This window comes from Siphateles boraxobius, unplaced genomic scaffold (genome assembly GCF_051911475.1).
Source record: "Siphateles boraxobius isolate OS27281-9 unplaced genomic scaffold, OSU_SipBor_1 41, whole genome shotgun sequence".
NCBI classification, from domain to species: Eukaryota; Metazoa; Chordata; class Actinopteri; order Cypriniformes; family Leuciscidae; genus Siphateles; species Siphateles boraxobius.
In genome coordinates this window covers 42,563,650-42,707,828 of record NW_027509042.1, presented here as the reverse complement: position 1 = coordinate 42,707,828, position 144,179 = coordinate 42,563,650, and the positions used below count along the sequence as shown (strand labels likewise).

The following is a 144,179-nucleotide window of genomic DNA, read 5'->3' as shown; positions in this document are numbered from 1 at the left end:
GATATAAAGTCGCAATTGTGTGTTATAAAGTCAGAATTTCGTGATATAAAGTCCCAATTGTGTGTTATAAAGTCAGAATTGTGAGATATAATTGCATACAATAAATATAATGCAAACAATAAGCAATTATCAGCGCTTATTGTTGAGGTCTGTTTGAATGAAACCACTTGGTATCCCAAACTGAGATGTGTAATGTCATACTTTTAAAGGCTCTGGAGGTGAACAAGAATCTGAACTGCGGCACTGAGATCTTAATGGAGTCTGTGGCGCAACTGAAAGAAATCAACACTCAAAAGAAAGGTCTTCTGTATGGAGTGCCGATCAGCATCAAGGACAACGTTGGATATAAGGTAAATATAAGAGAACAAGGATTACGCAGGTCAAGAGAGGTGACTTCCTGTTTGTGGTGTACGTAACTTCCTGTTTGCGTGTGCAGGGTCATGATTCTTCATGTGGTGTTGTGGGTAAGTTGGATCAGCCTGCGGTCATGGACAGTGTGGTGGTTACAGTGCTAAAGAAACAGGGCGCCATCCCGTTCATCAAGACCAACATACCACAAGGCCTTCTCAGGTGAGTAAACACTGCACATCATTCCTGAGGGAAAAAACTGCTGATGTCAGATGACTTGCAGGGCAAGACGAGCCATGAATCTTAAGCCAATGAGAGAGTATGAAGAGACCGTTCAGTTAGCAGCTCTTTTACTGGAGCTTAGTCAATGAAGTTAATTTGTATTTTTCTGACATTTATTAATGACAATTAAGCACCTTTATCCTCCAGTTATTAATGTGAAAACTTATTTTCACTCCAATGGGAAAAAATTATATATTATTTTACAGGGGCCGTATTCACAAAGAATTTTAAGGCTAAAAGTAGCTCCTAACTGGCGAATTTTGTAGCAACTCCTAAAAATAATGGGCGTGTCACTCCTAACTTTAGGACTCCTAATTTTTTTCACTAAAAGTAATTCACGAAGCATTTTAGCCCTAAAAGTCGCACATAAGTCTGGGACAGCTTAAAAGAAGTCGAGAGGACTCCTAACTCACTAAGACCTATTCACAAAGGATTGTAGCGCATATCACCGCCTCGCAGTCGTCCGGGGTCTGCGACACAAGCGGGAATGCTGCATTGATCTGCAAACAAATCTTCTCCTATGTCTCACGCTTAGTTTTACTTGATATCCCAGTGTCGAATTTCCCTTTTATTTTTATTTTTTTATTTTTTCAGCACCAACTGGGCCAGCAGCAGTAACTGATCCTGCGTCCAGTTGGGCTTTCTTTTTCGTTTTGGCGAGTTCATAATCCACCGTCATTCAACTATTACATTACTTCAATAGGAGCAACATTTACTTGCTTTAAGTAGTCTATTTAGGCTATGGAAGGTTGTTTCCGCCACAGAATGAAAAATAAAAAAGCTTATTGCGACTTTTTATCTCACAACTGCGACTTTATTTCTCACAATTCTGACTTCATAACTCGCAATTGTGAGATAAAAAGTCGCAATTATTTTAATTTGTTTTTATTCAGTGGCGGAAACAAGCTTCTATACTAATAGGATGTCAATTAACCAAGCAAGTGTTAATGCAAGTGTCGTTTTTCATTATTAGGCAAGTGGCGGTTTCATTAGGGTATTAGGCTACCTTAATTTAATTTAATTGAATTCACCACTTTTCTCTCTCTTTCTGCCTTTTTAGAATTACATTTCACTGGGGCCTGCACAAACATGTCATTATATATGCATTTCGATGACATTACTATTATTATTTTGTGTAGGACACAGACATATTTAGATGTCGTAATTCCATGATTTGTTGCGTCTGTGTTATGTTCCGCATGATGGCCCTGTCATCTAACAACCAATCACCGTGATCATTGCGAGGAAACTCGTGCATGAGAATTGACGTCATCCATAGCAACGAAGACTCACTCTTAGTTTAGGAGTTGTCATTTTTCCTTACTAAGAGTAGGTCTGAAAGGCGTTGTGAATAACTTTTAAGAGAAAACTCCTAGCTAAAATATTTTAATGGGATTTAGGAGTACTCCTAGTGGTAAAATAAAATTCTTTGTGAATACGGCCCCAGGTGTACGTTTAAAATGTCAGTGTTTGTTGTACTGAATTTAATTTAGCTCTTTTTAATAAAAAAAATAATAAAACATTTTTAAAATTTGAGGGGAAATGTGCATGTTACAACATTGTCACAATGCAAAAAAAAAAAATAATAAAAAATAATAATGCTCCTAAAGATTAGGTTTTTTTCAATCTTTAATTTTTTCTTAATGAAGAAGGTAATGTCTCATTTTTATTTTCATTTTGCAGTGACCTTTCTTCATGAAATTCACCTTCTCATCTCGCAAAGCAATTTATCTGGTACTATTTTCTATAGAACAGAGACATGCAAGCCCCATGTTCAGGCTTTTTCCCCCCTAAAGCTAGTATGCTGTTTCTAAAAGGACTAGTCTAATATACTAGTACTTCATTTCTCTCCTGCAGACCTCAGTATTCATAACAGAGAACTTACAAAAGAGCTCTTCAAATCACAGATCTCATTAGCATCTGTTAAAATGACGGTATTATGACATTATGGGCTGCTATTATATGAGAAATGTGTGATATGTAAGGCTTAATTAATGCTGAACCATGATTTTCAAGATAAGACCGTTTTGCTGAAAAACAAATTCAAGAGTGGTTTAACTTCAGTCATAAACACCTGGCGCTCCACAATCATTAAACATTTTATAAGAGTTGAAATTAGACAAAGGTCAAGGTTCAGGGGTCAGCTAGAGTAGTACAGGGTGAACGTGATTTCACCAAGTACTACATGTTCCTGGATCAACATCTTTGTTGATCAAGGAACATGTTGATCCAGGAACATGTAGTACTTGGTGAAATCACGTTCACCCTGTACTACTCTAGCTGACCCCTGAACCTTGACCTTTGTCTAATGGAACAACTTTCAGATCAACCAATCAGATTTGAGGGACAAGTTTACAGTTTATGTCAAGTTTAGGCTTAGAACTAGGGTGAGGTGCTTCAACATCAGTGTTATTCATTTCCCTCTGAATTTAGGGAAAAGTTATAGGTAGGGTTAGGTTTAGGGTTAGGTTTAGGGATAGGGTAAGGACTACATTTTCAAACAGGAATGTTGTTCCAGGATCAACAAAATATGTTGATCCAGGAACATGTCTTACTTGGCAAAATCACTGTGACCAGTAGTACAGAATTTTATGGGAGTTGAAATTAGACAAAGGTCAAGGTTCAGGGGTCAGCTAGATTAGTACAGAAACTAGAGCAGAAGTGAGAATGTTGTTTCTTGAAGGTTGTGATGGTCTGAGGTTGAAAGCTTGTTCTACCACAGAGGAACTGAGAGAGTGAAGGTTCTGGAAAGCGATTTTGTACTTTGTATCCATTGAGACTTTTTCAATTAGTTCTCATCCCACGATACGACATTATTGCGATTCTCCAAGACATAAGGTAAAAGGTTAACAAAATAGTGTAGATTAAAATGCTAAATTTGGTTATATATATTGGGGGTGGAAATGAATAGGCTTGGACTTGGTACTGATAACCCAATGCACAGGGCAATAGTGACACCAGAATAAAAATATTCATGATTCTGAAGCTGAAAAAACTGAATTATTTTAGACGAATAGGTTTGCACTGTAACATATGTTTACTGGTAACATAAGACATTTAGCATTATCAGGACCCACACATGTTACACCATTGCATTATTACACATTTCTTTGTGATATGTTGGTCTTTGGAATTAAAATATCCCCACATCATCCCATACCCTTCACTATATAGAGATTGGCATGGGGTACTTTCCATAAGATCATCTCTCAATGCAAATCAAACCAGCTATTCGGCTAACTGAAATAACACCATGCCAATCTCTAAGTATGGTGAAGGGAATGTGATGATGTGGGATATTTTAATACCAAAGGCCAAGGGAACTTTATCAGGATGCATATTATCCTGGATCCATGAAATAACTGTCCTTTAAAAATAAAAATCTGCCCGTCTCTATGGGAATTTAACATAGGGGTGTACTGACTTATGCAACCTGTATTTTAAGGAAGAACATTTATTTATTTACGATACATTATTCATTCGCAAAAAAAATTGGTGGCCTTAAATTTTGGATTTTTCCTCATTTTTTTAATTAAGGCATTAAGATCAATTTCCAAAAGATGATTCTTTTACTCCTCTTTTTAGTCAACTTTAGCATGGGTGTGTTCATATATGCTAAGCACTGTGTTTTTACACCCCTATTTAATTTTAACCAACCCAACCCCTCTGTATTTGTATCTGCTATAGTTATGACTGCAGTAACCTCATTTATGGGCAAACCTTGAACCCCTGCAACCTCCAGAAGACACCTGGCGGTTCATCTGGAGGAGAGGGAGCTCTGATCGGAGGAGGCGGATCTATCCTGGGCTTTGGCACTGATGTTGGAGGGAGCATTCGTGTGGGATTTGTGGATTTAAGCCCACATCGAAGAGGCTAAGGTTCGTATGTGTCTTTGGTCACATGTAGGGCTGTCACTTTTGTGAAAAAATCCTGTTCGATTTTTGAGACATATATGTTCATTGAATCGATTGTAAAATCGATTTTTCCATATCTAACGACGTTTCCATTTTCAACACCAAATATTGGCAAATCCACGGACAACTAACAGGCATTAGGACGAACGTAAAGAGGGCGCTTGAGACGCGCACAAGTAAACAATATTTCTGATGATTTATTGGCGTGAAGTTTTTTGCACAATGACAAACAGGAGTGCAGCATTCAAGGATTGAAATTAACACCCGCCAAATTCGGATAAAATGAACCTTGGCGGGTAACGCTGTCATATCACGAGCCAATTTGGCAGGTTTCTATGTTTACCCACTTTGCTGGGGAAGTTCGTGTAAGCCAAATCTGCGTGGATTTAGCGCAAATACGCAACTCGTGAGTCCTCGTGATATATTAAATACAGCGTATTGCGCAGAATCTGCGCATTTCTGGCTTGCTTGAACACACACGTCACTAAGCAACAAATAACGGCGCCCTTGTTCACTTGCACTGAAGTAATAGCGAATATTAAAAAGCATTTGGTTAACAGAAAAGACATTGTTATTTTCCAACATCCTACATGTTCTGTGTACTGTATTGATCTGTCTATCTAAAAAACATTTTTGGTTAAAAAAAAGGCAGTTAAAATCGATTCTCTATTTTCGTTTTCGAAACTTGTGTTGGTTGGTCCGATCGATTGTGCAATCGATTTTCGAACGTAAAGTGACAGCCCTAGTCACATGTGTGTGAGGAGACTGTATATGGTGAGGAAAAGTTTAACTTTCCAAAGCAAAGGGTTCACAGTAGGTCTTGCTACAGTAAAGGACAACAAAGCTTTTAAAGATTATGTCAGATAAATAAGTGTTTTATAAGATGCCTTGTGCCACCTCAAGGTAAATGAATGTATGTTGAGATTTTGCAATGTTTAAACAGTAACAGGGTTGACGTTTCATGATGTTGAGCCATTACTAGCCTTGTGCTCAAGGTCATGACACTGAAAGGTGTTTATTAGAAATATAATTTAATGCCCATATTGCCATATTGTTTACCATAGAAAGTCAAGGTAACAGAGTTGATCATTTAGGAGACAAATCTAACAACATTTGAAAAAACATGTTAACACGTTTACAGCTTACAGGTGTCACTTCATTGTGATGATGATGTCATAATTTTTTATGTGTAAATTATGATCACGATTAAGAACACGTAATATCGTAATCAAGAGTATGATTATATTCATTAAGGGATAGTTATAATGGCAACAGGGTGGATGCATAACATAGGAAAACAACTTCAATTATTTTGAATAATGCATTATATCTATTAATATCTAAAAAAGAAAATATCTAATATCTAAAGAAAAAATACTAGAATTTGATTGCATATGTTTTTTCATAATTAAAATGAGCATATTTACTAATACAAAAAGGTGAATTTGGTAACACAAATAACATATATGTAAATAAAAACGTTTATATGTTAAAAGGGACACAAAAGTCACAGGAAACGTGCTCAATTTCTGTAAATATTGTCATGATGCACAAACATTTCTTTAATCATGATAGAATTTCTTATTGCTTTCTTTTGATTTTAGATTGACATTTTTTGTGAGATTCACCTATAGCTCTTTTGTTGAGATGTTGTGCATATAATCCACTTGTTTTTTCTTGTTCTTTGATTGGCTTTATTTTTTATATCATCCTTGTTTAGCGGTCAAGGAATCAGTTCTTGTGTCAAAGGCCAGAAGTCAGGTAAGATCAGGTTTATCAAACTGCTGGTCTAGTTTTGAGCTGTAAACAAACCGAAATATAAGACATAATCTATGTGCTGGATTACAGTGTTGTCCTCTCTTGGGCCTTTGGCCAGAGACGTCGAGAGCGTGGCTCTGTGTATGCGGGCACTGCTTTGCCAAGATATGTTCACATTGGATCCCACTGTTCCTCCCATACCATTCAACCAAAAGGTCCTGTATAAATATAGCACATCAAATGTTTATTTATAGGTCAATTATAGGTGAAATGGCCATGATACTTTCCTCTTATGAAACAGGTGTATGAGAGCTCAGAGCCCCTGAGGATTGGTTATTATGAGAACGATGGTTTCCAGCAGCCGTCTCCAAGCATGGCCAGGGCCTTCAGGGAGACTAAAGCCCTGCTGGAGAGAGCGGGTCACACGGTACACGACTACACTACACTACATTACATTCATAGTTGTTATATTAGCCATCGCCAGTTTGTTGGCAAGCAAAGGATATGCTTTTCAAACCATTAACACACAACAAATAGTTATGTATTTATAAAATACAGATCACCCATTATTTATTGGATGTAACATCACAGTCTGAATGGCTTTTAAGATCTAAAATAAAGAATAAGAAAAAATAGTAATAATTCTGACTAAAATATAAATATAGCTATTTTAGAATTTAAATTTAGTTTTCAAATTCTACATGTAACACCAGGAATTGTATTTTTATGAGAACAGGGACTATTGTTATAGTAGCCCATGTAGTATTAGTATGTAGTTGTAGTATTAATGTAATTAATAACCATGTTCAAATGAGTAAATGTGTGTGTTTCTGTATGTATATTTGTTTTTTATATCACACATTGTTTGGAGGACAACATTGGGCAGGATGTGAAATTATGATTTTTATTTTAAATAATGGGTTAAAATTAATTCATTTTTTAATAAATGTTACTAAATTCCTTGTACAAGTTAGCTTTTTTTTTGCTTTTGTTTATCATTTTTAATTTAGTCGTTTTTAGCCTATCAGTGTATGGGGATGATTAGGAGGCCATGATGGACAGAGGCCAAGGGGCAAATTTGGCCAGGATGCTGGGGTTATAACCCTCTTTTTTTGAAGGACATCCTGGTATTTTTAATGACCATAGACAGTCACGACCTCGTTTTAACGTCTCATCTGAAGGACGGTGCTCTTTGACAGTATAGTGTCCCCGTCACTACACTGGGGCGTTAGGACTGTAGGATTACAAATTTTATTTAAATGTTTAATTGAGCTTCCAATACAATAGTTTAGAAACTGAGAAAGTTTATTAGTGTGAATTTTGTATCTAAGGTAAATGATGTCACAAACCTCCCTGTTCCTGTCTGTCCAGCTCTCTATTGTAAGTTAAATTGGTCAGAGCCCTGAGACTATAGCCTTTTGTCTTTATGCACTGCCTGGCCATTAAGATAATGTGAAGGTATCGGTGAAGAGTCTGGCTGATTGGATACATTACACTGTTATGCTGATTGGATTAGGATTGGTAACACTCTCAGTCTAGGGCACATTCCTTAACCCGTATGCCTCATTTACATGCTTTTGTTTCCACCTTTATGTAACTCCTCCCCCTGAAAGGGTATATGAACTAAATGTATACAGCCTTAGTTAGACTTGATTGAGATGACTACAGCGACGAAATAAAGAACTTATACCTCAACAATCTCCTGGTCTGCAACTCTATCTGACCGCCGTCGGTGTATGAATGTGTGTATGAATGGGTGAATGTGAGGCAACTATGTAAAGCGCTTTGGTGGCCATTCGGTCTGTGAAAGCGCTATATAAATGCAGTCCATTTACCATTTACCATCTTTTCTACACTTGAGAAGAAAAAGTTCACAACAGATGGTGCCGTGACCCGGATGGAGAAACTGAAACTCAACAAAGAATGAACTTTTGAAACTTCAAAGCTCAAAAGATCTCAACAAAGATCTGACTTTCCAGTTCCAGACTGAATCTTTTGAATCCAGAAAGATCTCAACAAAGCTGCCTGAGTTCGCAAACTGAATCTCAACAAAGATCTCAACAAAGATAACTGAGTTCCAGAACTGAATCTCAACAAAGATCTCAACAAAGATAACTGAGTTCCAGAACCAAGCTCAACAAAGATCTCTGACTGAGTTTCCAGACGGAATTTTTCCATACAACAAAAATTTGGTGAGTCTCACTCCATTCAAAGAACCGTTGAAAAACCAGTAAAAATTATCCTCTGTGCCATCAGAGAAGAAGTTAACAGACAGCTGTAGGGTTTGTTAACTAAAGTTATCCTCTAAAGTTGTTTTAGAGATGAAATGTATCCTCTGTTTTTCAGGCAGGGAAGATTAACGTACATGTTAATACTGTTTACCCTCTGCGTTGCCAGGGAAGTGTTTTATCCTCTATAAAATTAGGGAAGATTAGCATCAAGTGCTAATATATTGTACCCTCTGTTTTCAGGCAGGGAAGGTTAACATTACGTGTTAATATTGGTGAACCTCTGTTCAAACAGGGATGTGTTTATCCTCTAAAAGTTAGGAAGGTGAAAGATCCTTTGCATTTCCTTTTAGAGAAGATCAGTGTAACGTGCTAATATTTTGTGTGTTACCCTTTGCTCTGGGCAAGGAAGGTTAACTGTGTTATCGAGTGTAGCCTCTTTTGATCAGAGAAGATTTAGTGTTTTTGTTTGTTTTATCCTCTATAAAATTAGGGAAGATTAGCATCAAGTGCTAATATATTGTACCCTCTGTTTTCAGGCAGGGAAGATTAACGTACATGTTAATATTGTTTTATCCTCTGCTTTGCCAGGGAAGTGGCAAATGTTTTTTTCAGGCAGGGAAGATTTTAGCATAAATTGCTAGTAATTTGTGTATCCTTTGCTTTAGGCAGAGAAGGTTAGCATTAACAACAGTAATCTGTGTTAACGAGTGTACCCTTCTGTGGATCAGAGAACTTTTAGTGTTAGTTTGTGTGGTAACAAAGAAATCCACAAAATGATTAAGAAAAGTGCTAGACTAATCTCCACAACTAAAAAAGGTGGTCTTGCTAATCCTTTGTGGTCAGATAGCGAATTTAAAACAGTGTCAGGAGAACAGATGGATCTAATAGTCACTGAAAAAGTTAGACAAGAACTAACACAGAAATATGAGATTCATCCAGATAAGATTTGGTCTATTGAAGAATGCAAGAAGGTGTTAGGTGCATGTATCAGAAAGAAAAACATGAAAGGCATAATCTGTTGCCATAGGGAATTTAGCTTATCCATTGCACAAGAACAATCTAGGTGTATAGCTAAATTAAAAGAACAGAACAAACAAATGCACACTAAGGTGGGCCATAACAAGGCCTCAACCAAATGTGACTCAGAAGACCAACAGTCAGATGAAACTTATCCTGACTTAAAAGCATTCTTTGAAACAGATGTAGACATCCCGTCAGTAACTGATAAGCCTGTAGATTCAGTAAAGGTTTGTGTTGCAAGAAGATCTCAGGGAATTGAGGGAACTGAAAGTGTTCCTCCCAACTCTTCTGTTGTCCAAAACCAAACTGTTGCCAAAGCACTCGGACCTACAGACATAGAAAGACTATCCCAAAGCTTACCTTCAGTACGCACTGATGTTTCTGAATTTAGAAGGGCATTGATCAGTAAAATGCGTCTTTACGACATGTCGTTGGCAGAAGTCACACAGCTGATGTCACAAATTCTAACTGAATCTGAATTCAACAGTTTTGAGTCTGCTGTTACTTCTGAACTACAACATGCCAGAAAAGATAAATTGAGAGAGGGAGTTCTGAAAGCGTTGAAGAACATCGTTGGACCTAAAATTGACTGGTCGAAGATCACTAGTTGTTTACAGAAGAAGGGTGAAACTGTTAGTGAGTACACTCAAAGATTTTGCCAGTCAGCAGCTGCATACAGTGGTATAGCTGACACTTCAGAGAAGGTGCTAGAAGATAATGGTCCCCTAGTTCGCACATGGTTTGATGGTCTGTTGTCAGAACATAGAAAAGCATTGCCTTTCTTAGACTTAACATGGTCCACTAGAACCATACAAAACAACTTAGACAGTTTGGCTGCATGGGAAAGAGACTCTGATGTCAAGGAAAGAGTAAAAATTGCAGCAGCATCCTTTAAGGTCAACGCAGAGAATCAACAGAAACGCAAATGTCCTAAGAGAGAGGGCAGCAGTTGTTATTATTGTGGTAAACATGGACATTGGGGAAAAGAGTGTAGGAAAAACAAAAAGAACTTTAAACAAGTTAACAATGTTACTCAGCTCCTACTCAGTCTGCTTGCTACTATGAAGCAGCCCCTCCCCTCATCATTAAACTGGGGCAGCTGGTTGACGTGTTAACCATTTGGGCTGTGAGTGCTTTATTTCCCCACTAACTTGCAACAGAGATAAAAGACTTCTGTTTTTTGATTAATAGAACAAAAGGAAAGTGACTATCTCAGTTTTTCCTTTGGGGGACACTGGTTAAAGTAGACTCACAGCCTTAAATATTATTTTACAGCACAGGCCTTTCATCATTAATAGTGTTAGATCAGACTGTAAATGAAAAAAAGCCCTCATGCAGTGTCCACAATAATGCCAAATATTGTCTTACAGCGTGCACCTGTCACAAATCCGTCCTCATGTATGATGTCTGCTATGACTGAAGTTTTGTTAGAGGATGAAGGAGAAATTACTCACGATTGTGTTACGCTTACATATACACCTATGAGTGAAGTAAAAGAAAAAGGTAACAGACGAGCAGGTTATGCAGTAACGTCCACCACGGAAGTGTTAGCTTCAGGACGTCTTCCAGATCATTTTTCAGCTCAAGCTGCAGAACTAGTAGCCCTAACAAGAGCATACACGCTAGCTTCAGGATCAGTTGCTAATATCTACACAGATTCCAGATATGCTTTTGGGGTAATTCATGATTTTGGTGTCATTTGGCAAACCAGACAGTTTCTATCTTCTGCTGGATCCCCCATTAAGCATGCTGAATTAGTGAAAGATCTAATGTTTTCCATGAAACTTCCAAAGAAATTAGCAGTGATCAAAGTGAAAGCACATCTCACAACTAATACTACGGAAGCTAAAGGTAATGCTCTTGCTGATATGGCAGCTAAACCGGCTTGTTTCTATGCAACTGTACAAGTTTGTTCAGGTAGTGCAGCACAGAAGAAAATTATGCCTCCTGAATCAATAATTGATCTGTACAAAGACGTTTTCCTCCATTAGAACCAAAGTGGCATGGGCCACATCAAGTGATGTTGATTACAGCAGCTGCAGTATTGTGTCAGGGAAGGAAAACCTGGACTAATTGTACACACTGTAAGGTTGTTCCCCCACCAACAGGGATAGGTAAGGACACGGAACCAGTGAGGAGCCCAGAGAAGAACCGAATGCAACAGGCTTCGAGGGTCAAACTCTGCGGTGAAGACTCCCTCATAGGCCCTATCCTAGTCCATCCTTACCTCACTGCGTTCTTTTGGTGTCAAAGGAATTAAGAAATAGGGAAAGATGGAACAATAGCAGACCCAGAAAAAGTTTACAACCCTAGTGTTTGAACAAATACTGCTCTACTGTCTAGCAGACTCAGAAAAAGTTTACAACCCCAGTGTGTGAACAAATACTGCTCTCCTGTCTTTTGTTTTCTTTCTTACTCTGTGCAGATACCACTGATGACTTCCCGAGACCCATACGCACTGACCTCGTCATCTGCGTATGAAGCCACAAGAAAACCTCAAGAAACAACTTGACCCACTTCCGAGACAACTATCACAAAAGGATAAAGAAAAGAAAAAGAAAAAAATACACAACGCAGAGACTACGAAACCTTCAGTCATCCATCGACATGATCAACATTGTCCTACTACTACACATCATGAAGATCGCACAAAGTCCGGACTCCAGAAACAACATATTCTTAGAGCTGATGAATATGTCACAAATGCCTTGTTTGCTGGAAAGAAAGTGTGCATGTCACATCCGAAGATGACTGCATTCCAGGACTCACTTGTGCACAAACATGTTGGTCCAACAAGACATTCTTGATCTTTCAGCAAATTACACCAAGATGACTGAAGATAATTCTTCATGGTTCAGAAACTTGATTGATCACGAGAAAATCACAGTTCCAACCAGAAAAGACTCACGGACCCTATTTGCATGTTTTGTTTCTGTGTCAACATGCAATTACAGAAAAGCAAACACAGAACATGAGTTATGTGCCTGTAACGACCACAAGTTACAAGAATGAACTTTTAAGTGTTTAAATTTGTATATAATGTGAGAGTTATTTAGAACTCTCAAAGGGGGAAATGTAGGATTACAAATTTTATTTAAATGTTTAATTGAGCTTCCAATACAATAGTATAGAAACTGAGAAAGTTTATTAGTGTGAATTTTGTATCTAAGGTAAATGATGTCACAAACCTCCCTGTTCCTGTCTGTCCAGCTCTCTATTGTAAGTTAAATTGGTCAGAGCCCTTAGACTATAGCCTTTTGTCTTTATGCACTGCCTGGCCATTAAGATAATGTGAAGGTATCGGTGAAGAGTCTGGCTGATTGGATACATTACAGTGTTATTCTGATTGGATTAGGATTGGTAACACTCTCAGTCTAGGGCACATTCCTTAACCCGTATGCCTCATTTACATGCTTTTGTTTCCACCTTTATGTAACTCCTCCCCCTGAAAGGGTATATGAACTAAATGTATACAGCCTTAGTTAGACTTGATTGAGATGACTACAGCGACGAAATAAAGAACTTATACCTCAACAATCTCCTGGTCTGCAACTCTATCTTTTCTACACTTGAGAAGAAGAAGTTCACAACAGGACCCACACAGACCACAGAGCATGCATTGTTTGTTTTGGAATCAGCCATTTGGTGAGGACTTCCGATGTGGAAGACACGCAGTCAGCAATACAATACAAACAGTCAGCAAGTAAGAATGCAAAAAGGTGGCAAAAAGAATGCAAAAACCACAGGGTGAGCGTCCCCTGCTGGCCTCACTAACACCTCTTCCAGCAGCAACATGGCTTTCTCAGGAGGTCTCCCATCCAACCAGTCCTGGGCTACAGGGTGATATGGCTGCTTTAAAACCATCAGGAATAAAAAAAAAAAAAAAAATCAGGAATAGAGAGTGACAGCAAACAAGGAGTCATAAACAGATAAACAGTCCACACACAGAAATGATAAACTGGGAAAATAAATGCTCTGAAATGTCCACTAAGGCAAAACAAGACTTCGCACTGATAATAGAAATGAATTAAAAAACATTCATCCGATTAATCGAAGCAATTTCTTATCAAAATAACCGTTAGTTGCCGCCCCAGTGGACCCAATACATCTGAGGTTTAAACCATAGACTGTCAAAAAAATATGGACGTAGTGTTCGTGACGTCACCCGTATAGGTTTCTGAAGAGCATTTTTAAAGCCCAAAGTGGGCGGAGCTGGCCGACGCCATCTTGGCAGCGCGTCACTCCAGTATAAACGAAAATAGATAAAGAGGCGGATTATCTGAGGTGACGCGACGGACAGCAGACAAACGACTAGTAGTGACAGCAGCGGTAATACACCTGTCACTCAAGTGGCCACAGCGTTAATTATGCAGAACTTTAAGGCATAATATAATTTAAATGGATGAGTTATAAAAAAATTGTCATGTCATGAAGGGCAAAATTAGCTATGTAGACCAAAACCGATTTTTGTACCAGGCTGTAAACATATTTTTTTCTGCTGTAAAGTTGGGCATATTCACATGGGGGTATATGGGATTGACTCTCTTTTGCGGCCAGTCGATGAATTTTAACATTTTAAGTCAATTTCCGTGTTGGATTCAAGAGGCAGGTTGCCGCTTGGTTTAAACACTACACATTATACAGAACGTGTGATAAGTTGAGATCTGCAGAGTTGAAAAGTAGGTCTGATGTTCTGGTCTGATGTGTTGTTCAACTTTCAGCTTGTTCCTTTCCCTCCTCTACGGCTCTACGAAGTCTTCTATGAGTTTGCTTTTAAAGGGGTCATGGCTGATGGAGGCGGTACCTTCTACAGTCAGCTGTACGTCTGGTATCAGCACATTCACATGTCATGATTGATATCCATTAGAATTATTCCAGTGTGTGTGGCCTCGTCATTAAAGATGCTGTAGTCACCTCTGACTCATAGTAATCTCACATTATGTTTGTATTCATATGTGTGTGATTTCAGGAAGTCAGGCCCCATTGACCCGAGTGTCTGGGATCAGGCCACCCAGTTGAGCATCCCAGGCTTCATAAAGAAGTTACTCTCTGTTGTTCTGAAGCCTGTTGTGAGTTCTGGAAATGTTGTTTCTGTTTCTCATTTGCATCTAATCAAGCAATCTTATTTTCAAGCTAATATGTTTTTAAACTCTTTTATGTTTGGATTACTTTCTCCAGTGTCCGCGGTTGTCTTCAGGCCTGAAAGCAAGTGTTGGAGTTGGGTAAGCTACAGACATTTTTTGTTTATATTAATTTGCACAATTAATATAATTATGCGGATAAATCTTGTGTTCTTGAGTGTAATTTAAGACATGAATCTATTTTTTTTTTTTTTTTTTGCAAATTAAAGTTTTTAGAAATACACTACCATTCAAACAGGGGGGGGGGGGGGGGGGTTCAACATTGATAATAATCATACATGTTTCTTGAGCAGCAAATCATCATATTATACTGATTTCTGAAGGATCATGTGACACTGAAGACTGGAGTAATGATGCTGAAAATTCTGCTTTGATCACAGGAATAAATTACATTTTAAAATATATTCAACATAGAAAACAGTCATTTTAAATTGTAGTAATATTTCACAATAGAACTGAGTAGAATTGAAATGATACCATTCCTTTAATAGCTTTTGTTTCTTTTGCAAGGTCTGTAGCAGAATTATGGAGACATCATGTAAATATTGAGGTAGAATTTTATTATTTTGATTTTATTATTAATATTATGTGTTCTTTTACAACTTTCATCAACACGACTGAGATTTTAGAAATGATTATCACAGTGTAATAGAGGCCTATGGTTCTCTCTGGTCATTGCTGTAGCACATTAAATCATGAGAAGCCTCACATTAGGCACAGTGTTTCTTCATTTTCATTGCTGGAACCATTTCTTATCCCTCCTAGGAAACATTTAAATGCCATCCTGACAACAACAAAAAAAAGATTATTATTTGTCCTCATTTCAGTGTATTATTGTGAACGGTGTTGGGTATTGTGTTACTCCCTAAAAAAGTAACTAATTGCATTACTTAGTTACTTTTTATAGACAGTAATGTGTTACGTTACTTTTTCTCACCTGGGCTGGGTTTGCTGCTTTGTTTTGTTTTGTAACAAAATAAAAATAAATCTTTTCTTAGCAAATGAAAAAGCCCTTTCACACCAAAAGTGAAATGAATAAGCCTCAGACTGAAGGAAATGCAAATTCACGTCTGAACAGCTTAAAACAAACCTTTCAGCTGTGCTGCTATTCTGGACCGCAGAAGAAGAAGAAAGTTCAACTCTCTTGAGCAAAAATAAAAACAAAAAAGAAACACACATATGATGTTTATGATGGAATACCACAATACTTAAAGGTATTTAGCAGTGATATTGTCAGGCTTTTCTATTTACAGCGAAGTAAGCTAATTGCCTGCACAGTGCACAGAATATGATGCCATTATAATATAACAATATAATATGTAACGATAAAGTTTACAGTGATTTCATAAATTAATTAAAAAGCTGATGCACATTTCTTTGTTCTTCATTTTCTAGAAGTAGAGTTTAAGAACCTTGATGTAATTAATTAAGAGAAAATACACGGCCATCTTACTCGGACGAAAGTGACTTGAACACACATACCGTCCTAAACATACATGGGAAAACGAAGAAACCTGTTACTTATTTGAAAAAGTAACTCAGATATTTTGTTGTAAAATTAAAAGTAATTTGTTTCTTGAAAAAAGTAATCCGATTACCTAACTCGCGTTACTTGTAATTCGTTTCCCACAACATTGATTGACAGTGCTTCCCAGCAAATACATTTTCCTGGCACATGCTGTGTATAAATGTGATACTTATTCTGACATGATTGTATGTATTTTGAGAATGTGTGAATGGTTTTTCGGTTTTTCATCTGTAGGAATACATTGATGAGGTGATAGCAGAGTGGAGGAGACTGAATGTGGACGTGTTGTTGTGCCCTATGATTGGACCAGCCTACAATGTCGGTTACTGCGGCCGTCTCACCAGTACTTACCTCACATTTACATTACTACTACATTATCTTTGTGCCTGTAAACCTGGGGTCAGCAACCTTTTTGTCATGAATTGCAATTTTTTAATTTGTCTTGATAATCACTGTGCCACATCCCACGTCTCATTGCTTTTAGCTTTCAATTCCCTTATTATTACTAGTTAATTTAATTGAGACTAATTAAATCATGAAACAGGAAACACATTTTTGCTAAAGTCAGCCTGAAACAAGTTTTTATAGACTTTTCTTCCCTATTGTGTCGTATACCCGAGTGAAGCGGCTTCTGGAACAAGAAAAAATGTGGGCGGGGCTTGATTTTGTCCATGAGGAATTGATTGGATGGTTGTAGTTTGCTATTGGTGGATCTCATGTGAGTGACAGGTTGCCCCGCCCTCATCATCAGAAAAGAGAAGAGATGCTGCAAGAGGAAGAGAAAGTTATTTTGGTAAAAAATCCCCCTGTAGTCAATAATTTTATCCCTTAAAACTCACCAAAATTCCATATTTAAAGTTTTTTTCCTTGAAAAAAATTCTTCATGCCTTAAAATAGCTTGAATGTAACTCTACACTCTTGCCTCAGTATTTTGAGAATATAGTATACGCTGTTCTATGAATATGCAAATGAAGCCCTGCCTCCACTCACTCACTCAGCTCAGAGATCCGCTCGTTGGCGATCACACGTTGATCTGATTGGTTACAAGGTAGTTTGTGACGTCAGAAACACCAGCGATTTCAAACCGTGTTTTTGAGACTGTCTTTGTTTCACAGCAGTTTTAAGGAGTAAATACTCAGCAGTGGTGTTGACTTATGAATTAGCACATGGCATGTCTTAAAGCATATTAAAACACCACTTATACATACAAACAACATTTAAAAGCTTGATTTTCACCTCAGGGGTCTAATTATGTGCGCAGATATATAATTTATAACAAATGCTGCAATATTCCATCAGAAATAAGAATGGTTAATTTTGATTTCATGGTGACTTTAACAAAAAGGCTGATGTAGATTGTGATTGTTTGATATTATGCAGTAGGTGTCTGCGGTTTAAAGTTACTTCTTAACTGGACAGTCATGATTTCAGCATTACATAAGGCCTTCAACAGTCACCTAGATGCAGTCATTTTTCTCCACTCCTGAAGGTGCTCTCAGCTACACATCCCTGTACAACCTGCTGAACTTCCCAGCCGGGACCGTGACCGTGTCCACAGTGACGGAAGAGGACGAGGCACAGCTCAGTCAGTATAAGGGTGTCTATGGGGACGTGTGGGACAGACTCTTCGTTAAGGTAGGTTTCACAGTGCAAGACCACTGAAGTTAACTTGCATTAAATCCATAGGATGTTTTTGTAAACCTTAAAGGGATAGTTCATCCAAAAATTAAAATTCTGTCAGTATTTACTCTCCCTCATGTTGTTCAACCCCGTAAGACCTTCGTTCATCTTCGGCACACGAATTAAGATATTTTTGATTAAATGCGAGAGCTGGATCACTCCTCCATAGGCTTCTAAGGGATTGAAACTTGTTCCCCGAAAAGCTATTAAAGACATCGTTAAAATAGTCCAAGTGACTACAGTGGCTCAATCTTAAGTTTATCAAGCGACGAGAATACTTTTTGTGCGGAAAAACAAACAAAAATAATGAGTTCAACTATTCATTTCCTTCTCTGTGGGCCTCGAGTCAGTTCACTAGTGTAATAGCGTAGTGTTTCTGTGTTGTACGTCACACGTAGGTTCACTATTGGCCGACACTGGTCGTGTGTGTGATGCGTGTGACGTACAACACAGAAACACTACGCTATTACACTAGTGAACTGACTCGAGGCCCACAGAGAAGGAAATGAATAGTTGAAATAAACTCATTATTTTTGTTTGTTTTTGCGCACAAAAAGTATTCTCGTCGCTTGATAAACTTGAGATTGAGCCACTGTAGTCACTTTGACTATTTCAACGATGTCTTTAATAACTTTTCGGGGAACAAGTTTCAATCCCTTAGAAGCCTATGGAGGAGTGATCCAGCTCTCAGATTTAATCAAAAATATCTTAATTCGTGTTCCGAAGATGAACGAAAGTCTTACGGGGTTGAACAACATGAGGGAGATTAATTACTGACAGAATTTTCATTTTTGGATGAACTATCCCTTTAAAGTGTTGTGATAAATTGTGAGTTGTATGCCTGACAACCACAAGGAGGCAGCATAGTCACGATGACAAAGACAAAGACGCGACTGGGATCATGTACTTTTATAAAACAGGTCTGATCAATGTGATGTAAAGCTCTACTTAACTCCAGTAACCCATAATAAAGCCATATATGGGACTATTTGGACTGTGTATATTTTTGGGCCCTTATATGGAGGATTTCTTTTTATTTATGTTTAATCATTTCATTACAAAAATAAGCCCATTTTTAAACAATTTCCCACAGTATCCCAAATATATGTTGAGAGTGTTGTTGTTTTCTCTCACTAACTCTTATACACTCCATTATTTCAACCTTGTAACAGTATGTTTGGGATTCATTTAATTTGAATAAATAAATGGGATAACACTGGTAGTTTTACTTTAGTTTTGATATGCTTTGAAATAAATCACACATTATAATAATTAATAAATAATAAAAAATGTTTGGAGGTTGAATGGTCATTGTAGAAACGACCTTGGCGAACAAATGTAAATGCACAGAGCACATTATTTACTGTCAACAATTTTGTATTTTGTGCCATGAAACATTTTTGTGACATTTGTGTTATGTGATTTAAAAATAATAATGATATTGGGCTTGACAAAGCTAATATAAGTATAAGCAAAATATTGTTTTTGTTATCATTTATTTAAAGATGTTTACATCAAACCATTATTCTTAAAGGTGTATTGTCACTTCATAACGGGATTCAACAGAAAGTGTAGAAACAAAGACAAATTTTGCATTTTTTTTCTTCCAGAAAATAAAAATCAAAACCACATTTTAGGGGGGAAAAGCAATATGTAGGAAGATTTTTTTACTTTAATTGGCTGTTATTTTAATAAAAAAATAAAAGTAATTTAAAAGTTTTGCATTTGCATTACTTTTGCATTACAAAGTCAAACCCATCATATAATATCAGTAATATGTAACGGGATGCGTGTGTGTGTGTGTGTGTGTGTGTGTGTGTGTGTGTGTGTGTGTGTGTGTGTGTGTGTGTGTGTGTGTGTGTGTGTGTGTGTGTGTGTGTGTGTGTGTGTGTGTGTGTGTGTTTTCAGGCAGTGAAGGATGGCGTAGGTCTCCCTGTGGCAGTTCAGTGTGTATCTCTGCCGTGGCAGGATGAAATGTGTCTGCGCTTTATGAGAGAGGTGGAACGGCTCACAGTCAAAAACTAACTTCAGAAACACGATGACTGAAATAAGTCATGAACTGGCCGACAGAATCTGTGACCACAGAATTTGATCATTGTTCATCAGGTGTTTTAGCTGATATGATGACGCTTCTAACTAACAACAACACTGTAGTATGATGTATTTCATTCATTTTTACACCTGATTGTCCTTGAGATGGTGTGTTAATTTAATGTGTATTTTTGATGTTTAAATCAGGTTAATGTAAAAATTACTAAAAGGCATTCATAGGTTGTTCTGTTTGTCCAACCAGTGGCAGACGGCGAGGAACTATTTGAAATTGGGCTTAATTCTTTGCAATAACTTTTGGTGAAGATAGTGGCACTGAAATTGCACTTCATCTTTAATAAACTAATAACTTTCAATCATTTTTCACTGTTTTAATGAAGCGTGTATATTTGCAGTCAGTATAGAAGCAGAGCAGCTTCATCAAGCCTGAATGAGGATTTAAATGCATCTGTATCATTTTGTATAATTTAATGCCTTACAAATTCATTAAACTAAAATGAATCAGTGCATCACAGGTTCACTGAAAGCGTTGTCTGTCGGTATGAGATGAGCGCTGCTCGCTTTCTGTCCTAAATGATGACTTTGGTTGGAAAGGCTTTAACTGGACTTAATGACACATGACACCATCAGCGCCGATGTAATGTAAATATTTGTCTGTTCTGGGTTTTGCGCACATTTTACATTCCTCATTTGCATTAGTCATCAAGGATGGGAACTCATTGGGGACATTTTGATTTCTTCTCATTATATTGTTGTCTTTCCGGGTCCACTGCTGAAATGAACCCTAACTCGAATTCTGGCCTGAATAAAGGAATGTATTAAAAAAAAACATTGATTTAATAATGTAACATGGAGGCATACGCTACTTTTGGGATCAGCAAGGTTTTTTTTAATAATAAAAAAAGAATACTTTTATTCAGCAAAGATGCATTCAATTGATTAAAAGCGATAGTAAAGACATTTAGTGTTACAAAAGATGATTATAGTTATTAAAGTTATAAATATGAATATTTTCCTTACAAAAATGCATCGCTTCTTCACTTCAGAAGGCCTTTATTAACCCCCCGGAGTCGTATGGATTACTTTTATGATGGACGGATGCGCTTTTTTGGCTTCAAAATCTTAGGTAAAGCTTGGAAGAGCCGGGATATTTTTTAATATAACTCAGATTGCGTTTGGCTAAAAGACGAAAGTCGTATACACCTATGGATTGAGGGCGAGTAAATTATGGGATAATTTTCCATTTTGAATAAAACTATCCCTTTAAATTGTGGTTCAAAATGAAGAATATTGATATGGAGTGAATAATAATTGTAGTTATTGAAACTGATCAGTATAATTTCTCCATTCTCAATATGTGTGTTAAATTTCAATTGAAATATCCAAGTAAGGCTATGTCCTATACTATTTTATTTTCATGAAAATACTTAATTTAATTGTTGGCTATTTGAGCGTTTATTTTGGTATATCGAACTAAAACAATTACTAGTGACATTCAGAGATTTTATCAGTTATTTATCATCGTGACATTCACAAATCCACTGCTTGTTTAAGAGTGAAGCTTAGGCTACTAGAAAGTCAGTCAGGTGAGTTTGATGAAGGTTGGAGTTAAACTTGACGTCGAGGGCATCATGGCGGCGAGGGTTTCTGAAGAGAAAATGCACTTTTTAGATTACAAGCAGTGGAGAAAACTGTATGTGCAGATGTTTCAGGCATGTACAGTAGGCTAGCCTAAGTTACCTAAATGTAACTTGAAAAGTGTCTGGCCAGGGACGAAGGCCTACTGCTGGATTAGTGGATAACGATAACGATGACTGTAAAGATTTCTGCGATTCAACAGTTCAGTGATTCCGGTTTTGAGGTTCTTATTGCAAAAATGTGAAGCATCGCCTCTGGACAAGATTCTCTTTTCTCCTGCGCCGTTCTGCTTCTTTACTTCTTTTCTTTCGCCATGTCTTTTTCTCTCTCTACGTCACACCCCCCCCCCCCCCCCCCCCCCCCACATCGCTTCTGCTACGTTTGAGTTTTCCTTTCTTTCCTTCCGCGGTGAGCTCGCCCCGAAGCCCTTATAGCCAAATTGGTTTACATTGGGGAGATAAATGCTCTGCAAATGCGCTTAAACACATACAGTAAAAATGCAGACAGTGCGTATCGGGATTACCGACCAAGTCAGGAGGCGGAAAAGAGAGCCGCTGCTCGCAGAGTCGGTCTCATCCACTTTCAGGAAGAGGATTTAGCATATCCTTGCCTGTCAGTAATTCCTGGAATTATATAACGCCATGGCAAGAATAAAAGTCCGGCGGTATTGTGAAAGTATTGTTTTGCGGGGCTGGCAGAGTGAGTCGTCGGGCGGGTCAGATGGAAGGGGTAAAGACTGCAGAGTTTTCAAGTGAGGATCCTGTCAAGCGGAATTATGGGAAATCTGAGTTAAACCTTCTGAATTTCTGCTGCGTGGCTTCTTCTGTTGTCTTAACTCTGAGTTTGATGCTTTGCTAAAGTGTCCGAGTTCAGTTTTCTGCTGGTCGAATCACTGAATTCAGTTCAGCCATTTTCTCTCTTTTATCTGAATTTAAAGTTACACTACAGGAGACAAATAAATGGTTTATTTATGGAACGGGTCTCCAAACATAGAGCAAAGCAATACATTAATGATTGAGAGATGAACAAATAAAAGTTCCTCAAAAGCCTGTTGAATCATATTTGATTCAAACATTTGAACGTGGTTTTTTTCTAAAAAAAAAAAAAAAGATTTTTTTTGTATAGATAACCAAGAAAAACGAAACTACTTCTTTCCAGTAAGTGTTCATCTTGAATACTAACAATCTGAATTTTATTTTTTGGTTTTATTAAAATACGTAAAGATTTCACAGCAAAAAAGATGTGTACCATGACCTGGTTGCATAAAAATGCATGTAAAGGCTACATAAACAGTCTTACTTTTCGGTATTAAATTAGGCCAATCTACGTTTTTATGTAACTGATTTAAAAAAGCTATGAACAGCAACAGTCTAAAAGAAACAAACTTGTAAGACTAGTCTTAGAGGTTTATGCAACTGGCCCCTGAAGTGCAGATATTGCAGTAGCCTAGTATTATTCCTAAACAATAGAAGAACCAATGATAAAAGTAAAATACTTGAAAGATATGTGCAATTCTTGGGTGAGTGCATAAGAAAATGTTCTGTTAGGTGTTTTGGTCTAATTTGGTCACAATATTGACAGTAAATAAATCATGTTAGAATTCAAACCTACCTTAAAATCCAACTTTTCTGTCGTTTTATTTAATGTATGGCATAATGCACACCTCATGTAATAAACTAAAATAGGCTAATGTAGGCACACTTCATGCACTGTAATATTTCACTGTAAAAGTAGTCAAATAGCTGGAACATTAAGCACTTATTTGATAAATAATTAGCCAAGATTAAATGTTATAATAATATTAATGTTATTTTCCAGTAATTTATCTTCATATACAAGTAATATTATTATTACTAGTAAAATATCTTCATTTACAAGTAATAAAAACGTCACAAATACAGCCATGCTGTGCAATGTTGCAAACCGTCCTTTTGCGCCACCTGAAGGTGATTTTTCGAACTAGTGTTGCATGTTTTAATTTGTCTTTCATTTTAATTACTTTTTCTTTTAATTAAACAGCTCATAAACACATTTTCACTTGGAACAAAAAGTGTATATAACCCATTAAACATTAAATTATTATACAATTTCTCCTTATATAGAACCTGTTTGGCGTAAAGTGTTCTTTAGAATTGAGTCAAGATCCCTAGAGTTCTAAATAGAACCCCACTGATCAAGAGTGTAGCACCTACAGCTCTGCTGATCCGTTTACATTTTGTAGAAGCAAAAAAATAGCCAATTTAATTCTAAGAGTCAGAGAGTGGAAGGATAATGATCATGTAAAAGGGGAACAAATTTAAATAAAGCGTAGTTCAACTTTAAACTAACCCTTTAAAGCTCTACACCCACTGATATGGAGAACATTTAAACTTATAACTTTATGAATACTTCAAAACAAATGCTTGTTCTTGCAAAGAGTTCTTGCACTCTCCAGAGTGTTAAAATCAGACGCACCCCACTGATATATCCTGACTCCTCTACTTTATGCACATCCAGCGAGGTTAGAACAAAACTCATACCATGCCATTAAAACAGCCCCTTTTCACACTCTTTTATGGTTCCTCTAAAGGTCTTAGCCGTGCAGCAAAGGAGAGCTGTCACTGGGGAACCTGAGCCCATTGATGAACTGACAGCCACTGCCAGAATATGATCCTAATCCTGTTCCCAGCATTCTTTAACCCACTGCCATCGCAGTACAGACACATATTCAAGCAGCTGTCAACTCAGAAAATCCTATAACAGAGCACAACCCTGATACACATCAAAGAGCTCGAGAGGACCTCAACAGCTTAACACACACACACACACACACACACACACACACACACACACACACACACACACACACACACACACACACACACACACACACACACACACACACACACACACACACACACACACACACACACACACACACTGACGAAAAACACCCAACTCAAAAACTGCACATTCTTACACTTACCAGCGCACACTAAATATTGGTTGTAAAAGTGTCAAACAAGAGATTTAACATGTTGTATTTGTCATAAAATTAATTACATTAATGACCACTGAAGAGGTTGTTCTCAACTGGTTTTGCTTCAGGACGCAGATTTTATCTCAGAGATTTAATAACTAAATAAAATCGAATGTTGCCGTTTATTAATCCTGACCTGCATAGATCCCAAAAATGTGAAACTATTAACATGGCATAGACTGAATAAGAAAATTGACATCATAATTATACACTTTTTTCAATGGTTTCAAGGCCAATAATTCAAACCATGTTTATTTTGTTGCGTATTAATTCAAATTTTTTTAACATTAATTTTTTTCTGAAGAGTTTGATTAGAGACCCAGCCTTTAAAAGCATAAAGTTTAGGAAGTATTTTAGACCTCTAACAGTTAAAAAAACAACATTTGAAGTGGATCAAAACCTTTCATCAAAGTTATACATGAATTTTGAACAATACCGGTTCTTGTCTTAGGACAGCTTTGATGAACTTTTTTGATCCACTTTAAATGTTGACTTCTGTATTTTGAGGTAAATATTGTTTTGGTTGTGCATTAGGTCTAAGTGACTACGGATGAATATGGTTCTTTCGTACTGTATAACTAAAGAGAGAGAGAGAGAGAGAGAGATTAATCTACAGCTCATAGCTTTACTCATTAACAGACATTGTAGGCTATACTTCATTAAAAATAAATTCCAGCAGCAACCATAATGAAATGGCATTTCTATTGTGAAGTGTCATTTCATTATGGTTGCTGCTGGAATTTATTTTTAATGAAGTCACCTTAATCACCTGTTGAGTAATAAAAACGCATTTCTTTTACAACTTCAAATCCCTCAGTTCTCGCCATGTCCGAAAAGCCAAGCCGATGTTGATTCTTGTTTTATTACGAGCTCTTTCTCTTTTTGCCTGCAGACTCTCCTCTGTTCAGCTTTTGTTTTAAACGGTTGATCGATGTTCTCACTCGTTGTGACAGCTAACCTCTGCCACTCCCACACCAGGAGCAACTTTACTGTATTTACGGATATGACGAGATGAGTGACGCATGTAAGCTACCATTTCCCGCAGAAACCATCCCGACAGGTCTAAAATATAAACACTTATAATAGCATTACCATAGTGAATCAGGGGAAGACAAAAACACCCTATGGAAGAAGGATTGATTATGTATTGACTCATTATTTAAATGTTGTTAATTGTGAACAAATTGTTACATGGTGTGTATATACGTTTAAGTTTTTGTATAGCCTATATTAATGTAGTTACTGTTTATTTTATTTCAAGTAACTAAAATGTTTTTTTTATGGTTTTAGTTTTAGTTAACTAACCTAACTGCTCCCTTTTAAAACTTAATAAGCATACTTTGTCCTATTTGGGATTATGTAGTTAATTACATTTTATTGTTTGTATTTATATTTTTTTCAATGCTGTCTGTCTCACACCACTTGAGAACCAATGCATTAAGAGATGTTAACCATTATTATGCTTTTGTTAAAGATCTTGTCTTTTCTCCTCCCTTTTCTGCCCGGAGTGAGGATGAAATCCATCTTTTTAATATTCACTGGAGTGCCAGCATTTAAAGTATGGGCTGTTAACAGGTGTCTGAACACGACATGTCTTCTCACTCCATTCCTCTGTTGTTCCTCAACTTAATCCACTGGTATCCTGACCCGTGTTAATCTCCTTACTGCAGAGAGTTGTGCTTCAGAGCTGCCAAACCTCTGACAGGAGGGTGGCGACGGCCTCGCCGGGGTGATCCACTCGTTTTCTGCACTGTGTGTTAAGCTTTTCACTGGATCTGTTATCAAGATGAGCATGCATGCAAAAGAGGGGAAAAAACAGAAAGAGAAAGGGCACGAATGGAGAAAACTCCATTCCATCCATTTATTTAGTTATGGTGTGCAAGTAATGCAATGCATATGGATTTTAAAAATATAATTTTAGAAAATAAGCATGAGAAAGGAGCATGCTTAAAAGTCTTTGTAAATTTATTCATAAATATTGCCGAACCTCAAATTAATTTTAGCTCAGTGCTCTGATGTAACTTTTTCCTTATTTTTGATATAAATCTCTAATTATGATTTTGCCGTTGTAGAGCTATATCTAATTTTAGTTACCTTTTTTTGATAAATTTAGCTTCTGTTGTAATTACTCAGAATTTTAAATAACCATTTTTAAATTGCGGAGCTGTAAGAAATGCATGATTATTCTTATAATAACTTTTAAAATATTGCAGGATGAAATAAATGTGACTCTGTGACAGTAAAAGTGTGCATTAAATATCATCAAATACAGGTGTAATGGAAAAGAAAAAACATAAAAATCTGAAATATAGACTCAACAAACAATAAAACTACTGTTACAGATTCAGTTCATATATGTGGTTTATTCCCTTTAAATTCACTGATAAATTATTCACATTTACTTAAGCACTTCCATTAGACTCTAAGATGACAAATCACATGGCATGACACCAGGAACATCAGTCCAGGTGATGCTGAAGTCTTTCTGATGTTTGCAGAAGCTTCATCCATACGTTTACGTCCCTTTAAGATCCACAGACAGTGGAGACAGTTAAACATTTCTTCAAATATACAAACGGGAGGCTTCATTACCTTCTACTAAGGCTGTGGACCTGAATAAGCTTATTTACAGAGACTAATGAATTTAATAATTATTTTTTTTGCATTTCAAAGTGCAAAGCAAGGGGTGTTTGGAAAAGTTTAAAACCTCTGCCATGCAGCCAGACCTTAACATTTCAAAGTCGTCCAAACTTCTCCACTCCGCCATGCTAAATGATAATGAAACCGCTCCAGCTCAGCCAGCTGTCACGTGATTTCTGCACACTAATGTTATGTAGGTCCTGTTTACGCCTGGTGTTAAGATGCGCTTTGGTTGATCGGATCACAAGTGGACGACACTAAATTCAAGTGTAAAGGGGGTGTAAAACGTTTTGAGCTTGTCCACTTTTGAACACTTCCAGAGGGAGTTGAAAACAAATTCGACCGGATTGCTTTCAGTGTAAACACTCATGTGTTCAAACAGCCACAAAAGACCGTCTACTCTCCGTCTACTGATCTAATGCGTAAACATTATGGGAAGAGCGCTAGCCAGACGGGATTTAAACCTTGTCGGCTGAAGATCCAAGTTTGGTTTGAAGATGAAAAATGTACCAAGCACAATGTTCTCTCACCATTCCTGATTTCTAACACACACTCACAGCGTTCGGCTGAATCGGCCGAAAGCTGAATCTCTCCGTTTGTTTTTCCATCGTCTCCGGGCGTTCATATGTAAATTGCATGAGCTTATTTTGTCCATTAGATCGAAAGATCTGAAAAAAACCCATACATTAACCCACCCATAGACCCTCCCCTCGAAGAAATCAGGACAGAAGTGGTCAAAAGTGGAAAAAAGAGACGGATTAAAACACCAGGCGTAAACGGGAATGTGTCAACCCCGTCTACTCGTGATCCGATCGACCAAAACACATCTTAATACCACGTGCAAACCGGGCTTTAAATCCTGGACACAAGACATTGAGAGGTTAGTTTGGAAGCGTGTCCAAGCCGAGTGATGCAGCGTGTTGCTTCGCCCTAAGACGCAGGTTTTCGATGCTTGTGGTTTTGCTGTTGAGGCCCGGTAGAGCACCAGAGCCCGGCATCAGAGGGCCGCTCCACATCTGCTGGGCCTGGGACAGGGACTGGTAGTAGGGCTGACACGGCAGAGATCCCAGCGGAGACGCCATGTTCATGTTTACGCCCAGGTAAGGTAAGGAGGAGGGCGTGGACACGTCGAAGGCGGGGTAGTGCATGATGTTGTTGGTGGCGGCCATGTGCTGGCGAAACTGCTCCTGCAGACGGAAGAGACTGAGAGGAGACGAGGCGTAGGAGTTAGTCTGAGCCACTCCACCACTGGAGGAGGGAAGAGCCGGAGAACCAAGCGGATCATCTGGGGAGAGGAGTGGATGACAATGTAATACTGTTTCCATTTGCATTCAACATTCTTAAAGATACCGTTCGTTCACCCAAAAATGAATATTCTGTTATTTACTCAACGTCATTGATGTTCCAAACTATAAGACTTTGGTTCAATTTACCAATGGCACATACGCTTCCTATAAAGGAATATTCACCCAAAAATTAATATTCTGCCATTAATTACTCAATCTCATGTTGTTCCAAACCCACAAGACTTCTAGGTTCATCTTTGTAAGACAAATTAAAATATATTTTATGGAACCTGAGAGGTTTCTGTCTCTCCATTGAAAGTCCGGGTAACCAAAACTTAAAAGATATAAAAAGGTTATAAAGGCTTTGTAAAATGAATCTAGCGGTTTAATCCAAGTTTTGTGAAGAGATACGATTGCTTTATATAATGAACAGATGAACAGAAAGACGGCAACGCGTTTTTCGCGTAAAGACGACAATGTTGTCAAAACAATCCCCGAAAATGATTAAAAACACTGTATTATGCTGCCAGGCCAGTAGTTGGCGATGTCACTGTAAAAAAACAACAACAATAGACTGAACACATAATATGCATGCGCATAACGTCACCGTTTTCACAAATTCACGTTTTTTTTTTTTGTTTACATGGAGACAATAATGGTATCGTTTTCAAAAACATTCGATTTCAGGCCATTGTCGTGTAAATGAACGGCCAAAACTGCATTGAAAAGTTTTCCGTTTTCAGTTGAAAACTTTGTTGTGTAAACGGCCCCTTGATTTAGGATTTTATTTACGTCAGCGTACCCAGATTTTTAACCTACAGTGTAAATTCTGTCATCATTTACTGTTGAAGTGCTTTTTTTTGTCATTTCTTTAGTGTTTCTCCTTTTGTGTTCCCCGGAGGAGTTTGGAATGATGTGATTGAGTAAATTATGACAGCAATTTCATTTTTTAATTCTGGATGCCACTTCTTTAATCTATTTGAAAGTGTTTCCTTTTAAGCATTGTGAAAGAAAGATCATACATCAATAGCTATTCATACCTAATTTAGGGCTGATTGGTTTGCAAGAAGGTGAAGTGTCGTCTGTGGTCAGGGGAGGCCCCGCCTCTTTTGTTTCATCTTTGATTGACAGCGATTCGTCCTCTCTGTCAGTCATGTCCTCCGCCCCTGACTCCGCCCCTGACTGTTCCGGTGAGGTGACATTGACCTCCTCACTCGGCACACAGGGAGGGGTACACGTGGGGCCACACCCATCTGAAGGAGAGGGCGGGGCTTGAGCCTCAATGGGCGGAGCTTCTTCTTTTCCTTCTTCCTGCATGCCCTCCATCCCAGCATCCTTCATCCGCTGAAGCTGCTCTTTCTGCAAACTGCGCTGCTTCTTGCGAAACTTCGCACGGCGGTTTTTAAACCACACCTGTTAGTTTGAAGAAATTGGTGTTTATGAATCTTTAAAGCAAGACACCACTGGTGATATAGGGTAAACATTTTAACTGATAGGTATGACCTTACATCCCCAAATGAGTAATCACAGTACATCAAGAAAATTGTTTTGTATTTCAAGATTTCTGAAATGTTATGTTCAAATATGCAAATGAGACAATATCTTAAATATGCACAAATGTAGAAAAATGCAGAAATCCCTTGCTTCATTTTGTAGTGTTCATGATTTTTCTTAAAGAGGGGATTTTGGATATTTGTTTAGCTCCATAATTTAGAAAATACTATCAACAGCAAGAAAACAAAAATATTTTCACCATGTTTTTAGGGAAAAAAATATAAAATAGGCGAATTATACATGAACAAACCCCTTTGTAAAATCCTGAGTATAGATAAGAAACCTGCTGATATGTATATGTAACTAAAATATACATATGCAAATAAATATAATTTAGTAAAAAAAAAAAAAAACTCCATATTGTGTATTTTGAATGTTTTCTTTGCATTTAGTCTAAAGTAAGCTAAATGAAATCTCAAAATTGACTAGTGCATGAAAAATAACTGATTTATGCGTGTAGTGTATTTAATTAAGGTGCACAATATAATATAACATTATATAATTCTGCCTATAATACAAACTCCAGTTGTGTTGTGCCCTGACATCCTTTATGTGCTTTTTGATCTTGAAATGATTTCCCATTGGCTGTGAACTGACCTGCACTCGAGCTTCGGGGAGGTTGGTGCACATGGCCAGACGTTCACGCATGACCACATCAGGGTAGTGAGTTTTCTGGAAGGTTTTCTCCAGCGCCTCGAGCTGCTGCGCGGTGAAGGCTGTTCGGCTGCGGCGCTGCTTACGGTGCTGAGAGCCGTACCGAGCCTCTAAGATGATGTCTACACACACACATACATTGAAGATGAAGAAATATGGTGAGTTTCATAACAAACATGTAATCTATCTATCTATCTATATCTATCAAAAAATTTGACCTATCTTCTTATCTATCTATCAAAGAATTTGACATATCTATCTATCTATCCATCTATCTATCTATCTATCTATCTATCTATCTATCTATCTATCTTCCTATCTATCTATCTATCTATCTATCAAATAATTTGACCTATCTTCCTATCTATCTATCTATCTATCTATCTATCTATCTATCTATCTATCTATCTATCTATCTATCAAATAATTTGACCTATCTTCCTATCTATCTATCTATCTATCTATCTATCTATCTATCTATCTATCTATCTATCTATCTATCTATCTATCTATCTATCTGTCTATCTATCTATCTATCTATCTATCTATCTATCTATCTATCTATCTATCTGTCTATCTATCTATCTATCTATCTATCTATCTATCTATCTATCTATCTATCTATCTATCTATCTATCTATCTATGAATTTGAAGTTTCAGGTGAGCGGTTACCTGCTAGTCTCTCCGCCAGGGTGAGCGCGTGCACGGAGGGCCGGTAGTCGGGCGCGTGCTGCGCGTGCTGCGCGGCCTGTTGATGCAGGTTGTACATGGCGCTCAGCGAGTTCATGGCATGCAGAGAATAGCCGTTCACCCCGTAGTGCTGCATCTGATAAACGGCAGAACATGCCGAAGATTACTTGACTGATTAAAATAATCATTTATCTTCTCCGTTTACGAGTTCATGGTGCTTTGAGGTTGCAATGTTGCATCTCATGCATGGGATGGTCATAACGCATAATTAGGCCTATAAAGAGACCTAAATCATGGAAATGAATTACCACCTGAAAAATAAATAACTGAAAGAATTTTAACATACACTCTTAAAAATAAAAGTTATTTATTGGCATTGATGGTTCCACGAAAAACCATGGAATCTTGTCGCACAAAAAATTATTTAAAGAGGAAAATGGTTCTTTAGATTTTTTAAATGTTCTTCACACTAAGAAAAAACGGTTCTTTTAAGAAATCCTGTGGTTCAAAAATGGTTCTTATGGTATCACTGCAAAAAAAAAATTAAGTGTGCATTCTAATTTTTATTAAAACATCTTATATTTCACCATAAATACAGGAATAATTTATTTCTCGCATACCGTATCCTTTAATTGAAAATGAAACTATTTAGTTCCCTCATAAATCAAGGAATAATTATTTCCTGTAATAGGCCAATGCCTTTCCCATAACATGTGCATTGGAGTCTTACAACAAAAGTTGTGTATCAGTCTTAAACAAACACCATCTGAACCGTGTGTTCAAACTTTCTCTTCATATTTTTCTTGCAAAACGCTCCCGACATTTTTAACACATGCTAGGCCTACGTATTTTTCGCTATTTTATTTAATTTGTATCGAATCATTTTATTATGCTAAAAGGGCTTGGTAATTATTTGCTTTTCTTCTATCATTTTAAGCAAATACTAACTTTTTGACAAATTAATATTAGCTTATATCGGTATAGGCTATAACTTTTGTGTGCATTCACTTTTATCAAATTGGAAAACGTGTAAAAAAAAAAGTATACGAAGAAGCTGTTGTTTGCTTTTTTAAATTCAATCGGACTGAGCAAAAACATTTTATTCATAATGATGGCGTAGCTATGTCACAATCGATGATGAATGTTTTCGTTCAGTTTGCAAGCAGCCGTGACAGATGGACTTTTGATAGGTCGTCTATCAAATTAAATAGATATGAATAATTCGTTTTGGGTATGTTGAAGACATTTTAAAAAGTGTATTCGTTCTTGCGCATTCTCAACTGCTCGAGGCCATATTTGACAATATCTGTCAAATAATGAAAAATCGCTTTAGCTGGATTAATAAATAACAATTAGGCCTAATAGTATAGATAATAGCAGATGATTGAATTTGAATTTATTCACTAGACTGTAAGGATTTCCCATCATTAAGCTGCAGTTTGATCACCCTTTAATCTGTGATAATTGGCTACCGTGTAATAATCTCTTTATTAGTCATAATTATTTTTTGAAGCAGGAATAATTGTAAGCAGCCTGAGGGTTTAGGATTTAGTCCTGACTAAAGAGCCCGTGGCATTTGTGTCAGTGACACTAAATTCCCCAGTGTAATGCCACATGGGAATACTTTAATTCGGCTGAACGAAAAGTGCTTTGCTAAACATTTACTGTGTGTCTGTTTGTCTGTCCATCCCGGTGTTGAGCTCAGTCGGTGCTCTTTCTGTCGCCTCTGGGCTGGTTCTGTTGGAGATTGTGTGTGTGTGTGTGTGTGTGTGTGTGTGTGTGTGTGTGTGTGTGTGTGTGTGTGTGTTTGTGCATTTATAAATGCGCCTTATGTTGCTGCAAATATAGCTTTCATTACCAGTGAGTCTGACCTGATGGACGCGAGGTAGTTTGTGTTTGACGACACTTGGTGCACATTTTTTTAACAATCCGCCACAATATTTACAAGACAATGTGATTAAAATAATTTTGTGTTTGCAACATGTTTTTGTGTCTGCTATTATTATTTTTTTTTTTATTATCTCTAAAAGAAATCCCTCTTAAAAAAAAATGCTGGGTTGTTTCAACCCACGTTTGGATAAATTATGGACAACCGTTGGTTTAAAAATGTAGCCTAATTTAAAATTTTAAACCAACGATTGGGTTTTAAAATTTCATTTAAAAGTTTAAACCAACAATTGGGTTTGTCCATATTTTACCAAACCATGGGTTGGAACAACTCGTCATTTGAGTAAATCAGGGCTTAATATAGGCCTAAATCTAGTTTAAATATATTTTTAATATTTACAAAATATAGCCTACTCCGTATAAATCAAAGTTTAGTAATGTCTAACTAATCTGAATGTACATGAACTAATGGTCTGTCAAGCATACTGTATTTTTTCTTTTGTTAGGTTTAAAATCCCAATTAAATTTAAAATATTATTTAATATGACTGAATTAGCTACGTTAGGTTGCAAACTAATTTGTAAGGGTCCGACCATATCATCAACAACTGTACACTTTCACCACCTACAGTTTGTAATTCAATGTTTGTTAAAATTATTAACAAATTATTTTAGTGTATAATAGACGGTCACTTTCAAGTTTTTAGGACCTAGCCGTCAAAGATAAAAATAACTTAGGTGATTTAGGTTAGCATATGTGTAAGTTAAAACACATGAACTCATGAAAGCAGTTTTTAAAACTGATTTTCACGGACTCATATGAATTTTTAAAGTGTGTACTCACCTCTTTGAGGATTGTTTTCCCCCTCCGAACTGTAACAACAATTTAGCAACTGAACAGAAGTGATTTTTCCCAGTCTGTCTTCAGTTTAATATCCTGTTGGAAGTCAAACGTATCCGAGACTGTTTACAACTGCTCTGTTCTGAAGAATCTTTGATGTTAGTCCTCAAAAAATATCACAGCCTCCGCGGGTCAGAGTGCTTGAAGCTCCCGCCCATCGGCCAATGAAGAGCGCGATCAGATCACAGCGGAACCTGATTGGCCAAATTCGCTGTCAGTCACAGGTCGTCCCTTACCTTCATTTCCTCCAGTTTTTACGGGTTCATGCTGACCTGTGCAACTGTATGCTTTTTTATGCTCTTTTTATAAATATATGACGACTAACCGAATCAGTTATAAATAAATTATTATTTCATTATAAATTATAATTTAAACATGTTTAAAATAGCTCAAATATTTAAATGTCTAAAAGATAGCCTACACTCTAAAAATGGGTTGTTTGTTTGGGTCAAAAAAGATAAAACTAACCGTTGGGTTTAAACTTTCATTTAAAAATTGAAACCAACGGTTAAAAATGTATACCAACGGATGGATTTGTCGATATTTGACCCAAACAACCCAGCATTTTTTAGAGTGTAGGCTCTATTTGCATGGGCTATTGCGTAGAATTCTGAATTAATTAATTTGACCTATTATTGTTACACCATTAAGAAAGTGCATAAACAAATTTACCATTTAGAAAAAGTAGCCTAAACTAGGACAACAAACTGTGACGCATTTCCAAGCTGGAATCTTAATTATGAAAATGTGGAGGGGAAAAGAGTTGTAAACTATTATTTGCGTTACTCCTTTTGAGTCTGACAAGCTGATTTCAAGAGGGACCGAAGCAAAGGAGCAGGAGAGAGAATGAGATCTCTAATAGATGGCAGAATCTCTCCCGGCCCAGAGGATTATAGACAAGACGCCATCTCAGCCTTTAAAACACTCTTAAAATGACGGATGGTAAGAGGATTAAAACAATAATGCCCTTCTCTTCTTCAGTTTTTTAAAAAGGTTTTTTTCTTCCAGAGGGGGGAAACATTTAGGATGGAATTAAGAAGAGGCCCTTAAATGCAAAGCTTAATATTTTGTTGAAATGCTGCATTTGAAAATTGAAGATTCAGTGATATTTTCAGTCTTGGCTAATTTATTAAAGCCTTTATGGGACACAGAATTTTATTATTAGCCTATTTAGTTGTTTTTTTATTTATTAAAAAAATATTGCATTTAAGCTAATCGACTATACATCACATGAATTACTGCGTTCCTCTGTATAGCCTAATCTAAAAAATAAAAATTGAAAAAATAAATTAAAAATACTTGGTTGCGGGTCTATAAGAAGTTCCCCCGGTTCGTAGTAGCGTGTTTTTAGTCCACATATGCTTAAGGTCTAGAGGGAAAAAATCCTATTAACTTTTGAACCAGTGGAAATAAGAAGTTAAATAGCAGGTAAAGCTGGGTAGTGTTGTGTGTAAAGGCCGTTTTTAAAGCAATTAAAGCGAGAAGGAATTCCTCTGTTTCTCCACAGACTCTAATGCGCATGCGTCCGGCACATCTGAAGGGTTAGTGACGGTCGATAAAGAAATAGCCTACCATTCCCGCTAAAATATTATTGAATTTTCCAGCAGATCTTGTCAGTTTTTAATAACAACTCTCAGTGCTGCCCAACCAATAAGAATTATGCGTTTATGTGATTTAGCTGTACTAATTAGGCCTGAACTTCCCAGCTAACAAAAACATTTTTTTAAAGAAAGCTTTACTAAAGTTCCATTAAGTTACGAACGTTATTTCAGTTGTCCAGATTTTTAATAACGTCCAGTTAAATGTCCTGTTTTTTTAATAAATCACAGCTATTGACCAATCAGAATCAATGATTGGAACTATACCGTTTTATAAGAACGTTTTGCTAACTTTCATTTAAGTTACTAACATTAATTCACTTGCCCGTTTTTTAAACGTCCAGTTAAATGTCCAGTTAAAAAAAATGTTCTAACGTTTTTTTCTTGGTTATGAATGTCAGGTCAAACAGTTGATGGGACCTTGAGTTTATATATATATGGAAGTCAGGGCCCTTCCATATATGTTTGGTTACCCATATTCTTCAAAATATCTTCTTTTGAGTTCAGCTGAGGAAATTAATGAATTCCCGTTTGGATCCACTTGAGGGTGAGTAAATGTCAAATGTGGCAATGTGAACACTTAATTACGAGTAATTGCAGCGACATTTGCCTTAAAGGGATAGTTCACCCAAAAATGAAAATTCTGTAAGTATTTACTCTCCCTCATGTTGTTCCAACCCTGTAAGACCTTCGTTGATCTTCGGAACACGAATTAAGATATTTTTGATGAAAACTGAGAGCTGGATCACTCCTGCATAGGCTTCTAAGGGATTGAAACTTCCGGCCTTGACAAGTTCAATCCCTCAAGAAGCATATGGAGGAGTGATCCAGATCTCAGATTTCATCAAAAATATCTTAATTCGTGTGCCGAAGATGAACGAAGGTCTTACAGGGTTGGAACAACATGAGGGTGAGTAAATACTGACAGAATTTTCATTTTTGGGTGAACTATCCCTTTAAACACCACCAATCAAAGTTGCCTTTAAAGATGTTTTCAATTCCTTAATACATTACGTATACGCATTTCAACATGTACAAAGGTTTGAAAGATGGAGAGTTTTTAAAATGTGAAATTTGTCAGTGTCCTGAACTGCAAGGCTAAATTTGAGTACCACTGTTTGAGGTTATTTTGGACTGGCCACCGTTTCTAACCAATTTTGCTATACTAGCCCACATCTGTGCTAACATATTAGGTCTGTTGAGAATCTCTGTATTTTACTATGAACAGGCTCCATCACAGAAAGCCTCTTTAGATGATTTAACGTCTTTCCTCTTGGAGATGATGCTCTCGAATGCCAGATCTTCAGAACAAAACTTTATCCTCTCTTAAAGCTCAACCGACCAGCCAAAATGTGCAAGCGTACTCAATGAGGTGTAAAACCAACTTTAAACCAATGAGCCAAATGCAATACGCAAGGTTTTAGTTAGCCTACTCGAATTTCATGTTTAGGATATTGATGCAAAGGTTTTATGGTTGGTATTCGAACAAGTCTTCCTTTGAGAGACATAAGGGAATGCTTGCAAAATGATCTCTTATTGTGTTTCGAATGTAAATGACCTACTTTACCATTGGTAGAGGGTTGAACCTCTGTTTCTTGTCAAGGGTATTGTATGTGCTGATATAGGCAATATCAATAATTTTGATTAATGGATCTAAGTTGACTGCTTCCTGGGGACTCTAGTGACAAGCAAAACAACTTGCCAGAAGCAACCCGTTAAAAGTGTTATTATTAAGACATTTGGTTAAATTGTTTTCTTTCCGCTTCTGCTGAATCTGATTAAAAGGAGCCAAAACAACACTTGCCATCAATCAATCCTTCCTTAATAATGCTAAACAGCAATGGGATTTTTCTTCTTTAACATAATTCTCTTTGGGCTGAAGGTTGAGATGATATTTTTGTGGTGTTAACACACAGTTTGATGTTACTGTTGAGACAGGGATGTTTTATCCCTAGGCATAGCGATGGCTTTGGAAAGATTTTTAGTTACAGAAACTAGTTTTTGTCTGTAGAAATCCATGAAATGGCTCAACGAACACAGTTTTGTTTTAAGTGTTGGGATATTTCAGAAGCAGGAAGTTTGGATGCATATCAAAGTGAATACTAATAGGTTATAGATTGTGCTTATAATTTGCCAGTGCAAGTGGTTTTTGGGTATAGTCATTCTCATTATTGGCCATTTGGGTAGCACTTTATTTTAGAGTCATATATGTATACATCCTGTGTACTTATTATACTAATTACAATAACTGGGTAATAACTAACCCTGAAGGTAACCTTAACCCATGTAGTTACCTATATTAACCAGCACTTTCTAATTTGTAAATACACATAAGTGCACATACTGTAAAATAAAGTGCAACCGCCATCCGTTTTTTTAGATAAAAAAGGCTGTACGATTTAAATAAGTATTATCTGCTAAAGGGGAATTTGGTCAACTTTTAGGAGTGCATTTATAGATGAGACCTAAAAGAGACTAAAAAGTGTACTTTAAGTGTACTCTAACTGTTTAAGATTTGTTTTTCTAGATATAACACATGGGACATTCTTTGGATTCTTTCCTGAAAGAAGGATTTTGAAGAGTTGTAACTTTGGTAGCCCAACATCTGAACTGCGTCTGAACCGTGAGTATTTGGACAGCAGAGCTCTCCTCAATTGATTTGGCCAACTTCCCATCCTGAGAACATTGACATATTGAAACTGGCAGTTGAGTTTCTTCCCTCCAGCCTGTGGCCGGACACAACAACACCTTTTGTGTTGGTCTAATCCTGGGGCTCCACCGTCTTCGCAACTCTAGGGGATAAAAGCACCATCAAACCACTACTTTAGGGGGAAAATCTTCCCTAATCCTAGCTTTACCTAAACAAAAGGAGGGAAAAAAAACAAGAGGGTGGAGAGAAATTGTGCAGAAACAGGGCAAGACCCGGAGCAAAGATCCATACAAACCATTTTCCTGGAGAAACTAAGCATTTCTGACAGGCTTTCAGGGCCACTAGTGACACAAAGTACCAAGTCATAGAGAAAGTTCCACACATTAGATATCTGACTCTTTAAAGCATAATTTTGAAACTTTCACAGAATTAAATTTAAGGATTCATTTCAATAAATATGTTGATTTTGTTTCTAGAAAGTATCTTAACATGAACTGTTTTTTCTTAAAATGTTCCCCTTCTGAAGCTAGTTAAAAGTCTGTTTATATATAGCTACTGTATATATTATATACACATTGTAAAACATTTTTTTAAAGTTTTTTCAACTTAAAAAAGTAAGTGTTCGTGCTGCCTTAAAATTTTAAGTGTAGTCAACTCAAATATCCAAGTTGTCACTTATTACAACTTCACATTTCAAGCTGACTAAAGATTTTAAGGCATCATGAACACTTACATTTTTACAGTGGTGTGTGTGTGTGTGTGTGTGTGTGTGTGTGTGTGTGTGTGTGTGTGTGTGTGTGTGTGTGTGTGTGTGTGTGTGTGTGTGTGTGTGTGTGTGTGTGTGTGTGTGTGTGTGTGTGCGTGTGTGTGTGTATGTGTGTGTGTAGCAGATCTAATCTGTTTTTACAAGCCCAGAATGATTAATAAAAACATTGTACTATTTGTAAAAATAGGTTTTCACTTGAACACAAATTGCACTGATCGTCATCAACAAGAGGGCAATTTATAAAATGCAACTAGGATAGCAAAATCATATTCTTTAATATTGAGAATTATTTTTAGAACTACACCTTTATCGTTATCTTTATAGTTATCGTCCTTGAAAGGGCCTTAACATGTACAAGGAAAACCTAGACTACGTTAAATATGGGTTACAGGTTTGTTGGCTTGATGTCTTGTTGCTGAAGCAAAACCAGTTGAGAAGCACCGGTCTAAATAATCAGCTCAGTGATCTTCTCCATTGGAGCATGAATAGGTCTGGTTTGGGCCTTGAATTCTGTTGTATTACAGTGACTGATTTCTGCAACTGGTATAAATCTTAAATACGATTTCCTCCTAAATCTCACCCTCAGTGGCCACTTTATGAGTCTAGCGATGAAGGCTCCCATTTTCTCCCTCACACTAAACATTCCACGAGAGAGCCGTTGTAGTCCTGATTCTTTCCTTCAGAAGGATATAGAGGTAAAGAATGAGCTGATGGACTCTGACTCAAGCCATGCAATGACTCTCTGGAGTCGAAACACAGCCACACACACACCAACGCCTCGGGCAAACTGCTTTCTACTGACCTCTTTGTTTTCTATAAGTATCTTAAGACAGACCAGTCTGAGGAATAAAAAACCTTATCGGTACACTAGATACTCAGAAGCTAATCCAAATGAGTGTGTGAAGCACTTGATGGGATTGTTAAACAATCATTTAAGTGTTTTACGCTTCAATAGCACTTCCTTAAGACATAATGAGAATGTAATTTTTCCAGTTTGTGTGTGAATGAGGATTTAAATTCAGAGAATTCCCCCAGAACTCAGACTTCAGTCTGAGAGGAAAAAATGACAACAAAACATGTTTTGTTGATCCTGGAACAACATGATTCTCGTCCAAGTAGTCCTAACTTTATTCTAAACTTGACATAAACTTTATACATGTCCCTCAAATCTGATTGGTTGATGTCATTGCAAGATGTTGATCCAGGATCATGTTGCACTTAATTGCATGTTGCAATTTAAATTCTGTCATTATTTGCTTTAATATTGTTCTAAACTGAATTTTAGCCATTCAAAAGCTTTTTTATTTACAGATATTTATTTACATTGGGAATCTCAAATCTCATTTGGAGTCATTTTCATATTCAAAAATTAATTGTGTCAATATATACTATATATAGTCAATATATATATATATATATATATATATATATAGCATGCAGTGAGATTTGTGTCACAGCATAAGGTTATATGAATAATGATTTCTGTTCCTCACAAAAAGATCTCCTGAAAACTAATTTGGCACAGAAAATATATATGGTTATACTTTTGCTAAAACTAAACCTCTGCTTTTGTGTTCCACTGAAGAGGCACTTTAGACATATTCTACTTACTATAAGTAACTTTGCTAAATGTTAACTATCTCTCATTAGAGTAGACTGTCTGCTTAATATCTGCTAATACTTTATTTTGATGCTCCACCAACAGACATTCTACTGATTATAAGTAACTTTACAACTACGTGTATTTTTCTACTAACCCGAACCCTAACCAGTCTACTAATCCTCTGATTTAGTTGACATAGTTGCACTCTTAGGATGTCTAAAGTGAACTATTGAAATAGTGTAACCCAAGAGAGTAGTAAACATAAACAAAACATATCGAATCTCATCAATATTTACCATTTCTCAATGACCTAAATGTATTGAAACTGACACATTTCTGTGCTGCTTTTTGCTAGAATAATTTTCACAGGTAATAACTTGAACATAGCCTATATGTTTTTTTTTTCAATATATTCTCTCTTCTTTTTTTAAAACTTAAATTTCACTTAAATTCAAGTCAGTGTTTTGTTGCAATGGCCAACTTGCAATCTGATATTGAGCAAACAAAGCATATTAGATTAAGAAAAACATAAAACTCTGTTTTAAGGCTTTTTATGCCATTTTTATTACAGAAATGTGGTAAACATCCTTAGTTCGAAGCATTATTTTAATAGTAAAATTGGAGAAATAATAAGTCACATTTTCTTTTGAAAACTCTTTCTCTCTCTCTCTCTCTCTCTCTCTCTCTCTCTCTCTCTCTCTCTCTCTCAGTGTGTGTGTGTGTGTGTGTGTGTGTGTGTGTGTGTGTGTGTGTGTGTGTGTGTGTGTGTGTGTGTGTGTGTGTGTGTGTGCGTGTGTGTGCGTGTGTGTGTGTGTGTGTGCCCGCACCCACAGGGATTGTAGCTGCTTCAGTGGAGTCAAGGCTGTCAAACCGCTGACCAAGTGTGTCTAACTCCTTCACAGATGCAAACACCGAATGAACCCTCCAGCCTGCCTCTCACTTAGCTGAAAGAGCCCTCATTGGGCTCAACTAACCATGTAATGAGTGAGAGCAACCTGTTAAACGAGGGACTGAGCGGGGAACACACACACACACCGCTCAGACGCTTGCCTAAACACAGATAATCCCTGTAGCTCACTGTAGCAGCGGGGTGCTAGTGAACTGAGCAGTGATGGATGTGTTTGCCTACTTATCTTCCCCTAATGATCAATTGATTTGCTGCCCCTGGACAGCCGCACAGTTCAGCTTTTGACCGATACGGTGGTAGTGAAACCCAGCTGAGGTCAGTCCAAATTATTTCCACATGTAATGCTTCCATGCACTGTTATTTTTTTGTCCATCCAAAAGTTTCAAAATAATTTTTGATGGAAGTAGTTGTTCGGGACAAGCACAGCATGAAAGTTCACCGCTCCACATAATAGCGTTCATTAAAACAAGGGAGTCCTCTTTTCTATGAGCACCTGGAAAAATCAGTTAAGTTTATCTAAACTATATCTGAGCCTTTTCACAGTCCGCCCGTGTGTTATACATTATTTAAAACTATTTTAAAAATAAATCTGCTAATTATTTTTAATAATTATTCTACAATACATTTTAAATATGGGGCCATTTGAAAATTGGGTCATCATTTACTCACCCTTAAATTGATCCAAAACTTTTTTATTTCTTCTAGTGAACACAAAAGAAGATATTTTGAAGAATGTTGGAAACCAAACAGTTGACGTTAGCCATTTAATTTTTTCCATACAATGGAAGTCAATGGGGCCTGTCAACTGTTTGGTTGATTTTAAATGTTTATATCGGCTAAAACTTGCTTTTATTAGGTGTACACTACCATATAGATGATGTCAAAGATAACAGGGATTGACTTAAAGCTACAAAAGTGAATCATACTGTTAGTAAAAATGAGTGTTTGCATATAAATCATCAATCAAATGTTGATTTTTCTTCAAAAGTTTGTGCAGTGTCTGTTCTCATTTCAGACCAAAATGTGAATGTTTTACTTAGAAATTCTTTAAATTAAATGATATTCATTTATTTTAATATTTGCAACACGTGCAACAGCCAGTTGTCCACAATAACTCAGTGGTGAGAAACAGACGAGAGAGAAAGTATAGCACGAGCAGTACATTTAAATTTATATAAATGTTTCCCATTCGAAAAAAAGCCACAGCTCTTTAAATAAGGCTGGGAATAATCTGTTTCCACTGTGCTGCGAGATCCTGCAGGGATTTACAGAAACATTCGCCCGTGACACAGATCTACATAATCATTTTAACTTTCTCCCCATTCCTTCCCATGATTCTCCTGCTGTCAATTTAGATACTGTTAAAACTGATTTGGGTTCCTTAATCTGGCGGCATTTCTTACACTTTTAAAATCTCTAATATTATAAGGAGATTATTTCATTTATAATTGATTGAGTGCATTTCCTGGAGTGCCACTTCAAAGTTGCTGAATTGAAGATGCATTTAATAGCCAGAGCATGCAGAAAAGAGAAGAGAAAGAGGGAGAGGGAGGGATGATATAGGGAAGCCAGCCAAGAGCTTGACTCCCATGCTGTGGGAAATGAAGCTTGCGTCTTTTTTTAAGAAAGCAAGAAGCGAAGATATCATAAGGTCACTGACACAGCGCAGGAAGTGATGATACACTCCTGCTTGATGGAGTCTTATTGGGTCTTATAATTCAGACTCTACATCATCACCCATGTGATCAAGTGTTACCTGAACTGGTCAAACAAAGCAAAGCAAAGAAAAGCAAAGTAAATTAAACAGACAAATGGTGAAACGTCTTAGGCCAGAGGAGTAAAGGTACACTGTAACTTTTTTTGTTGTTCAAAATTAACATAGTCAGTCGTTCTTCCAAAGCTTGTTTTTGTCTTTCCCTAATTCACTATGGTACGCCTATTATAAGTGTTTAGACCTGTCTGGATGGTTTTCGGATGAAACTGTGTACATGCGTCATATCGCCCGTGTGTGTCTCGTCATATGTAAATATGGCTCATATACGTAAATATGGCTCATATAAAGTACCCTCAGGCTACTTTCACACATGAATGGCAGAGGTTAGTTGTTACAACGAGTGAGAAAGGTTGACATGGAGCTGTTAAATCTCCAACCTCAGAGGATTCACTCGTTTTAAACAAACGCTGAGCAGAGGAGAGAAAGAGCAGAAAAGAGAAAGAGCTCGTAATAAAACAAGAATCAACATTGCCTTGGCTTTTCGGAGATGGTGAGAACAGACAGATTTGAAATGTTGTAAATGCGACGTGGAGATGGTGTTTTTATTACTCAACGGGTGATTAAGGTGTTTTATTGAACCGATAAATTGACATATCTCTTTTAACCGAGTTCATTGTAAAACGTTATCTATTGTGAAGGGTTATATTCATCTGCAGTCACGCAGGGCTGAAGCACAACCAAAACAATGCTCTTCTGAAAAAATGCATGCAGTTTTGTTTTTTACAATTTTTTTTGAAATAAAACAAATTCAGTCATTTTTGACCAGCACGCAAAGAGCACTAGAGGGTTAAGAGTGTATATCTCCAAAAAGAGCAAGGTTTCTCTCTCTGCATCGTTTAGATCAGGACGGCTCGCTCTAGCTCTTCATTAACCCAGTGAGGAGAGGAGGCTGGGGGGGCTGGAACACATTTCCAGAGTACTGGATTGTCATCTTGCTGATCATTTATGAGGGAAATGAGTTTTGACAGTGAGAAGGATGCCCCCCCACAACCCCTCATCTCAACGGGGCCATGGCCAAATGGGATCATAATCCTCTTAGTGCCCATCCTTATTAAACACCTCTCTAAATGATATGAAAGGCTCCGGCAGGGGGAAAAAATACTATTATTCCCCCCAAAATAGAAGCCTGGGTGATTCACTGTACAGTGTATGTATTTTACTTTTGGTTTGGTGACAAGTGTGTCTAAGACATCTCAAGAATAATATATGAGAAACCTCGCCCCACCCCAGCGCTTCTGATATTCATATTGGGCAGATTGAGAGCTATTAGTGCTCACTTGATGAACTTAGTCCTCCGCCTCGCCATTAAATTAACAGTGAGATTCCTAATGTGGACTAATTCATGTAACAGACTGCTTAACCCTTTTGTTGTAAAGATAATCATTGGTTTGTCCTATTTTGTGTTTGTCATAGGGCGGGGCACAGGAGGCAGAGAAGAAATGGCAATCAAAGACTGAGATGGCAAATAAATAACGAACAGAAAGTGAATTACAAATAAATTTGGTAACACTTTATTTAGGGTAAAATAGTTTCACGTAACTACATGTACGTACTATAGTAATAACAGTAAATTATGCATAATTACAAGTAACTTACCCTGTAACTCTATAGTAAGGACATGTAGTTAATTCATATTATTCAATATTTATTTGATTAAGTACCATATAACTATCAACTTAAACTAAAGTGTAACTATAAAATTAAATAAAAATGGCTTTCAAACAAACAAACAAACAAATAAATCAATAAAATGTATTAGTAAATTATACTAAGCATAAAAGATATATGAACAAATAATAATATGAAATTAACATTAACGGGTGTATTCACACCAGGAAAGTCGGCTAGTTCTCTTGCTTTGGGACACAATACAATGTTGTTGTTTTTGTTTGGTGTGGTTGGCTTTCACACTGCACTTTTTGCAAGTGAACCAAAATTTGTAAACAAAACCACACATGTGCTAAGCTCATCCATTCATTGGACAGAAGTTCGAACCGTACCAGAGTTGGTTTGTAACCGGACCGAGACCATCAGCTGGGTCTCGGTAGGGTTGTTTGGTCCGCACCCGAGTGTGATTGCTGTATTCACACCTGCCCTAAAGATCCACACCAAGGGGAAACAAGACAGGTGTCAATACACCCTAATGATAAATTCTTCAGAATTATTTTCATTGTAACGTTAACTTACATTTTAAAATGTTCCTTTCTTTTTATATGAATGAGTCATAAATATTTTAAAATTGCTTATGTTCCCATATGTCCCACATCAGTCTCAGATAGTCCTTTAATGTGTACATTTGTACATTTGTACGAGACACACGAGCGGAAGGATAAAAGGAGGAGCGACGACAGTGCAGAACGAGAGAGGCCAGGGGTGTCACATGCCTGTCCTGTCTTGTGTTGCACATGGGTGTTTTGTTATTTTGGGCCATGTGCTCTGGTCGTTGTCTGATCCCTCGCCCTCGTTACCTGATTATTGTTTGATTTCTTCCACCTGTCCCCTCTTGATTTGTTCCCTTCTTAAGTCTACTCTTGTTTGCAGTCTTTGTCGGATCGTTTGTCTAATGTCTCCTGTTCCCCGTGGTTCCCCGTTCCCCGTTCCCCGTTCCCCGTGGATCCCCGTTCCCCGTTCCCCGTTCCCCGTGGATCCCCGTTCCCCGTTCCCCGTTCCCCGTTCCCCGTTCCCCGTGGATCCCCGTGGTTCCCCGTTCCCCGTTCCCCGTGGTTCCCCGTTCCCCGTTCCCCGTTCCCCGTGATCTGCTTCATGTTAAGGTTCAGTTGTTTCATTTTCATTCATTGTGTTTTTCCCCCTTGTGGGTTTTTGCTTTGTGTTTGTTTATTTTTGTAATAAATTACCATTCTCTTGCATTTGAGTCCTCACACCTAGTTTTCTTTAGTTGTCTCGTGACAAGGGGCCCTTAAGAGGCCCTTAGTTCTGCAAGTCCTTTATCTGTGCTCATCTATTATATGGTGTTGGGCTCCTGAGGTATTTTTAAGTGTTTTGGATTATTTTTGTTTTCTTTAATAAAACTGCTTGCCCATACCTACACCTGGAAAACGGCAAAGCCAGCTAGTGATTAGTTCTTCCTCAAAAGTGCTTATCAACCTGTTACTTTATAAACACAACTTTGCTTCCAGGTGGACTGATTGATAACATTTTTGTGTGCATTATTGTTAGATATTCTGCGTTTCTGTTCACTTATTTTGAGTATTTTCAGATTCCTGTGTTTCCTCTGTTGCCATCACTTATTATTTGATTGATTTGTCGCACCTGCTCCTTGTTTTCTCACTGTATTTATACCCCATGTTTAGTTCTGCAAGTCCTTTATCTGTGCATCTATTATATAGTTTTGGGCTCCTGAGTTTTTTTTATAGTGTTTTGGATTGTTTTTGTTTTCTTTAATAAAACTGCTTGCCCATACATATCCTTTTCTCTGCTTTGTTTTGAACCATGCCATGACAATTATATCCATCAGACGGTCAGTAAACAGAATGCTTTCTGAAACTTTAGCACTTATGCATGATAAAACACATTAAGCTTCTAAAACGCTGTGTTTGAAATAGAATAAATGGGCTGATACTTTTCAGGGTACAGTGGTAGAGCTGTCAGAGCTGTTGCTCTGGGTTAATTCTTTTGGTTTTAAATTCCTTATATACTTCCTGTCTGTCTTAAGCTAGTGTGAGGACTGTATTATCAGGGTCCTGTCAGAATGTCGCACCTTCATTAAAAATACCTGCAGTTTGCCTTCACTTTGACCTGTGCTGGTATCATCTAAGCACGCTCTCTTTCACGCAGACATGCTAGAAGGATGGTCACTTTAATCTTCAGCCGAGAAATGTCTGGTTAAAAGCGCTACGCCATATCTTCAGAGCAACCACAGCATGTTTAAGAGACGAACTAACAAGTTACTTAAATAGCTGTAAATTAGGGTAAAGTACACAAGATTCTGTACTTTCTGAAGAGAGTAGAGCTGAGTGTGCGTTTGTTTTTGGGAATACTGGCAGAGAAGGTCAGAGAGTCAGTCCAGGAGTTTGTGAGATGAAAAGTTATGTCAGTTGTCTCTCCTCACAGGAATCTCTGGATCTGTAATCTCTCACACCTTCTTCCCATGAAACCGCTTGAGATTGTCACACGGCTCTGTCAGAGTTAATATTTACCGTGACCTCTTGTACAGAGCGAGAAAGCCGTGTGCTGTGTCTGTATCTGTCAGCACTGTGTACGCGTGTCTTAGACACGCTGGTGTTGTGAACGTCTCTGTTTTTCTGTCTTTCTATTTTTACTGAATCCCAATCACAGAATGAGCTTTATTCGGCAAGTGTGCGCAAACACACAAGGAATTTGTTGTGGTTTCCAGGAGCTCCGGGTACATATATGATGCAAGAGAATAGAAAGAATATTTAAATAACATTTAAATTAAAAACAGTAAAGTAATATGCATGTGCATTATGTACTTTATGTAAAACTGCATAAATAAAAATATTTATTTACGTACATATTAGGCCTATGTATTTAGTGCCTGACGGTAATAGGTGGCATAAGCACCATAAGAGTACTGAGTTATGAATTATGTAAAATAGATCTTTTTATAGGGAAAACATTCATGGACATTTCAAAATGCTTTGACCAAATCAGAAAATAATATTTGCTGCATTCTTGCACTGAAAGCATCATTTGCTGTCTGATGGAAAAGTAATTTTGAGTATATGCCAGACTTGGGACCACTTGTTTTCATAAAACTATAATTATTACCATAAAATTAAATTACTTTAACAATTACAATTATTTGCAACCCTTTTCAATGAGAAAAATACAAAGAAAAAAATGGTTAAACTTAAAGATAAACATTTACAAATGTTTTTTTTTTCATAATAAATGGTACTTTAATTTAAAGAAACATTAACACTTATTGGCGAAATACTGGCTATTTTTCACCGTTCAGCATTTTGGGGTCAGTAAGATTGTTTAATGCGTTGATTTAAAAAAATACAGTAAAATCAGTAAAATTGTGAAACATTTTTACAATGTAAGATAACTGTTTTCTATGTGAATATATTGTAAACAGTAATTAATTCCTGTGATCAAAGCTGAATTTTCAGCATCATTACTCCAGTCTTCAGTGTCACATGATCCTTCAGAAATCATTCTAATATGATGATTTGATGATCAAGAAACATTTCTGATTGTTTCCAATGTTATTAAAATTGAGTGGAAACCATGATTTTCAGGATTCAATTTAATGTGTCCTTGCTGAAATAAAATAAAAAAGCCTACATGTGAACAGATTTGTTAAATACTACTTTCAATTACTAAAAGAATCAATAATTAACTGTAAACTGGAATAATTAAGTTGCTTGCAATTTGCATCCTTTTTCGGGATGCACTACACCTAACTTTGCACACTATATACTATGGATAGTATGGGAATTGGGATTCAGCCTGCCTGTCTTTTCTCTCAATGTAGTTGTTTAGAAACCAAATAAGCAAGCTGAATAAACAGCCTCCCTGTAGGAGGCGCTGCAGGGGCAGGCCGGAGGGGTTTACCCCGCGTATAGAGGGATAATTCCCCGGAGTGTGATGGCCAGTGCGACGCTGTCTCATGGGGACAGAGATACTCAACACACGACTCCACCCCTTCTTTTCAGAGTCTGCGAGGAGCTTTGGGATGGCGTTAAAAAAGAAGATTAGGTTTCCTCCCAAGAGCAAAGCTCCTTAAGGAGTATCGGTGTGCCTCTCACTCGCCTGGTCACTAACAGTGAGAGGAGGAGGGGGAAACACACTGCATTTATAATAACACACCAATGCAAAGGCGGACAGGGTCATCTCGTACATTCACGTCTGAAAGATAGCCGTGATGTGATTATCGAGTCGCCCATTCATATAGCTTTCATGTGGGGTGGCGAGCTATTTTTACACAGGCCACGTTCATGACATAGACATATAATGTGCTTTTTCTCTTGCATTTAGCTTTTGCTTATTTAATCCTAATTACTGTGTGATTGAAGACGCCACACAAGCATCCAAATCTAAAGGAGTCGCACTGAGGCAAGGAAACAGTGTGACGCCGAACTATGTGTCCCTGGCTTAAACTGTGATATGAGAAATGGTCAGAAATTTACCAGGTGATGGGGTGAAAATGTCACTGAAAGTGACAAAAAAAAAATGCTGTTATCTAGCATTTGCTTTTTTTCATAGCTCTCAGATACTGGATGTCTCGAGGTGAATTTGTAAGTGCGTTTCATGAAGAAAGATTGATAGTGCACCCTGAGCAACTCCAAAGTCTACAGAATAGCGCTGTTTAATCCAACATAGTGCACGGCCAATGAGTAACAATCCAGATTTACAAAGGTAATGCAATATCGACCCTGGCAAAGACATGTCCCACCCACAAATTACGGCTATGTAGACTATATTGTTATCAGCACTGGGATGTCGACTGTTGTCCGAACAGTTTGCTGGCGTTGTGTGGTTGATAACATCATTCCAGCATTTCATTTACACTCAATAGACAGAGAGCAGTGAAGGAAAAAATCCTCGCACATTCCTTTAGCCGACTGAAAACAGTGATGACAGTGCTGAATGAAAATGCGGAGCTAAATAATCGAATCACTTCTTCAGCTTTGTGGCGGGGGCTGGATCAGTTTGATCTGGGCCATTCAAATCCACCACGGTTCCCAGGAGGCTGGATAACTGCTCACGTTTCAGGACTGTCAAGGCCTGCCAATGGCCATAATGGCTCCTAATTCCACATTAATGCAGTCTAAATGAAGTGTCAGAGGAAGATTGATCTGTGTGAGCGTCCACTGCAGTGCCTGAGGGTCCACAACATCAGCATCACTGAAGGAACAGAGCACAGACCTGCTAAACCTGATGGGAGGATGAGGGAAACCGGTTTATTTGTTAACAAGAACATGGGTTGGTTTGAACGTTTGACAGGATGCTAAATTATATTTAATGCTATTAAATGTAAAATTTAAAATTGTCTGAAAGTTTTGCTCAGGCGACTCACTGGTTCTTATCTGATGGATTGCAGGTCTGTCATTCTTGTGGATATAATAAAATATAATAAAAATAATATGCAACCTTTAAAAAAATGGCTCAAATTGGAGTAGCATTCTTGCTATTGCTGTATGTAAGACAGAAATAACAAGCATAGTATGCATGCTTGTATGCTATTTTGCATTTGCATGGTTCCCTTGTCTTTTGGTATTGATAATTTTGCATGGTTTGGCCTATAAATCAGCTCAACTAAAATCAATCTATCTATCTAATATTTCTATCTATCTATCTATCTATCTATCTATCTATCTATCTATCTATCTATCCATCCATCCATCCATCCATCCATCCATCCATCCATCCATCCATCCATCCATCCATCCATCCATCCATCCATCCATCCATCCATCCATCCATCCATCCATCCATCCATCCAATATTTCTAGTTACAATAATATGTGTTATCACTGGTTTACTGCATGAACTAATACTAATGAAAAAATATTTCTAAAGCATTAATTTAATCTACCAATACAGTATTGAAATTGAAAGTTGAATCTGTTAATATTATTTAATAGACCTGATCTAACATGAACTAACAAGTTGTATTTTGTTGTTACAGTAAATAACGTTAAAATGAATAAATATTGTAACAAATGTATTGCTCATTGTTAGTTCATGCTAGTTAATGCATTAACGTTAACCAATGGGACCTTATATAGTGTTACCATTTTTTTAAATATATATATTTTTTACAGTAAATTATTATTTTGTCAATTAGAATAAAATCTGGCAATCATTAATGTCTGACCTCTGTTATATAATAGTACAGTGCAGACCTGTCTCTCTCCTATTATAGATGACCCTCATTGGACTGAAACTGTGTCGGGTCCATCACACATGTGTCCTGCAGTGCATGCTGGGAAAAGCGTGTGAAGCGCTGAAGCTGCAGCGGCTGCAGTTTGATTAAGCGTAAAGCAGGGTTTTAGAGACATGCAGGCAGGTTAATGAAACTCTGCAGGACAGCAGCTTCTTCTGGTTTACACCCTGCCGGAGAACTGCAGGTGACAGAATAAGGTTTAGTATCTCTAGTTAAATCCCCCACCTTCACCTCAGCCTACCTGCTGTGCCACCACAGCCCAAACATTACACTTTCCTCAACTTTAACTCTTATAGTGCCGTAATATCAGTGCTAGACTTTCTTAGGAAAGTATGAGTGTGTTTGCCTATATGCAAAACTTTACTCTACTAAGTGTTCTGAGTGGTTGCCAGGGTGTTGCTATGCAGCTGCTAGGATGTTCTATATTCAAATGATATTAAAAGTTTTATTTAAATTATATTAGAATACTTATTTAAAATACAAAGATTAATGAAGGGAATCGGGTCATCTTCAAAATCATGCATTCCGATTACTTTAACTTTTAAATATACAAATATTTTAATCAGAATAAAAGTGCATTATATTAACATTTTTTCTATTGACAATTAATAAGTAAAATTATGTTAAATACTAAATAAAATAAAATAATGAAAACATTAAATTAGGGTCTTGAAACACAGATGATTTATTTATTTGTTTGTTTATTATAGTCTGAGTTTTAATGAATAGGGTCTAAAGCATCATCTCCAAAATCATGCATCCTGTTTAATATATTTTAATCAGAATTAAAGTGCAATTTATTAACATTTTTATCATTAAATGAGATACTTGAAAAAGACATAAAACAGACAAATATTTTATTTATTTATTTGTGTGTTTGTTTGTTTGTTTGCTTGTCTGAATTTTAATAATGGGAATAAAGAATCAGCTCCAAATCAAGCATACTTTATCTTTTTATTTGTAACTATTTTAATCCGAATTAAACTCCTTTATTAACATTCTCATTAACAATTACAAAGAAAAAAGCTGTTAATACTAAATTAAAGAAAAACATAAAAAAAACATCACAGCCTTGAAACAACAGACAAATCTTTTTTTTATCAAATCTATATATTTATTTATATTTAACATTTTTTTTTTTTTTTTAATCAAGTCTGAATTCAAAAGTACAAGGATTCACCATGATTCACCATGATATACAGTATAGAGCTCCTATAAAGCTATAAAACTGTGGTACAGAACTCATCATTTTCCAAACGATGTCCATCCATCGGCTCCTAAATCTGCTGTCAAGCAGAACAGAGGTATATATATATATATATATATATGGCAATGGTAAGAGAATGTAGGTTATAGTCTAAATGCACCTGTCTTTCATTTTCTCCTTATATATTATATATTATATTATAAAGTGTCTCCTAACTCCCTAGTGGCTGCAGATGCAGAAGTAGGACATGGCGTTGGGAGAAGAAGGCAGTTTCTGGTGCATGGCTCCCTGCCTCCTCACGTCTGGGGCGGGAGGGGGTTCGTCTAATCTCGAGCGATCCACACTTGGGTCTTGGATTTATAAATTCCCAGCAATCTTGGATTCTGGAATCCGTCTTGATTTCGTGGGTCTGCGAGGGTGCGGGGTGGCGTATAGGAGTAGTGCTGGGGGGTTGCGAGTTGTTTGTGATGTCCTTTAGAAAAAGAGCTTATGGGTTCAGTAGAAGAAACGTGGGGAGCTAATGTGAAGATTTAGGACTTTCTGTGAGGCTTGGCCTCCTCTAAGCTCTGTTTGCTTGAGCCGTTTGTGGGGTCCTGCTTGTACTAAACCCAGATTAATATTCCTTTATATCCAGCAGCCCAGACACACACTTACACACTCACAGTGGAATCAGTTCCCCCTCCACACACACACACACACACACACACACACACACACACACACACACACACACACACACACACACACACACACACAAACACACAGACACACACACACACACACACACACACACACACACACACACACACACACACACACACACACACCTCCTTCTGGCCATAATCGCCTCTAGTCTCTAATCCATAGCTGCTCATCTTTGCTGTTATCTGTCCTCGGTAAGCACCTTTCTCACAGGTTATTTCCATATGGAGAACGTCAGGAACGACACTACCGTGTTTGCTGTGTTTTGGGTGTCCTTAACCCCATACACCAATTTTATTAATAAAGATTTCAGTCCAAGTGCACAAAACATTTTAGAAAGACAAATTTTAAAAAAAGAATGGAAAAAAAGAGAGATGTATATTGTTTTTGGTCTTGATGTGTTTATTAGAAATACATTTGGTAAAAAGTAGTTGAGATACTTTCAACATCAGGTTTTTAAAGTTACAATGTGTAAAAATTTTTGAGTATCTATTAACAGAAATGCAATATGACATCCATATGTGTTCAGTGGTGTATAAAGAACTTACTTAATAAACCGTAATGTTTTTATTACCTTAGAATGAGACATTTATATTTACATAGGCGCGGGAATCCCCTTCTATGAAGGTCGATATATTCTGACGTCATGTTTCTACCGTAGCCGACAGCGAACAAACAGCGTTACAGAGCACGTTTCGTCACTACCTTGAAAGAGAAGCCGCAGAAAGCTAGAAGCTAGCCATAAACACCGAGAGTTGTGACTTTTCCCTGGTCAGTGGTGTAAAATATGTAGTTGGATTGTTTCATGTAACTTAATTATTCTCCCTCGCTGTGTTATGGCTTTGCTATGTGGGGATAAATGTGCTGGTTACGTTCGTGAGACAGCTGATTAGTAACGTAACTCTTGTCATTGACCGTAAAACAGTTACAGGAATCACCAACCCGTCGATCTTGGAAGCATTTTAAGTCGATCGAGTTTCCAAAATCAGAGAAAAAAAAGCTTATTGTGTGTAGTAAGTGGTGTCTAGGGGATGCGGAGGCGCGCGCGCTGTTACAATCACGTCATTTTTGCCGCACGCACCTTTGGGCTCATGCGGACGCGTCCAGTATAAACAAGGCTTAACGCTTCAATCAGCTCAGCCACAGTAACAGCTCATATTAGCCAGCTAAACTTTTACTACCCTGTTAGAAAAAATATATAGTTGCATAGTTTCATGTGGTTCTTCTCCCTCGCTGTATTATGGGTTTGCTATGTGGGGAGAAATGTGCTGGTTACGTTCGTGAGACAATCAACTAATTACTATTATTATATTACGTATTACAGTTTTTCTCGATTGTTTACACACATTTTCTGAAAGAATGCCTCATATTCTCAGAACTCTACACACAAATCAAAAAACACACACACAATTGGCAAAACCCCTCAATTCTCCTGCAAAATGAAACTTTACATTCAAAACAATGTTATTTCTTCTCAAAATGGTATTTTGTTTTCAAATGACACACACAAACCATCATATGAATAGACATTTATAAGAACCAGTTGAACACTGATGTGCTCAATGTAAAACACTATGATGAATGGAAAACACTTCTCCATTCATCATAATGATTTAGGCCTTTTTTTTGTTCAGTGTTATACTTACTACAGACAGTACATACATAACTGTGTTGTAAAATATTAGAGAATATTGTTTTTATAATCAGAACACACAAATACACACTAACAAATATATTTTATTTTCCCCACAAAAACAATGTTCATCCCATTCCCAACCAACACAAAGTTGCACATACACTACATACAAAACAACAGAAGAATTTACTGTACACAGTTACAGTAAAAAAAAAAACTAACAAAAAACTATGCTGCATCCTCTCTTCTGTTGCGGTCTGGCCACAGCACCTCATCCACATCACAAGCAATGTTTTCCCTGGCCAAGCAGCGGGGGAAATATCAACTAGAATGGCGATTCCAGCCATGAAAAGCATCAGCTGCTATATCTCCACATGCGTCCTCCATAGCTTGGAGAAGAGGTATACGCGTTTGTGGATTACGGTCATACACTTTCCATCTCCAGGCAGAAAAAAATTCCTCAATAGGATTGAGGAATGGAGAATATGGAGGGAGATAAACAACTAAAAAGCGTGGGTGGGCAGTGAACCAGTTACGAACCAGAGCAGCCCTGTGGAAACTTACGTTGACCCAAATGACAACTTACCTGAGCTGCTCTGGGCCATCTACCTGATCTGGTGGAATGAGTGTGTTGTGTAGGGTGTCCAGGAATGTGATCAGATGGGCGGTGTTGTAGGGGCCAAGAGTAGCGTGGTGATGGATGACGCCGTGGTGGGTAATTGCTGCACACATTGTGATGTTCCCTCCGCGCTGGCCAGGGACTTCAACAATGGCATGCTGGCCAATGATATTCCTTCCCCTCTTTCGTCTCTTTGTGAGGTTGAACCCAACCTCATCAATGAAGATGAACTGGTGCTCCACTGCAGCCACCTCTAGCTCAAGGACTCTCTGAAACACACATGACAATATCAGAAATAGACATGGAGTGGTCACTATTGTGAAGCACAATCATTATGATTACAATATTGAAATATGTATAATTTACTGTATACAATGTTGAGAGTATGCATCAATTGTGGGACTCACTTGCACATAATTATATCGCAATTCTTTGACTCTTTCTGAATTGCATTCAAATGGCACCCTATAGACCTGCTTCATCCTGAGATGATTTCTGCACAAGACACGGTCCAGTGTTGATAAGCGTACCCTATCAATATTTTGAAATATGTCATTGTTTTCTATTATTTTTCTTTGTATTTGCTGTAATGTTATGGCGTTGTTTTCTAGGACCATGTTTATGATTTCAGTTTCCTGTTCAGGAGACAGAACACGTTCCCGACCACCTTGTGTTGGTAATCTTTCAGTTCTGCCAAACAAATAGTAAAATATGTAAATACAAAGTAGGTATACATTTCCTAAATACTTGAAACATACTTTACAGTATTTTTACAGTCCTACAGAACAGTCCACATACAATACTGTACTCATTGAGTACTGTATTGATATGCAGTACTGCAATTTTCTAGTGGGAGTAGATTTCTTACCTATTCTCATTTCGGATGATGAATGTTCGGAATCCGAAGTCCGGATGATGGATGCTACAGTGTACCTGCTCAGATTTGGCTGTACTCTTTGCCCAGCCTCATTCATTGTTAGACCATGGTTGACCACATGACACCAAAGTGACTCGGATCTCATCAGAGATTACGGTCCTTGGCCTTCCTCGTCCACGTCCTCGTCCTCCTCCTCTTATTCTCACACCTCTGGCTCTGCCTCTGTTTCCAATGTTGGCATCCATTGCTCCATTGAAGAGCTCACCTGTTGCCCTTTTATGCTAAAGCTCTGATTGCTAATTGTAAAATAGTGTGACGGGTGTTTGCCCATGTGAGGAGCCAGTGTGCATATTTGAATGGCAGTATGTTCCTTGTGAAAACAAGATATTTTCTGCATGAAAATTGTGCCAAAAGCAGATAATTGTGTGTAGTGTTTTGAAAAAAGTGTGTTTTAGAACTACAATTTGAGTGTAAAGCAGGAATTGTGCTTGTAGTTTAGCAGAATTGGTTCAGGGGGTTGGTGAATGAGTTACATGTTGTGGTTATTGTGTCTCAAGTACCAGAATTTGTGTGTAAACAATTGAGAAAAACTGTAAGACCCTAGATCCTCACCTGACTATGTCTTTGTAAACTTTATCCATGATGTGGTTTATAATGGACTGTGGTACAGAAACTTGGTTTACTCTGACTATTCTCTGCCGTCTCAGACGACGATGTTTGTCCCGTTTTAGCCACCGTAGCTTCTTCGAAAGGGAGGGGTGAGCGGTGGGCTGAGCCCTTAGTGTAAACTCGCAACCGAACCGCTAGATGTCGATAAAAGTCACACACTGCACCTTTAAGTTAAAATGTATATCTGTAATGGTATCTAATGGTAGAAACATCTACTGTCATATTTTAGAGTAATTGTAGTCATAAAAAACTTATTTGAACAATATGTCAACAAATCAAAAATGTCACCAACTTCCTGAAGTACCACACATGTGATAAACACTTGTTTATTGCATCTATTACGTAACATAATAATTAAAAATTTGTATTATATAATTTATTTTAAAAATGAATAAATAGTCTCTCAGTTAACAGTAAAGATGACAAAAATGCATGTATACAGGTTTCTCTCATGCTAAGGCTACATTTATAATACAGTACAAAAATACAGTAAAAATTATAAAATTGTGAAATATTATTACAATTTAAAACAACCTTTTTCTATGTGAATATATATTAAAGTGTAATTTATTTCTGTGATCAAAGCTGAATTTTCAGCATCATTACTCCTTTCTTCAGTGCTGATCCTTCAGAAATCATACTAATATGATGATTTGCTGAAACATTTCTGAGTATAATCAATGCTGAAAACAGTTGTGCTGCTTCATATTTTAATGGGAACTGATTCTTTGATGAATAGAAATTTTAAAAGAAGAGTATTTATTTGAAATATGTAACATTATTATTGTCTTTACTGTCATTTTTTTTATTATCATTTAATGCATCGTTCCTAATCATTTTTTTATTATAGTATTATAATAATTATAGTAACAAATCTTACTGACCCCAAACTCTTGAACCGTAGTGTATAATTATTGTACATGAATTCGAAAATAGTTCTTTAAAATAAATGTATAGAGAGTAAGCATGTCACAATTTCCAATTTATGTACCAATTTTGGTAACACTTTATTTTACAGTGTCCTTGTTACATATGTTACATGTAGTTACTGTAGTAATAAGAGTAAATTATGCATAATTACATACAACTAACCCTCAACCAAATCCTAATCCTACCCTAACCCTATAGTATGTAGTTAATTAGTATTACTCAGTACTTAAATATATAATTACACCGTAACAATGACACCTTAAAATAATTTTTTTTGCCTTATTCTCTTAACGTGAGACATGATACAGCTAATGAAATGGCAACTGCCCGCAACTTTCAGTCAGATATCAGGCAAGCCTTCAGTGCTTCTGATCTCCCGTCTCCTCAGCCTAAAAGCCTCTTCCCTTTCCAGCTTTGTCTTCCCTTCTGCTTTCTCACCCACTTTTCTCTTCTCCACAGTTAAGTCTCAGTGATAAAAAAGAAAACAAAGTGAGAAGAAAGAGGATGAGTTTTAGCACACTGAAGAGCTGCTCTAAACCAATTACCTAAGTGTCTTTTATCCGCTATATGCTTTTGTGTCTTGATCAGCTTTGAATCTCTTGAAATCCCTCCCTGAGATAGCAAACAAATGTATCAGAGCAGCGTTTCGAAGAAAAGCCTTTTGGCATTCATGGGAAAATAAACTGGCATTGGTTTGAGATTTCAGGGAAAATGCATATAATTATAGGAAATCATGTACCCACTTATTGAACATTTATATCATTATACTCCTCAGGAAAACCAGACAATAAACAGACTTTTTTTCAGCTTTTGTGACAAGTTATATGTACCCAACTAATCTGGTCTCCCCTTCTTATTTAATTTGAAAAAACAGCTGATTCAGTCATTACCCTTTTATCCAACATCCATTAACACCATTAATCAAATTATAAACCATATTCTTTCTTTGGTTTTAATAATCATGTTGAATCTTTATATTTCTAAACTTCTTACAACAGTACCCTGTCTCTTCTGCATCATAAAAGTTTAATTGTCCACAGGAATGAAAGAGATGTGAGGTATAATGTAGACTTCAAAACCACTTTTTTAAATAATAGTAATAATATTTTTTAAGTGAAAGAACCCTTTTGCGCTATTTTTTTTAGTTTGTTTTTATATGGAACCTTTATCTGAAGAACGCAAGGGTTCTATGTAGAATTAGAAGGGTTCTAATTATGTTTTTTTTTTCAAAGAGTCTAATATGTTGATTTCATTGCAACAGTTAAACTCTGGTCGCTAATTAACTAATTTTATTGTGCAAAAGTAGAAAAGGCAGATTGGAGATTCTAATTCATTGCAGGCCTGTGAACCTGGTATTTGAAAGCGTAGCACAGTGAATGCACCATGTCTGTGAATAATCTAACAATGCATGGCCATTCTCATCAGATTTACTTCGAAGACTTTTTCACATAGTTTTGTTTCTCTCTAGCCTGAGGCAAAAAACGGCTGAACAATTGAGGTGATGGGTCAAGAGCAGGTTTAATCCGAACATTCTTCATCCTGGAATATAATATGGCTGGAAACCAAGGAGCATGTAAAGGAAGAATATGTTAGGGGAAGTAAAAACCTGAAAGAAAAAAATGTGAAACATTATAAAAGCTTCAAAAATGAAAATTCTGTCAGGGCTATATATGTAGAATTCAGAAACCCTTGTTTTTGTCGACATCTATGGCCGTTATGTGAACTGCAGCAAGCCATTTACTGCTCGTGCTCGCGTAACGCTTACAAAAGACTGAACGTGAAGTTATTTTTCCTTCTTCGTTTAGATGTAAAAAGAAGTTGGAAATAGGAAGCGATATACTGTTAAAGAACATCCCGACTCCGTCCACACGGCTATGCTGAGAGCGTTTAGATGAATATGTAAATATGCGCTGGGCTCTTTAGTTTGCTCTAAATATCAAAATAAACACATAAACATGACAGCGGTAGAAAACAGCAGTTAAGAAAGCATCTGATTATAGCGATGTGGATGTGCTTGCAGCAGCTCAGCAATTCACCGGCATCATGTCGACAGATGAGGTAGACCTAATTAAGATTACACTTTTATGTTAGTTTGATTATAAAGTATATTTGTGAGTTTATTAATCCCTCTTCTTCAAGTTTGCATCACACAGTCTACAGAATGGCTCTTTCTGCTTATACTGAACATTGTATGCGTTTATATCATCTGTCTTTGAAAGAGAGGCACTCGGGAGCGCGCGTAAAAGTCACATCCGTTCTATTTTCCCTGCAAAAACTTCTTTCACATAAAAATCAGTGCAGGCTTTCATAAACAACTTAGGAAGTCGGGGAAGGTGATTGGCAATAAAAAAGCTATTAATACACAAAAATTCTTACAGATATTGTCCCTTTAATTACTCCCCTTGATTCTTCAAAAATCATCTTTATGTGCTCCACAGAAAAACTAACAACATGTGGGTTTGGAACCACATGAAGTTTAGTAAATAACATGATCTTTAATATGACCTCAATATGTATGTTTGATCGTTGTTATGAACTATGACAATTCTTCCAGGATAGCTGTCTTTCTCTGCCTCTCCCAGTGGATATTGGAGAAAATAGATGTCATTAATAACAGGTCTACTCTTCCACCCCGTGTGTGGTTCATCAGCTCCACCGTGCTCTCCTGGAGCAAGACGTCGGTTCTAGGATGTCACACAATTACCTCTTAAGTGCTCAAACAAATGGAGAGACCTGGCAGGTGACATCAAATCAACTCTGTCACAGGTGATTGAGTCTAGTCATCAAGTCAGGGCGAACGTCAGGAGAGAGAAAACACAAGAGCAGGACAGCGAGGGTTTTCCATCGGGAGATCGTAATGGACTCCTATTAATACAGAAACACTTTTTCCCCCCCTGAACATTTTCAGAAGTTAAAGATGGAAATATATTTCACCTCTAGTGTATTTCAGTCTCTTTGCAAGCTTGTTGGCATGCATGCAGATCCAACCCTGGCAAAACCCTGGTTTTACTAGATTTAACTATAGTTTAACCTAAAAATCAGAAAACATTAGGTTGAGGTGAATTTTTCTCAACAATTCCTTAAATTTTATATGACTGTAAAAAAGCATTTTTTTTAAAGTAAGTGTTCATGCTGCCTTAAAAGTTTTAGTTTAGTCAACTTGAAATGTGAAGTTGTACTAAGTGATAACTTGGATATTTAAGTTGACCAAACTTAAAATTTTAAGGCAGCACGAACACTTACTTTTTTAAGTTGAAACTAAATAAAACAAAAAACAAAAGTAAGCAAATCTCGTTCCCTACATTTCTAGTATTTCCAAAAGAGAATGGAAATGGCCTTGTTTATTCAGAATATGCTGATTGCCTTATATGCAGTAAAAATCCAATAACCATGACGGAATAAGGCTTTAACCATCAGATGAACGATTAATTGCATGCAAGAATATTTCAATATCAGTATGAATTTGGTCATATTCTGATATTGTATACATATAAACTATGCGTATGCATCAAGTAAATGTTACATGCCATTGCCTGGATATTCAATTACTAGAAAGGAGAGTAAAACAGCTGGCATATGCAAGTGTAAATAGACTATGTAAACACTTTTAATTCCGAGGGAAATCAGTTGAACACCGTACATTGCTAACAGCAATCATATCAAAGCCTAATAAAAAGCAGTGATTTTTATTATTTGTTATACCAATTTTGACAACAAACCACCAGTGAACCTTACAAGCAGACTTTGTGAGCAGAGCATGCATGCAAACGGGCCGTGAGCGCTGGAACACACATCTGATGGAGCCAAGAGGCCGTAGGACATTATCAGTGAGATAATATTGTCAGTGGCTGATGTAAATTGCAGGGCGACATAGTCAACAGACATGGATGAGTGGCTGCAGTGTGTCGGGGCCGTGACACTGACAAATGGAATATTTTTAGTGGGCTTAATCGCTGGAAATGGGGTTCTGTCTGATGGTGACATGCACACCCCTCGCTCCAATGGCCGCAAAAAAGAAAACTGATTGTCTGGCCCGCTCACTCAATCTCACCTCCTTCAACCTTGCACCTCCTCCCTTTCCAAACACACACACACACACACACACACACACACACACACACACACACACACACACACACACACACACACACACACACACACACACACACACACACACACACACACACACACACACACACACACACACACACAGATACACAATTGGTTTTTCCCCTCGCTGTCAACAGAAGGAGGCCTGAAATGCAAAGACACATTCATCTGATTCATTAAATAGGGAAATTAAGACGTTGCGCTGTTTTCATATTCATTCCATTCCAGAGGAAAATTGTATTGCTCAGTGATTGCGCTTTCATAACTCATGACACTTAATGGAGTGAACATGTACCGTTTTCCCTTAAAATGAATAATTTTTCATATAAAATAAATAAAATGTGCAGATTAGATATCTTTATGCAAGATTAGCTTGTTATTATATTAAATTGTCACGCTCACGTTGGCTTTATAAACAGCCAACGAAAAAAGCAAAGTACAAGTTATTTTTATGTATTACATTATACATTTAACCCTAAACTTTGATTGCCAGTCACCATCATCTTTGTAGTTTTATGTTTCTGTACGAATCTCATCGTATGAAATCTTACGTTTTCTCATGAGATCAGGTTGGGTTGACTGCAATTCCACACTCACTTGTTATGATTTTACATTAGAATAACTGCAGTTATAATTTTTAAAAGAGGTTTTACAAGTCAAATTAGCTTTTCACTAATAGTTTTCCAAATCCATTCAATGGCAATTCACAAGCTCTCAGTTTAGTGTTTCAGCAACAACGTTTCAGTGTTCACGTAATTGTTTGATCAAGGTATAACATGCATTTTGAAAGCTCTGGCTTCACTTTATTTTCATGTCCAAACTGTGTGCTGAGCGACTGTCGCTTATGCCAGATTTGGGACATCTTCAGGATGAGAAAATGCACTTTAAAACTATATATGGGATTGTTCAAATGAAAATTGTGATTAATCAGAAAATTTACCTAGTCCTGCTACATTTCTGCATCAACCAAATTAAATATTTTGCTTAGAATAACATGAATATTATTTCACATTGACTGAAACGCTACTCTCGATGTGTCACCAACTTTGTCCAACTTTGTGAAGTTATGGCTAGCAAATGCTTTTGTGCATTATTCTTCAGAGCATTATAACCACATGCCCAAAATGAACACTTTTCATCTCAATGATGTCTGTGATTAGAAAAGTTGGGATTTTATGGTCTTATAGTTTCCTGTAATGATTTTGATAATGATAGCTTGTGGCCTTGAGGAGTGAATGTCAGTGTCTGGGGCCGAAATAAACCTCTCAGGTCGAGAAACAGGAGCTATGCTTTATTATGCAGGTGGAGAGACGTCCCCTTAACAGTGCTTCATCTCGGTTGTTACCGGCGGAGAAAGAGGGAGACCGTCCCATGTCAGGCATGAATCACTTCCAAGTGCGCTCTGTAGATCAATGATAATTACCAGCGTGACATGTGTACAATTATTACTGTACAGGATCAGAGGCTGCAGGGGAATGCTGGGAGTTTGAGTTACGGCTCTCGCAGGGCCTGCACAAGTCTTGGTCAATAAGCAAGCCATTTTACTCTCTTATATGACAGCTTACAGCGCCTTAACGCTGGTTGGTCGTGTAAAGCCTGTTTCTCCACTGCTTCTGTCCTCACATTTTACTTGGCTTTTGCACAAAGTAGTATGAAAATTTACAGTCTGGGACAGTAATTTGCAGACAGGACCCCTTTTACTGAAATTTAAGTTGCAGATAGATGGATGGAAGGATGGATGGATGGGTGGATGGATGGATGGATGGATGGGTAGATGGATGGGTAGATGGATGGATGGGTGGATGGATGGATGGGTGGATGGATGGATGGATGGATGGATGTATGGGTGGATGGATGGATGGATGGATGGATGGGTGGATGGATGGATGGATGGATGGATGGATGGGTAGATGGATGGATGGATGGATGGATGGGTAGATGGATGGATGGATGGATGGGTGGATGGGTGGATGGGTAGATGGATGGATGGATGGATGGATGGATGGATGGATGGATGGATGGGTGGATGGATGGATGGATGGGTAGATGGATGGATGGATGGATGGATGGATGGATGGGTGGATGGATGGATGGATGGGTAGATGGGTGGATGGATGGATGGATGGATGGGTAGATGGATGGATGGGTGGATGGGTGGATGGATGGATGGATGGATGGGTAGATGGGTGGATGGATGGATGGATGGATGGGTAGATGGATGGATGGGTGGATGGGTGGATGGATGGATGGATGGATGGATGGATAGAAAGATGGATGAATGGATAGAAATTTTTGCTTAGAAAAGATTATCTAAATTGATCAAAAGTGACTGTTAAGACATTTTATAATGTTACAGAAGTTTTCTAATTCAAATCAATTTCTAATAAATCTAAGAATCCTGAGATAATAATAAATTGTTATTGAGCAGCAAATCAGCATATTAGAAAGATTTCTGAAGGATCATGTGACACTGAAGACTGGACTAATGATTATGAAAATGAGCAGGAATAAATTAAATTTTAAAACATATTAACATATAAAACAGTTACTTTAAATTGTAATAATATTTCACAAAATTACTGCTTTATTTTTGTATTTTTGATCTCATGAATGCAGCCTATATATATATAGCCTTAATATATCAGCAAAATAGGGCACATTTAAAGGGTCAGAGAGAAAGCTGAAGAATGGTAATGAAAAACTAATTTGAAACTGTTTTAGGTGCAAAAAACTTTCCTAATGTTTTTAGTGGACCTTGAGAAAAAGCTAAATAATATTAAAAAAGGTATGGTACGACCCCTTATTGCCCCTGCTTGACAAGTACAGCACCTCTCCTTCACACACACACTCTCACATCCTCTTATCCCAGTATTTTCACGCTATGTTTGGCAGCTCTCATCTTCCCTTTGATTCCGTAAGACTGCTTTCCTGACGGTGTGTAAGTGTGTGTGTGTGTGTGTGTGAGAGCACGCGTGTTTTCAAGGATCCCGTCGTACCTGTAATCATAATCTACGACAGGAAACTTCAGAGAATCAATTAGTCCAACCCTCATCCTGCGAGCGAAGACGATTCCCCTCGACTTGAGCCGCAAACACCTTCTATCACGAGTCATTTTGCCTCCCTAACACCCGACTTCTCTTCCCTGAGCCCGGATAGGTTTGACTCTAAGCCTCTAAAAAGTTGACAACCCAAAAGCGCTTTTCCCCTTCTTGCTCTCTCCGAAGCCCTTCTCCCCTTTCAGCCTGTCGCCAAAGAAAGCTGGATTTGTTTTCCTGCGCCACCGATAGCAGAGCCCGTTATGGCATTTCATCCCCAATTAAATAAACAGTCTTTTAGAGTCGTCTAAATAGGCGAGCCTGCGGGGGAAGCCGGTGGCTCTACTCTTTCCTTTGTCCCGAGGAAAATGAGCCTCTGAAGAGAATTCATTGTGGCCCTGTTGTTTTTAAACGCGGCCGCGTCGCACAAAAGGAAACGTAAACCTGGCTCGCTCCTCTCGGCTAAAGTGGCTCCTCGGCTGGAACAAACACCTCATTCAGGGGTCAAATTTAATCCACCCCGCCTCAAGCTTTTGTATTCAGATTAGAGACTAAGGAGGATTTGCAGCGGCTCGAAGCCTCTTGTTAAAAGGCTGTGTTCCCCACTTAACTTGCAATTTACCTGTCACTTAAGCCCCGAGTGGAGATGGAGCTCACCTCTTCAGGAGAGGTTCAAGCCTTTCTCCTTCCCTCTCAATAAGTGCTTTCTCAAATGCTTACTGTACCGAGAGAGGCAGAGACAGATTAGAAGAATCAAAACCAACCGGCTGTTTGGATAAGTAAGAAAGCATGTACCACTGAATGAAACCGAGGAATAAAACGTGGACTTGTGAGACAATCATTTTTACGTTCCGACAAAGGACGCAAATCCGCGTGACAACACCGCAGTAATAAAGCACTTTCAATAATAATGCACTTTTGTAATGATTCGCAATGCTACCTGTTTAACCACTCTCGCTTTATGTGTGTGTGGTCTATTGCACGCTCTTTTTGCTGTTCAATTTTTGTAAGTTGCAAGGTACAACAGGGATAAAGTTCCCACTCACACACAGAACATATGCCTTTTTGCTTGTTAATGACGACCGAGTTGCATTTTTGTATACTGAATATTGATAGAGCAACTCAATTTGTCAAAAGAAGGTTGTTTCGTTTAAAACTCATGTAAATAGGCCGCCACGGAGGTCTTGTAGTTCACACTTGGGTAAACGGCTCCTCAGCATGTGGGAAATGGCCCCTGGGGGAGATATAGTGATATATAGTGTAGATATATTGGGGCAATCATTTTGCAAAGCAAATTATTTTGATATAGCAAGAAAAAAATACAAGATTTTATGTTTTTGAAAGAGGTCACTTATGCTCACAAAGGCTGCAATAAAAACAATAATATTGTGAAATTACAGTCACCTTAAACCTCTCTCAATTTTGTCCTGTCACAGACTAATCACGAGGGAAATTAATTTTATTTCTATTCACAAAACAGATTATGCATGTACATTAGCTCAAAGTCAAGCAGCTTGACTGGAAAAATCAAACCAAAAAGGAATGAAACGTGTCTCGGTTATGAGACCGTAATGGTCTGTGCCATATGCTGCCATCATCCTCAACACAAGACGGGCCGCTGTTAATCAAACACAATTTCGATTTTTAATGGGAAAAAGTAGAAGAAGGAAGTGGGGCGCGAAGCGTTCTTTAAATCTCTATGAGGAATCACTGTTTATAAATGTGGATTATTATCGAGGAGTTCAAAATGTGCTTCTGGGCGGTGAAGATGAGGTGTGTGTGTGTGTGTGTGTGTGTGTGTGTGTGTGTGTGTGTGTGTGTGTGTGTGTGTGTGTGTGTGTGTGTGTGTGTGTGTGTGTGTGTGTGTGTGTGTGTGTGTGTGTGTGTGTGTGTGTGTGTGTGTGTGTGTGTGTGTGTCCGGACACTCTCTCGTCTCCACCCGTCTGGAGTCCCTTGCCTCCTCTGCATTGTTCTCCATGAAATGATTTTATAAATGCAGAAGGCCCTAAGGCCACGGCGGCTCGGTACCCTTTCAGGACTGGATAATTGACTCTTTTTCCTTGATAATTCATAGCTTGCATATGCCAACTAAAACATCAGTTAGAGAGCCTGTGGCCGCTCTTGCATCACCCCTGAGACCCTCGAGGAGATCGAGACGAGACAGACAGTGAGAAATGAGCATTTCTGGCTGTATGAATGCATCCACAACACATCTTGATCAGTGCCTGTTGTCAACCTGTGTGTACAATATTATTAATTATCTACTTAAAATAAAGAGAGGGAGGGAGTGAGGGGGAAATTAATCCACCAATCAGCTGATAGAATATGAATGATGTCTGTTTTGTTGTTGGTCTTATAATAAATTAATCAAAAACCGACAGTTCCTCCCTAGTCTTTAATAGTCCTTTTCAGGAATGGGATTACCATTGTCAGCAGAAGAAAAAGACGTCATTAGTTATTTTAAAAGGCGTGTCAGATACTAGTTCTCTGTTTGGATTCATTTGTGTGCTTATTAAAAACATTGTGATAGAAAGTGATTTCAATTATAAAGATGGTAATATATTTTCCCTCTAACTTCCAACTTATTCCATTTTTTCCTTGTTACACATAGTGTCCATGTTCAGGCGTTGGTTTGGAAGAATGTGTCTAAATGCAAATGTCCGGTAGATGATGCAGGGAATTTGGAATTTTGGAAACAAATGCATCAGTTTATAGCTTTGAGATTTTGCAATAGCTTCAGTTCTTTCACACAAAACAGACTCACTATCCTTGACGAATAATTATTGTGAAACTTTGCTTTGAACAACTTTTTTTGTAATTGTAAAGAATTGTGTGTGTGTGTGTGTGTGTGCGTGCGTGTGCGTGTGCGTGTGTGTGTGTGTGTGTGCGTGCGTGTGTGTATAAAAAATAAATGTAACACGTGGTTCTGCTACCCTCTGCTGGCACAAAAGCATACAATCATACAGGATCATCCAGCCTTATATGACATTCAGTTTACCTCGATATTAATTTTTTTTCTCCGAAATCGCCTGAAAGGGTTTGCATTTCATAATTTCACAATGTAGGTTCACGTTTTAATAGAAATATGTGGATAAATATTTATGCGTATATAGTAAAAATGTTTAGCCTTATATAAATGAAAACGAATCAATGTTTTTTCTTGTTTATTTAGTAAAAAAAATAGCATGGAAAACATTTAAATATGAAATATTTGTGGTGACGTGTCTAAATGAACAGCTGAATCAGCTGTTCGATTTGATTCATTTGAATTGATTCAACGGTTTGAATTGATTCACATAAAATGTTCGGAAATCTTCATCTCCCAGCTCTAATATGTTCAGTCTTTTGAATGTTCATACAGTTGTTGTTTGCTAGCGAAACCTAACCAAACCAACACACACTGAAGCGGGGAAGTATGAAATCTAACGAACACAGTTAAGTGGGTGTTTTATCATCTTTGACAATGACACCAGAGCCAGGGTTGAATTTGATTAAAAATAAGTTGTTATTGGAAATGCATTTTGTTTTACACTTGTCTCACATGCAGACATTTAACCTTAAAATATGAAAATCAACAATACAAATATGTAGGCTATTGCATTTTTAAAACTAGTCAGAGTGAAATAAATCTAAACAATTTCAATTTATTGTTTAAAATAGTTTTATTTTTTTGTTTACGAAGGTTAAAACAGGGATAAGTGAGGAAAACGAGGAACAATAGAGGTAAATACACAGTACATGGCATTTCCAATCAAAATATATTTTCTTTTCTATTACTATGCAAAAATGTGGAAATATTAAGGCTAATTGTATATTTTTAGGATAGGCCATACATAAAATGCTGGCTGTGAAGTTTTCCATTTTATTCCAAAAAATTTAAAATGTTTATTTATTACCAAAGACTACTATTAACTCAATTTGAAGTGTGGTGGAAATGACACTGTGGTGAAAATGTTCACAACTTTCAGAAGGAAAAAAGACAGAAATGAAACACTCTCATGTTATGCATGCATGTCCATTGTTAGTAGACAAACTAAGAGGGTGAAAACTGGTTTGCGTTTATTTTCTGTATTAAACCTTGACCATAGTCACATCACATAAATTATCAGATGTCTGAAAAAATAAGCATCTTTTAAACATTGTTTATGTTGCCCTATGCTCCTATCTTCAGACTTTCAGCCATCCATTTAAATACAGTCTACAGAAAAAGTTGCTCCAATTTGTTTGTCATTAGTTTGAAACTATGCAGACATAATTTGGTACTCACTTGGGCCTAGTCCATGCACTGTAACAAGATGAAGAAGATTCCACTTGTTTCAATACAAAAAGCATTTAATAATAATAATGTAAATACAGAAGGTGTAACAGGGTGTGTGTGATAGACACGGACATGGACCAACACACACAGAGTGATGGTGAGAAACTTAAAGGGATAGTTCAACCAAAAATGAAAATTCTGTCAGTAGTTATTCTCCTTCATGCATAAAAATCTCGCTCCCTCCCTAACCTTCGTTCATCTTCGGAACACGAATTATGATATTTTTGATTAAATCTGAGAGCTGGATCACTTCTCCTTAGGCTTCTAAGGGAGTGACACTTGTTCCCCGAAAAGTTATTAAAGACATCGTTAAAATAGTCCAAGTGACTACAGTGGCTCAATCTTACATTTATCAAGCAACGAGAATAACGAATAACGAATTCAAGTAGTTCACGTAGTGTAACAGCGCAGTGTTTCTGTGTTGTACTTCACATGTAGGCTCACTATTGGCCGACGCTGGTCATGTGTGTGATGCGTGTGACGTACAACACAGAAGCATACGCTGTTAGTGAACTGACTTGAGACCCACAGAGAAGGAAATGAATAGTTAAATAAAGTTGTTATTTTTGTTTGTTTTTCCGCACAAAAAGTTCTCTCGTCGCTCGATAAACTTAAGATTGAGCGACTGTAGTCACTCGGACTATTTTAATGATGTCTTTAATAACTTTTCGGGGCCGGCAAGTTTCAATCCCTTAAGAAGCCTATGGAGGAGTGATCCAGCTCTCAGATTTAATAAAAAATATCTTTTTCTATAATTCGTGTTCCGAAGATGAACGAAGGTCTTACGGGGTTGAACAACATGAGGGTGAGTAAATACTGACAGAATTTTCATTTTTGGGTGAACTGAATAACGAACAGCTGTGGTTAAGATGGTGGTTGTCCATGGAAAGTGATGAGTGGCGGGAAATTCAAACAAAGGAACAAATGTGATGAATGAAAACAAACTAAAAGCCCATGAAAACTAAACTAAGAACAAAAACAACTGAATACGCATGAGATTTATATGGTCTACTTTTCACATAGTCATGATGACTTGCTCCTCTTGTTTTATAATAGGTTAGATGGATTTGGGGTCCTAATATAAACGGTAAAGTTGCTTCCGGCAGGAGAACGATCACCTGTGGATCACACACAAGGCATGGACTGGATTTTTAGACATTTCTCATGGTATAAGTCTGGTTCATTGAAATGTCTCATTTACTTGTTCTCCAGGCTACTGCTAATGTAAGTTTCTGAATCAAATGAGTCGTCAGGCAACTTTTTTTCTGAGCGGCAGAGTATTTTACATTTTTCCAGTTTAATGGAAAAATTACTTTTCAAATTGCTCTACACAACATTGAATTATTAGAATCTAAACACTAGATTATTTTTTATTAATGTTAAAGTTAATAGTAATTATGATCATATCATAACTTCAAAGTTAAATGTGATACCTTTATAGAGCTTTAATAAATTATGCATAATTTAAACAAACCCCTATAAATGTTGATATATGAGACGAACTTGACTGACTTTACTCATGTGTTTCTGACTTCACTGTGTGTTACAGGCTGTAAAGATGTCCAGAGATCCGAGTGAGGATGATGATGATGTGAGACTGCTCTCAGTGAGGTTCAGCTTTCTGGGAATCAAACGAAACACAGATGAAGTGCAGGTGAGCATGATGTATGATGTATTTAATGCTTTGTGAGATTTAGCTTTCAGTTTTACTGTCATTTTAACTAGTTATATCTGCGATTTAGTCATGATTTTCGTTCATTATAATTTAATTTTTTCAAATCAAGATTGATTTTTTATAATGATCATTTAAATTAAAGGGGAAAATACTAAAATGCAGTACTTTAATTTAAATCTTAAATTTAAAAAATAGCGGGTGTCAATGGACACCTATGAACAGTAAAAATTTAGTTAGGCTTATTTTGGGCCAAAATTTAACTATGGAAAAAAAACCTTAGTCTTCTGGTACTGTTCGCGTGTCGGTCAAAAATGACTAATATCTTTTTTATTCCAATCAAATGAATAAACTATATTTTAGTTAGATTTTTTTATGTAATATTTTGTATTTTTAGGGGATTTTTATGGTACTAAATTATTTTTATGCTGTAGTTATAATCCATTTATTTACTTTTTGAGCATAGACCTGAAAATGAAATTTCCAACTTAAACTGCCATAAATCTTGAATGCTTTGCAGCACAGACTTAAGTTTGGTCTCATTTTAAAGACAACACGTGGCAGATTATTACTGAAGTGAGAAAAGTTTTAAAAAAGATCACTTGGAAAAAAGGTATTACATTTTAAATAAATAAAAAAAAAATATTAAATAGATATTTTCCAAAGCACTCTAAAATGGTGTGAAAATCAAAGTCATAAGTCTAAACAAGCTGTGTTCCCAATTTGAGGTTGATATATCTCAGAAAATGAGCTTTCAGTAATATTTTCTTTGGCCGCGGTACCAAACATTTCCAGTAGATGAAAAATTAATGAAAAATCGTCTCCCATTAATTTCCAATGCGAGGAACAGAAGCGTGACTATTTTTTTAGGACCATTTAACCTTTTCGAATCATGTGTGTGTGTATGTGTGTGTGTGTGTGTGTGTGTGTGTGTGTGTGTGTGTGTGTGTGTGTGTGTGTGTGTGTGTGTGTGTGTGTTTACACAGCAAGTACCAAGACCTTTTCCAAGTTTTCTTCCATTTCGATGAAGTAAAAAAAAAATTAAATTTAAAAATACTAAAATTTGTGTCCTAACAGCACTGGAGGGTTAAATAGATATCTATAATTGCAGTTTTTACTAGTCATAATTGGATTACAACTAGCACTGCTGGGGGCTGCAAAAGCTAAAGCTTGCTATAGAAATGGACCAAAGTTCAGACATTTACAGTGATCATACGGTGCATGTTGCTTCTCTTTTGAAGCAGGACAATAAAATATGGTATGCTATGTACGTGTTTGAGATTTATAGGTGAGGAGAAGAATGTACAGATATTTAACACCATGTATTGATAGTTTACACATTTATGCCGCTCCATGGCACACAATTCTTGAAGAACATCTCTGAGAGAATGGTGTCATCCTGATTAATTCTAGCTCTGTTCACTTTAAGCCCTGCCGTCGTCATTGGCTCAAAACAGAATTTATGTTTCCGCTCAGATTCAAAGTTTTTATTGTTTTATTACTGCCTGGCATGCTTTGAACACCACATGCTTTGATGTTCCAGCTTTATTTCAGTGCTGTACAGTGGTATTTCCACACAGCATACTGACATACATGTGTGTAGCTGTATATCACAACAGCTCGGGACATTAACAATCCCTGCTGGAGATTTTCCATGAATCCTTTAAGCATTTATAAGACTGTTGACGTGTATAGTATTTTTTTATTATTATTATTTAAAGTTATTACATACAAAATCATTAAGAGCTGTGCATTCGACTGTACATTTAAAAGAAATGATCCTCATACATAGCTTATTTAATTAGTAGATCAGTAGCTAATGTATGTTTTAATGTTTATGAATAATTACAAAATATTCCTAAATGAAAATCATTTTAAACTCCACTTGCTTTGAATGTCTTTTTTACATTCATGCACAGCCATGCATTCTATATATTATAATAAATTAGATTATATGTAAAAATGGGTGTGTTTATGGGAGGAGTTCTGGATGTTAGTGTTCCTCTGGATGGCAGCAGATGCTTTACATGAATGGAGCTGATGCACATTTTTACGTTTCTTCTCTTACACAGCAAACCCATGCACTCTTCACACATATCCAAGGATTCTCAGTCATTTCATATGGCATCTTTTTATTGCATGTGAATGTCATACAAAGAAGAGGCTATGAAGTCTAACATGAGCTTTTGATCTTCATCGTTCAGGTTGTACTCGAACTGGTACTGTACTGAAATCAGAGCTGCTTTACACAGTAAGTGCACATTTTGATTCTGTTCTGTTTGGAGAGTTCAGTAAAATGGGTTAAAATCATGAGCAGTATGAGAAAATAACTTCTTTTCTACTTTTCTTTTCTAATTCCACTTTTTCGAGGTAATGTGCCAATATGATGTTAATATTATTTAGTGAAGAGTGAAGAGCAAATAAACAGCTACTGATTGCAAAATTTGAATGTGGCAAATGCATTTGAAAATTATGTTATCCATCTTTAATAATGTCTCTCTCTCATACTGTAGTGATGATACGGCTGTGTGTGAGTTGGCTGGTTTTGCTGTTGGGAGTTCAGCTTGTTTTGGCTCAGCTGGAGGATCTTGATGATGATGATGATGCTGATGATGTAGAAGACAAGAGAAATGGAAGAAACAAAAATAAACCAATCACCTCAAATGTCATCCCAAAAAACAACGGTAAATATTATTTGCCTTTCAACACAGCAAACAGCAGGTGGCTTGCAAAATACTGTATTTACTTTTTATGATAAAAAACGTCTACGGTTACGTATGTAACCCTCGTTCCCTGAGTAGGGAACGGAGACGTTACGTCGGATGACGACGAATGGGGTTTCGCTTAGAAAGCCTATCAACTTCGAGTATTACAAAACGAGCCAATGGCAAAGAAATGCCATGGGTCTGCGGAATTTGCATGGCGTAACTCCGCCCCACCTCATGGGTATAAAAGGAGGAAGCCGGCAGCAAGCAGATATGTTTCTTCGCTGAGGAGCCAAGACTGAGCTCAGGCGATCCCCGCGGTACAGCGGAAAGTGGCAGGCAGACGTAACGTCTCCGTTCCCTACTCAGGGAACGAGGGTTACATACGTAACCGTAGACGTTCCCTTTCGTTGTCACTCCGAGTTACGTCGGATGACGACGAATGGGGTTACCAGTCTAATCACGCCACCTTCTCAGCTGTCTTCCAGTGCCCTGCGTAAATCGAGATCCCTGTCAGCCTGGACAAAGGACTCCATATAACACAGGAATACCAAGGTACACTGGGAAGCATATCCCAAGCTTAGGGGAAGTATGCAATTAATGCCAGCCCGGAGGGGGGGGACTTAGAGAATACACATATGACCCGAAGGAAGCATATGGAAAACACTGGGGTGTCCAGCCGCAGGTGGAATATTTCAACCCCAGGGGTGGCAAGGTGGCTTGCCAAGGGAAAGACACACGCTCAGAGAGGCTTACAGTGGAAATACACATGTGGGGGTCGCTCAGAGGAGGGACCATGCACACGGGAGGCACCTAGCCGACGCACAGGCAATAGACACTGGCGCCGGCGTCAGGAGTGCTGGAGGAGCTCAGGGCTTTCGGAGAAGCTCACTTGAGGAAAGTATCGCACGTATCCAGTCCGTGGAGTGGAATGGCGAGCAAGCGAAGACACCTGAGCGGGTCCGGTACTAGCTGGTTGAAGCGAGTACACGAGAGGACACAGGCTCCACTCGGAGATTATAGAATCTGGCGAATGTGTTAGGTGTCGCCCAGCCTGCAGCTCTGCAGATGTCTGTTAGCGAGGCGCCATGCGCTAGAGCCCAAGAGGACGCCACACTCCGGGTGGAGTGGGCAGTCACACCAAGGGGGCACGGTCGACCTTGCTGCTGGTAAGCCAAAGCAATGGTGTCCACTATCCAGTGAGACAACCTTTGCTTGGAGAGAGCCTTTCCCTTCAGCTTCCCACCATAACAGACAAAGAGCTGGTCTGAGGTCCTGAAACACTGCGTTCTGTCTACATAGGCGCGGAGAGCGCGTACTGGACAGAGCAGTGCCAAGGCTGGGTCTGCCTCCTCCGAGGGCAGCGCTTGCAGGTTCACCACCTGGTCCCGAAAGGGAGTGGTAGGAACCTTGGGCACATATCCAGGCCGGGGTCTCAGGATCACGTGAGAGGAAGCCGGCCCAAATTCCAGGCACGCTTCGTCAACGGAGAATGCGTGCAGGTCCCCAACCCTCTTGATGGAGGCCAGTGCAACCAGGAGCGCTGTCTTCATAGACAGGAACTTAAGCTCGACTGATTGCAGGGGCTCAAAGGGAGCACTCTTCAGGGCAGTTAGAACCACTGAGAGGTCCCAAGAGGGAACGAGAGGAGGACGAGGAGGATTTAGTCTCCTCGCTCCTCTCAGGAACCTGATGATCAGGTCGTGCTTCCCCACCGACTTACCTTCGATGAGGTCATGATGTGCGGCAATGGCGGCAACATTGACCTTCAGGGTGGAGGGAGACAGCCTTCGCTCCAGCCCCTGTTGAAGGAAGGAAAGCAAAACACTGATCGAGCATCTCCGGGGGTCTTCTCGGTGAGAAGAGCACCAGTTGACGAAGAGGTTCCACTTCAACGCATAGACGTGTCTCGTGGACGACGCTCTAGCGGAAGTGATGGTAGCCACCACCGCTGGTGGTAGGGTACTCAAACCTGCCTCGTCCCATCCAGGAGCCACACGTGGAGGTTCCAAAGATCGGGACGAGGGTGCCATAGGGTGCCCCGTCCCTGAGAAAGAAATTCTTGCGGCCCTGCGGCCAGCTGTGCGCCAGAGCATCCGTGCCGAGCGTGCCCTCGGTCAGGGAATAGAACTGGGCGCAATGGGTCGAGTCGTGAGAGGCAAACAGATCTATCTGCGCGTCCCCGAACTGGTCCCAAATCAGCTGAACCGACTGGGGATGGAGTCGCCATTCTCCAGGGAGGGACTGAAGCCGTGAGAGCTCGTCGGCTGCACAGTTCAGCGCTCCGGGAATGAAGATGGCTCGAAGCGACCTCAGATGCTTCTGACTCCATAGGAGGAGGTGGCGAGCGAGTTGTGACATACGGCGGGAGCGTAGACCACCTTGATGGTTGATGTACGCTACAGTGGCGGTATTGTCTGAGCGGACTAGTACGTGTTGACCCCTGAGCAACGCCCGGAAGCGGTGCAGGGCAAGGCGTACTGCCAACAACTCGAGGCAATTGACATGCCACAGCCGCTGGGGTCCTGTCCAGGAGCCCGCAGCAGCATGTCCATTGCACATGGCGCCCCAGCCCGTGGTGGAGGCATCTGTTGAGACAACAACATGCCGGGAAGCTCGTGCCAGGGGGACACCGGCCCTGAGAAAATCGAGGTTCGTCCACGGGGTGAAGAACTGACGGCAGGTCGGAGTAACTGGTACTCGGAACGTGCCGTGTTGCCATGCCCACCTCGGGACTCGGTCGCGAAGCCAAAGCTGAAGCGGTCTCATATGAAGCAATCCGAGCGGCGTGACCGCGGCTGCAGATGCCATATGCCCCAGGAGCCTCTGAAAAAGTTTCAGTGGAACCGCACTCTTGCCCTCGAATTGTCTTAGGCAAGTCAGCAGTGACTGCGCGCGCTCGCTCGTAAGCTGCGCGGACATGGCGACCGAGTCGATGTCCATACCGAGAAAAGAGATCCTCTGCACGGGGCAAAGTTTGCTCTTCTCCCAGTTGACCCGAAGGCCCAGACGGGCTAGGTGCCGAAGCACTAGGTCCCTGTGTTCGCAAACCTGATCTCGAGAGTGAGCTAGGATCAGCCAGTCGTCGATATAACTCAGGATGCGAACCCCTTGCTCTCGAAAGGGGAACAAGGGCCGCCTCGACGACCTTAGTGAAGATGCGAGGAGACAGGGCTAGCCCGAAAGGGAGAACCGCGTACTGGTATGCCCGCCCCTCGAAAGCAAACCGGAGGAACGGTCTGTGTCGAGGAAGAATGGAGACATGAAAGTAGGCGTCCTTCAGGTCGATCGCTGCAAACCAATCCTGGGGCCGTATGCATTCGAAAACGCGTTTGGCGGTGAGCATCTTGAACGGCATCCGGTGAAGGGAGCGGTTCAGCACGCGCAAGTCCAGGATTGGCCGTAACCCACCGGTTTTCTTGGGGACAATGAAGTAGGGGCTGTAGAAGCCGGACCTCATCTCGGCTGGAGGGACAGTCTCGATTGCACCCTTCGCCAGCAGGGTGGCAATCTCTGCTCTCATGATAGGGGCATTGCCACCGACCAAAGTGGAGCGGACTCCCCTGAAGCGGGGAGGAGACCGTGCGAACTGAATCGCATAGCCGAGCCTGACGGTACGCGCGATCCAGTGGGACAGACGGGGAAGCTCTAGCCAGGCTCCCAGGAACTGAACCAACGGGATCATGCGAGCCACAGGCGTCCCCCCGGAGGGGCAGCGAAGCGGAGTAACTGGCCCAGATGTGGACGGCATAGCGGCCCGGAGAGGGGGCACAGTTAGCAACCGCGCCCTGGCAGAGGGGGCCAGGGGAGGACCAGGCTGGTCGTCCCGCGGGGGCCTGCTCTGCCAGGGGTCTGGCGACAGAGGGGGACAGGGGCGAAGCGGTCCGTGGACGGCACGCCGTGTCAACCGCGTCTGGGACAGAGGGGGGCGAGGAGAGCACGGCTTGTGGGCGGCGCTCTGTGTCGCCCGAGAACTCTGTGAGCTCAGGGAAGAGGGGATTGTTTCTGACTTTAACCACACTAGGGTGCTGCCCACCCGTGGGTGAGCAGCGGGGAGTGGAGAACAAAAGATTCTCCCCCGGCCCTCCACCGGGGGAAGGAGTGGTCCTGCTACCACCTCCTGCGAAACAATCATCATCCCTGAGCAGCCCGTCTCAGGAGCGCCGCTTGGCCCGGCGTTTAGCAGGGGGCGGGGCAGGAGAGGGCTGTGGCGCCTTCTTACGGCTTCCTCCGCGACCGGCCCTGGGTGGAGGCTGCTGCGTGGTCCGGGCGGGAGGGTCGGGAGCCGCAGGAGGGCGCCCTCGGAGGGAAACAGGTCGAGGCGTCTGCCCGGCCGGCAAGGTGGAGGCAGCAGCGGGCCGGCGGGGCAGAATGTGTCTGATGGCCTCGGTCTGTTTCTGGGCAGTTGAAAACTGTTGGGCAAAAACTTCAACTGCACCGCCAAAGAGGCCGGCCTGGGACAAGGGGGCGTTAAGCAGACGGGTCCGCTCAGCGTCCCGCATGTCAGCCAGGTTCAGCCACAGATGTCGCTCCTGGACCACAGCTGTGGACATCACCAAACCCAGGGAGCGCGCGGTAACCTTCGTCGCCCGGAGAGCAAGGTCGGTCGCGGCGCGCAGCTCATCAAAGAGCCCTGGGTTTGTCCTACCCTCGTGCATGTCTCTGAGCATCTGGGCCTGGTAGACCTGCAGAGTGGCCATAGCATGCAGTGAAGCAGCCGCCTGTCCCGCCGCTCTGTAAGACTTCGCCACCAGGGTCGACGAAAATCTACAGGCTTTGGATGGGTGCTTAGGCTCGCCCCGAGAAGAAGCACTCTGAGGACATAGTTGCATGGCAACAGAGCGTTCAACCGGGGGAAGCCCAGTGTACCCACGGGCAGCTGCCTCATCGAGGGGAGGAAAGGCGGATGAGACCAGCGAGCGGTCCCGAGAAGACAGGGGGGTCTTCCAGGACTTCGAGATCTCATCATGCACATCCGGGAAGAAAGGTATTGGGGTTTGCCGAGGACGAGGGTCGGCGGCCTTACCCAAAAACCAATCGTCCAGCCGCGAGCGCTCAGGACAGGGTGGAGGCCTCCACTCAAGTCCGATGCTCGCGGCTGCCCGGGAAAGCATGGCCGTCATCTCCGGATCAGACTCGAGCACAGCCGTATGCACACCGGAAGGTGGCAGCTGTGACGAGCCCTCACTTCCAGAAGAGTCAAACCCGCCTAGTGATGCTGCAACAGACATGGCATCTTCCTCTGTAGCTTCAACTGAAGCACGCGGGCCACCAGAGGGTAGACCCGCGGGAATCAGCAGTTCACTAGCGGGCACCGTCATTGAAGAGGGGGGCTGGGGTCGCGGACACATAGTCGGCGCCTTGTTCCAGACCGTAACCCTCAGATCACCCTGGCCACCAGCCGCAGGACGGGGGGTGGATGAGGGGACTCTCACTCTTGCGAGTTCACGGAGTCTCGACCGTAATGACGCGATGGTCATGTTCCCACAGAGAGAACATGAGTCATCCACGAGCGCTGCTCTAGCATGATCAATGCCCAAACATACTATGCAACGCTCGTGCCCATCAGAGTCCGATACCAATCTGCCGCAACCAGAAGTACACGGGCGAGACATCTTTAAAAAGACGTGCCACGTGTAAGCTCTTTTAGTGAGAGAAAACTCAAGTGTTGAAGCACCCGGGGAGAAACGCACCGACTGGCAGACCACTGCAACAGATCAGCAGGAAGCACGCTCTCGCCGTAGATCGCCGTCACACCAACACTCGAGGTAGTCGTTTGTAAAGCTGACAATTCAGAGATGGCTTGTGGAGAGAAGAATACACTTGGCTCCGAAGCGAAAACATATCTGCTTGCTGCCGGCTTCCTCCTTTTATACCCACGAGGTGGGGCGGAGTTACGCCATGCAAATTCCGCAGACCCATGGCATTTCTTTGCCATTGGCTCGTTTTGTAATACTCAGGGATTAAAGTGAAAAAAAATCCTCTGACTGAAATTTTTTTCAGGCCAAGTCATATTCCTTTAACTTTATTTAAATAGTCGAGACTAATAGCGTTTTAAGGGGAGATGTTTTAAACCACTTTAATATTGCCTGTTTGCATATTTTAAAAGCTATTTTAATCTATGAAAAAATTTTAATTAGCTTGACAAATAATCAACCATCTACATAACTTTTCAGTGCATGTTTTTATTTATCTTATAAGACCAAACAATGCTAAACTATATTAATATATAGTTTGTTCCATGGCAAATCGTTTTGGCTGAGGGCAAAGTGAAGTTTCATAACTTTATATATTTAAGCTATTTAACTTTAACTTTGTAGCCAATTAGAGAGCTGACTAATGTTTGACTGAATTGTTTGATTTATTTCTCATTGTATAGCTTCTTATAGCCTACCTATTAGGCTACTTATACTTTTATATTGGATATTATTGATCATTAAAACTGACATTTAACAAAAAGAGACAGGGTTGTGTAATGTTATATAATCTAAACTAAACCATATACATAAAAATAACCGGAGCAGCCAGAGCGTGCTGAGTGACGCGATCAACTACGCACTGTTCCGTTTGCAGAATAACCGGACTCGCGTCCTCGGGAATTGTTCTCCCGAGTCGAACTTGGCAAGTCCGAAGTTTGCATACTTGGTATTGAGAAACGGCCAATATTGACCCGCGTTCTGTTTTCTATCATGCGCCGTGCACGTTTCCGATGATGTAATATAAACGCAATCGCACCAGGGTTGGATAGAATCAAGTTGAGTGTGAAACCAGACCAAAGCTGCGGGGGGCGCTGGGAACAATCGCGCTCGGATTCGGACCGCAGCAAACCAGCTGTAGCCTGACATGCACTTATCCAAAAAGATTAATTGAGTGACCACGGAGCAGTTTTTTCGTGAGCGGGAATTGAAAACCCGGACTGGACCATAAGCGAAGTGATTACAGTATGCTTAGAGTGGAGAGAGGAACGTGCTTTCGCTCCAATCCAGGCTTTATCACATCCCCCTCAGCAGGGTGAATACACCTCGTCTTTCCTTAATTTAAGACCTATTCAAACTAAAATTAAGACATTTATCACACTATTTGAGAAATGAAAGCCTATTTACGGCCTTAAATTATGAAAAGTGAATTTAGGACATTAAGGAACATAAGGACAGAAGGGAACCCTGCAATTGACGGAAATCCCTCATAGACTCGCTGCAATTAACGGAAATCCGTCGTAGCGACGGAGAACTTTAATCCCTGAATACTCGAAGTTGATAGGCTTTCTAAGCGAAACCCCATTCGTCGTCATCCGACGTAACTCGGAGTGACAACGAAAGGGAACTCCTTTGGCTTCACCAGTATGTTTTTGGTCCGTGTCTTCAGAATTAATAGACTGATACAGAGTAAGTGTGACATTTTATATTGTGAAAGTGATTGTTGCGAGTTTTTAGTTCGTAATAAGCGTTTTATAGTCTTGACTCTTGTGTTAACAAATAATATAATAATAAATCATACATTAAATTCATAAGTGCAATTGCAAATGAACATTAGTAAAAGCATTTTTTTCAGAATTATTCACAGCAAAAACTCCAGAATTAAATAAACTCTCCTGGGCATTTATATAGTGATTCATTGAGTGATGATTGACCATTATTGAAGACACCTGATGTTAACAAGCAGAATCACCAAAGGATAAAATCAATTTTTTTAAGCCACCATTATGGTGATTAATGTTTGCTTTAGTTGGTCTTGTGACCCTTAAACTGTTAACATTATATTTTGTTTCGGCTGTTGTATTTGAGTTATAACTGCCAGATAATCAAAGAGAAAAGGTGATCTGACGGTGTTGGTTATGTTTTGACATAATCATCACTTGACTTGCATCACAAAGCTCATTTATAGCCTAATCACTGACTTTAAATGTATAATGGTGATTACAACATCACAGTGATTATACAGTACAAGATCTAGAAATGTCTAAATAATCCAAAGGATTTCTTAAAAGTTGTTCTGATAAAAAAAAAATGTTTTAGGCACAAACATAAAGAATCAGTGTATGAATCTCAACAATGGTGACAAACAGAATATTCAATTAGGAAAAGGATTTTACTTCAGATCATAATTTATTCATACCGCAATGCATGATGGGAGCCATGAGTTTTGATTGGTGGCACCCAGAATGCACTGCAAGATGCTTTATAATTGTCACCATTGTTGAGATTCACTGGCTGATTATTGATGTCAGTGTGTCTATACAAAATTATTTTTCAAAGTGTTTTGATCAGAAAAACTTTCAAGAAATATTTTGGACTATATTAAAAAGCGTGAATATCTTTTGCTATAGAATCACTAAAAACTCAAGTAATGAGTATGTTAAAACATAACCAATACCAACGGAATCACCTTTTCTCTTTGATCATCTGGCAATTATAACTCAGATACAACTGCCAAACAAAATCTAATGTTAACAGTTTAAGGGTCACGAGCCCAACTAAAGCAAACACTGATCACCATAATGGTGGCTTAAAATTTGATTCAAAGTTTACTTAACTAAATTAAATCAGTTCATTGTACTTTATAATTTGTCAGGTAAACCTTTCCAAATTTGTCAGGTACACTTTTCAAAATAAGTTAGTTAAACTAAAAAAAAAACATGCAAAAAGATAACACAAAATAATGAGTTAAGTCAACAAACATTTTTTTACAGTGCAGGTGTAATGAGATAATCGAGACCGATTTAATTCATGCATCTGTCATGTGTAATCCTTAACTTTTAGACATGTGAGGTATGTTGATTGAATATGATTTTTTAACATATGAAACTGATTTAAATACTTTGCCCTACAGTCTGCTCTCCTCTCCAGGGCTTCTGAATTTGATCTAAATGCTGCTCACCGTCCTGGGGCAAATTTCCTCTCTGACATGTTTCTTACTTCATAAATGTGATTTACTGTAGACTAGGGCAATTTCAGATGGATCACATTTAATTTTACCTTTAAATGTTTTTTTTGCCAGAAACTTTATGGTATTTATGTATCAAACAATTCAAGTCAAATAGGAGTCAATGGCTGTCCTTTAGTGGCAGAACACATTATACTTAAAGTGGTCGAAATTCAGCATTTTTGTCACTTTGTTATTTCAAGTCTCACTTAAAAAAATAGTTCATCCCCCAAAAAATTTATTTGCTAAAGGTTTTTAAATAAATATGGCATCCCAAACCAGTATGCTGCATTTATTATAGTGTCAGTGAAATTCGATTGAAGTCCTTGTTAAATTTAAATTTAGATTTAATGTTTTAGTTTTAGTCATTTTGATGTGTTTGTTATTATTATTAAGTTTTGTTTTTCTATTTAAATTAATGTTTATTAGTAATTTTAGTTTTTGGTTAACGATAACAATCCTAGTATGCTGTTATTTTTTTGGTTGGTCCACAAGATTTTTTGAAGAATCTTCACACAACTCTTTTATATTCAATAAAAACAATAAAACCAGTCATGTTTGACATGAAGGATATTTGCTCTCAGCAAGAAACAAAGATGTTTGAAAAAGTTTTTTACATCCATTCTGAAATTATATGTCAAAATAACATGCTTTTGAGTTAAAAATTTTGAATTAATGTTGGGTTTTTTTGTTCTCTCCGTCTTTTAGATGAGGACTGTAATTTGGAACTGGCATTTTTGGTGGACAGTTCAGAAAGTGCCAAAGGCAACCATGCCCAAGAGAAGCGCTTCGTTACAGATCTCGTAACCCGGATCCAGAACATAAATCTCCAAACCGGACAGGGCTTGAACTTCAGAACTGCTGTCCTTCAGTACAGCAGCCATGTGATCACCGAGCAGACCTTTAAAGATTGGAGAGGTGTGGCCACCTTCCATGACCGCATTGGGCCCATTCCCTACATAGGGCACGGTACCTACACCACCTACGCCATCACCAACCTCACCCGCATCTACCTGGAGGAGTCTGGGCCTGGCACCGTGAAGGTGGCCATTCTGCTGTACGACGGCGTGTCGCATCCCAAGAATCCCGATATTTTCTCTGCTTTAGCTGATGCCAAGAACCAAGGGATTAAATTCTTCACAGTAGGTTTCACATCCGCTGCCAACATGGAGCAGCTGCGACTTCTGGCCAGTCCTCCAGCCGCCCGCTACGTACACAACCTACAGGATAAGAGCGTCATGGACAAGATCGTCAAAGAGATTGTGAGTAGTGCATTTGTCGTCTATTTTTTTCATAGTTTACATCAATCAAAATAAATGGTACTTAGGTTTATAGTGCCTTTGGAAAGTTTGAAATACTTTTGAAATACTCAAATATATAAAAAAGATCCACTGATCTGAGCTGCGATCCGCATTTATTTTATAGCTCTGTTATGTATACTGAATGTCAACAGTTGTGTCATTTGCAGAGGTGTCAAGTAACGAAGTACAAATACTTCATTACCTTACTTAAGTAGAAATTTGGGGTATCTATACTTTACTGGAGTAATTATTTTTCAACTGACTTTTTACTTCTAATCCTTACATTTTCATGCACCTATCTGTACTTTCTACTCCTTACATTTTAAAAATACCCTCGTTACTCCTATTTCATTTCAGCTTGTTTTCATTCCGGCTTGTCATCGTTTAAAAAAAAACCCTATCCAGATAAATGAATAGATAGAGTGAATTTGATTGTGGTTGGATGAGAAGTATAAACATATACCATTCCGACACCCTATTGGTTTGTACGCGATCCATCGCACATGTATGTAGTAAACATATATGGTTCTTTAATGTATTTGCATTGTTCTAAAATGCGTTCTTCTTCAATGGGCATATATTCAGCTGAAACAGGTAGCCTAGTGCATCCCAGATTTTTCAACATTAACATTTTAATATAACATTATAGTCATTATAGCCTTTAGAAAAGTTTTTTTTTGAAGAGGTGTGGTAGTGCACTAATAGGCTCCTGTGGCGCGGCCTAAGCTTTTGTCCTTAATGGCATTTTTTTCCTTACATTACTTTTACTTTTATACGTTTGAAACCAGTACTTTTACACTTTTTCTTGAGTATGACGCTAGAGTTGATACTTCAGCTTCTACGGAAGTCTTTTTAAACCCTAGTATCTATACTGCTACCTGAGTATTAAATGTGAATACTTTTGACACCTCTGGTGTCTATTTTTATTTCTCCTGAGGACTGTTTAAATAAATATCTGAAGTCTTGTGAGCCATGAAAGAGCAACATCTGAGCAATAAAACATCCATCAGGATTGTCCAAACAAGGCAGTTGAGCCAAGAGCTGTGATAAACAAGAACCTTTTGGTTCTTGGGGACCAACTTTGAAGTGTAGAAATTATGTTGCTCAGATGGCTGTAAAGGCCAACATGAAGGATTTATCTCTTGAGGGATCTTAGATTAAGAGGGGCATGTGTTTGTGTGCTACTGTGAAGCCTCGCTCTTCTTCATCCACACATCTGCAGTAGTAGCGATGGAAAATGGGCTGTCTTATCTCTGTATCTCACCTGAGGACATGGAAAAAAGTTGATTATGAATTCCTCGAACAGGGCATTAGGCATATGAGTAAATGTTCACTCATACACCGCTTATCTCAAGTTACAGTAAAACCCCCTAAAGGAGAAGCAGCTTTGCAGTGTGCCAATTCCTATGTCATTTTTTTCATTACCTGATAGAAGAGATACAAAGCATACCTGAAAAAAAAAAAAATCCAGGTATGCATCAATGTATTAGGCGAAAAAAAAAAAAATCAATGAAATTGGATGTCGCCCAATTGTTTAAAAAACAGCCTATTATCAGGGCTACTTATATCCTGTCAATCAAAAAAACTGAAATCATGCTGTGTATGAAGAAAATGTCTCTTGTGATTTACTTTGAATCGAGTGACAATGGCAACAGAATTGCAATTTGTAATCTCTGCACTGCTAGAATTTCACAAGCTGGAAAGTAATGTTTTCTGTTTATAACTAAAAGCAGTTTCTCTTTAACTTTTATTCTCTCCATAACATGTTTTCCTTGTTTTTTAAATTTTATTTAAAAATTGTGTAATTAATTGTAATTACTTTGAAACAAGGTATAAAATGCCGATCCACTATATAGGCAGATGTCATTCTAAATAATCGGATATTGATATCGGCACAGAAATGTTTCATCAGTGCATCCATGTTACGGGTGATCTGTGTTTGTTTTGGATGGGTTTCTTTGCTGTTAGTTTCTCTATGGTTTTTCATTGATTTGATTATCAGTTGCACCTGTTGTTCATTTCGATGATTGGATTGGTTGTGTATTCTGTTAATTTCAGTTCACTGTCTGTTCTCGTAATTTATACTGGTTGTTGTGTTCGTGTTTTTGAGTCTTAGTATCTGGAGTGTTTTGTTTTGAGTTGGGGTTTAATAATCGTTAATAAACAGCGTTTAGATCCTTCTTTTCTCGTCTTGTTTGCAACTGAACCATAACCGGACACCATACACCCAAATACCTTGCTGAAAAGACCAGGATAATTTCTTTGCTGTTCCAGGTTGTTTCATGCTGGTGAAGTTGGTCAGCCAACATATTCTTTCCAATAAAACTGGTTGTGTTCAAGAAGCAGATTCCTCCCATCTGTTTCTTCATGGTTTTATTAAAAATCCTTTGACAGTTTCAAATGACCTTGGCTGACGTTTTTAGGATTGTTTCCTAGTAGACTGGAATGCTGGATCTTAGTATATCTGGAGTGGTGTAAACCTACAGAAATGTATTTTCTGACCTCTGTGTCTCACAGCATAAAGCATCTGCACATGGTCAGGAAACTTTTACGACTGAATATGTTAGCCCGTGCTGCTGTCTCCTGCTAGAGGTTCCCCTGTGCTTTACAGCAGATCACAGAAGAGACAACCAAGCCTATGACATCACACCATATCTGCTGGAAAATCAGCCAGAAGCAGCATTTGATGATTTTAAATGTTCCTTCCAGACTAGACAAACTGAGATACCTTTCCCAAAAGGTGCCATTGTTACCAACAGAGATCAATGGAACTTGCGACCATATTTAGATAACAATGTTTTGGGGAAATGCACCCCTGGTAGATGTTGACCATACATAACTAGTTATGACTGGTAGGCTGCATTGGTTAAGCTAGTGGAGGCTTGCTTGATTGAGCCGATTTACCATGGGGGTCGGCGATATGACCAAAATCTTATATCACGATATTAATAATTTTATTTCATGATAACAATATAGTGATAATATATCATGATATAGTTATTTTTGCTTTGAATAAAGTTTTTATGATATAAAAATTTTATTGAAATTTCACCCAACCTCTTGATGTGAGCAAGAACGACATCTCGGTGCCGAACCGCCTGCTGTTCTGATTGAGCTAGAATTAACCAATCGTCTATATAGTTCAGAATACGAATGCCCTGCAGCCTCAGCGGGGCTATAGCTGCATCCATACACTTCGTGAACGTGCGGGGTGACAGTGCTAGGCCAAACGGAAGAACCCGATATTGGTACGCTTCGCCCCCGAAAGCGAACCTCAGGAACTTCCTGTGTTGAGGGAGGATGGATACATGGAAGTAGGCGTCCTTTAGGTCTATCGTGACAAACCAGTCCTCGGATCTGATTTGTGACACGATCTGTTTGAGAGTGAGCATCTTGAATTTGAGCTTCCCTACAGTGCGATTTAAGAGACGCAGATCTAGAATGGGACGCAGCCCTCCATCTTTTTTCGGAACGATGAAGTACCGGCTGTAGTATCCTAACTCCCTGCTGGGCGGAGGAACCCGTTCTATAGCCCCTTTGTGCAACAGAGTTTCTACCTCCTGTTCTAATACCGGAGCCTGCTCGGGGCCCACCACCGTGGGCAGAACCCCTCTGAACCGAGGTGGACGCGTTCTGAACTGAATAGCGTACCCGTTCTTTATAATATTCAGGACCCACTGAGAAACATTGGGAAGCATTTCCCATTCCGCCAGGAACTCTACTAAGGGAACCAGCCTCTCGAGGCTGGCCTCTGGATGAACATCCCGAGTGACAGACACAGCGCCCTGTAACATACTGGCAGGAAACAGCTGGTCTGAGCACTCCACAACCCTCCTCGGAGGGGGCGAGCGTCTCTCGGGAAATCGCTCGCCGAGTCTCTCTACGCCCTGTATAGGCAGGGTTAGTAGAACAGACCCCTGAGGGCATCGAGAAAGACAGGGCGCCGTGTTTTTGAGCGGCGAACTCAAGTCTTTCCCAATGGGGACCACCCTCAGAGTCCTGACGTTCAGCCCGTCAGGACTTTTTCGACGCGGCCTTCCTGGCGACAATGACTGACCTCAGATCAGTCCTGCCCCGAGAAGGCCGCACCGGAGAGCGCCCCGCCTCGTCCCTCCAGTTTGTCTGCGGGGGGGCACGAGACGCGACACTCCGCTTCTGCTGTGCTCTTTTAGAAGACGAACTCGACGGCTGGGACTGCCCTCGCTCAGCAGCCCCAGTGACGCGCACTTTGAGAGGGATAAACTTATGAAAAGCAGCCGCCTGTTTTTTTTCTTCCTGGAACCTCTCAGTGACAGAGTGAAGAGCGTCACCGAAGAGGCCCGCAGGCGAAACAGGAGCATTTAATAGGAGAGATTTATCTTTTTCTTTCATAGAGGTTTGACTCAACCATAAATGCCTTTCTGTGGCCACCATGGCTGCCATAGACCGGCCAACAGATTTAGCTGTTTCCCTGGTGGCCCGGAGAGTGAGATCAGCAGTCTGCCTGAGCTCATTGATCATATCTGCCGAAATTTCTCCCCCCTCACACACATCTTTGAGCAGGTCAGCCTGATAAGCCTGCATAATGGCCATTGTATGCAAACATGCAGCCGCCTGCCCAGCCGCCGAGTAAGCCTTCCCCACCAGCACAGAAGTATTTTTCAGTGGTCTAGAAGGAAGAGCCGGTGCTTTAAGCGAAGATGCCGAGGCAGGAGAGAGATAGCTCGCGAGCGTCTCCTCCGCCTTCGGCATCGTCACATATCCAGCAGACTTTGCACCAAAAATATTACCATAAGCATTGGATTGATTGGTATATATTCTGCTCGAAACCGGTCTAACCCAGGTCTTTGAAACCTCAGCATGAAGGTCTGGGAAGAACGGTAAGCACCGGCGAGAAGGCTGAGGACGTGCAGAGAGAAATCTATCATCTAGTTTGCTTTTATTTCTAGATTCTTGTTTATCAGTTGGCCATTCAATACTGAGTTTTTCAACAGCCCGAGATAACACATCCATTAAACCTTCTTCAGCAGTATAATGAAGTGAGCTAGTTTCCTCTGATGCCAAACTTTCGACATCCAGATCCTCAGAACTGGATAATCTAAGTTCCACATCATCGCGTGCCTCCACCCGGGCAGAAGTAACCGCCGCAGCGCGTGCTTCCAGAGCCGGGTGAGAGGCACTGGATCCCGCCGGAGAAAGCTGAGATAGGGCGGGGCCCGTCTTAGGGTCGCCGGTGAGATCCATCTGCGAACCCCAAGTCAAGCGCCGCCGCTCTGCCTCAACAGCTCGCAATGCTCACAATCGACTCCCTCGAGAGCCGACTGGGCATGCTGAACTCCCAAACAAGCTACACATAACTCGTGAGAATCCCTACCCGTGATGTAACGTGTACAGGGGGGAACACACTTTCTATACTGCTCGCTCATTTTGGTTTTTTTATATATATATATATATATATAGTGAAAACTCCTGACAAAATCAGACAAACACAATCGAAAGATATCAGACACACACAGAGCGCTGCTGAAGTAACAGAAGCTGGTGGCTTGTGTATTCAGGGGATATTTATAGCTTCCTGGTCGGTGACGTCACCCGCTGTGACGCTCCATTGACTGATTTCATTCATGCTTCAGACGCGCTACGCTGGGGGGCGTTCCCACTGCGATTACACGCAGCGGTAGTCCCTGAAGGGGAACTGCAACAAAGCAGGTTTATTAGGCTGCTATCACTTTAAGTGTGAATGCACTGATTAAATATACTGATACTCATGCGCTTTCTTTCTCAACCATTTATGTCCACTAAATATAAATACATAAATGACTTTGTTTATGCAGATACTCACAAAGACGAGAATTTTGAAATACAAGTGTGTGTGTTTGACTGTTCAAAGGTGCTAAAAAGAACTCTAGGCGCTATGTTCATTATGAGCAGTGGCTTTAAGTGCGCACGTTTCAGGTGTGTGTGCTCAAAAACAGTCTCTCAGACAGCGCACAAATACCAAAATAAGTCCTCTTTCGCTGCTTATTACCTTAAACGGTTTTAAAAACCACTTGTTTTTAAACCGCAAGGCTTTAAAAACGATAGTCCAATAGTAGAGACTATAGTCCAAAATTTCTACCGGTTAATTGTGTCTACCGGAATATATCGCTCACCCGTAATGTTTTATCATCGCAAGCTGAAATGCGGTTTTCTTTTGTCATTTCAACAGAGTTAAATCTCTGAGAAAACATCTACTTTATGGCAGGCAGATCCACATTCTCTGATTCGAATGAAATGTTCCTGTCCCTGCTGGAAGTTCCAGCTAAACTACAATTACTTTGAGGAATGATTTGGTTTTGCAGGGTCTTATATGGTCCAAGCTGGTAGATTTTGGTTGTTTTAATCAACCAGAATACCAGTTTATTGGGCTGAGGTTGACCGGGTAGATCTTGATCATGCTGGTCAATGCTGATTGACTATTTTGACTGAACTGATGTAGACCTGGCTCAACTGCTTGACCAGTTTGACCACCTTAAAACTGTTATTTTTTTCAGCAGGAATGACTGTTTTTGGCTCAGTGTGTGGGTACATGAGTGATATCTGTGATACAAATCCAAATTCGGAGAGTAAGCTGACCAAAATAGTCTGTCCAGTTTACTCTGGTTTTAAATAATGAATTCATTTTTTAGATGTCTTTTTATATTTTTATAGTTTTGTGGGTACAACCAATGGGTTTAGCTTCTCGACTGTAGATCTGATGTAGTCAATTAGGATTACAGGGATGTCTTTAGGAACAATGTAGTAATTTTCCTCATGTATTGAATGTAAATAGTCTTGACAGATGTACATCTGAAGAATCTGCTTGACTTTAAGCTGGTATGATTGCAGTATACCTGGTATTAGAGCAGAATAACAGTTAGCGGGTTGCAGTTTTTGCAAAAGAAACATCTGTTTCTCGTTGACTTTGTGCCGGGTCAGAGCTTTAGGGTACTATGAGCAGCATGATCCTGCATGCAGTATGAATATCTAACCCAGCCTTCTGCACGCTATATTCATGCTCTGGAATGACTGTTGATGCAGGTGCTTGTCATAGAGACAAGAAAAGCACAATTAGGTGCTTTAATCGAAGGCCAGGAGCATTCAAATCGTCTTCTCTGCTGCTCTACTGTCTCAGCCTCAGTGTTTACATCTGTTAATCAGCTGCTCGTTCAAACTAAGTTGAATAGGAAATGCGTCTTTCCAATGTGTCATTATGTCAACGGTGTGTGCATGCTGTTTACAATCAAGAAGAAAGGACCTGCAATTAAATTTCCTTTGTTCTCATGGTTGCCTGTGATTCCCAGTCGCCATCAGTCTATCACCATGAACTTTAAAGTTTAAACAAGATCTTTTAGCCAAAGAATGTTGTTAGAAATGTGTCTCTCTCGGGTTTTTTTTGTTGCTTTTATTCATACAGATGTGCACCAATCATGCAAAATACACACCCTCTAGTCAAATCTGGCATGAGAAACACCTAATAAAAATCATTCTGGCATGAGGAACTTCAGGCTTTCTTCCAATATATGATGTGATGACATTCTGTGTTTCGAAAAGAAACTAAATGTGGGACATTTTTGTTTTTCTGAAAGTTGTTTGGGACATTTGTACACTTTGTGAGTGTCAGTGTTATTGTTCAATGCAAAATAAGAAAGAAATTGTCTCTCTTTTGGGTTGCTTGATTCTGAATTTCCATTTCTAGATGTTTCCATGACTGACGTTCTGCGACACTTCAGAATATCTCGGAAAAATTAGATTGGTTCAGCATTATTCTGTAGCTCTGAGGGTTAATGGACTTCTAATATTCGAGAACTTGCCTTGACAGCGTACAGTGACTAGTATTACATGTTTAAGTTTAATTTAAAAAAATGCTGATGACAGCATATCTCAGAGACCGCCTGCAGACATTCACTACCTTTTCAGTTTACGTTGGATGTCTGATACCAAAAAATTTTGTGTTAATTACATTCTTGAAAATTTCTTATAATTCATGTGCATTTTTCTTGTAAATTCACCTTTTTTCACTTTTGTTCCCTTCTAGACTGAGGTAGCTAATGAAGTGGTAAGTGTTTGTCTCACCACATTCATTTAGGACACTTATTAGTGACATTATTGTGACTAAAGCTGTGTGTGTGTGTGTGTGTGTGTGTGTGTGTGTGTGTGTGTGTGTGTGTGTGTGTGTGTGTGTGTGTGTGTGTGTGTGTGTGTGTGTGTGTGTGTGGGTGTGGTGTGGTGTGGTGTGTGTGTGTGTGTGTGTGTGTGTGTGTGTGTGTGTGTGTGTGTGTGTGTGTGTGTGTGTGTGTGTGTGTGTGTGTGTGTGTGTGTGTGTGTTCCAACAGTGTCCTCTTTCCCCAAAATGCACTTGTGAGAAAGGAGATCGAGGACCCAGTGGACCCGCTGTAAGTGTCAAACATTCTTAAACCCTTTCCAGCCCCTTACGTGATGTTTAAACACATACATTTAATATAAATTCAGAGATTTTATGTTTCCGTACATTTTTAAGAAAGAGGAGAAACACCCACCAGATTGATTAAAATGGCTGAACAAACAAGAATTTGAACTGCTATGAACAATTATAAAATAAATGGTTCAGCCAAATATTTCAATTCTGTAATTATTCCAAACCGGTTTGCTTTCATTTTTGTCTTACCAATTTTTGCAGTATATCAACACAGATGTTGTCCATACAGTGATGATTTAAGGTCATATCTGTCAATCTCCAAAAAGAAACATAAAGGGGAAAAACAATGAAAACACCATAAAATATGTCCCCATATGATGGTCAAACGTTTTTTAAATATTGCAGTAAAATAAATAATGAAAAAATGTATAATAATTTATTTAACAGAAATGCTTCATTGCTATTTTAAATAAGTATAGAATTTCCATAGTTTTTAATAGGTCCAGATGGAGCACATAAACATAAAGAAAATATTCTGTGTATCAACAGGTTGTTAAAAAACATCATTGTCTATATAGACTGTCAACATAATGATTTGGGGCCAGTTGCATAAACATAGCCATTACGTTGAGACTGTGTCTTAAGAAATAGTCTAAATGGGATTAAATTAGACCAAACTACATTTTTATGTAACTGACTAAAAAAATTAATGAACAGTCTCCAAGAAAACAATTGGATACAACTAGTTTTAGCGGTTTATGCAAATCTAATTTAAGTTAACACTCTTTCTCTGAGAACCACAGGGTAAAAAGGGTCGTCCTGGAGAAGATGGAAGTCCAGGAGCTAAAGGACAAAAGGTCAAAGTTGTCTTTAATCAACAATCATATTTGTGAATTATTTATCTCATGTTAAAATCTAAAATGTGTTGAACGTCCTGCAGGGAGAGGTCGGTTTCAGTGGATCTCCTGGACGAGACGGGACAGAGGTGAACCTGGCCGGAGCAAGGCCTAAATCCGCTCTAATTTGACATTATCTGCTTGTGTAATTGCTCTTTCTCACCATGTGTTCTGCACTGATCATTAGGGGAAACCTGGATTCAAAGGAGAAAAGGTAAAATGATGCATCACAGAAGAAAATCAGCTGATATTATAAAACAAATAGAGAATGTTGCAAGCAATGCCATCGCATGGGCTAGAAATCCAAGCAATGCATGAACTGATTAAAAAAATGCATACCTTGAATTGCAATATGCAAAAAGTCACGTCAGCCAAATGCATAAATGTAAATATAAACAAATTTGCAATTTTTGCAATTATTTGCAATACTTAATGGTGCACTAAATCATTTTTCTGTTTATCTTGTGCTTTTAACTCTCTGCTAATCTAACTAGATGTAATACAGAAAAACTGATTTTCCTTACCTGTCTGAAAAGCAAAACAGAGTAGTATTTGACTTGCAGAATACAATTTATGTAGAATAAAGGTCACTGCTATGACTAGAGTTTTCATCAGGTCATCTGAGTGTATATCATTAAAGATATCTGTCAAAAGTACTAACTAAATATTTCTATAAATATTGTATTAAATTGTATTGTGTGTATATACAAAGCAGTACTCACCATGAAACCCATTTTTAGGGAGAGCGAGGAGAGTGTGGAACACCAGGAGTCAAAGGAGACCGAGTGAGTGACGCTTCAGGTCTACACATGCACAATAACATGGAACTGTATGTTTAATTTTGACTGAATCGGATTCTTTTAAGGGTCCGGAGGGTCCTGTTGGTAGCAGAGGAAGTCGAGGGCTGCAGGTATGTCTTTTAAACTGCATTTGTGAAAATGCAAAACAAGCCTTGTTTCTCTCTCTTAGTATTTTACCGTATTCAATCTGCAGGGTTTGCCCGGGCCTAATGGAGACATTGGACCAGAGGGCCTAACTGGCAAAAAAGTGAGTTGGATTCAACAATCTCAGCTTTCAAATACAGTAAAGCAGCACTTTCCAGATAGCAGGTGGAAAAGTATAGGAACCTAATGTTTGGGGCAACCTAATGCCATAAACATTCTTCCATGGTCATGCATGATAACTTAAATCCTGTGTATGAACTTGTAGGGTGCTGACACTAAAAGATTGACATTAAAACATATTTTTAAAGGGACATTGTGTAGGATTTTCTCCCATCCAGCGGTGAAATTGTATTTTGCATTCAAACGAATTGTGCTCTCCAGCGCCTCGCTTTTTCAAATGCATGTTGCATCTACGGTGGCTGTTATGTACCAAAAAGCTATGACAGGATGTCTTCTAATAGCACTTCGTCGAGTTTTCCTTCGGGTGAACAGGATTGTTATTTGAAACAAACTGCAACTTGACACAACGAACAAACGAATGTTACAGTATGAATAATAACAGTGCAATGCAGCCTTTTAAACTTGCCGGGGCCGTGAAGCGCCTCTCACTGCTCTGCTCCTCCGGTTCTGCTGCTTTCAGTCACGTGACACTGGCTCTGAACGAAAACGCATTGTGGAAACGCGTTGGCCTAGTACTTTTTGTCCCTCTCTGCTATTATAGTTTTTCAAGATGGCGGAACGACATCGAAGCCTCCGTGGACCTACCCGTCACATGTATATAAAGATAATAAATTCTTCGTTTACGAGGATAAGTCAGATAGTTGGCAGAGGTATTTTTACACCATTGAGGACATATTTATGAACAAAAATATTGATTTTAGATAATAAAATACCTAAAAAACTACACATTGTCCCTTTAATTTTTACTCTAAAAAAACTCATCTAGTTCTCTGTGGTGTGATCATATGCATCTGTGTGCTACTAAGAAAAAACTCAGAGCTTAATTATTTTTCTGGAATGTTCTTTTATTTCATGTGATGGCTGTCATGTTTTAGCCGAGCAACAGATTAATGTCTGGACTTGCACACGCAGAATGCATGTGTGTGTTTCAGCACAGATCAGTATTTCTGTCTTTGATAGGTCAAGGTGTTCTGCCTAATGTGTGTGAACACAGTAATTGCAGTCTTTAGTTCAATGTGTCTGACATGAGCCATGTGTCTTCAAAGACTCCCATTGCATCTGCCCAATGACAAATGCTGGCATACATGTGTGCCTAGTATAATAATCATACAATTATTTTTATAATGTCATGATTATTGTTATTTTTCCATTTAACAGATGCTGATATTCAAAGCTCAGATTCCCTTAAGATTAAGTCAAGTTTAAAGCAGCACGTGTTTATTATTTTGGTGCCCATATTAACACAGGCTTGATGACAAGCACACTGACTTTATATTCAGTAAATATGACTGAATCCATATCCGTTCCATTTTCCAGGGATCCGTTCCATGTTGATTAATTCCCATGTGGATTTAAAGATGATCCCCCTCTTCACCCTCATGTCGCTGTAAAAACATAATGAGAAATTGATGTTTTTCCAATATAACAGGTAGTAGCAGTGATCAGGGACTGTCAAGCTGAAAACCCTTGTTGGCTGTAACAGTTTTGATATAATTGACACCAAGCTGTGTATTTTGTACATTTTTGTATTTTGTGTATCGGGCATTTAATTCAGCGTAAACACAGTGGGTTTTCTCTGGGCCGCCCCGTCACAGGAACGAAAGCCTAAAACATTTGCTGTGTTCATGCCATGTCATAATTACCATATTTTCAAGATACAACGTGACGTTCTACTCTAAGCTGTTCTATGGCGACACTGTCAATGCCGACAGGAATCTGCAGTGGTCACATGGTACAAGTCAGAGCTCAGAAAATTCCTAGTTTAAGTTGTCATTACGAGTTCTATGAGGATGTGAACACTTTTTATAAATTTGAATCTCGTGTTGACGGTAATAACATCATGGCATGAACACACCTATTAACACATTCAATAGATTTAATCATATCGGCACAATAATATTTTGTATTGCCTGTCTTTAAACACATGATTATCGTATCTATTATCGATATTGGTAATATTTGTATAATTTGTATGTAGATAAACCAATTTCAATACATGCTGTCACACCAGAAGTTATTCAGACACCAGAAATAGTTTTGGATCTTTTTTTACTGTTTTAGGACACTATGGTTCATTTATCTAAGTGAGCGACCTTTTTACACCACAGACTGAACAAAATGAAGCATTGCTTGGTAATTGGTTGACCTAAATTGGTATTATCTAATTGTGTAGTTAAATTTAACAGCTGACAGATATTCAACATAATTCTGTGAGACAGTCTAACAGAAGGATGGACAAAACCAGTGAAATATAAATTGATTTGATAACTCTGAGTTCCTGTCATATTTTATTACCATTTTCTAAACAATAGCGAATAAACTGGGATAATGTGAGAAATGTTGAAGGTGTCTGAATAAATTTTGGTTTGACTATGTATATATTGAGTAAAACATATCTCGAGTGCAGTTGCAGTTACACTGGTTTGCAGTTAAACGTCTGCCTCAGCCGGTTTAATTATGTAAAAGAATCTGATATACATTTATTTTGAGATTGTATCGGGTTGTTCTGTATAGACATATGGTAATCATTTTGTTTGTGCAGGTCTAAAAGAAGAAGAAAACCCTGCAGAAAACCTGTACCAGCATAAAACGAGTATTCATTTGCTCTAATCTAGTATTGTCACGATACTGGAACTTCCAACTGTGATTAGATACCTTGAAAAAAATCGATTTTAGATACCAGAGGGAAAACTGCCATATACAGTTTGCCGTCATACAGATAATTTGTCATTATCGCATAAGTTTTTTAATAATTTGGGTTATTTGACTGCAATAGCTTACACATAGTACAGGGAGGCTTTATTTGAATTGTTTATCTAAATTTACGAACAAAAGACAGTCATTAATAAAATAAATAAATAAATAAATTGCAAGCAATAGCACAAATAAACACAATAGAATATTCAGGTAAGAAATAGTACAGAAATTAAAGTAATCAAACATAAAATAACACTGGGATAGCTTTTATTGTAAAAAATAAATACATATTAATGCTTTCAATTAAAGTTACAAACGTCAAGAGCAGCGAGTGGTTTTCTCGTAGTCTTTTGTTCTTTGATTAACATGACAGACAACAGCAGGTATAACAGGCTTCTGTCACTTTAAGTGTAGCGATACTACAGAAAAGGAGTATTGGAACAGTTCCAGATATTTCAGTATCGATAATTTTGACAAAATTGCTCTGAACTATTAATCATGGTCTAGTCTGGTCTTTTCAGCATGGCTGAGATAAGTGGAGAGCATTGCGTTCGCAGATTACACTTATATTGGATCTGTTGTCATTGCTCTGAATGATTCTGCTTCCTCAGGGGGAGAGAGGCTTTCCTGGACCACCAGGAATACAGGGCGAGACTGGCACTGGGCTTCCTGGACCAAAGGTTGGCCTGAATTATATATAAAAACCTATGATATCTGGAACCCAATGTGATCATAACATGTGTTTTCTCAATCTGTAGGGTGATGTGGGGTTCCAAGGCAGGATGGGTCCTCCCGGGCCTCCTGGGCTCGGCGAGCCAGGTCTACCGGTAAAGATGTGTAATTTGTTAATGCTCACACTAGGGGGCGCAATAGACACTGAACACAGTATTAAACTCTACTATCATGTTTCCCTCTACAGGGGCCGCAGGGATCGCAGGGTTCGCCTGGAGAGAAGGGCCCTACAGGAGAGGGTTTACCGGGGCCAAAGGTACACATATTGCACACAATTTGAAGTGTTTTCAGCATTTTTCCAATTCAGTGTGCATGAGTCATAAAAGGAAGTTTAATATTTGTTTTATGCAAGCAGTGTCTTGTGTGCATGGTTCATATCAGAGAACCTTTGAAATGTCTGAACCCTGTGTCCTTTGACTTCAGTTTATATTCCTGAGTGATTCAACGTTCTTTCATCTGTTTTTTTTTCCATTTAATAATGGAACATAATCAATCTTGCTGTTTTTTTACTCCGCATGTAAAAAATGCAGGGTGTGTCAGATACTGTATATTTATGCATTTGGCAGATGCTTTTATACAAAGCGACTTAAAGTGCATTTAGTGAGTGTTACCTCAGAAACAAACCCATGAATTTGTCATTGTTATCGCTCCAGTTGAAGTGTGTTGGCACTGGGCAGAATGAGTGATTTTAACTAGAGGTTGTTATTAACAACCAGAACTTCTTTAGCAACTTGTTACAACTCCCTGGCAACTACTCAGATACCGTACACTGATACACTGATACACTGATATACAATTTGAACTCGCTAGAAATTGCTTGTAAATTACAGAAGTAAGTATTATTTGATGGTTTAAACATTTGTCTTTTACAGGGTGAGAGGGGTCTGGAGGGGCCGAAAGGACCCAGAGGACCAATAGGTCCTGCCATTAAAGGAGACAAGGTAAAACATATAGATGGGTTTTCAATGATACATCGATGGCATCATTTTTATTTTTAGGTGAACTATTCCTTTAATCACTTTCTCTCTCTAGCTCATATCTCATGCATGTGTTTACTGTAACCTAAAGCTTCTGTATGCTTGAAGTTTTGTTTTTCTTCAGAAAACACTGATGCGGATTCCTTTCTCTGTATTCATCCACATTTGAAATGTTTTTAGCTCTAAAAAGTTTGTGTAAAGTATTTGTAGGAGTGGGCGATATAACCAAAATCTTATTTCATGATATGAGAAATTTTATTTCACGATAACAATATATATCACAATATAGTTATTTTTATTTTATTTTATTTTTGTTATTAAAAATAACGAAGAAGCAATTTACAAACAATAGGACAAATACAATATAAGAAAAATAAGAATTAAACCAATAAGTTTTTCAGGTACAATAGATGTATTTAACATGCAGTTAGAAATAGTATAGAAAATGAATAATCAAATGTAAAAATAAAATACTGTATAGTCTTCACTGTATGAATTAAATATAAATTTATTCTTATTAAAGCTGGAAAAGTGATTTTCTCTTGTTTTTTTAACATTAATGTCACAGAGAGCAGCAGGTATATTAGACTACTGTCACTTTAAGACTGATTGCACAGATTCATTATACTGATACACATCCGGTTACTTTTACTTGAGACATAATTGGCTGTGTTTACATGAATACTCCACATAATGTGCATTTTGATATAATTGCATTAAAGAGAACTGAATTTGCGATCACATGCTGGCTTTCAGCGCACGCACTTCAGCGGTGTCAGTCAGAGTCAGCAGCAAATTGAGTTATCATATTGCACTTAACTCTTTTTAACATCAAGCACATCCCAAATTCGTGATTGCTTTCTGAGCGAGGCATCTTTCTTTGCGCACACTTTATCAGTGTGCCGGTCAGTTCTTTTTCACTAATTGCGCTTAACTTTTTTTAACATCAAGTACATCCCGATCTTTATTGTCTTTATTGAATTCATGCGTTTCAAGTGTCAATAGTGTTGTGCTACTCATATACTGTATTTATATACCACGACATACACAATGTTGCAAAATCTCTAACGATAGACATTTCATGCCGTCGCCACAATATATTCCTTCATACCGCCCAGCCTTTCTTATTTGCACAATTTGCATTATTGAACCCCTCTCTGTGGATGTTTGGAGAAACATGTCACAGCATGCAGTGCAGTCAGTTCTCAGCCTGTGGCAAAGAAACATGAATAATATCAATGTTGTATCCACTACACATTCCAAATAATTTTAATAACTAGAGTGTACTTGAGATGATAAATTTTTGCTATGCTTGGCACTGACAATATATTTGTTTTATTCCCGTCAGGGTGATTTTGGTCCTCCTGGGCTTCAAGGTCCAGTTGGGCTTCCTGGAGAAGGGATCCAAGGACAGAAGGTGCTGACAAACTTATGATCTGTGCATGATGTCATAAAAACGTTTTGTATATCCATAGCCAAGAATGCAATGATAGTTTTTCAAATGCTAATTGTTTTAGGGTGTGGAAGGACCACGTGGACCCCCGGGAAGCAGAGGCCAACCGGGTGAGGGCTACCCCGGATCAAAGGCAAGAGTTTCCTATCATGCTATAAACACAGTCGCCAAATAGTATTAGCTCCTGGATAAATGTTATTTGATAACATATGGAAACGTCTGTATGTTTGCAAATGTGTTCTTGAAGGGTGACCAAGGTTTACCAGGTGAGAGTGGTGCACCGGGAGAGAGAGGAACAGGAGAACCGGGAGCTAAAGTAAGTTCCCTTTCGAAGGGAACTCAACAATAGTCATCGACGCTATGGGGAACGCCTCAGGCGTGACAGGTGTCTGAAATCACTATCAAATCACGTCAATCACATTGACCGGCGACAGCCCGTGAATCATTAGAGTAATGATTAACGTGCGACCTGGAAGTATATAAGGGCGCCTTGAAACATGACAAATCATCTCATCGTTTTCAGGGACTGTTTGTTTGAAACGCTTTCAAGTATACGGAAAGGTAAGAGAAAGATGAAACGCACAGCTAAGGCAGATTGTTTTCGTAAGTGTGCCGACCCGTGTCCGAGGTTTCTGACACCGGCCGACACACACGAGCTGTGCGTTTTTTGCTTGGGTGAAGAGCACCCACGGGAGGTTGTCAAGGGAGCCCTCTGTGCGAACTGCAAGCGTTTTTCTCTTTAAACGCTCCGCTCTCATCTGGCCCTCTTCTCGAGTGAAGGGGGTTCAGTGTCTGGACCTCATGGTGCGGGTCCCGCTCGTGCCGAGGCCGAGCGGCGACTTACATAATGGGGCTCCCAGATGGAGCTCGTCGATCGCCTCGAGAGGCCTGTAAACCTCTCAGATGATTCGACGGCTGACGAGGGCGAACTGCAGGTCGATGGGGAAGATTACTCGCCGACTGTACCTGCAGTTGATGCTCTTCAGGACGCGTAGAAGATGGCTGAGGAGGTTTATGATCAGGTAGATCCTGAACCTCCTCAGCTATCCTGCCCCGTGTATGCAGAGCTGGTGGATGTGATGGAGCGCGCTGCCGACAGGCTGCAGCTGCCTTGGCAGCGCGCTAGAGGAGAGACCGCTCGCGGTAGGCTCGACGATCGGTTTCTCCCCGGCCATACACCACCAGCTCAGGTGAGCCTTCCATTCCTTCCTGATCTTCATATGGAGATCAAGAGGGCATGGAAGAACCCATACTCTGCCCGTATCCACCGACATCAGCGGGCCAGTTTCGCTGATGTTGAGGGGATCGGAGAGCATGGGTACGTGTCAATGCCGCCCATTGACGAGACGTTCGCGAACTATCTCGTGTCTGGACGGGCAGCGACACTGAAAGCTCCAACCCTGCCATCCAATACCAGGCTGACCTGCTAGGGGATCTCGACCAGGGGGCAGGGATGTCCCCTGAGGCGGTGGCTGAGCTGCGCCGCACCACAGATCTGGCTCTCCGGGCTACCAAGCAAACCGCTGCCGCGATCGGACGGTCGATGGCGGCGATGGTGGCCACGGAGAGGCATCTGTGGTTAAATCTAGCCGACATCGGGGAGAAAGAAAAAGCCTTCCTCCTCGATTCACCGGTTTCGCCTTCCGAACTCTTCGGCACCTCCGTAGAGGCGGTGCTGGGGAAGTTCAGGGAGGCGAAGGCGCGCTCAGCAGCATTCAAAACTTGTATACCGCTGAGATCCACGTCCGTACCCCTGCAAGCGGGAGGGCCTGGCCCTTCACGGTCTGAGGACCGTAGGCAGGGCCAACGAGCCAGTGTCGCCTCTCGTGCGCCCCCTCTCTCAAGGAGCAGGTCGCAGAGAAGGCGTGACTCCCGCAACAGGAGAGATCTGAGGGAGGTTATCCAGCGCAAACGCACACAGCATCGGTGATGGATAACCTCCCCAGAGGGTCATGACATCTGCCCTCTCCTCTCTCCTGACCACCAGGCGTTCATTACATCAGGCCTGGGGATGGGCCTATGATGAGAACTATGTTCTGACGGCCCACCTAGGCTTGGTTTGTGGAAACGCCCCTTTCAGGCTTGTGAAGTGGCAGATCCCAGGTTCTTAAAAGAACTATCTGGCGGGTCTTTACTTCGCACGCCACAGAGTTATGGGGTCATGTCAAAGTACTGAGGCAAGAGAACTTTATTGGATTATTAGGGCCCTGAAGTTCCCTGTTAGGTGGCCAGAACGGTAACTGTGTTAGCCTTCGGGCTGCTAGGCCACCTTAGGGTAGAGTAGTTGGTCTCTCTCTTTTAGAGGTTTTTACTTAGAGTGTTGACTAACGCTAGTGCTTCAGTTAGATCTTATGTCCGGCCCACGGGGCCGTTTTGACTTCTCTGAGTGTTTCGCCCCTTGAGCTCTGTTTGGGTTTTCAGTAGGCTGAGCGATTTTGCAGCCCTTTGTATGGAATAATACAGACTGTATTCTTTAGTGGCTGTGGCTCCTCCGAGCCCTCAGATAGATCTATGCTTGCAGGCTGGCCCTCACCAGGGCCGCCTCTGTAGCTGACCTAGGCTGTACCTGAGATATTGAGGCGCTCTGCTTAGTTTAGCATTTCTTCCTCTGACTCTTCACTTTGTGAATGTATGTTTCTGCATCCCTGTATAACAGCCTCCTCCCATGGGAGTCGTTAGGCCATGGCCCGCCCCCTTCTCTGCATTCTGGGGCGACTAGAGTAATGCAGCTTGGTGCAGAGGTTGGTTTATAAGGACGTGGTAGGCCTCAATCAGGCGTCCGTGGTATTTCTGTCTTTTTTGACCAGGGTTAGGTCGTCTTTCACTTCACTAAGAAGACAGGGTTTGTCTGCCCGACCCTGCCGTGCAGAACTGGCATACGGATTAGGCCGCCAGTATAGGTTTTACTTACCTCGCTGAGCTACTGCTCGAGTGCTGGGTTGTAGGTCGTGGCTTTTAGGTTAAGCCCCACTCCCCTAGGTTGGGCACACAGACATTTCTGTCACCCTTAGAGCCGCTGGCAGGCCCGCACCCTGGTAACCTCAGGGTGAAGTGTGAGTATTCCCCTGTGATACAGGATAGGTCTGAGCACTTCACTCCCAGTTCTGTATTTTCCTACCTCACACCACTATGGCTCGGGTCGAGTATGAAGTAAGCCTTCACTTCTACTTTTGTCGAAGTACGCTCCCCTGAAGCCAGAGCATTGCCCTGAGCTGACGCCCATGCATAGATGGTAGGCCCCTGACTAACTGGGGCCTCTGTTTAGGCAGAGTGGCGTATGCTTGTACTCCCCTTGTTTTAAGGATGCTAGCTTTCTTGCAGAGTACACTGCCATGGGCGATGTGGTTAGGCACCTGGATGATGTAGGCACTGTGTGAACAGCTTATCTGCCAATGAAGGCTGCGCCATTGAGTAGTAGGCCTCAGCAGGCCTCCTTGATTGGGCAGCCCCCAAGAGGGCGCTGTAGGCCAGCTCACTTTACGTGGTTGGCCTTGGTGGTTCGGGCAGTTGACTCACTGATGGGTAGTAGGCCTTAAAAAGGCCTCCTCGGAGGTGAGTCCCAACATTGTGGGACATACCTATAGCGCTACTGGAAGCCCAATAGTAAATTTTGCTTGTGTAGTATGGTTCCCAACAGTGTATGTAGCAGAATATGACTTGCTATCAGCTAGTAGGCCCGACCAGGCCTCCCTGCTAGACGAGTCCCCAGCTGGCTGGCCTTAGCAGGCCACCTTGCTCTATCACCCGGACTCAGGGCTCATAGCTACCAGTGGTTATCAGGTAGTAGGCCACTCAGGCCTCCCTGAAGATGAGCTCCCCACATACTGTGGTTACAAGGTGGTAGGCCTCACCAGGCCTCCCTGAAGGTGAGCTCCCCACGTACTGTGGTTTCCAGGTAGTAGGCCTCACCAGGCCTCCCTGAAGGTGAGTTCTCCACATACTGTGGTTATCAGGTTGTGGGCCTCACCTGGCCGCCCTGAAGGTGAATTTCCACTTACGTTGGCTATCAAGTAGTAGGCCTCTCTGGGCCTCCCTGAATGTGAGCTCCCAAATGTTGTTGCTGTCAGGTAGTAGGCCTCTCTGGGCCTCCCTGGATGTGTGCTCCCAAATGTTGTAGCTGTCAGGTAGTAGGCCTCCCTGAAGGTGAGTTCCCACATGCTGTGATATCAGGTAGTAGGCTCCTCCAGGCCTCCTTGAATGAGAACGGTCAGGTAGTAGGCCTCACCAGGCCTCCCTGAAGGTGAGTTCCCACATGCTGTGGTGATCAGGGTTTAGGCCCTACTGGGTCTCCCTGAATGGAACGGTCAGGTAGTAGGCCTCACCAGGCCTCCCTGAAGGTGAGTTCCCACAGATTGTGGTGATCAGGTAGTAGGCTTCACCAGGATGAGTTCCCCACATACTGTGGTTTTCAGGTTGTAGGCCTCTCCAGGCCTCTCTGTGAATGGTTCCCTATGGTACTGGGTTTATGAAGCTAGTGGCCTCTTGCTATCTGTTTCAGCTAGCCTTAATAGGCAGCTGCTGAAGGCGAGCTTGCGCCCTGGCTCGCTAAAGTGTTCATTCTCTGCTATTGGTTCCCTCCCGGAACCTTTCCTTCCAACAGCCAGACTAAGTGTCTATGTACTGATGCCAGGTCAGGCCGTCCTGATGGCATTTCGGGGTGAGTACGTTCCCCTGAATAGTGACTGGCTGGGGTTCTTTCGGGTTCCCTAGCCACATTCCCTAGAAGGGACCCCTTCTAATTGGAAGTTGTGGTTCCAGGCCCGGAGCCGGCCCAGGTAGACCCTTCATTTAACCATGTTTATGAGGGTTTTTCTGTGAGGCTGTAGCTTGGGCTATGACCGTAGGGAATGCTGTCACTGACACCCAGCCTGTGAACCTGAGGGTGAGTGGTTCTGTTTGAGTTCCCTTCGAAAGGGAATGTCTCAGGTTATGACTGTAACCTATTTTCCCTGAGAACAGGGAACAAGACAATACGTCTCCGCCATGCCTCGGGGCTTGCCTCCCGTACAGTCCCTTCAGACTTCAGGTGATTTATCATGTTTCAAGGCCCTTATACTGTGGGGTGGTGATGGGTGATAAGACACATGCCTTGGTCGGGTTACAGTCGCTTTGGATAAAAGCAATCAGCTAACTTCCAGGTATATACTTCCACGTTAATCATTTACTCTAATGATTCACTCGCTGTCGCCGGTCAATGTGATTGACGTGATTTGATAGTGATTTCAGACAGCTGTCACGCCTGAGGCGTTCCCCATAGCGTCGATGACGTATTGTCTCGTTCCCTGTTCTCAGGGAACATAGGTTACAGTTGTAACCTGAGACGTTTTCTTCACTTTACTATTAAAGGGATAGTTCACCCAAAAATGAAAATTCTGTCAGTATTTACTCACCCTCATGTTGTTCCAACCCCGTAAGACCTTTGTTCATCTTCGGAACACGAATTAAGATATTTTTGATCAAATCTGTGAGCTGGATCACTCCTTCTGGATCGCTTCTAAGGGATTGACACTTGTTCCCCGAAAAGTTATTAAAGACATCGTTAATATAGTCCAAGTGACTACAGTGGCTCAATCTTAAGTTTATCAAGCAACGAGAATACTTTTTGTGCGTAAAAAAACAAAAATAACGACTTTATTTCAACTTTTTAACAACTATTTTAACGATGTCTTTAATAACTTTTCGGGGCCGGCAAGTTTCAATCCCTTAGAAGCCTATGGAGGAGTGATCCAGCTCTCAGATTTCATCAAAAATATCTTAATTTGTGTTCTGAAGATGAACGAAGGTCTTACTGGGCTGGAACAACATGAGGGTGAGTAAATACTGACAGAATTTTCATTTTTGGGTGAACTATCCCTTTAAATCTACAATCAACATGAAAACATTTGTTTTTCATATGCACATTAAAGAATGTAGTTGGCTTTTACAGTCTATATATGTGTATGCTCAACTCCTAATGATCCTGATTTTAAATTATTATCTATAAACATGTGTAGGGGGAACCTGGAGCTCCAGGGTTTTCAGGATTACCAGGATTACCTGGGGAAGATGGGGCTCCAGGACAGAAGGTACCAGTCTCACCTTAGTCACTGAGACATGTACTTGCTCAGCATCAACAGATCAGAAAAAGACACTCATTGTTGTATCTCTGTTTTTATTTCAGGGAGAACCAGGAGCCTCTGGGTCGAGGGGCCCTGAAGGAGCAGCAGGAGTGGGCATCCAGGGGGAAAAAGTATCTCTTTCACTTTTCTCACATGTTAACCTTTCTAAAATCATCTTAACCCTATAAATCCTACTAAATTTCCTAAATTTCTAAGGCCTCTGAATTATCAGGGATGATCAAAACTTTGCTGTAAAACCTGTTGCACACAATCTACTACATGATTTCTGGCGTCAGATTGGTAGTTTTTTAGCAAATAATAGATAATAGGCCTTTTAGTGTACCGGTAATTGTAAAAATGTCCACCTTCAGGTTGTAGTTCACTTGTCTTTCTGCTGTGAAATCTTTTATATTGTTAGTAATGTTTCAAAATGAAAGCTTACTGGACTGAACTTTGGTTTACTTGATTATCTATACAGAATTTGTAGAAACATCATGGTAAAATTTGTTTTTCAATATGATCTATCAGGCTTTTAATGAACTTTTGTTTGTTTATTATTGAATTGCATTATATGATTTGCCCCCCACAATTAAAACAACAGAGCTTTGATCATAAAACTAAGCATTTAAATATAATTTTACAGAGACATATTATTGGGAATATAGAATGACATCTGATATTTATATGCATTTTATGGAAGTAGTCTGCTAAACTGTTACAAAAATCATTATCATAGTTTTATCTTACTTTTTGGTCACATGCTATATGAAAAAAACGCACTCTCTAGTTATATCTCATATATTTATTAATACCATGTCCACACAGACGTGGTATTAATAAATATATGAGATATAACTAGAGAGTTCGTTTTTTTCACCTTTATTTGATTACATTTTTATGACTCGCACCCATAAACGGTTTGGGAGTTAAGCGTGCCTGTTCTCAGCACATGCTATATGAGCCGTAAACGTTTGATGTATCAAATATGACACTCAATAAAAACACACATGCAAACTTTTTTTTTTGTCTAAAGGTTCAAAAAACTGTGGACTTTTATTTAATAAGTTAGGCTTTACAGGGTTAAAGACCCCATGAAAGGAAAATTGTTGTGTGTTCTTGTTTCAATATGGTGTTTTACTGTGAACACCAACTTGATGTAGTGTTTTGTTAATGTGATGTTGTGCAGGGTGATCAGGGTCAGCGGGGCATCCGTGGGTTAGCAGGGCCATCGGGAATAGCTGGACCCTCAGGGTCAAAGGTGAGTGAGATCAGTGAATCTGGAATATTTTGTCTTTTGGTATATTATATCATGCAAAATGAGTTTGAGGGTCAAAATAACTAAAATAATTTTCATTATGTTTTTGTTATTAATGTCTTTGTAGGGAGAGCCTGGCACCCCTGGACGACTGGGTTTACCTGGACTACCGGGACGTGCAATACCAGGACCCAAAGTAAAAGCTTTCTATTTAGGTTTTCTGGTATTTGCACTATAAAACAAAGAAAACTTAAATTCAAAGTTACTTTCAGACTTTTGGATCCTAGTACAATATATATATATAGTTGATCCATATTGGCGGAAGTGAGAGACTGTAAGTTTTGAATGCGTATATCTTCTAAATGCAAATTTTGTGATTGTTTTGGAGCTCACTAGCTTATAGATAATCGTACGGCCAAGATATTCATACTAAAAGCCAAAAAAACTTTAATTTTGATATCTTGGGAACTTTAAAGTGCCCAAATATATCTGCTTTTTTGAACTTTACCTTTCATGTAGTGTGTAATTGAGCTGTTTTTGAATGTAAAAGGTCTGCAAAGTTTTAAAGATAAAAGTGCACGACAAATACATTTGTTGTCTACTAAAAGAAAGAATCGATTCTGAACTGCTGAAACGAGTCGTCATGAATTCCAGTCTCACTTCCTGTTACAAACATACGTAACAATGTAACAAATTTGCATAATGCCAGCCTATGGTCTTCATTGGCTGCCCGCAAATAATGTCTACTTTAATCCTCAAAAACTTTAGTTGTAACTGAGACTCTAAGAGTTTGGTTCATGTTGTCGACATGTCGAGAAGACTATGTTTTCAGCTACGAATTGATATGGAAAAACCAACGGCATTGTTACTGTGCATATCACTGTTTATCAATCTCTGAGGAAGTGAAATTCAGATATGGTAATTTTTTAGTTTAATTTAGTTTCCAACACGCTCTGTAAGTGGTCGACCAATCGTAACAGTATGGGCTGTCTAACCAATCAGAACAGAGCAGACTCTCATAAAGGAAGGGTTTAGAGAGACTAACTTATCAAACAAACAGTTTTTAGACTCTTTAAGAAATGATGTGATGTGCAATGCATATGATGAGAAAATTAAAGTGTTTTTACCTTGGATGCATGTGAACCTATTGTAGGAGACTCCGAAAAAAATTAGGAATCTTTAAAATAACATAATAATGTCTCATTGTAGGGTGACTCCGGCCCATCAGGTCCACCTGGTTTAGTAGGAGAGACAGGATATGGACTTCCTGGACCAAAGGTAAATTTAATTCTTATTTATTGTTAAAGTTGTAAAATAAACATTTTACTCTGTTATTAATGATGTCAGTTCTTGATCAACATTAATTGGATAGCTCATGCTTTGTTTCTCAGGGTGATCGTGGTGACCCTGGTCCTCAGGGTCTAAGCGGCCCTAAAGGCGACGGCTATCCTGGTCCCTCAGTACGTTAAACATCCACAAAATCCTATTAATATCCCTTTCATGTTCATGGCATCATAGAAATCTTCATTATTCAGCATGAGGCTATATTTTGTTGTTGTTGTGTGTGTAATTTGTTTGTTGGCTTCCTTTTCAGGGGCCTCCTGGTCCCCCTGGTCTTCCAGGAGAACATGGTCAAGAGGGCATCGGTATACCAGGACCAAAGGTAGGATGGTTATTATGCGTCACGTTAAAGCAGATCATATATATGAATATTATGAACATATAGTGTGTAAACACAGATATTTTATTGTGACTGTGTCTCAGGGTGATGTTGGCTTCAGAGGTTTACCAGGCCAACCTGGACCTCCAGGGGAAGGAGTGCAAGGACTACCTGTACGTCATCAAACACAGTCCGATAGTTGATTTAGCCCTCGTCAATCTCCTTCAGCCCTTCTTATTTAACACAGTATTGCATTAGATCTTCTCCCATTGTGCCATAAGATTTCTAAATTGGATGGGTAAGATGCAGACATTATTATTAAGACAAGTAAAATTAATTTAAAATGTGAAAATATAAAATATAAATTCTATGTTAATGTAATATTTACACTACCATTAAAAAGTTTGGGTCAGTAAGATTTTTTTTTTAAAAGAAATAAATGCCTTTATTAAGCAACGACATATTAAATTGCATCAAAAGTGAAAGTAAAGACATTAAAAACTGAAAATCCTAATATAAAGCGGCACAACTTTTATCAACATTGATAATAATAAGAAATGTTTTTTGAGCAGCAAATCATATTAGAATGATTTCTGAAGGATCATGTGACACTGAAGACTGGAGTAATGATGCTGAAAATTCAGCTTTGATCACAGAATATATATATATTCACATAGAAAACACTTCTTTTAAATTGCAATAATAGTTCTCTTTCGAGAGGTTCTCTCGTATTGCGTAAGTTTAGCTTACGCTACGGGAAAGATTCATCTTCTCGAGATACTGAAGCCAAAAAATTATCCTTAATTTTGTATAACTTGTCAACGCAGTGCAGCAGCTAGCAGACCTAGAGCAGGCCATCTCGCGTGCTCATTGGCTGCCCTGCGGGCAACTGCTGCAGCCTACCAGTGCGCCCGGCGTGACGTCACGCCCAATGAAGGGCGCCCGCGCCTTTATAGCGTCACAGCCCACCAGATAGGCGTGGCTTAGCGTATAAAATAGGGGCTGTAGGCTGAATTCTCTGATTTTTCGACTCTTCAGCGAGCTCTTCGCATCGCTGGATTTGAGAGAAGCCACCGCCGCCGTCGAACAGCGAACAGCCAGCTTAGGACAGCGCTGAGGAAGCCGGCCGTCTTCGCCACCTTCAGCCATCCGTGCGAGCTACGCTATCCGGCGACGTATCCTTTTTGCAAATCATTCTAAAAGAGCAGCGAGCGTCTTTTTAAAGATGCCTCGCACTTCCTGCGGCTCGTGTAAAGCCCCGCTCAGCGCCGGAGACCGCCACCTGATCTGCGCTCTCTGCCTGGGCCTGGAACACGCAGAGCTCGCCCTCGCGTCTCGGGGGCTGCGAGCTCTGTGAGGAGCTTCCGCTGTCGACCCTGCGGGCTCGACTCGAAGCGTTCAACACCACAGCAGTCACTCCGCCCCCTGTGGGACCGCGCAGAAAGAAGCGCCGTTCCCTGAGACAGCCGGAACCTGTGGCCACAGCGACGCGCTCGCCGGAGAACCTCCCTCGAGCCTCGCTCTCGCCTTCCCCACCTCTCCTCACTGACGCGCAGCTGCCGCTTGCGAGCCTCACTGCCGTCCCTTCGGAGGATGAGTCCGTGGGACACGCCACAAAAGACTGCTGCTCTATCCTGGCATCAGACAGCGAGGAATGGTCGCTTCACTCCGCCTCCTCGTCAATCCAGGAATCCGCCCGTACCCGCGCTGGAGCTGACGCGGAACTTATGCGCCTGCTGACGCAAGCTGTCGACCGTCTCGGGCTCGAGTGGTCGCTGCCGAAGGAACCCGCGCCGAACAGGCTCGACGGCTGCTTCCTTCAAAGTCGCCGCCGCGCAGTTTCAGAAACCAGGCCCGCTCCATTCCTGCCGGAACTTCATGCGGAGCTGACGAAGTCGTGGAATTCACCTTTTTCTGCTAGACTTCAGTCACAGGCCTCCGCGTCGCTCTCCCGAGTGGACGGCGCCGCCGAGAAAGGGTACACAGCGATTCCCCCTGTGGAAGAGGCGGTCGCAGCGCACCTTTGCCCGCCCTCCGCGAGATGGCGGTCACGGTCAGCCCTCCCGTCTAAAGCCTGCAGAGCCACTTCCGCCTTGGTCGGCCGCGCTTATGCCGCCTCCGGCCAGGCCGCGTCTGCTCTACACTCGATGGCTGTGCTTCAGATCCTGCAAGCCGACCTCCTCCGTGAATGGGACGAGAAGGGCCGGGACCCAGCTGCGGTTACGGATTTGAGAAGCGCGACGGATCTTTCTCTCCGCGCCACCAAAGCTGCAGCCCAGGCCATCGGACGAGCCATGGCCGCGTTAACCGTGACAAAGAGGCACCTCTGGTTAACGCTCGCGGATATGAGAGAAACTGAGCGAGCCACCTTTCTGAACGATCCGCTTTCCCCCACTGGTCTCTTCGGCCCAGCGGTGAACGGGATTGTTGACCGCTTCTCTATGGTGCAAAAGACCACGCAGGCCATGAACCTCTTCCTGCCGCGACGCTCGAGTTCCGCCACAGGCCGCTCTCGCGAGAGACAAAGCCAGCCTCCTGTGCGAACCAGCACCCAGCGTCCAGCACAGCCTCAGCATCAGCCTTCGCAGCGACGTCAGGGCGGCCGCCCTAGATCGCGCTCAGACAGCCGTCGCAGACCGCCGCCCCCCAGAGGGCATCGGCAAAGGCTCACGCTGAAGTCTGAGCACGCGAAGCCCTCCTAACAGCGGGAGAGAAAAGACGCGCGTGTCCCGCTGCGCCCGGACCGCCGTCAAAGTTCATTTCCCTGTCAGTCCCCTTCGAACAGGCTACTGCAGTGGTTCAACTAGCAGCCAACGAGCCGGTTTATTCACCCTCTCGCCTGCACACAAACGCCGTTTTCACGGCGACCCAGAGAAATCTCAAAAAGAGTATAATGTCTGGTCCGGCTCACGCCGTCAGTGTTTTAAGTGTAGTGAATGTGCCCACGCCCCAGTGTTCACCCCTACACATAAGCACTCAAAATCCCGTGTCACTCACAGAGCACACTCTCATAAAGCGCAGAAAAGCCGCTCGAGTGTTGAATGTAAGAAATGTGTCCACAGGTCTGTGCCCACTATCTGCCCGCTCTGTTACACGATCAAAGAAGCTTATGAACGTAAGTCTCGTGCCCGCCAGAGAGCGCTCACGCTTGCTAACACAAACCTTCCCCCGGGTCCCGCCTGTGCGTTTAAGTGTTATCACGAAACACAGGGCGTTAATAAAACGCTCCCCATCTACTATGATCGGGGCGTCAGATACAGTTGTAAGTCTCGTGCCCGCGTGCGCGCGCTCACGCTTACAGAGAGCTCTCCCGCCCAGAGCGCTGCTCGCGCGTCAAAGTGTGGCAAAAGTATGTTCCCCATTCCTTATGATCGGGACATCTCACATAAGTCAGCCGGTCTCGGCTGTCAGCGAGCGGCCATTGGCCAGCGCGCGCTCTCGGCTCCGGTTCAGTTTCACAAGCCCGCAAATGGCGGCGGTCTGAACTCCCAGGCCATTCGCCCCCTGGCGGCTCACATAGCTGCGTGGGAAACTATCCCAGGGATTTCAGAATGGGTGTTGAGCACAATAAAGCAGGGCTATGCACTTCAATTCGTTCGCCGTCCTCCGCGCTTTCAAGCCCGGACCGCGACGATAGTGAATGCGGAAGTAGCACACCTACTTCACGCAGAAATAGCAAAGCTGCTGTGCAAAGGGGCTATAGAAAAGGTGCCGCCTTCTCTGAGCGAGTCAGGCTTTTACAGCCGATATTTTCTCGTACCCAAGAAGGACGGAGCCTTCAGACCTATCCTAGATCTGAGATATTTGAACAAAGTGCTTGTAAAAAGACCGTTCAAAATGCTTACGACCAGAAAAATCCTCGCGCACGTTCGCCCGAGGGACTGGTTTATTTCTCTAGATCTGAAGGATGCCTATTTTCAGATTCAGATAGTACCCCGTCACAGGCAATTTTTGAGATTCGCCTTCGACGGTCAGGCATATCAATACACCGTCCTGCCGTTCGGCCTGTCCCTAGCACCCCGTACATTTACAAAGTGCATGGACGCGGCGCTCGCCCCCCTGAGAAGTCAGGGGCTGCGCATAATGAACTATCTGGACGATTGGCTGATATTGGCACAGTCAGAGACAGAACTACTATCTCACAGAACAGTGCTTCTCAGTCATCTGGAAAGCTTGGGTCTCACGGTCAACTGGACCAAGAGCTCATTACTGCCCAGCCAGTCAATTTCCTTTTTAGGAATAGAACTGGACTCGGTGACCATGACGGCTCGTTTATCGACACAGCGCGCGCGCCGTGTTCGCCACCTAGCCGCATCTTTCCAGAAGGGCAGCTTTCTCCCTTTGAAAACATTTCAAAGGATGTTGGGCTGTATGGCATCAGCTGCAGCGGTGCTCCAGCTGGGCCTACTGCGCATGCGCCCGCTCCAACGCTGGTTGAACGCTCGCGCGCCTCGCCGAGCCTGGGTGTCTGGCGGCCAGAAAATCAGAGTGACTCAGACCTGCATAACAGCTCTGCAGCCCTGGTTAGTGGCCGATTGGTACCAGCATGGAGTAATGATGGGAACCATCTCTTATCGGAAGGTCATCTCGACAGACGCGTCCAACTCGGGTTGGGGCGCGCTGTTCGAGGGCAGACCGGCCTTTGGCCAGTGGTCAGACCAGGAGAAGGGTTTTCACATAAACTGTCTGGAAATGATAGCGGTCGAGAACGCGCTGAAGTGCTTCCTCCCGTTTATACAGGACCAGCATGTTCTTGTCTGCTCGGACAACACATCTGTGGTATCCTATGTAAACCGTCAGGGCGGTGTCAGATCCAGAAATCTCTGCAATCTGACGGAACGCCTCCTTATTTGGTCACAGACGAACCTGCGCTCGCTGAGGGCGGCGCATGTGCCTGGCCATTTGAACGACGGCCCAGACAGACTGTCCAGGGACAATGTTCCCCCAGGGGAATGGTCCCTGCACCCCCAAACGGTCCAGAAACTGTGGCGCCTATTCGGCAGAGCGGAAGTCGACCTGTTTGCGTCAAAAGACAACACTCAATGCCCGATGTTCTTCTCGAAGGACGAGGACGCGCTGGCCCAGGTTTGGCCCAGCCTCCCGCTATATGCTTTCCCTCCGGTCTCTCTGTTGCCACAGGTGATCAAGAGGATCAGGGAAACGCGCCACTCGGTGCTCCTCATAGCCCCGCGTTGGGAGAATCAGACTTGGTTCCCGGAACTGGCACGGCTGTCACATACAGCTCCGTGGCCGATTCCGGTGAGGGCAGATCTCCTCTCTCAAGCTCGCGGCACGATCTGGCATCCCCATCCAGAGCGCTGGTCTCTGCATGCATGGTTGATCAACGGGTACTCGTTGCCCTGCCAGAAGGAGTGATGAACACGATCACGCAGTCTAGAGCCCCTTCCACGAGAAGGCTCTACGCGTCTAAATGGTCGGTGTTCTCTGGATGGTGCACCGACAGAGGTCTGGACCTGCGGACATGCGGGGTGGCGCATCTGCTCACTTTCCTACAAGAGCTGTTGGATAAGGGAAGATCCCCATCCACGCTCAAAGTTTACGTGGCGGCCGTAGCAGCATTCGCGGAATCGACGCACGGCCAGTCACTGGGAAGACATGAGTTGGTCATCCGCTTCCTTAGAGGAGCTAGAAGGATGAATCCGCCGCGCCCCCCGTCGGTTCCCATGTGGGATCTTTCACTGGTCCTCGAGGCCCTGAAAGCTTTTCCATTTGAACCACTAGACTCCGTGGAGTTGAAATATCTATCACTAAAAGCCGTTTTTCTGACTGCACTGTCGTCAGTAAAACGTGTAGGGGATCTGCACGCGCTGTCTGTCAGCGCGTCGTGTCTTGAGTTCGGACCAAATGACTCTAAAGTCATCCTCAGACCTAGACATGGTTATGTCCCTAAAGTGATGGGCACTCCATTCAGAGCGCAAGTTATTTCGCTGTCAGCTCTCCCAGCATCTGACAGCGAAAGTGATGTGAATCTCCTCTGCCCTGTCAGAGCGCTGAGGTTTTACATTACGCGCTCCGCCTCCTTCAGGCGTTCGGAACAGCTTTTCGTTTCGTTTGGTGGGCGCGCCAAGGGGCTTGCCTCCTCGAAACAGAGCCTGTCCAGATGGATAGTGGACGCTATAGCGGCAGCTTACGCGTCAAAAGGCCTGCAATGCCCTCTGGGCATCAGGGCTCATTCCACGAGAGGTGTGGCCTCGTCGTGGGCATGGTCCAGTGGAATTTCTATCCATGACATATGTGTAGCGGCGGGCTGGAGCTCCCCGTCTACCTTTGTCAGGTTTTATAACCTAGAAGTTCCTGCCTTGCAGGCTAAACTGTTGTCAGTCTGAAAAGAGGTGTATTCTGCCCAGATCTCCTGCTCAGATCACGTTCATGACTCAGCTCTCCTGGTTGAGCTGCACTAAGTAGGGTATGTGCCATATGACTATACAGACCGGCGCGCTGTATTCCCTATGTGTGCTTATGTACAAGTGATGGCCCGCGTGGCTGGCCACCTTATTTTTTCCACTTATGGGGTTCCCCTTAAGCTCGGGGTCTCATGTGGATGCTTGGCGCGCACGGCGTTGACAAAGTGTTCCCGTAGCGTAAGCTAAACTTACGCAATACGAGAGAACCTCTCGTAAGAGAACGATACTCGGTTACTAACGTAACCTCGGTTCTCTCTAGAGAGGGAACGAGTATTGCGTAACCGGCCGTGCTCACGCCACGAGCGACTTCGCTTCAGTCGTCAAAAAACCAGAGAATTCAGCCTACAGCCCCTATTTTATACGCTAAGCCACGCCTATCTGGTGGGCTGTGACGCTATAAAGGCGCGGGCGCCCTTCATTGGGCGTGACGTCACGCCGGGCGCACTGGTAGGCTGCAGCAGTTGCCCAAAGGGCAGCCAATGAGCACGCGAGATGGCCTGCTCTAGGTCTGCTAGCTGCTGCACTGCGTTGACAAGTTATACAAAATTAAGGATAATTTTTTGGCTTCAGTATCTCGAGAAGATGAATCTTTCCCGTAGCGTAAGCTAAACTTACGCAATACTCGTTCCCTCTCTAGAGAGAACCGAGGTTACGTTAGTAACGGAGTATCGTTTTTATTTTTAAATGCTGTTTTGATCAAATAAATTCAGCCTTGGTGAGCAGAAGACACAAAAATGTATTATCAACCACCAATATTTGAGCGGTATATAATTTATATTTTATAGTACAAAATATTAAAGTGCCATCTGCAAACAAATGTATATGGTGCTTTCCTCATAATTAATAGAGATAAGTTGTAATAAGTGTAAAAAAAAATCTAAATTTCTTTAAAATAAGTGCCCCTTTCTTTGTTTTGTTATCTAATGCAATAATATTCAGACATTTTTTAAGTGTGTCTTAAGTATCTAAATACCTTTTTGGAGACACTATTTGCCATAGGACACAAATAAAAACTTTCTTTGGAATACATCCCACTCCTCAAAGGTTTCATTGATTACCACATCATCTTAACACCACATTTATCATAGTACAGTATCCATGATCGTATATTCACAACCAGATACACACATGCAACTGCTTCAAATCTTTTACATATGTCCAACAAATCCAGATAATGTAATCCAGTAACATAAACGTCATTCCAGATGTCCAAGTTCTGCTTTTATCTCTGCATGAATGTGTTTTAACTTTTGATTTATGCTGAATACTCTTTCTCAGGGCAACATGGGAAGACCAGGACCTCCTGGCCCAACTGGGCCACCCGGACCAGGCATACAGGGTCCAAAAGTGAGGCATTGGCATACACACATCACAAAGATTTGAACACGTATCTATATCTAAACCTAAGCGCACATCTTATATACTCTATAACAGGGAGATCAGGGTTCGCAGGGTGTAACAGGGCCAAGGGGACCTCCTGGAGAAGGAATGCCGGGGTCAAAGGTCTCAGGTTTTGTTAAATAATCTGTGTTACATGATTGAATATTCGTATATTGTAATGTGAGGTCCATTTGTGTTTCTCAGGGGGATCGTGGAGCTCAGGGCGAGAGAGGGATGAAGGGAGTTAAAGGTGACATGGGAGATTCTGGCATTCCTGGACAAACAGTTAGTAAACCAACCTCAACGTTAACAGAGCATTTCCAATGTTTTTAAAATGAGTTTCTGTTTCATTTAGGATGCAGCCTAAATAGTAGACTGTGGAACCGAGCCATATAGTCATCATTTATTATTTCGGCTGAGTAAAAGAGAGGCAAAATTATGTCCATAAAAAAATTCTCAGTAGTGTCATTAATTATAACTCACTTTTTCAGGGTAGACCAGGAATCAAAGGAGACTCTGGGCTAACGGTATGTCTTTCACATCATACTACAACATTCAAAACACACTGTGCATATTTCACTCATTCAAATATGATGTTTGTGTTTAGAGGGACGACATCATCAGAATGATCAGGGAGATTTGTGGTATGTTGCATCCCACATTACACTTTATATACAACGTAATATGCTTTATGTATTGTTCAAACGTTTGGGGTCGTTAAGATTTTTTTGATGATTTTTAAAAAAGATTCTTCTGCTCACCCAGGCTGCATTTATTTGATGAAAAATACAGTAAAACCTAAAATATTGTGAAACTTTATTACAATGTTTCTATTCGTTATTTTAGTTTTATTGTAGTTTTATTAGTATTTTGAATTAGCTTGTAGTTTTATATTTTTAGTTTTCTTGTTAATTTTGTTTTCTGTATATACAAATGTGCTTTTTGTCATTGTATTAGTTTTTTTTAATATTGATATTAGGTTTAATTTTTTTTATTTCAGTTTTAATTTAGTTTTAGTTTTTATTTATTTGCATTTAATCACTTTAGTGTTTCAGCTTAAACTTATTTCAGTTTATTGCCAAAAGGTCTAACTTTCCTTTAGTTTAAGTTTTTCAACTAATATTTATGTATTTATTTATGTATTTATTTCAGCTTTACTTCATTTAACAGAAATGTTTGTAGTAGTTTTAGTTTTAGTTAATGATAACCCTGATTTGAATATATGTATTATTGTATATATTGAATATAATTCCTGTGATCAAAGCTGAATTTTCAGCATCATTACCCCAGTCTTCAGTGTCACATGATCCTTCAGAAATCATAATATGATGATTTGCTGCTCAAGAAACATCTCTGATTATTATCAATGTTGAAAACAGTTATGCTGCTTCATGTTGTTGAAACTGTGATAATCTTTTTCAGGATTCTTTAAAAAATAGAAAGTTCAAAAGAACAGCATTTATTTGAAATCTAAATCTTTTGTAACATTATAAATGTCTTTACTGTCACATTTGATCAAATTAATGCATCCTTGCTCAATAAAAGTATTAATTTCTATAAAAAGTTTTACTGACCCCAAACGTTTAAATGGTATTGCATAATTTTAGGCCAGTCTCACTGGTTTTAAATTCATGAAATCTACTGTACTGTCTTTCTTCAGGCTGTGGAGTCAAATGTAAAGAGCGTCCTATGGAGCTAGTGTTTGTGATTGACAGCTCTGAGAGCGTTGGGCCTGAAAACTTTGAGATAATAAAGGACTTTGTGGCTGCACTAGTCGACAGACTCACTGTGGGACGTAATGCCACTCGAGTTGGCCTTGTTTGTTACAGCCTTGAGGTCCAGCTTGAGTTTAACCTCGCTCGCTACATAACCAAAGAAGATGTTAAACAAGCCATACGCAGGGTTCCCTACATGGGTGAGGGCACGTACACCGGCTCTGCCATCCGCAAAGCAACTCACGAAGCGTTTTACAGCGCGAGGACGGGTGTGAGGAAGGTTGCCATTGTCATCACTGACGGGCAAACAGATAAACGTGAGCCTGTGAGGCTGGAGATCGCTGTTAGAGAGGCGCATGCAGCCAACATTGAGATGTACGCTCTGGGGATTGTTAACATCAGTGATCCGACACAGGAAGAGTTTCTCCAGGAGCTTAATCTCATTGCGTCGGACCCTGACGCTGAGCACATGTACTATATAGACGACTTCAACACCTTGCCAGGTAATAGATACAGCAAGCTTGAGGCTGAATGCCAGTTCAAATACTTCTACTGTATGAAAGTATACTCTGGTGATGGTAAGGTTCATACCTTTGAATACTGAACGTATGGATGTGTGCAGTCTTCCGTCAATATGTGCATGATGCTTTTTCACATCTCTGTTTATTTTTAAGTATGATTTGATTGCACTGCTTACCAGTTAATGAATTTTACACACAAACTTGAAAAAAATATTAATATTAAGATAATAACTGCACTTCACTTCCTAAATTAAACATTCACAATAGAGAGATCATGTGGTGAAAAATTATCTATTATTCATAGTTTTGTTTCATTACCAGTCATTAGAATCATTATTATTAATTTTTAGATTTAAACACATACATTTGATACACACATACATGGAGTATGTTTTACAAGAAAGTATTATTTCATTTTTTATTCTTTAACATTTCATGTTTAATTCAATGTGTTACTTGCCATTTTTGTAATTATTTGTGAAATTTACAGACTGATTTTTTATATATATAAATATATAATATATTTCATATTTTTCCCCTCTTTTTAATTGTCCCTCATACAGCTCTGGAGTCCAAACTAGTCAATCAGCTCTGTGAGGATGAGAACGGAGCACTTATCTTCAGTCGTATTAATGGTTTTGAAAACGGATATGGAATTAATGGCAACCGCATCAATGGGAACGGCAGGTATAATTCTGGTACCAACATAAATGAAGGCAACAGAGAGAACAAGGGATCACAATCTGGGGTGAACACTGTTACTCAAGAGCGCGGGAAGGGAGAAACGTTTGCTCTAACATTTGGTCCAGACATTAATAAGGTTAGTGCACTGAAGATAATGGATGGATTTTTATATTTGTGCTCTAGTGTGTGTATGTGTATGTGTACGTGTGTGTGGACGGGGGACTGATTCCACTGTGAGTGTGTAAGTGTGTTTCTGGGCTGCTGGATATAAAGGAATATTAATCATGGTTTGAATATTAATCTGGTGTGTGTGTGTTATGTTCCCTTAGGAGGCTGAGCGTGTAACTGAGACACCAGACATAAAAACTACAGAGCAGAGCGGCGGTAGAGGAGATACTCCTACAATCACTGGGACATCCACAAATAGCAGACCTTCATCAGGGACATCATCATCATCATCATCAACTGTGAACTCGTCATCATCCTCAGTGCTGTATATACCAGCGCCACGACCACCGTTACCTAAAGGTACACACATGACACACTCACTAAAACAATACAAAATACACAAGTTTGGAGTGTATATATGTATATATGTATATATAGATATATATATATAATTTTTATTTTTTATAAATAATAATAATAATATTAATAATAATTATTATTAATAAATAATAATAATACAACTAAATGCTGTTCTTTTGAACTTCTTTTCATTAAAGAATCCTGAAAAAAATGTATAACGTTTACACACACACACAAATATTACAGATCACAAACATTTGAAATTTGGTGTACATAAAAATACAAAGATAAATTTTTCACGAGGCGGCAAATTCCTGATTTTGTAGTTACTCATTCATTACTTACTTACTTGCTTACTTACATTAATGGGCGAAATCCAATCGGAAATAAAACCTAAAAAATTTGCATTTGGACCATGCATTTAGTCACAGTTATGGTGGCAGAGAGAGCTTAACGTGCCTCAACTAAAGAAAACACATGCATATAGGAAAAAACACCAGCTTTGTGAAGGGATTCATGTGTTCACTTTCATTTGGGCAAAAAAAACATTGTTTGGATATCACCCAATAACAAAAGCCAGTAACCAAGAGACATATTCTCAGACATTGCCCACCAGACAGGATCTGAAATGTAATCTTGCTAAACATAGTTTTACATCTATGTTCAGAGTTTGTGTCTCTGGACCCCCGTTGTGAGCTGCTCCTGGATCAGGGCCCTTGTCGGGACTATAACATCCGATGGTACTACGACCGGCAGGCCAACGCCTGCGCACAGTTCTGGTATGGAGGCTGTGATGGGAACCGGAACCGCTTTGACACAGAAGAGGAGTGCAAGAGGACATGTGTGGTCGTGAGAGCTGGTAAAATACTCACCTGATAAGTAAATATTACAGCGAATAAAAAATGGATACCAGTTCCTGCCATTTAGTCACAGTATTTTCTTTGCATTTAGGAGGCTGATATCAGTTGTGGATACATTTTCCTTTTTTCTGTAATTCCTCAATTATCACTCCAACGGACCTGCACTGAAAAACACAAAGCATAAAAAATTAGTAGGAAAGGACATTTATTAAGAGACATTGCAACAGTAGCTAATTGAGAATTAATTTCCTATCACAACCAGCAGAACTGTGAATAAGCAATATTGTAATATTCTACACTGTTATAGTTAAACAACATTCATTGAATTGGCATTTATGTAATAAATTAAATGTGTTCTTGATTTTGAGAACTAATGTTTTCAGTATCAGTGAAAGTTTGTAATTTTTTATCTCGTATGTACTTTTTATAATAAAATATTTTGTACTTGGATAAATGGCTTGGCTGTTACACTGTCAACAAATTCAAACGTTCTGTAATCCCATGTTCACTAAATGATGCTGTATTGTATTTTCCACTCAAGGAGGATTTGTGCTCCATTTTACAGAACTCTGGTTTTGGTTATAATAGATTTCTAATGAGGTAACGTGGTTCTCTTGTGGTTAGACACTGCCATCTCCTGGAAAGAAACCATATTGTGATGTCCAAAGATGACTATAATACTTGATCCGTTAGCATTCCCGTTCATCTCAGTTGCATGGGATGCAGTCCTGGAAGTACATGACCTTCCATTTTTGTTCATGTGACTAATTACTTTGGAGGAAAGGGTTGGCGTCTTAGCATTGTCCAGTTAGCTTATTGCTACTGGTACCCATACTACACCATTATGTTGGCAAAACCTCTTTCTCAAATTTTTATCTTTTCGCAAAAATCTATATGCATGAAATTCCTGGATTTGGTTAAATATTGTTGGGCACCAAGATAATCAACCCCAAAATTCTAAGCATCCAAAAACAAAAAGTGGTAACTTACCACAGCTAAAGTCTATATGTCTTAAAATATGAAATTAAGCTGGTATATTACTCCTTATCTCTGTTATTAATATCTCACCATGCTTTAACAGTCTCACACACCTGTCCCTTACGCTTCGACTTAAATTACACATGACTACTTCCCCCAACACCTTTCTGTCTGTTTTAATTTTAGTAATAGTGTCTCTAGTCTGACTGCCGCTCTCCCCTGAGCCCTGAGATCTTTCCATTTTCTAGGTTTGGAAAATCATTGGGTCCAGTGAATTTGTGATTGTCAAGTTTACACATCTTTTTGAATGGCACCCAATGAAGTTCAAATGATCAGTTTGAACTGTCTTTGTATTGACCCCAATTAACTAGGAAGTATTCATCTTTGTACCTTTAGGGGTACAACAGCTTGTCTCTGGGGCAGTACAACTTTGTAGCTTGTCTACTCCTAAAAGGTGCATATTTGTACCTTAGACTAGTAATATGTACCTTTATGTTACTACTATAAAACTTGTAGGGGTAAAAAAGGTACAAAGATGTCCCTTTGAACTGTTGTACAAGGTACCAGGCACTTCAAGTATGACTAACTACACTAAGCATTTGGTCTCCTCCCAGGATCTGACGCATGTATAATAAAGTGTGGGTGACTCGAGGCACCGAGTTGTTGAGGCAGCTGAAAATGGCTCATCACCTGTTGTAGTCGCAGCTGTCTTTAAACACTGCGAGCGAACCCTTCATTTATGTGAGGAATTGTACTCAAAGACTCTTGCACTGAATCTTGTAGACAAAGTATAGAAGAATAGAATTGGATTGGTAAAACTTGCAGACTCAAAGGTCTCGTCAGATCTCTATGTGTGGCCCGTCCTGTGACAGCTGGCGTCTTGCCTGGCCATCACATTGGGATCCCCTTCTTCACAACCAGGATTGAGGGATGACAGAGGCAGTGGGGGTGGACAGGAGCTGGAGGGTTATATTTAGAATGGCAGGATTAAATAACAACCCCTTCACCCTGGGAATCTTTTCAGCTCTCTGTCCTTTTCCAGCCCGGACGGTGTGGCGAGCAGACCTGCAGCCACTTTCTCCACTTCTTTCTTCTTTAGTCCTTCATTTCCCATCTTGAAACACAACAACATGGATCCCAAAGCCATAAAGGAGGAGCTGCGGCTGTTCCAGAGCACCTTGTTGCAGGATGGACTGAAGGAACTTCTGAATGAGAACAAGTTTGTGGACTGCACTTTAAAAATCGGTGACCGCAGCTTTCCCTGCCATCGCCTGATCATGGCCGCCTGCAGCCCCTACTTCAGAGAGCTCTTCTTCTCCGAGGACGGCAAAGAGAAGGACAGCGGCAAAGAAGTGCTTCTGGATGACGTCGATCCTAACATCATGGACATGATCATCCAGTATCTGTATTCGGCTGAGATCGACTTGACGGACGACAACGTTCAGGAGATTTTTGCAGTGGCGAACCGTTTCCAGATTCCCTCAGTGTTTACAGTGTGTGTGAACTATCTTCAGCAGAAGCTTTCGCTGTCCAATTGTCTAGCCGTCTTCCGGCTCGGCCTTGTCCTTAGCGTTCCCAGACTCGCCATAGCGGCTCGCGATTTCATCGCTGACCGTTTCGAAACCGTGTCTGCCGAGGAGGAGTTCCTTCAACTGGCACCTCATGAGCTTTTGGCCTTGATTGGTGGAGACACGCTTAATGTGGAGAAAGAAGAAGTTGTGTTCGAGTCGGTGATGAAGTGGGTGCGCAGCGACAGGGCCAAGCGTGCCAAGAGTCTAAGCGAAGTTTTTGACTGCATACGCTTTCGCTTGCTTCCAGAGAAGTACTTTCGGGAGAAGGTGGAGACCGATGACGTGATCAAGGCCGATCCTGAAGTCTTGAAGAAGCTGCAAGTCATCAAAGATGCCTTCGGAGGAAAACTCCCCGAGAAGAAACCCAAAGAGAAGAATGAAGGAGAGGCCGGAGAAGAGGAAGAAGAGGAGCTGCTGCCAGGTTACTTGAATGATACTCGTAGGCTGGGGATGTACGGACGCGATCTAATCGTCATGATCAATGACACGGCTGTTGTTGCGTACGACGTGGCCGAGAACGAGTGTTTTCTGGCTGCCATGTCAGAGCAAGTGCCGAAGAACCATGTGAGTTTCTGCACCAAGAAGAACCAGCTCTTTGTCATCGGGGGCCTGTTCGTTGATGAAGAAAGCAAAGAGTCTCCACTGCAGTGCTACTTCTACCAGGTACAAATCAACTTTGAAAACTGGGTGTCGGTGTGATGGTAACCAGACTAGGTTTCTTAAACTAGCTTTACCTCCATAGTCTTTATGCTGGTCCACCAGCATTTATCCAGGATGGACCAGCATGGAAATATTCTTTTCATGGGTCTTTAAACTAAATTAACTCTCATCTGCAAACTTCAATCAATTTCCAAGATAATTTTCTGGCATTTTTCTTTTTCAGGCCACAGTTTAGAGTTTCTTGCAAAACAGCTTTACGATAACGCTTTACAATAAGGTTCAGTTTGGTTGAGCTATCAAGTCAAGTCAAATTTCTTTGTATAACACTTTTCACAATACACATTATTTCAAAGCAGCTTTACAGTAAATCATGATGTTAATGTTTATAATATTTTGATCTCTTCATGCCTTATAGTTGCATTTAGCAAATTAGATCTGAGCAATGATATAGTTTTCATTTTGTGACAACAAGCAATCAAGAAGTTGAGATTTGCTAAAGTATACATCACCCTAACTTTATTTAAGAGCTGGGGATAATATGTAAACGTGAAATATCTGAAATAATATGCATATGTAATCAATATTAGCCAATATTTTTAAATGAGCATGAACCTAAGTTAATATAAAAATAGTTGTTGATTGGTAGTTCATGATATCTAATCTAATGTTAATGAGTTAAACCATAGTGAACCGAAGTGCTATGGAATTTATTTGTCATTTTAAAACTATTTTGTCCTATCCAGCTGGACAGTATCGCTGCTGATTGGAGGGCAATGCCACCAATGCCCAGCCCTCGATGCCTGTTCAGTCTGGGTGAATGTGAACACCTGCTGTTCGCCATCGCTGGCAAAGACCTGCAGACCAACGAGTCCCTCGACTCAGTCATGTGTTATGACTCTGAGTATGAATTCATCTAATATGGCCATCATTTTCTGTTCGACTGCTGGTTCTGCTCTTCACACATGAGTGGGCTACTGGCCCAGATGTGTGTTTTCAGTATTTCATTTCATTACAGAAAGATGAAATGGAGCGAGACCAAGAAACTTCCTCTGCATATTCACGGTCATGCAGTTGTCTCGCATAACAACCTGGTGTACTGCATTGGAGGAAAGACAGATGACAAGTAAGTGTGTGTGTGTGTGTGTGTGTGTGTGTGTGTGTGTGTGTGTGTGTGTGTGTGTGTGTGTGTGTGTGTGTGTGTGTGTGTGTGTGTGTGAATGAGATCATTGGTGCTCTCATTCACGCATATGGTGTAGTTCGCAGCTGTCTGTGCTCCATCAAAGTTCCTCAACAATTCTCTGTACAATGTGACACTTAAGGCACCAGACGGCAACAGACACTTCGTTGGGTTTTGTCAGATCAGTATGTTATCCCTGTCAGCCTCTGCCAGCTCTCGTTTTTGCCGATTGAACATGTTGGATCTACATTAGTCAGTCTTCGAATATCTGAGAAATGACGAACTGTAGTTGGTCTGTAAATGCAGGTTTAATTGGCCTTTAAAGCCTCTTATCATGAGGAATCAATTTTGCGTTCAACTTCATTAAAATCAAATCTTCATATTCAGATTTAAAAAAGCATTTATTGACATTGAGCAGCTAAGACATTATTATTACTAACCCCCTGAAGAACTAGAGTGAGTAAAAAGTAAAGAAAATTTGCTAAACCTGTACTGCTTCTCTGTCTGTGTAGCACCTACTGCTGTTTAGAAACAACGGCTGAAGTTTATTTTGATATAAGTAAAAAAAAAAGTCATAAAGTCAGTTTGAGGCGAAACACAAGTTACTAGAAAGAATACAAAACACATTTTTCAAATAATGTGCACCAATTCATTTTTACACAATTACACCAAGAATTTGTATTACAAATGCAAATACAAAGTTATGTCATGAAACTCTAGACTACTCAATCTTCCAGCAATCCCATGATTCTCTATCGGGCACAGCTGATTGGTTCCTGCTGTATCAGTAGCCAATGAGCTCACTGTTTAACCTTTAAATACTTGATCAGTATTTGCATCTGCTCTCTAGCAGATCTATTCTGCCAAGACCAAACATATCAACATTGTCATATCCATTAGCATGCCAAACACTCGAGAGTTGTCATGACAGAAATAAAGTTATAAAGTTTTGATTTTAAGGTCAAAGCTAACACAAATCGGTGCCCTGTAAATCCCTTTTGATGAAAACTGAAAGTAAATAAATCTCTGTTGTCTCTCTCACAGTAAAGCTATCAATAAAGTGTTCGTGTACAACCACAAGCAGTCTGAATGGCGAGAACTGGCTGCTATGAAGACGGCCAGAGCAATGTTTGGTGCCGTAGTTCATAAAGGAAAAATCATTGTAGCTGGAGGAGTGAATGAAGGAGGACTCACAGCTCTATCTGAAACCTACGATTTTGGAACAAACAAGTATGATTCCACATCATTGTTATTTTAGTATTATTTATATACTTTTATAGTATTTATTTTCATTTTAGTTAAAGTTTTAGTCATTTTGTCATGTGTTTTGTATAAGTTTCTATTTAGCTTTCATTTATTTTTATTTCGGTTCTAGTTTTGGTAATGTTAGTACTTAAAATTAATTTCAGTTTTCTATTTATATTTCGATACTATGATATTTACAGGTTTGCTTGCCAAACGAAATTATAATATTTATCATTCTAGATGTCGTCTTCTTGTGCTTAGCCATCTTTTTTTCATCTCTTCACTGTTTCTGCATGTAAAAATCTATACAATGCATTAAATTAATTAATATCATTTTCTCTCAGGTGGGACACATTCACAGAGTTCCCCCAAGAACGCAGCTCTGTGAATCTTGTGAGCACCGGAGGAAACCTCTTCGCAATTGGCGGCTTTGCTATTGTAGAGCTGGAAGACAAAAGTATCGGACCCTCCGAGGTCACTGACATTTGGCAGTAAGTCATCCTGATTTTGTGTCATCGAACTAATCAATCAATAAATAAACAAACTAATTAGTCAAGTTCCAAGAAAGAGCCCTGGAATAGAACTGGATGTCAAAATATGAGTAATGAGTTTCCTTCCTAAAGCTGAATTATGTAAGATTTTTTACTGAAGACATACAGCTTCAGTTAGGCTACAGAAGTGCAAGACAATTTTCGTTGCATTTAGACCTTCAAAGATTAAATATATCAAAGAAAACGGGGCATTGTGATGCAACGCGCTACAATGGATGTTTAATACCATTCAGCATCATCACGCACCCAATCAAAAAGACAAATGTACCAGTTTATAATGTTAACATTGACATGTCAAGTTTAAACAGCCTCAAACTATTGTGGTGCATGTCAAAACGTGCAGATACGTTGAATGGGATATATATAGTCAACATGCTCGTGTTCACTTTAGACAAGAGTGTTAGTCTACTCAATTGCTTACATGACACATAGCAACACACCTAAAAGTATTCCTACTTTTACCTTTTGAAACATGTCTTCACAAGCACCCATAAGAGCTGTGTTTATAATGTTTGAGTTGGGGAGGCGCGACATACGAATGCTGTATATGCTATATTTTTGTAATTCCCATAGGTGCCATTAGTGTCGCAGAAACGACATGCTTCATATGTAAACAGCTATTGATACATGACACGTGCATTGACCGGCTTTCTTTCACAGGTATGAAGATGACAAAAAGACATGGAGCGGCATGCTGAGAGAGATGCGCTACGCTTCTGGCTCCTCTTGTGTTGGCATGCGTCTGAATGCGGCCAGGATGCCCAAACTCTAAATGAAACCACTCTTTTAAAGTGTGACTCCATATGGTCATGTGACCTTTGACCTCAGCACACAGCTGTCTGTGGTCATTTAAGCATAGTCTAAAATGAGAAACCAATTGAACTAAAAGTGCAAAAAAGCTTTTTGGGTTCTCTAAAGTATTTTTTCTTTTACATTTTAGACTTGACAGTTAATGTGAAATGAATGTGTATGTGTGTGAACAAGTCATTTTTCATTTAATGCCATGACAGCTAGAACAGGTGTGCACCTATTTCTGTGTTGTTATTATACTGTAATAAAAAATAAAAACTTCAATACTAGTAGGTTACTATATGTATATGCATATTATTTTGTAAAATAAACATTTTTAAACCTTATCAAATAACTTGTGGTGGTTTTTTTTAGCAGGCAGTTGATTTCACTGATAATTGCAAAAATAAAAAAACTATATATTCTGGCTAGTCACATTGTTTTTATAGCAACACATTTGTATTATTTATTGATAAATTACTTTTTAGTTTTCATGTATTAAACTGCTTTTGTGAAGTTGAACTAGATACTATTTCTTTGGGTGACCGGGATCGACGGCTGTGGTTTGGACTTCGGTATAGAAGCACAAGATTTGGTTCCATTGCCAAAATGACTCACTGTGAGAAAGAATCATAAAAAAGTTTTGAAATGAACATACAGGAGATAAACACAACAAGAAATAGGGTTTAAGGTCTTATGCCGGGTGTACACCAAAGGATTTTTACAGTCCCAGACTAAAGACCGGCAGTCTTTAGGAATCTTACTGGAGTCTCGGCGCGCTCCCGTTGTCTCCATCATTAAATGTGAGGTTATAATCTGCAGTCGGCGACCCGATTTATGCCAGTCTTTCTCTAGTCTTTTATATCAAACATGTTTGATATTATCGCAAGTCTTTAGTCTGAGACTAAAAACTGTGAACCCAAGTCTTTAGATGTGAGCTGATAATCTAATAAAGTCTTTTCTCAATCTTTTCAAAGTTTTTAGGTGTACAGAAAGCATTACTTGACGCAAAGCAGTGTTTGCTGTCAAAGCATCAGGAGAAACATCTGACTGTCTTCAAACATGTCCATCAGACTCCAGATGTTGTGATGCCTGAGACCAGAAGATGGTGTTGGTTTTGTCAAAAACAGCCTGTTTGTTTCTGTCTGGTGTTTGCTTGAAGAGCTTCATCGCATCACTGATGAAAGTCAGAATCATGAGCATCTCTCACAAATCTCATATATCAACTACTTAAAACCCTGTCAATGCCTGAACACTCACCTGCTGTAATAATAACACTAGACTAGACTGGTACATCACAGCTTTTATTTTGTCCTTCTCTGATGCATTTGCCTCAGCCAGATTCTCAGTCTGTTTCACAGCCATTTGCATGAATTAATGTTTATCACTGATATGATGAAGAGCCCAGAGACACACAAACCCCGGAAGAAGCTGCTTGTGTGTCGTCATGAGATTTCTGCTCAGTTTCAACTTCACTTTACATTGTGTTTTTTTCATATTCTGCATAAAACATATTTTATGATATTTTGTCTTAAAGTACATTTACATTTAATAATTTAGCAGACACTTTGATCCAAAGTAACTTACAAATGAGGAGAGTAATAGAAGCAATCAAACTAGGGCAAGTGCTGTGACCAATCCAAGTTAGTCTATCACAGAACACGTAGCAAGTTATTATTATTATTTTTTAAATAGATATAGAATAGTAATTGTTAGTATTAATGGGTCAAGTGTTGCCGAAAGAGATGCGTCTTCAGCAGTTTCTTGAAGTCGGGTTGAGATCAGTCCACCAGCAGGGAACAGCAGGTAAAGGTCCGTGAAAGTGATTTTGTGCCTCTTTGGGCTGATGGCACCAGGGAGCTATTCACATGCAGAACACAAGCTTCTGGAGGGCATATAGGTCTGAAGTAGGCCTAATGTGTTTAGATATATATGGGTGCAGAGCCAGTGGTTGATCTGTAGGAACACATCAGTGTCTTGAATTTGATGCGAGCAGCGATTGGCAACCAGTGCGTTTATGAAGAGAGGTGTGAAGAGCGCTCTCTTCAGCTCGATGAAGACACTCTTGCTGCTGCATTCTGGATCAGTTGTAGAGTTTTGACAGTGCTTGCTGGAAGGCCTGCCAAGAGAGCAATACAATAAGTACGTTTCCAGTGAAAGGGGTAAAGAATCACCAATCTGCTGGTGAAATAAACAACACATGAATGGAAACCAAATCTAAATGAACACGCAGGGTCTTGAGCATCAGGGAATTAATAAGAGTTTTAGTGTATAACATTCAAGTAGCCTAATTATACAGCAAAAGAGGATGTTTTGAAGAATATGGGTGACCAAACAGTTTCTGGTTCCCATTGACTTGATAGTATTTTTTTCTATAGGCTACTGTGCAAGTCAATGGGACCCATCAAAATATGTTCTTTTGTATTCAGCAGAAGAAATAAATTCACTCAGGTTTGGAACAACTTAGTAATTTATAGAATTTGGGTGAAATATCCCTTTAAATTCAAGCGAAACGGCAAACCGCATATGATTTTTGTCCGCATTAAGCTTCCATAGTCTCCAGTTGAGGGTGTTCATCTTTTTACCCAGAATGCTCCGCTAGTCGTCACGGCGCCATTTTTACAGACCTGCGCGCTGAGGACACGAGAACGACAGTCAATGTTGTTTATATTCTCTTCATTTTAGTATAAGCGGTTTAATTTGGATCAAACATGTAAGTTAAACTCCGAGTTTACTAGTAAAAGGGGAAGAATAAAATGGAAATATTAAACTACGCAATAATTGACACATATAGCATGTTAGCATGCTAATCATTCAATCATTAAAAGGTTAAATGTTACGATTTTATTGCTGGTAAAAGCAAACAGTGCTGATTATACTCTTCACAAGTGTAAGTTAGATAATTATGCCGTTTAAACAGTGTGGTACACTTGGTGTGGTGGTGGTGATTTCAGTTAATGTGTAACGTTATTTATTAGCTTATCTGTGCCATTAGGCTAACGTTAGGACAACATGCACCATGACGAGAAATAAAGGTTTTAATGTTGTTTTATTCAAAAAGTTATTTAGAATATCAAAAGCGTCATAAACTCATGTAGAATTGATCTTTTGACGTGTTCACAGCCGTAATGCGTGATGTTCTGCTGAAAGTGAAAGTGGTTACATTGAAATTTACGGTCAGTTACTTCATTAATACGCTAGAGTAGGCAAAAACTATTGATATGTAGCAATAATAAATCCCAGTGTTCTCTATGGTGGATGTTTCAAAATCGGTCATAGACACATCCATGTTATAATGCACAACTAAATAAATAAAAATCCAAGTTCACGCACTTTATGGAGTGCATTAGTTTGTGTAAGAGTGTTGTTACACTGTTTGTGGTGTTGTATTGAGTCTGAAAGCACAGATGTGCTGTTTCTGTACTACAGTTTGATGTGTGTGTTGTGTTTTTCAGCGTGATGGGGGTGAAGGCGCAGCGTCCTCGCTGCTTCTTTGACGTTGGCATCAGTAATGTGCCAGGTAAGACTCAATATGCCCTTTGTAAGACAGCTGCTCTTTAATTTCTGGAAATGAAGGATTTATTTATTTCCCAGTGTGATCTTTCTCTCCCGGTTTTCCTTCTACAGCGGGACGAGTCGTCATCGAGCTTTTCTCTGAGGTGTGTCCCAAGACATGTGAAAACTTCCGCTGCCTGTGCACAGGTAAAAAATACAAGCAGTCTCTAAATTTCACATTTTTAAATGTTAGCAGTTTTATATATATCTTTTTATATATTTGTATTGAAAGGAAAGGTAATTTGTTTGTCAGAGGAACTATTATTTCAACAATATAGACAATCAATTACTTTTTGCCTACTGTTCATGGATACTGTGAATTCAGACACGTTTGACACACAGCTTTTCGCCTACTATATAATAGGGAAGTATGCGATTTCGGGTAAAGAAAGCCCAAGTCTTGCACTGTCCTGGGATGCATTTCCCAAAAGCATTGTGAGCCCAAATGAATCGTGGAGACCATTGCCAGTGCCACTAATGTTCTCGAGGATCAACTTAGCTCACGTTACTTTTGAGAAACGCCCCCCCCCCCCATGTCTGTATTTATGCATTGTGAGGGTTTTCTTCTCCAGGTGAGAAAGGAATTGGCAAGACCACCCAAAAACCTTTGCACTACAAAGGAAGTCCGTTCCATAGGATAGTGAAGGACTTCATGATACAAGGAGGAGACTTCACTGAAGGTACCACTGTCTTGCTTTTCTCTGTTGTATTATGTTTATCCTGTGTGTGGTGACATTTGACACAGACATGTTTGTTTGCATAACAGGGAATGGCAGAGGTGGAGAATCTATATATGGAGGATTCTTTGAAGGTGAGTGTCCTTAAGATTATACTTATCGATTTTAATAACAACACTGGGTTCAATATTCTGCCATTTTTCTTTTTCTAGATGAAAGCTTCTCAACGAAACATACCAAGGAGTTCCTTCTGTCAATGGCAAACAGAGGGAAAGACACCAACGGCTCACAGTTCTTTATGTGAGTCCAACACACAGGCTTCTTCAGGCGTCCCTACTGTCCTCTTGGATAATGGATGATAATCTGCAACTATTGCTTTTTTTTTTGCAGCCTTGATGTAAAATAAGTGTATATGTCCTCAGTGCATTCGTCTGGTCTTGAGCGAGTTATGAACTGCGGATAATAATGATTAATGCGATTTATTGTGTGCATTAATCACTGTTTTTGTGTTCGTTAGATTTGTATTTACATATTGCCTCACTGTTTTGTGTCCCTGACCATAGAACTACAAAACCAACTCCTCACTTGGACGGGTGAGTGTGCAGCACAATGTGATCTATTAAGGAATATGGATTAGAAGTATATTTTATATGTGCTGTATGTCCAGTGTTTAATGGTTTTGTTGCTCTTTCCCCCACCAGAATTCATGTGGTGTTTGGTCAGGTGATCTCCGGCCAGGAGGTGATCCGGATGATCGAGAGTCAGAAGACGGATACCAACAGCCGACCCTATGCTGAGGTCAAAGTGCTGAACTGTGGGGAACTTATTCCGAAATCTAAAGGTGATATTGAATATTTTCTCTTCTCATTTTTAGTAAGTTTTATGCATTTTTATGTTATTAGCTTCTAGCTACAAAAGATCAACTTCACGTGTCATAGCATTTCAGAATATGTTGGCATGCAATTCATAACCGAACGCAAGTATGCTCGCTGACCGTATATTTTTATTAATAATAATAATTTGTATTTATATAGTGTCTTTCCAACACCCAAATTATATTGCATACTTGTATAAAAATATATTTTTGGCCTAAGACATGATTTAGATCTAGTTGCTTTTTTTTAAATTTGACAAATTAACTTGCACTTTGTTTATACTTGTTTATTAAGTAACATTAATTGTGATAAGGCTGTCCAGTGTTATGGGCATCAATATTTACTTTCACGGTCACTCATGGTTACTTGTGTTATTCAAGGGGCTTTACTTGAATTATTCATTCATACAGAAAGTTTTATATCCATTCCTGTAAACTTGTATAAACTCAAATTATGCTTGGCAGTGCAAAAATATCTGAATTCCAAACAGTTAATAGTGGCCATCACACTTTAATTTAATCTTGGTTTAATCGTCAAATTATGAAAGTGTGTCTTTTAAAGCATTTTTTAAACTCTTTTAATTTAGCAAAGAAAGAAAAGAAGAAGCATCAGTCATCCAGCGAGAGTGATGACGACTCTTCTTCAGACAGCTCCACCGACTCGGAGGAATCAGAGAAGGAGAAAAAGAAACGGAAGAAACACAAGAAGGAACATAAGAAGAAGGAACAGAAGCACAAGAAGAAAGAGAAGAAAGGGTACTTTGCTAATACAGTTTACTTTTGCACATTTACGATTCAAATCTTGCACCTTTCAACAACTCGAGTTGTTTGAAAGTTTGAAGAATTTGCATTCCTTGTGCATGTCAGTACTAAACACGGTACCAAAATTATCACTGAAAAATAAACAACCCTTAACGTTGTATGTATTAGAAAATATATAATAAATAAAAAATATTTGAAATATCTGAAAAGATTTCGGCAGCCAATAATTTTTTTTTATTTTGTACAAATCATGTTCATCCTTGTTGAAAGTGAACCTGTATTTTAATTTGGTCTGGGTTGTATTTTCATTTACCTTTGTCTAGTTTCACTCATGTTTTTTTTAAGGATAAGAGCATGAGGTCACTAACCTGTCCACGTTAGCATCTGCCTTGGCCCTGTTTACACTAGTCTGTTTTCGTTTTAAAATGAAAACGTTTCAGAAACTATCTCCGTCCACACTACACAACTGAAAACACGTCACATGACCATTCATGCACACTGGATGTGCCTACAAGTGTAATAAAAGCTCTAATAATAGCTTGCCTCTTGTGCATGTAGGCAGCTGCAGGATTATAAAATGCAGAGTTCAACTACACAGTGGCTGTGCAAAAGAACAACAAAGTCAGCAATATTATTTCCACAATAATTATATGGTTCGTTTAATTTTATTATATGCATTGAGTGCTGTTTTCGTCTTCTGTTGACAACTTCATCATAATGGAGTAAGAATTTTAACATGTTTTTCAGGTCTGATGAGGAAGAGGCTGATCCCCAACCTTTGTCAACCATCCGCCCAGAGGAAGTCCCGCCCATTCCGGAAAACCGCTTCCTAATGAGGCGAAGCCCCCAGAAGGCCAAAGAAGAGGAGCAGGGGAAAGAACAAAACAAGGAAGACTCTGGGAAAGAGAGACCTAGAGAAAGGGACAGGGAGAGAGAGAGAGAGAGGGAAAGGGACAGGTAGATGTGGGAATTTAATATTTCATAATGTATAATGGCGTGGATGACATTTTTATATTGTGTGATTTTATTATTTTCCTCTCCAGTTCATAACTTGTATGTTATATTTTAGACCCATGGCGAATTCACGGCCAAACCGTACAAGACTGGTGATGACCAGGTCAGGGCGCAGGATTAAAGGAAGAGGACCGAGGGTGAGAGAATAACTGTGGTTTGCTTTGAAAGACAGATTATGAATTAAATGTAAATACACTGCCGTTCAAAAGTGTAAGATTTTATCTGTTTTTACAAGAAGTCTCTTCTGCTCACCAAGACTGCATTTATTTGATCGATAATACAGTAAAAACTGTAATATTATAAAATATTATTACACCCTCAAATAACTCGTATCTATTGTAATATATTTTAAAATGTAATTTATTCCTTATTAATTAAAGCTCATTTACAGGTGCAACTCAAAACTTGAATATAGTGCAACAGTTCATGTATTTCAGTAACTGTACGTTCACACCGCCGCCGGCGAGAGTGGCAAAATACGCTCTCGCCGCCTTGCTAACGACGCCGTGCAAGATTCGTGGACGCTCTGATGCTCTGACGTAGATCGAATGCTTGATCTTCTTTTAAACTTCATTTAAAGCGGCCGCAAGCAAATAAGCATATTGATCAGTATTTGTGCAGACTGGCCACAGGTAGGGTATAAGTTAACCTAATAATATATTTTAAATGTGAAAGTTAGCATGTAATTCCCGCTATTTTTCAGAAAATATATAATGTTAATGCACATCATCAACTCACCAGAAACACCAACAATTTCAGAAACCTTGGTCCACGCATCGTTTTTTATTTATGTCCCTGTACGTAAACAGGGACAAGTCATATAACAATGGTAAACCCGCAACAGAATTGATTAACTTCTCCTCCATTTTGCTTGGGAACTAATGTGGTCGGAACCAATGTTACCTGGCCTGCGTTCTCTGGAATCCTCTCAAACGGAGTACTTCTACATTCCAATTGGTTGCCGCCGGTTGCCGCCGAACCGCGTCATAGCACATTACCATAAAGTTGACCTGATTAAAAACTCTCCTCGCCGCTCTCACCGTCCAAGACGCGCCGCGCCGCCCTCGCCGGAGCTCGCCGCCGGCTCTCATTGAAAATGAATGACTTCCGGCCACTTTGACGCTCTCGCCGGCGGCGGTGTGAACGCACAGTAATTCAAATTAAAAGGTGAAACTAATATTTAGTATATATGACTATATACATATGTATGATTATACTTTTCAGAGGGCCGACATTTCTGTATTTAAAATCCTTAAGTAATATTCTAAATTTCTGAGATTTTAAATTTGGGGTTTTCATAATCTGTAAACCATAATCATCAAAATTATAACTTTTGCACGATATTCTAATTTTTCGAGTTTCACCTGTATGTATTTTGTTTTAACTATCTCGTCTGTCCATCTGTAGCGCTATCGGACTCCATCTCGGTCTCGCTCGCGGTCGTGGGATCGGTTTCGGCGCAGTGAGACGCCGCCACACTGGAGGCAGGAGATGCAAAGGACACAGAAAGCTAAATCTAACACAGCCGCCACCCAGGACAGATGGATCAAAGGGGACAAGTAAGTCGAATTTTACAGTACATGCAAATATTGAGGTCGGGATTCATGTAATGAGGGATTTTCAAGTTTATTTAATTAGAAGTAAAGCTGAACGATATGTGTAAATAAATGATCAGGATAAATGTTAAGTTTAAAGGCAGATTTTTGCACCGAAGTGAAAGTTTTAGAAACCAGCCCGGTAATTTTAAAACACTTTTTTTACTGTCAGAATTCTTTTTTTTTTTTTTTAAATGAATATCTTAATTGAAAAATTTATTTCTTAGAGCTGCATGTTCCAATGGGTGATATCGTTTCAAAATCATGAAATGGATTTGTGTCGCCTGACTTTATTAGCACGTATCTTTGGCACAGTTTGATACACATTTGACAGTAACTTGATTTAGGGTGCAGATGTAAATTTGTTCATCAACAAAAACAGTAACATCTGTAAAAATTAACAACCTAATTTCATATGGTAAAATGTAAATATTCTGACTGAGTTTTATTAAAATTAATCACAAAAAAAGTTACATTTTATTTTAAGGTGTCATTGTTAGTGTAATTATATATCTAAGTAATGAGTAATATCAATTAATGGCATGTACTTACTATAAGGGTTAGGATTTGGTTGAGGGTTAGTTGCATGTAATTATCATTACTATGGTAAGTACATGTAACAAGGAAACTGTAAAATAAAGTGTTACCCAAAACATATTGTAATTATATTACAGTACTTTAATACATGTCGACATTAATAATATAATAAATTGTATACGAATATTCCACATTTCTGCCACAATACCGTGGTGCAGTTAGTGTTACGACAGTAAACCATGGTAAATTTGGTGATTTATAGATTGAAAAGCCTTCTGACTGTATCGTTGCGCATCGATGCGTTTCATCTGGCTTAAAAACTAAATCACATAGAAATTTGTGTTCTTCGCTGAATTCAAGCACTTCTCAGCGGATCTCACAGCGATTTGATCAAGGGAAATTATCGTGATAATTATCATTATTGTTTTTTCGCCCGGCCCTAATCAGAAGTTATTATTATAATTTGCTGGAAATTAATGTTTTATGTGTATTTTTTTATTTTAGAGGAGATATGTCAGAGGACAAAGCAGATGCCCCTGAACCAGCCAGCCAAAACAAACCTGCAGGACAAGAAGCAGCGAAAAAGAACTCCGAACGAGAAAAGAAAGATGCAAAGCGGGACAAATCACGCAGTCCATCCAGAGGAAGAGATAGGAAGAGAGACAAACATCGCTCCAAAAGCAGAGATAGGGACGCACGGAAAAAGACTGATGCCGATGTGGAAAAGAAGAAAGCTCGCAGCCGGAGCAAGAGCAAAGAAAAGAAGAGAGAGAAAGAAAAGCGCGATAAAGCCGATGACAAACGGGGACGCTCAAGCAGCAAGGACAGAAAAGAGAAAGAGAAAGATAAAGATGCCAAAGAGCGAGAGAAGGAAGGCGAACAGAAAGACCGAAGCAAAGAAAGGACCAAACAGCATCCGGATGGGAATGAAAAGGAGAAATCGAAGGAGGTGGAAAAGAAGAAGAATGGAGAGCAGCAACGTGACCGATCAAGAAGCAGAGAAAAGGGCCGTGATGCGTCGCGTAGGTCCCGGTCGAGGGGTCGAGGGCAACGTGGCCAATCACGCGAGAGAGGCCGTGACCGGCGTCACAGCAGCAGCCGGGACAGAAGATCCTCTCGCCGCTCGAGAAGCAGAGAGCGAGACCGAGCTCGAGATCGGGGGAGAGATGCAGAAGACCGAAACAAGAGGAAGAGCACAGATGAGGCGAAGAGCAAAGAAACCAGAGGACGAGACCGAAGCTCCAAAGAACGCTCTTCCCAGAAAGAGCGGAGCCGAGAGCGAGACGATCGAACCAGCGGGAGGAAGAGGAGAGGAAAGAGCGACAGTGGACGCAGCGATTCTGAGAGCGATGGCGATAAACGGAAGAAAAGTAAAAGGAGCGAGAGCCCAAAATCAAAAGAGAGAGCAAAGGACAAATCTAAAAGTCCAAGAAAAGATGCAAAGAAAAAGGACGCCTCTTCCAGCGACAGTGACTGACACTCTGCATGTACCACTCCCTATTTTTAGTTATCTTTTCCCTACACAAGCATCAACGGTCTGCTGTTCTGCAAACGATACGAAGAGACTGACATTTTAGTCATCGTGTAAACATTGTGGACACACCCTGGAATACTTTTAATAACTGATACAGGCCGTAAAATCCTAATTTGTTTCAATTGAATCGGTTATATGTGTCCTGCTTTTATCTGACGTTTGTTTTTTCTTGCCCATATCTCGACATAAATGTTAAGTGAGTTTCTTTGTGAAAATGGTTGCTTACAATTTTTTTTTTCCTTCTGTCTGATCTGAGCTGGAGTTTTTTTTAAGGGTTTGTTGGGGACGTGTTTGCGTAACTTGGAGTTTTGTAAGGGCTTTCTGTTTCTAGAAATGACAATGTGAGGTTCTGCTGAATTTGACAAATAAAAATTGGTACTGAACCTGTGAACCTCGCTTTCAGTGGTCCTGTTGATTGAAATCTCTTCCTAAATTTAATCGTGTAGTTAACTTATTAATATGTTGGTAGAGTTGTTTGTTTGTTTGATTTCTATGTTTTGGCTGATATGAGATTTATATTTTAACGGTTAGATAAAGTTTGAACATTACAGCAAATCTTTAAAAGCAAAAAAAATATTTATTTCCGTAATATTAAGCAAATCTAAAACTCTGAAATTAATTTGTTTTATATCAAACTTCATTTCCACCATTGTTCATCCCCATAAGCTTTTTGATATTTAATGGATTATAGATTTCAATTTCAATTTTTAAAAGCACAAATTTTTGGTTTTTCCCCCCCATCTATAGTCTAGGTTTTTCAGAGGGTTTATATAACATTTTATTCCTAATGACATGATTTTATTTATTCTGGATGTTGGTATTTTATTTTTAATTATTGAGTGATAAAATATATATTCAAAATTTTGTTTGTAATAACAAGGTTTTGGATATCTATTTGTATCACTCAATAATTAAAAAATAAAATCCCAACATCCAGAATATATATTTATGTCTACCTGACGCATTTCATAGTTATGACTGCACTATTCTAAAAATGATTTCCTAGCAGTGTTAGACAAAACCGGTTTCATCTCGAATAAACCGATTCGGTTTACTGAATGAATAACTGACTGGAAACAGAAAGCAAGAACGCCCCCAAGTTGACTTGAGTGATTTGACTGACCAATCACAGCGTCGCATGACGTTTGAGTGACGTGAACCGCAGCCTATCAGAGACGAGCAGTGACTAATCATGCTTTGTGTTGTAAGCAAGTGTCCGTCTCAGAATCGTTAACAAAATCGAATAATTCACTCAGGCTGCCGCTTCAGGTTGGTACACATTTGATTACATTTCCTTACATGCATCTCTTTACGTGACTTGCTGAGAAAGCATCGTTGAACATTTGTTTGTCAGCCATCGTGTCAATATTGTGTTTTTTTCTTATTCCCAGCGCAGGATGAAGACCTTAGTAGTGTTCGACTTTGACCACACTATAGTGGATGACAACAGCGACACATGGGTGATCCGCTGCACTCCCGACCAGACGTTACCGGACTGGCTGGAGAAGTCCTACGAGAGAGGCCGATGGACCGAGTATATGGGTCGGGTCTTGACCTACATCGGGGAACAGTCCGTGAGCCCGGAGCACATGCGCGCGGTCATGGAGAGCATCCCGCTCACCGAGGGCATGTTCGAGCTCCTGACCTACATATCTGAGAACAAGAGCGACATCGACTGTATTATAATCTCCGATTCTAATACTGCCTTCATAGACTGGGTTTTGCATGCATCGGGGTTGAAGTCGGCTATAGATGACGTCTTCACTAACCCTGCAAACATAGATGCGCGCGGCTACATGAGTGTGCGCTGCTTTCACGCGCATGACTGTACACAATGTCCTATAAACCTGTGCAAGAGGAGGGTACTGCATGATTTCAGAGAGAATCAAGCTAAAGCTGGTGTGCATTATGAGAGGATTTGCTATATAGGAGATGGAGGAAATGACTTTTGCCCCATTAAAGAATTGAGAGAAGGGGATATTGCGATGCCTAGGAAAGGATTCACCCTAGAGAAACTGTTATGCAAAGCCATTTCAGAGGGTCCAGAAGCTCTCAGTGCGAAAATCATGCCATGGACAAGTGGCAATGAAATCCTCCGGGAATTACGAGCTCTAATTGAGTAATACAGTATTATATAAGATAATGATAGATTTACTGAACCGATAGAATATCAATATGTTTATTCTGCAATCTGCAGTAAATGCATCATATGCATGAACTATAGGCTATAGATAATTTACACACACAAAAAAAAACATCCCTTAATTGACTTGATAAATTTATTTGGGCATGGTGTAATATCTGAGTTTATCTTTGGTGCACATTTAAAAATATATATATATTTTACATGTTAATTTACATTTAAGTGTTTATGAGAGTATAAATGCAATTTGTCTTGGAAATGTAATTCATAAAATAAGCTCACTGTTATGATTTAACAGTGAGGTGCTTTATATTTAATCCACTGAGGTTTGCTGTAGACCATTGAAATGAACAAATATAAAAGTTTTAACATGCTGGCTAAATATTTATTTGCATGGTATAAAAAAATTCCCCTTTAATATCACTATCTATTAAAACTATACCAATGAATGCCATTATTGTCATGTTATGAATGAATGCAGCCTGGCTGTGACAAAATCCTTTAACACTGTAATCTTGTAGTACTATAAAATGAAAATAGTCTAGATTATACAGTATAATACGAACCAGATTATTATTGGAAGCCCTAATCTGTTTTATAGTACCATATTTTCATATATACAGTGGGCCTGAAAAGTCTGAGACCACTGTTATGAATTCTGGAAATATTAAAACTATTTCCAAAAGCAACACATAACATTTGAATTTAAAAATGTTATACAGTACAACTTATTATTATTATTGAAATGCTCAAACTACTAATTTCCAGATTTTTAAGGTGTCTTTTGACACCCATTTTTCCTGGAGACCAGCGGTGTTTAAAAAGCCATCCGGGTCATAGTTACTCTGACAGCATGTAAAGTGTCAGACTTGCTGCTCTTGATTAACAGTGCTGCGAATGCTTCTTCTTGAATAAGCCTGAATTTTAGATGTGTATTGGAAATGCAAAGTGTTGTATTCAAAGCAAACAGAGATGAATGGAGGAGCTTGTGGACTTTAGTGTGGGTTTATATGACTATTTACAGGGAAGCTTGGATCTGTCAGAACAAATCCATTTATATGACTGGATCATCGCCATATTGACCTAAACTAAGACCTTGTTCCTGTTAATATTTACAACAAATCTTTTGTCCTTTGTACTTGTGACACACATGTTTAGTGTCCCATTAAAAAGGAATACAAAAAAAAGTTATGGCCTGTCTTTTGTTTCTTTGAATAATTGTCTGTGTCGGATAGGAGACGGTAATTTACTGAAGCTTAAACTTGAGTCCAGCACTTATTACTGCACAAATCTCTTAAGAAAACCATTAGTTATAATTATAGGTTATATGATGCGTTTTCTTGTGGCTTTTATTAAGGCGATAAAGGCAAAAGCAATTTTTTTCATGCATCTGTCAGTTTTGAGATTTTTGGCTTTGCATAAAGTGTTCTTTTTCTCCAGACTAGTGAAACGAAAACATCCAAAATACACTTGTAAGTGTATCTTTTTATAGCACTTTATCTATTTGAGTCTGTAGATTTCAAAACAGTAGGCTACATATCTTTAAAGGCCGTTTTCTCAAAATGTTTTTTTTTCTCCTGAAATCTCACACGTACATATGCCAAACGTTACAGTTTTAATCTTTATTCTGAATGTTTTTACCGAAGGGTTTGTTCTTTGCCTGATTATATACAACATTTTATTCCAAAAACACCCCTGTAAAAACCTTTGACTCTAATAATTTAGAAAAACAACATTTTTTAAGCTTTATCCAATGTTCAGGTTTTTGTTCTAGAAATATTTGCAAATTAGTTCATATTTAATTATATAATGCCTCATTAGTATATTTAAACATAATATTTCAGAAAACCTGTAATACAAGATAAGAAATCGTTCTTAATGTTGTCACTCAACTGGGGAACTATGGTGATATCTATTAGTTTATTTTATTCACCTGGGGTGTCTTGCCTTAAAGATATATTGTTAAAGACCAACATAGTCACCAACTAAAAAATGTATACCCAATGAATATTCTCAAACTGAAAAAGCTTGGAGATGAGTGTATTCCGAGTTGTCCTCATTTTCCCAATCACCCTAGTTTTTGCGTGACATCATAACTGCGCGACGCCATACTTGACTCACGGTCGGAATCGGATTTCGTTTAGTGTGGCGTTTCGTTGAGTTCAGACAGATTCAGAACGCAAGTAAAGTGAGTATGTCGTTTTTTCTTGTTTCCCCTGTTATTTAGAGTGTTGCGATATTTCAGATCGGAGCGAAAACATACAATTGACAGATTGAGCGCGCGACGTTTGTTCAGTATCATTCTGTGACATGTGGCGCGCGTGGCGTACATGATTTATAAACACTTTACACTTAGAACTGCTGTTGACTGAATTTATAAATATTATTCACACCGCGCAATTTTAGTGCTGTTAAACACTGGTTTTATAAACTTAAAGAGTCAATATTTCTATTAAAATAGAAACTGCATGCAGGAGTTCTGCTGTACTCACACGTGGTTTGAAAATCATGTTCATGTACATTTTTCATGGTCGTATAGGGTTGTGATGTAACTTTTTGATAGAATATACGCAAAATAAATAATGTGTTCAGACTTTTGAACGTTTGCAAGAAAGTGTTGTTTATCATCCTAGCAGAGATGGCAGACAATCAGGAAATGTCTCCTCTGGAGAAGAAGGTGGCAGAACAGATTGAGGTGAGATAATCATTAGTATTTTATCTTTCCAAGCCGTTGTTCATACCAGTGACATGAATAATCAATGTTTCTGTCTGTGTTTAGTACTATTTTGGTGACCACAATCTCCCCCGAGACAAGTTTCTGAAAGAGCAGATGCAGTTAGATGACGGCTGGGTTACTCTGGAGACAATGCTGAAATTTAATAGGTAACGTTAACTGCAAAAGAAATGCATCCTGTTTCTGAATAAATCAAGTACACCTGGCTGCAGCCTGCAGAACGGGGCGGGGCTAAACGTGTCGCTCCGCCCCTTGCCTACCCTGATCGGCTCGATCGTCTTTCATA

The 144,179-nt window shown here is 39.8% G+C and overlaps 7 protein-coding genes and 2 long non-coding RNA genes across 14 annotated transcripts in view; 7 read left to right on the top strand and 2 right to left on the bottom strand.

Moving 5' to 3' along the window:
* The window catches only part of faah (fatty acid amide hydrolase), a 23,476-nt gene extending 3,016 nt beyond the window's left edge, over positions 1–20,460 (top strand). The window contains 14 exon segments of the mRNA XM_077199813.1: positions 210–350; positions 437–570; positions 4,318–4,463; positions 4,466–4,508; positions 6,265–6,305; positions 6,393–6,517; positions 6,604–6,729; positions 14,275–14,372; positions 14,523–14,622; positions 14,732–14,775; positions 15,205–15,244; positions 16,457–16,565; positions 17,712–17,857; positions 19,811–20,460. Of these exon segments, the coding sequence (XP_077055928.1) occupies positions 210–350; positions 437–570; positions 4,318–4,463; positions 4,466–4,508; positions 6,265–6,305; positions 6,393–6,517; positions 6,604–6,729; positions 14,275–14,372; positions 14,523–14,622; positions 14,732–14,775; positions 15,205–15,244; positions 16,457–16,565; positions 17,712–17,857; positions 19,811–19,927 (1,410 nt within the window). The 3' untranslated portion in view covers positions 19,928–20,460.
* Positions 19,385–22,338, bottom strand: LOC143707106 (uncharacterized). Its single transcript, XR_013193078.1, has 2 exons — positions 21,692–22,338; positions 19,385–21,598 (listed from the first exon to the last, which is right to left on the bottom strand). It is a non-coding gene; the product is annotated as an uncharacterized LOC143707106 (long non-coding RNA).
* Positions 22,339–27,262: 4,924 nt separating this feature from the next.
* Positions 27,263–31,569, bottom strand: dmbx1b (diencephalon/mesencephalon homeobox 1b). Of its 2 annotated transcripts, none has more exons than XM_077199857.1 (4): positions 31,416–31,569; positions 30,686–30,864; positions 29,575–29,947; positions 27,263–28,533 (listed from the first exon to the last, which is right to left on the bottom strand). In XM_077199857.1, the coding sequence occupies exons 1-4, from the start codon at positions 31,567–31,569 to the stop codon at positions 28,130–28,132; spliced, it is 1,110 nt and encodes a 369-aa protein (XP_077055972.1). In that variant the 3' UTR covers positions 27,263–28,129. The 2 variants fall into 2 exon arrangements, with proteins under 2 accessions (XP_077055972.1, XP_077055973.1); XM_077199858.1 differs by having other exon boundaries at positions 28,104–28,533; positions 30,686–30,878; positions 31,415–31,569.
* Positions 31,570–59,971: 28,402 nt separating this feature from the next.
* Positions 59,972–73,368, top strand: LOC143707094 (uncharacterized). Of its 2 annotated transcripts, none has more exons than XR_013193075.1 (3): positions 59,972–60,092; positions 71,047–71,151; positions 73,242–73,368. It is a non-coding gene; the product is annotated as an uncharacterized LOC143707094 (long non-coding RNA). The 2 variants fall into 2 exon arrangements; XR_013193076.1 differs by lacking the exons at positions 59,972–60,092; positions 73,242–73,368 and adding exons at positions 68,498–68,618; positions 68,862–68,902 and having other exon boundaries at positions 71,047–71,155.
* Positions 73,195–121,951, top strand: col28a2b (collagen, type XXVIII, alpha 2b). Its single transcript, XM_077199803.1, has 36 exons — positions 73,195–73,420; positions 73,683–73,853; positions 83,505–84,058; positions 92,133–92,153; positions 92,431–92,490; positions 93,296–93,349; positions 93,433–93,477; positions 93,576–93,602; positions 94,129–94,173; positions 94,254–94,298; positions 94,382–94,435; positions 97,821–97,889; positions 97,968–98,036; positions 98,129–98,197; positions 98,814–98,882; positions 100,267–100,335; positions 100,436–100,504; positions 100,619–100,687; positions 106,365–106,436; positions 106,532–106,600; positions 107,656–107,727; positions 107,852–107,920; positions 108,934–109,002; positions 109,116–109,184; positions 109,319–109,387; positions 109,489–109,557; positions 117,088–117,156; positions 117,244–117,312; positions 117,394–117,474; positions 117,681–117,716; positions 117,797–117,833; positions 118,850–119,407; positions 119,989–120,245; positions 120,439–120,637; positions 121,305–121,496; positions 121,589–121,951. Coding segments are annotated over exons 1-36 (3,624 nt in total). The 5' UTR covers positions 73,195–73,419; the 3' UTR covers positions 121,597–121,951.
* A 1,164-nt stretch (positions 121,952–123,115) lies between these two features.
* klhl41b (kelch-like family member 41b) lies at positions 123,116–128,815 on the top strand. Its single transcript, XM_077199804.1, has 6 exons — positions 123,116–124,709; positions 125,450–125,607; positions 125,722–125,829; positions 126,928–127,113; positions 127,473–127,619; positions 128,340–128,815. Exons 1-6 carry the CDS (start codon positions 123,606–123,608, stop codon positions 128,449–128,451), a joined length of 1,815 nt encoding a protein of 604 aa, XP_077055919.1. The 5' UTR covers positions 123,116–123,605; the 3' UTR covers positions 128,452–128,815.
* A 2,243-nt stretch (positions 128,816–131,058) lies between these two features.
* On the top strand, positions 131,059–139,407 carry ppig (peptidylprolyl isomerase G (cyclophilin G)). 2 transcript variants are annotated; one of them, XM_077199796.1, is made up of 13 exons: positions 131,059–131,181; positions 131,924–131,988; positions 132,096–132,170; positions 132,596–132,703; positions 132,790–132,834; positions 132,913–133,000; positions 133,264–133,293; positions 133,402–133,541; positions 134,162–134,330; positions 135,084–135,293; positions 135,406–135,487; positions 136,758–136,909; positions 137,987–139,407. In XM_077199796.1, the coding sequence occupies exons 2-13, from the start codon at positions 131,928–131,930 to the stop codon at positions 138,957–138,959; spliced, it is 2,133 nt and encodes a 710-aa protein (XP_077055911.1). In that variant the 5' UTR covers positions 131,059–131,181; positions 131,924–131,927; the 3' UTR covers positions 138,960–139,407. The 2 variants fall into 2 exon arrangements, with proteins under 2 accessions (XP_077055911.1, XP_077055912.1); XM_077199797.1 differs by having other exon boundaries at positions 131,073–131,181; positions 133,218–133,293.
* Positions 139,408–140,156: 749 nt separating this feature from the next.
* Positions 140,157–141,530, top strand: phospho2 (phosphatase, orphan 2). 2 transcript variants are annotated; one of them, XM_077199801.1, is made up of 2 exons: positions 140,157–140,285; positions 140,408–141,530. In XM_077199801.1, exon 2 carries the CDS (start codon positions 140,414–140,416, stop codon positions 141,137–141,139), a length of 726 nt encoding a protein of 241 aa, XP_077055916.1. In that variant the 5' UTR covers positions 140,157–140,285; positions 140,408–140,413; the 3' UTR covers positions 141,140–141,530. The 2 variants fall into 2 exon arrangements, with proteins under 2 accessions (XP_077055916.1, XP_077055917.1); XM_077199802.1 differs by having other exon boundaries at positions 140,188–140,285; positions 140,413–141,530.
* Positions 141,531–143,227: 1,697 nt separating this feature from the next.
* Positions 143,228–144,179, top strand: part of ssb (small RNA binding exonuclease protection factor La) — an 11,996-nt gene continuing 11,044 nt past the window's right edge. The window contains exons 1-3 of one of the 2 annotated variants that reach the window (XM_077199798.1): positions 143,228–143,347; positions 143,796–143,854; positions 143,939–144,042. In XM_077199798.1, coding sequence (XP_077055913.1) covers positions 143,798–143,854; positions 143,939–144,042 — 161 coding nt within the window. In that variant the 5' untranslated portion in view covers positions 143,228–143,347; positions 143,796–143,797. Of the gene's footprint in view, positions 143,348–143,792; positions 143,855–143,938; positions 144,043–144,179 lie in introns of both variants that reach the window. The other variant, XM_077199800.1, reaches the window with a different exon arrangement.

Coding starts and splice junctions, on each gene's coding strand:
- phospho2 (XM_077199801.1), top strand. CDS start 140,414: ATGAAGACCTTAGTAGTGTTCGACTTTGACCACACTATAGTGGATGAC.
- klhl41b (XM_077199804.1), top strand. CDS start 123,606: ATGGATCCCAAAGCCATAAAGGAGGAGCTGCGGCTGTTCCAGAGCACC. Junction 125,608..125,721: donor GTCATGTGTTATGACTCTGA/GTATGAATTCAT, acceptor ATTTCATTACAG/AAAGATGAAATGGAGCGAGA. Junction 127,620..128,339: donor GAGGTCACTGACATTTGGCA/GTAAGTCATCCT, acceptor TTTCTTTCACAG/GTATGAAGATGACAAAAAGA.
- ppig (XM_077199796.1), top strand. CDS start 131,928: ATGGGGGTGAAGGCGCAGCGTCCTCGCTGCTTCTTTGACGTTGGCATC. Junction 132,835..132,912: donor ATATGGAGGATTCTTTGAAG/GTGAGTGTCCTT, acceptor TTCTTTTTCTAG/ATGAAAGCTTCTCAACGAAA. Junction 135,294..135,405: donor AGAGAGAGGGAAAGGGACAG/GTAGATGTGGGA, acceptor GTTATATTTTAG/ACCCATGGCGAATTCACGGC.
- dmbx1b (XM_077199858.1), bottom strand. CDS start 31,569: ATGCAGCACTACGGGGTGAACGGCTATTCTCTGCATGCCATGAACTCG. Junction 29,948..30,685: donor TCCCCGAAGCTCGAGTGCAG/GTCAGTTCACAG, acceptor TCAAACTAACAG/GTGTGGTTTAAAAACCGCCG. Junction 28,534..29,574: donor ACCAATCAGCCCTAAATTAG/GTATGAATAGCT, acceptor TCCTCTCCCCAG/ATGATCCGCTTGGTTCTCCG.
- col28a2b (XM_077199803.1), top strand. Junction 92,154..92,430: donor CTGAGGTAGCTAATGAAGTG/GTAAGTGTTTGT, acceptor GTGTTCCAACAG/TGTCCTCTTTCCCCAAAATG. Junction 109,558..117,087: donor AAGGAGTGCAAGGACTACCT/GTACGTCATCAA, acceptor ACTCTTTCTCAG/GGCAACATGGGAAGACCAGG.